The sequence below is a fragment of the Rhodamnia argentea genome, chromosome 10, assembly GCF_020921035.1.
Source record: "Rhodamnia argentea isolate NSW1041297 chromosome 10, ASM2092103v1, whole genome shotgun sequence".
NCBI lineage: Eukaryota > Viridiplantae > Streptophyta > Magnoliopsida > Myrtales > Myrtaceae > Rhodamnia > Rhodamnia argentea.
Window position 1 is genome coordinate 17,989,849 of NC_063159.1, and position 139,317 is coordinate 18,129,165.

At 40.4% G+C, this 139,317-nt stretch overlaps 12 protein-coding genes, 2 long non-coding RNA genes, 1 other non-coding gene and 3 pseudogenes across 24 annotated transcripts; 11 read left to right on the forward strand and 7 right to left on the reverse strand.

Annotated features, from left to right (window-relative positions):
- Positions 1-419: 419 nt before the first annotated feature.
- LOC115752372 (protein SYM1-like) lies at positions 420-3,920 on the reverse strand. 3 transcript variants are annotated; one of them, XM_030690528.2, is made up of 7 exons: positions 3,368-3,920; positions 2,825-2,965; positions 2,623-2,736; positions 2,329-2,502; positions 1,762-1,877; positions 1,227-1,308; positions 420-901 (listed from the first exon to the last, which is right to left on the reverse strand). In XM_030690528.2, exons 1-6 carry the CDS (start codon positions 3,767-3,769, stop codon positions 1,242-1,244), a joined length of 1,014 nt encoding a protein of 337 aa, XP_030546388.1. In that variant the 5' UTR covers positions 3,770-3,920; the 3' UTR covers positions 420-901; positions 1,227-1,241. The 3 variants fall into 3 exon arrangements, with proteins under 3 accessions (XP_030546388.1, XP_030546385.1, XP_030546387.1); XM_030690525.2 differs by having other exon boundaries at positions 420-964; XM_030690527.2 differs by having other exon boundaries at positions 420-1,013.
- Positions 3,921-4,715: 795 nt separating this feature from the next.
- TRNAQ-CUG lies at positions 4,716-4,787 on the reverse strand. The gene has a single exon. It is a non-coding gene; the product is annotated as a tRNA-Gln (tRNA).
- Positions 4,788-7,301: 2,514 nt separating this feature from the next.
- LOC115752279 lies at positions 7,302-9,193 on the forward strand. Its single transcript, XM_030690396.2, has 3 exons — positions 7,302-8,235; positions 8,332-8,475; positions 8,737-9,193. The coding sequence occupies exons 1-3, from the start codon at positions 8,029-8,031 to the stop codon at positions 8,992-8,994; spliced, it is 609 nt and encodes a 202-aa protein (XP_030546256.1). The 5' UTR covers positions 7,302-8,028; the 3' UTR covers positions 8,995-9,193.
- A 4,620-nt stretch (positions 9,194-13,813) lies between these two features.
- LOC125312725 lies at positions 13,814-14,695 on the reverse strand (annotated as a pseudogene).
- A 15,984-nt stretch (positions 14,696-30,679) lies between these two features.
- On the forward strand, positions 30,680-35,376 carry LOC125312560. Of its 2 annotated transcripts, none has more exons than XR_007196725.1 (5): positions 30,680-30,853; positions 33,242-33,370; positions 34,955-35,086; positions 35,178-35,240; positions 35,349-35,376. It is a non-coding gene; the product is annotated as an uncharacterized LOC125312560 (long non-coding RNA). The 2 variants fall into 2 exon arrangements; XR_007196726.1 differs by lacking the exon at positions 30,680-30,853 and adding an exon at positions 32,778-32,965.
- Positions 35,377-35,604: 228 nt separating this feature from the next.
- On the forward strand, positions 35,605-37,148 carry LOC115752330 (annotated as a pseudogene).
- A 10,223-nt stretch (positions 37,149-47,371) lies between these two features.
- Positions 47,372-52,832, forward strand: LOC115752381 (indole-3-acetic acid-amido synthetase GH3.10). Its single transcript, XM_030690538.2, has 4 exons — positions 47,372-47,837; positions 48,079-48,180; positions 48,269-49,104; positions 52,137-52,832. The coding sequence occupies exons 1-4, from the start codon at positions 47,503-47,505 to the stop codon at positions 52,670-52,672; spliced, it is 1,809 nt and encodes a 602-aa protein (XP_030546398.1). The 5' UTR covers positions 47,372-47,502; the 3' UTR covers positions 52,673-52,832.
- Positions 52,833-57,059: 4,227 nt separating this feature from the next.
- Positions 57,060-57,953, reverse strand: LOC115752331. Its single transcript, XM_030690475.1, has one exon. The coding sequence runs from the start codon at positions 57,951-57,953 to the stop codon at positions 57,060-57,062; it is 894 nt and encodes a 297-aa protein (XP_030546335.1).
- On the forward strand, positions 57,362-74,173 carry LOC115752362 (protein STRUBBELIG-RECEPTOR FAMILY 3-like). 5 transcript variants are annotated; one of them, XR_007196715.1, is made up of 20 exons: positions 57,362-57,366; positions 57,937-57,940; positions 67,413-67,478; positions 67,720-67,919; positions 68,372-68,501; positions 68,592-68,663; positions 69,077-69,142; positions 69,238-69,309; positions 69,408-69,479; positions 69,568-69,639; positions 69,722-69,787; positions 69,915-69,980; positions 70,558-70,955; positions 71,058-71,506; positions 72,154-72,425; positions 72,513-72,651; positions 72,940-73,076; positions 73,186-73,342; positions 73,493-73,683; positions 73,773-74,173. XR_007196715.1 is itself a non-coding variant. In XM_030690507.2 (19 exons), the coding sequence occupies exons 4-19, from the start codon at positions 67,772-67,774 to the stop codon at positions 73,571-73,573; spliced, it is 2,397 nt and encodes a 798-aa protein (XP_030546367.1). In that variant the 5' UTR covers positions 57,362-57,366; positions 57,937-57,940; positions 67,413-67,478; positions 67,720-67,771; the 3' UTR covers positions 73,574-74,173. The 5 variants fall into 5 exon arrangements, 4 of the variants coding, with proteins under 4 accessions (XP_030546367.1, XP_030546371.1, XP_030546370.1 ...); XM_030690507.2 differs by having other exon boundaries at positions 73,493-74,173; XM_030690511.2 differs by having other exon boundaries at positions 70,558-70,949; positions 73,493-74,173.
- Positions 74,174-74,644: 471 nt separating this feature from the next.
- LOC125312655 lies at positions 74,645-75,131 on the forward strand. The gene is made up of 2 exons (XR_007196727.1): positions 74,645-74,790; positions 74,914-75,131. It is a non-coding gene; the product is annotated as an uncharacterized LOC125312655 (long non-coding RNA).
- Positions 75,132-84,704: 9,573 nt separating this feature from the next.
- LOC115752298 (beta-glucuronosyltransferase GlcAT14A-like) lies at positions 84,705-88,439 on the forward strand. The gene is made up of 4 exons (XM_030690426.2): positions 84,705-86,004; positions 87,008-87,083; positions 87,186-87,301; positions 87,762-88,439. Exons 1-4 carry the CDS (start codon positions 85,416-85,418, stop codon positions 88,268-88,270), a joined length of 1,290 nt encoding a protein of 429 aa, XP_030546286.1. The 5' UTR covers positions 84,705-85,415; the 3' UTR covers positions 88,271-88,439.
- Positions 88,440-88,501: 62 nt separating this feature from the next.
- On the reverse strand, positions 88,502-91,538 carry LOC115752300 (formimidoyltransferase-cyclodeaminase-like). The gene is made up of 3 exons (XM_030690428.2): positions 90,900-91,538; positions 89,534-89,945; positions 88,502-89,126 (listed from the first exon to the last, which is right to left on the reverse strand). The coding sequence occupies exons 1-3, from the start codon at positions 90,948-90,950 to the stop codon at positions 88,609-88,611; spliced, it is 981 nt and encodes a 326-aa protein (XP_030546288.1). The 5' UTR covers positions 90,951-91,538; the 3' UTR covers positions 88,502-88,608.
- Positions 91,539-92,562: 1,024 nt separating this feature from the next.
- Positions 92,563-96,395, reverse strand: LOC115752294 (QWRF motif-containing protein 3). The gene is made up of 6 exons (XM_030690417.2): positions 94,349-96,395; positions 93,885-94,004; positions 93,684-93,800; positions 93,507-93,596; positions 93,316-93,423; positions 92,563-92,856 (listed from the first exon to the last, which is right to left on the reverse strand). Exons 1-6 carry the CDS (start codon positions 95,561-95,563, stop codon positions 92,767-92,769), a joined length of 1,740 nt encoding a protein of 579 aa, XP_030546277.1. The 5' UTR covers positions 95,564-96,395; the 3' UTR covers positions 92,563-92,766.
- A 131-nt stretch (positions 96,396-96,526) lies between these two features.
- On the reverse strand, positions 96,527-100,485 carry LOC115752295 (probable galacturonosyltransferase 10). Of its 2 annotated transcripts, XM_030690418.2 has the most exons (3): positions 100,234-100,485; positions 100,026-100,200; positions 96,527-98,378 (listed from the first exon to the last, which is right to left on the reverse strand). In XM_030690418.2, exons 2-3 carry the CDS (start codon positions 100,173-100,175, stop codon positions 96,930-96,932), a joined length of 1,599 nt encoding a protein of 532 aa, XP_030546278.1. In that variant the 5' UTR covers positions 100,176-100,200; positions 100,234-100,485; the 3' UTR covers positions 96,527-96,929. The 2 variants fall into 2 exon arrangements, with proteins under 2 accessions (XP_030546278.1, XP_048127389.1); XM_048271432.1 differs by having other exon boundaries at positions 100,026-100,485.
- Positions 100,486-103,939: 3,454 nt separating this feature from the next.
- On the forward strand, positions 103,940-107,570 carry LOC115752333 (annotated as a pseudogene).
- A 1,240-nt stretch (positions 107,571-108,810) lies between these two features.
- LOC115752302 (isopentenyl-diphosphate Delta-isomerase I-like) lies at positions 108,811-110,102 on the forward strand. Its single transcript, XM_030690430.2, has 4 exons — positions 108,811-108,909; positions 109,042-109,161; positions 109,293-109,431; positions 109,748-110,102. The coding sequence occupies exons 1-4, from the start codon at positions 108,826-108,828 to the stop codon at positions 109,999-110,001; spliced, it is 597 nt and encodes a 198-aa protein (XP_030546290.1). The 5' UTR covers positions 108,811-108,825; the 3' UTR covers positions 110,002-110,102.
- A 2,424-nt stretch (positions 110,103-112,526) lies between these two features.
- LOC115752334 (HMG1/2-like protein) lies at positions 112,527-113,426 on the forward strand. The gene is made up of 4 exons (XM_048271844.1): positions 112,527-112,658; positions 112,714-112,812; positions 112,895-112,974; positions 113,375-113,426. The coding sequence occupies exons 1-4, from the start codon at positions 112,527-112,529 to the stop codon at positions 113,424-113,426; spliced, it is 363 nt and encodes a 120-aa protein (XP_048127801.1).
- A 23,137-nt stretch (positions 113,427-136,563) lies between these two features.
- LOC115752301 (isopentenyl-diphosphate Delta-isomerase I) lies at positions 136,564-139,167 on the forward strand. Of its 2 annotated transcripts, none has more exons than XM_048271454.1 (7): positions 136,564-136,711; positions 137,113-137,168; positions 137,507-137,598; positions 137,730-137,832; positions 137,981-138,118; positions 138,549-138,845; positions 139,033-139,167. In XM_048271454.1, the coding sequence occupies exons 1-6, from the start codon at positions 136,650-136,652 to the stop codon at positions 138,800-138,802; spliced, it is 705 nt and encodes a 234-aa protein (XP_048127411.1). In that variant the 5' UTR covers positions 136,564-136,649; the 3' UTR covers positions 138,803-138,845; positions 139,033-139,167. The 2 variants fall into 2 exon arrangements, with proteins under 2 accessions (XP_048127411.1, XP_048127410.1); XM_048271453.1 differs by having other exon boundaries at positions 136,587-136,711; positions 138,549-138,842; positions 139,030-139,167.
- The last annotated feature ends 150 nt before the right edge of the window (positions 139,168-139,317 follow it).

The following is a 139,317-nucleotide window of genomic DNA, read 5'->3' on the forward strand; positions in this document are numbered from 1 at the left end:
GGGCATCTTTTCATGCAACCTTTGAATAACATCAAAGCAAGACCAGAATAAATATGTTCGTATGATGGGATGCGGTCATGGTTGGTAAATTGTGTTCTTGTGAGCTTGGAGAAAATGAGAATTGGTGTTCCTTGATATTGATTTCAGAAGGAAAAAAAGAATAAGGAAAATAAATTTACTGAGTGTACCTTGGCCCTGTTGGCACAAGAAATAAAGTGTGTTGCATTATCTCATCCTGACGACTTATTCGAAAATTTAAGCACAATCAAGACATTCACTTGACAAATCTCTCTCAAATGTTTGGAAAACAGGTAAATTCCACTTCAAATATCACTTGCTAACTTACAGTACCACATACACGAGAAAACTATTACGAACGACTTTGACAAGACTTTCCAATCATAAGAGAGAGCGTGGGATTTGGAAAATGGAGTCCATGAACAAAAAGCCTCTGTTTATATCGCCAGAGCTCCATATATACAGCGGTATGATGCAGGGGTCAATCAACTCCTCATCAGATTTCAGGACACAACATTCTAGAATCCATGTTTCACCGAGAATAAACCTCAGTAGCCGAACTAAATCAATGTGATGAATGTGGCAGATAATACATGATGGAACCACTGCCGATGAACTTATATAAAAGATATAAAGGCCAAAAGTAGAGTAATCGCTCATTATTGGAATCACATTGATTACGGGCTGCTCTGTCACGTATTTCCATAGATTTCTACACCCAGCCAACAAGTTGAAAACTCTCTACGCCTTTAGTGTACATCTTGAAGCATATATGCACATGGTATAGTTGATGTACATTGCTTACGAAGTATGTAGGTAAGCCAAGATACAATACCATCATATGCAGAAGCTCTTGGATTTAACTTCGTCCTCGATTCATTTTCTGAAGAATGTTCAAATGGGTTATGAGGTTCTTGAGTTTCACCTGTCTACTTCCAATTTATTCCCGAGAAAGGTCGCCCAAGTCCCAAGCACATAAGTCAACCATGTATAAACTGCAGTATGGCAAAGACTTTGCTCTTTAGACCATGGGATGAAGAACATGGTGAATACTACAACCAGTCACTGGGTGGATCAGGTTCATTAAGCTCTCCCACTGTCTAATTCTACAGAAGTCAAAATTCTCATCAGCCTAGGTAGATATCACCGTGTTTCACAGGAATCAAGTTTCTTACTAGATTGTGGAGTAACATAGCTGTGTTTCACACCTTAAATTAACCGCTTCATGAAGAACCAGAATTTGACTCTGATGTCTCAGATATTCTTGCTTCTGATTTCTCATTTGAGTAACTACATAAAAGAGAGAAACGTTAGAGCAGGCAATAGATAAAATGCAAACACAAAATCCTATAATTGAGAAAAGAATACTCATCAAAATCAATAAGACATTGAGTTAATGCTCCCTGGTATACATTAGATACTCAAATTGGGCACACATGCTTCGAAAGCAATACTGCCCATGGTAACAAGGGACTTCCAACCACAGAAAACGTGCACGAGTCTTTCCTTGTGATTTTAAAATTCATTAAGAACAAAAACACATGAGAACTTCAAATCATTCAGACAATAGTGCTACAGTGAGAAGATACCGTTTTAAAGCCTCAAAGGAACATGACATCAAGATCCTCGCTTGCAGTCAGAAAGGTTCTTTTAGACGAATTCTAAGGAGCAGTATACCCATGTTTTTCAACCAAAACTAAGAGAAGGAAAATTAAGGAAGAAAAGCCTATCTTCAACACTTACTTGGAGAGAATGGTGACCCAAATAAGCTCTACACAATCCACCCAAAGAAGTCTTTGCTCAATGGGAATCACGCCATAGGTAATTAAGTGAGCAAATGGCCAGAGCTTCCATCCTGCCTGTCAATCAAACTACAAGAATAAGTGGAGCGCACACACATCCATGAAGAGATTACAGGGAAAGACAAATGTAGAATACCATGTCTATTGCGCTCTCTCTCTCTCTCTCTCTCTCTCTCTCTCTCTCTCTCTCTCCCTCTATGTGAGAACCAAACCAATGATGAAAACCATTTGAATTGAGTAAAGCTGCATTACTAAAGCACTCTATCTTATCCGAATTCTTCTCTGTTAACATTTGGTGACCCAAATAAGCTCTACATAATCAACCCAAAGAAGTCTTTGTCTAATAGTGATCACTTCCATAGGTAATTAAGTGAGCAAATGAACCAAACAAATGATGAAAACCATTCAGTAAAGCACTCTATTATACCCGAATTCTTCCCTGTTATTATAATAACTAAGTCCACCTTCCCCAATAACCTGAAACCAACTTATATGAATATCTTCTTACTGTTAGCATTGGCCAAAATGTTGCCTTCAGCTCATTGAGAATATTAGCAGGGGATTCCAGTCGCAGAAGGCCCAACATCACAAAATAGACGCTATTCCAAACTGCTGCCCAGACTGTTTGATCAAACGCGACTTTTGCAGGGACCACCCACCAATCTTCGAAAGGAAAAAGAGCCTGAAGGCCATGCACACTTTCAGCCATTGGCATAATAAAGATACAATGAATGTAAAGGAAAATAAGAAAGAAACAAGTAGCGAGGCTGAAAATAGACTGCCGATGAGCCAAAACTATCACCTCGCAAAACTGGTAATAATAATGAGAAAGTGAACCATGGAGTGTGAATCCAACAAGACCTGATCTGAACATGCGCAATGGGTCAAACTCGAACAGAGGCTTTCCTTCATAGCACTACATAGCAATCGACAGTGAGAGGTGGTATAAAGGAACTGACAACCATGAAAATTCAGCAGTGCAGCCAGTCAAAGCAAGCGTTTACCTGGGCAATCCAATCTCCTAGAGAGTAGACCACTCCACTTATTGCCATTTTCGCTAAGACTGGATTTGCTTTGAGAGCTTGCTCGTAAGCAATCCAATTGTGTTCCGGCACATATCTCAGAACTTCATAAAGGGTCCATCCCTGCGATAAATACGAACTTTAGAATATTGACGTCTACCACCACTTCATAGTTCCTAATAAGATTAACTTGAAACGCATGGCATGAACCCTTCGCTTCATATGACACAAGCTGAAATCATTAAAATAGACAACATGCGCAAATAATCAAAACAAGCCCGACTTCTACATGAGCCCACATAATGAGATTCAGGATTCAAGGACTGTGTCACCACATCGTCTAAAGCAATAGTGAGCCATAAGTATCAGCATAATCAGCTCAATCACGAGAGACCCCTTTTGCAGGACAGAGACAAAAACCAGCTATAATTTCCCTCGCTTTGAATGGACGAAACAACATAAACATGAACTCACACAGACTCAGTACTTTGCCTAAGCAAAAAGCAACACGATTTCGTCACTCACGTGCCAGTAATCATGATCCACGGTGAGAAGCTTGGTGACAGCAAGAGTCCCGAAACCCAGAACGAGGGCAGCGTTGGTCCCTCTGCTGACCAACCTCTCAAGATAACCGCTTTCGCCTCTCGCCTCAACATCGAACGCCCTCGGCTCCGCAGATTCCAAAGAATCGTCGTCCACCGTCAAATCCTTGCTCACCACGGGAACATCAGCCGCTTTCCGGTCCTCGGTGACCGACCCGACGACCCAGTTCCCCGCTGGTTTGGTAGGGAAGAATGAATGCGTCGAGGGCCGGGTTTTTGAGCGCGCGGGGATGGGATTGAGAAGGGAAGGCTGGGGAAGGCGGCGATGATGGGATTTAGTGAGGAGAGAGAGGTTGTGAGGAGGGAAGCTGCTAAGCGTCGCCATTGGAGCTGAGGCTAGAAGCTGGAAAAGCTTTTGGAGCTGGCTTCGCACTTCTCTTCTTCCGCTGCTCCGACAATCGCCGCGCTCGATCGTCCACGGTGTTCCGTTAAGCCTCCATTTGCAAATTAGCCACAAGCTCCTTTTTCTGACTTTCCGCAAACGCAAACCGACATTATTTTACCAGTTTCAAAATTATGACAGACATCCGACCAAAAAAAAAAAAAATTATGAGAGACGCGTTAACTTATTATATTCCCTAATTTTTATTACATAACCTACTTATACAATTAAATCATGATCAACTCAAAAGTCAAAACAACGCAAGGTATCAAGAATAGAACCATGTTGATTTGATGAGAAAATAAGGCAATTAAAAGGAGATAAAATATATTATGAAAGCGTGGATATGACTTTCTTTTGAATAATGAAAACGACAATTAACTTGATCAGTTCGTTAGTCATTTGGCAATCATTTTAAATGCTTCATACATTAGCATATTTATTGGCAGAATTATTGAGTGAAGTAATGTTTAAACTTAAAATTAAGATTTATTTGGATAAGACAATTTTAAATTAGCGACTCGTTTGCTTGAATAATCTTTTCTTTTATGCATCGTGACGCTTCATTGGTGTTTGGACGCATGCGACCCTCATACATAAAACTCGATAGTTTTGATCGATAATTTTAGTATTAATTACAATCATTACATTGATGTAATAATAGAGAGGCCTCGTTATTATATGCTTTTTAATATGTTACACATTTAGTATTGTCTCAAAAGGATAAGTATCACAGGTAGATTTTAACAAACACCGGCGTTTACAAAATGAAAATATGGAAGGTTTTCTTCCACGTTGTTTATCTAAAGAGAAGGGTTTAGTAAGGGAAAGATAAGTCAACTTATTAAGTCGGAGGAACAAAAGGCAAGGGGAAAAAGGGGAAAAAAAAAGGTCCCACCGAGATTTGAACTCGGGTTATTGGATTCAGAGTCCAATGTCCTGACCACTAGACCATGGGACCACAACTGGAAGAAATAGCACATTAATTATTTAACTAGCTAAGGGAAGTTCTCCCCACTCCGCCGTCCTTGCTGCGACTACGACCTCTCTTGTTTGTCTCTGGTCGTCATTTGCAGAGAACAATAGCCCAAAAAATTGGTTCTCTCTTGCGTGCCATGAGAAGCCTCCTCAGAGCTTCAATCTCTCTAAGCGCAATCAGTCGGCAAAACACGCCTCCTTCTTAAATGGCAGTACGAACGTCACGTGAGTCTCTTCCTCTTTCTAAATGAATTGAGCCCGACCCCTTCAACGATGTCTCCGACATAGCCTCCACCCTGCATAACCTAGCCCTCTCTCCATGGATGAGTCACATTCCCAACTTCTCACACGGGTTAGAGGACATGGAATTAAAGTTGGATGACTTTTGTCGTAAGTTCTTGATCAAGTTGTCCTCGAATTTCGTGTCTTTTGTGCCATGGTCTGGTCAAGTTAAGGAAATGCTATAATTGAAAGATTTAATATTGAATGAACTGTCGTACAATAGATTTATGATTTTTTTAAATAATTATTCTCAACATTTATGTAAAAAGAGTTTTTATTATAGATTACCCGATCATAAGCACTTACGAAACTATGCAAATATCACATCATAATTGGATTGATTAAAAACAAAAATAAGAAAGAAGGGGCATTGCCAACCGTACCTAAAGAATGTGTGCTTAATTGTATTGGTTTCGATACACAAAAAAAAAAAAAAATTGTATTGCTTTCATAGATTTGGCCTTAGAGGCATGTTTTATTTATTTGGCCATATATATCACATGCTCCATGAAGAAAAATTACCAAAAAAGTCATAACTTTATTGTAATTATATCAATTAAGTCTTAAACTTTTTTTTCTTTGCCAATTTACTAAACTTTTTATATTTATGACAATTCATTCTATCCGATCAATGTTGGCTGGCCGATGTTGTCAGGGCTGACGTGGCAATTTTCAATAATATTTGATTTGTTTTTTCTTTTTTTTATTTTCTTTCTAGTGACTAGTTGGAGGAAGAAGGAAAAAAATAAAAATTGATAAAGTAAAATATTATTAAAAAAAATGCAACATTAGTGCCGACAGCACCACGTCAGCATTGGCCGTCTAATGTTGGCTGGACGGATTGAATTGACACAATTGCAATAGGTTTAGAACTTTTTTGGTACTTTTCCCCCTCCAAGGTGTGATGGCAAAAAAGGCCTAATTCCCAAAAAAATCCTCAACTTTAGATCCAGTCCCAAATCTACCCTGAATTTTGTTTGTCTAAAGAAAATTAACAACTTTCAATTTATTCTCAAATCTACCCATGTGATCTAGTCCCAGCTAGATGTGGAATCTTCACGTCCATAGCAAATCCACATAAGCAAAGTAATGGAGCGATATGTACAAATCGACATGGCATTGTCACGTCAATAACAAATCCAGCCATATAAAAATTTTGAATCTCTCCAAAATTAAATCGTTCTAAGATATGAAAATTAGGGATGACAACGAAGATTTTTAGAAAGAGGGCTAATGGAGGCAGATTTGAGATTAGGATAAAAATTGGTGATTATTCTCTTAGAAAACAAAAAGTTTGGAGTATAATTGAGAGTGGACCTAAAGTTTGTGGCTTTTTTTGAGATAAAAAAGTTTAGGCCAAATTAGAAAAAAAAGTTTGCGGTAGAATTGGGATTGAACCTAAATTTTGCGTTTTTTTTTAAGATAAAAAAGGTTCGAGGCAGATTTGGGACCAAACCTAAAATTTGTGATTTTTTCTTAGATAAAAAAGGTTATGCTATGGATTGTCAGCTCATAAGCACTTAAGAAACTATGCAAAAGGTCAAATCGTACTTGGATTGACTAAAAACTTCTAATACTGATTATATATATAATATTATGAATTAGTACGGATTGAATTATGATAATTACAGTTCATTTACTTAATTATCAAATGTAAAAGTAGATGGCATTCATGGGATTAGTCGATCATCAGTATGTCTTCATGTGGCTAGACTCTTTTTACTTAGGTTTTTTTTTTCAATTTGTAAGATTCAGATCAATTAATTAAGTTAAATTTTATCCTTTGTAAATCTAAGTGAGATGATTTCACTAATCTACGCGCCAGACCTCATGGAGAGAAAGGTAACCAGTTTTATAGAAAGGATTTTATTTCGCTGGGCCCAAACAACCCAGTCCATTACTGGACTTGCTTATCTGAAAACAGTGAAGGTAATGTTTCGTGAAGTTTCGTTTTTTTAGTCTGGTCGCTCACGGAAGAAGTCACTTTTCTGTCTCTCTGCTCAATGCTCACTAAGGGGGGAACGTAAGTCTTGGATTGTTGAGAATTTTTGGTTGATATCCGCTATCTTGTAGTTGTTTCTAGCAGGGATTTGGTCTTGCTGTGCGGAAGTGGATATTTTTTTTTTGTTGGTATGTTTGTCGTTGAATTTTTCCTGCTTCCTGTCTTTCTTGATTTTTGTAACATGTTTTTTTTTTCTCTTTTGGCCGAACACCGTCCAGGATCAGATCAGCTGTTTGCCAGAACAAGTTGTAGGCAATATATTAGCTCGATTGATATCTAGAGAAGCACAAGCGACTTGTGTTCTTTCCAGGAGATGGAGGCACTTGTATACTTCTTTGCTCACTGACCTTGATTTCGACTAGCTAAAACTATTGGAGAAGATGGAAGATAACCCCAACTTGGCGGAAAAGGAGAGAGCGAGATATGTGGATTGGGTGGACAACGTCGTGAATCGTCAAAGTGGAGGAGAACACACTTTACGAAGATTCGCTTTACGCTTTGACTTGAATATTCCATATAATTCTCACATCAATCGGTGGATTAAGTTTGCTTTTGAAAAACAAGTTAAAGTGCTCAAACTAGATTTTGTGCCTACCTGCGCCGAGGATGTTGAGCCTGATTGTGACCCTAGTCGGTTGCCATATCTTTTTGGGCATGAGGTACTTATAGATGTTGATGTAGGACGTTCATGGTAGGCTTCATGTCTCGGTAACTTTGGCTTGAGCCCTTCCGTTTCTTGGTATGCTGGCTGTAGGTATCTTGAACACCTCTACTTGAATCGAGTGAGTGTGGAGGGGGAACTTATTAAGCAATTGCTCGCTACTTGTCCGGTATTAGAGAAATTGGTTTTGAGATTTGCTCATAGTTTGAATAGGTTTAGAGTTTCTGGCCAATCACTAAAGCTGAAATACTTGCACATAAGAAGTTTTGATGATCTTCAATGGGGTCGAGATTCATGACACTAATCTTGTGTCCTTCACTTACTGCGGAACAGGAGAACATATTCCATTTTGTTTGGACAAGGTCCTCCAGCTGTCTGAGGTCTATTGAACGATGTAGCTTGATACGAGTGGATGCGATCATGTCTCAGCTTTCAAGTGTTTCTTGTCTGCAGATTCTGAAACTTGAATTAGTCCATTCATACTTTGTAAGAGCACTAACTGATCTTTCCTGATGTTTCATAAGTTATTTACTTACCACAATCTGTGTAGCCTTTCATTTCCTATCTCTCTCTAATATGCAGCAAAGACTGTGGACTAGTCAACTGCCTAAATTAAGAAGCGTCAAGCAATTGGAACTGAGATATGAAGGATTTCAAGATTCAAGTTTTCTTCCATTGACTCCCGTGATCGAGGCATGTCCTTGCTTGCGGAGTTTTGTGTTGGAGGTGGGTTTTCAGGCCTCATTCAAGTGTTCATCTATTTAGGCATTAGACAGATGCAGTAGGATAGAATATAACGGACCAAGCTACTGTTGAATCCTAGTCAAGATTCTCTCATGGGTGAGTTGTTGTAACATCATGTGATTAATATCTAACTAGATGTGACCGTCCACACAAATATAATTCACTTTGTAAGTTCTTTCTTCTACAGACATTCTTGAATGTAACTATATCATGTGCTAATACAACATTTTTCTTTTGCCACGGCTGATGGAACAGACGAACATGCTATGCTTGCGGATAGGACTGAGAAGAGTTGTTAGACCTCCCCATCAATACCTAAAGGTGGTTGAATTTTATAATTATTATGGTCGATCTTGTGATCTCGAACTAGTGAATTACCTTATCAAGAATGCCATTGCTCTTGAGAAGCTAGCGGTGAAACCCTGTGGTGAGAAATATTTCTCGGACAGGATGAAAAAAGTAAAGGAACCTAGACAACGTGCTCTGCAACAGCATAAGTGAAAGTTACCCTCTAGAATCGAGCTGGTGATTCATTAACGGTACCAGAGCATCATTCACGCAGCATCCATAGAGTTGTTGTGGATGGCTCTGATTCTATAACTTAATCCTCTTCCCCCCTTTAGAGTTGTTTTGTTGACTACGAATAAACGTTTGTTCATTAATTATTTGTCGCTTGTGATTTTTTTTTTTTTTTGGGGTTAGATTTATAAGTCATGTAATGACTCTTTTGCTTTTTTACCTAATATGGGAAGCGGCAAGGCCACAAAAAATGGGCACTTTTGATTTTTGGTTTAACTTCCTCTTCTGTTTCCGCTTTTTTGTTGGTGATTGAAGTGATGGTAGGAGAGAATGAATTTTTCTAGTTACGGTCTAGTTAATGGATCACTTTGTACAAACATTGGCGTGGTCATGCTACGGTGATGTTCCCTTTGCTCACTACGATATTTGCAACTCCTTAAAGCAAGGATGGTAGACGCAGGGACTGCCATGTTAATCACCGCAACAAAAATTATAATGCATCAGTGCACGATAGAACTCCCAAAAGGAAGTAAATCTACTCCAGTCAGAAGATCGAAGATGTGCCAAAGCTCAAGCTAGTTAATTCAAGCAGAAGATGAGTTCGCAGGCACCCCGTGTCCAATGCACAGGTAATACAACGCAATTAGCCATGAGGTGGGTGAACAAAAGAATCAAATGAAGTTCGAAACTTGATATTAAGTGATGCTTACACATAGCGGACATGAAAATTCACAGTTTGAAAAATCTGCAGACGAAAAAGGCAAGTTGAAATCGGGGGGACAATTTCCATACCCAGCTGAATACCTATCCTAGGGAAAGTAAAGGAAATGAGACTCGTATCATAAACATCAAGGCACATAAGGTGCGACAACTTCGCACGTGCAAGCGTTTTGGCTTAAGTGATTGGCCAGAAAATGTCAAACTCTCCCAAGATTTTCGAATGAAGTCACTCCAAAACTTGACAATTGGCAACCAATGTTAACACAGAGAGATTTCAAAGAAGAATGTATTCCTCAATTTTCTGTATATCTTTTTCATATATTTTACAATGACCTAGACACACGCACGCGCGCGCGAACAAAAAAGAAAGAATCCTAAAAAAGGCATAACCTTTAGCCTAGCTAATTACAACTCATACATATATTTTACAGCTCGTTCCCACACTCCCCCTCAAGTTGGTGCATAGATGTCGTGAATGCCCAACTTGTCAAGTGAGCTATGGAAGACCCTCTTGATACAGTTTTTGTCAAAATATCTGCCAACTGGTCTTCAAATCGCACAAACGAAAATCGAATCACTTTGGATTCCAAGTTTTGTTTGATAAAATGACGGTCCACTTCAACATGTTTGGTACGGTCATGCTGAACTGGATTGTGAGAGATTTCAATTGCTGCTTTGTTATCACAATCGACTCTAGGAGCGAACCCAATCTCCGATATTAGCTTCTTAAGCCATGGGAGCTCATATAACCCTTTGGCCATCCCTCTAGATTCGACCTCTGCACTTGATAATGTCACCACCTTCTACTTCTTGCTCCTCCAAGTAACTAAGTTTTCTCCTACAAAGGTGAAGTATCATGATGTTGATCTCCTGTCATAAACACGCTCGGCCCATTCTGCATCCGTAAACCCTTCGATCTCATGATAACCTTTATTTAAGAATCTCAAACCTCGCCTTGGAGAGGTCTTCAAGTAGGAAGTATACGCAATACTACATTCATATGATCTTCACTCGGGGCATGCATGAATTGGCTAACAATACTCACCGCGTATGCAATGTTAGGACGGGTATGTGATAGATAAATTAGTTTGCCAACTAACCTTTGGTACCTTTCTTTGTTAGTTGGCACTTGATCCGGATACTCCCCAAGCCTATGGTTCTGAATAATTGGTGTGTCTGCGGGTTTGCAGTCCAACATTCCCACCTCTACCAATACGTCTAGCACATACTTTCTTTGTGAGAGAAATATTCCCCTTGTCGGTCTCGCTACCTCAATACCTAGGAAGTATTTCAACCCCTCAAGATTTTTCATCTCAAACTCCTTAGAAAGTTTCTTTTGGAGCTTAGATATTTCTGTCAAATCATCTCCAGTAATAATCATATCATCAACATAAATAATCAATATAGTTACCTTCTCTTGATGTCATTTCAGAAACAATGTGTGATCCGAGTCACCTTGGGAATACCCATATCTCCTCATCGCCAAAGTGAACCGGCTAAACCATGCTCGTGGAGACTGTTTCTGACCATACAATGATCTCTCTAACTTACACTTTGCCTCGGGTTGTAAGGGTAAATTGTAACCCGGTGGAATATTCATATAAATCTCTTCTTCGAGATTACCGTGAAGAAATGTATTCTTGACATCATACTGGTGTAGTGGCCGGTCTAGATTAGCTACAAGAGACAACAAGACTCGAACAGTATTAAGTTTAGCAATAGGAGAAAACGTCTCCCGATAGTCAACCCCATAAGTTTACGTATACCCCTTCGCCACTAGTCTCGCCTTGTACCTCTCAATAGATCCATCCGCTTTGTACTTCACAGAAAAAAACCCACTTATATCCCATAGTCTTCTTTCCCTTGGGTAAATCCACTAGCTTCCAAGTCTTGTTTTTTTCCAGTGCAGCCATCTCCTCCTCCATTGCTTGAAGTTACTTGGGATCTTTTAGAGCATCATATACCCCATCCGAAATACGAACCGCAAACAAGTTCGACATAAATGCCTTCAATGGATCTGACAGCCTTTTGGTTGACACATAATTCGCAATAGGATAGGTCGATCTCTTGTCTTCGACATCCGGCAAATATCTATTCGGGGGCTTGCCTTGATTGTGTCTAGCAGGTAGTTTATATCCCATAGAAGTATTAAACTCATCAAAGACACAAGAAGAAGTAGGAGGCGTTACCTCATAAATATTCTCAAGAGTTGAGTCGGGTACTAGAGAAGAGGGAAGTTGTTCTTTGTGATTTTGTTCCTGTAGGAGTTGACCAGCCCCTGTTGGGGCCTGTTCAATGTCCTGTATCATCTGCCTAGTAACAACCTCCTCCTGTATGGTCTCCTTCGGCACCACAATTACCATTTCCGGCGACTTCTGCACTTGTCGAAGTTGCCCAGCATCGAATAATGCCTCCTCCACTCCCCCAAGCTCTCCTCCTACTCCGGACAATATACTACTAGAAAACTCCCACCAATTTGCCCTTGCTATCTATGTCTCCCCCTGAAAGGAAGAATTGTAATTTGGATAAAAGGATTCAACTTCAACAAACAAGACATCCATAGTCACATAGGTTCGCCGGGTGGAAGGGTTGTAGCATCAATACCCCTTCTAGTGTGTACTATACCCCAAAAACAAACATCACAGTGCACATGGATCAAGTTTTGTTTGCTGGGTCTTCGGGATGTGTACAAATGCAACACACCCAAACACCCGAGGAGGAATGGTTAGGACAGACGGTAAAGGAACATGTGTGGACAAGGTCCGTAATGGTGTCTGGAAATTTAATACGTTAGATGGCATCCGGTTAAGGAGATGGACAGCTGTAATTACAGCGTTGTCCCAAAATCTTTGAGGTACATGACTCTCAATCAAGAGAGCTCGAGCTATCTCGAGGATATGTCTATTCTTTCTCTCCACAACACCATTCCGTTGAGGTGTTTGGGAGCAAAACAACTCATGGATCATACCATGTTGTTGAAAATATTCCTTAAGATAGTCATTCATGTACTTCCCACCATTATCACTTCTTAAAACTTGGATCCGCCCACCAAATTGGTTCCGTAACATAGTACAAAAGTTTCTAAATATCTTAGCTACCTTGTTTTTGCTTTTCATCAAGTAAAGCCATGTCATCCTAGTACAGTCATCAATAAATATCACAAACCACCTACAACCCGAAACAAAGACAACAGGAGATGGACCCCAAACGTCCGAATGTATCAAAGAAAAAGGCACTCCACTTTTATTCAAACTTATAGGAAAAGGAACTATGTAGCTCTTAGCCAATATGCAAGTTTGATATTGTAAATCTAAATCCTTCAAATTCAAAAAAAGATTAGAAAATAATCATTTCAAATAACTAAATGAAGAATGTCCCAACCGTCGATGCCAAAGCCATATATGTTTCTCCCTACCGATGGATGCACCTCGAACATGATTTGCACTCCCGGAACTGAAGTCATCCATGTAATACAGCTCCCCTCTCTTAGTACCACGCCAAATTATCTCCTTCGTGAGAATATCCTAAAATAACAAAAGTGGGGATACATTATAACACCATAATTCAAATCTTCAGTAACTTGTCCAACCAAAATTGATTTGGTGGATAATGAAGGGACAAGCAAAGTGTTAGGGAGAGAAAGTGCCGGGGAAATCGCACCAACTCCAGCCCCGATCACCGGATAGGTGAATTCATTAGCATTTGAGATACTATTACGTCTTGGTTTCGAAGTACAAACAAAATCATCGGGAGTAAATGTCATGTGATCCGTGGCTCCCGGATCAATGATCCAGTGATTGCAGTCAACCTGATTGGAACTAACCAAAGCACTTCCATGATTACTTTCTGACATTGCATTATGTGGATCCATGTGAGGTATCAATGACAACCGAGGCTCTGTAGTCACTAGAGAAGCTCTCTCTTTTCCTTCCGCTTGCTTTCGGGCCGTCAACTCCTTCCACCAGTTTGGATACCCATGAAGTTTAAAGCACATCTCCCTGGTATGTTTAGCATTACCACAATTAGAGCAACCTCCCCTAGGAGAATTTTTCTAGCGTGGCACTAAACTAGGCCTTCCTCCTTCCTGCGTAACCTCAGGCTTAGCCATTTGCAACAAAAGTTCTTGGTTCGCTTTGACATTCGTCTTATTCCCTCGGGGAATCATGGCTACCGAATCATGGACAATATCACCATTAGTCAACATTACGGTTTGTCTCATGTCTTCCGTCGGACACGCGCGTAGGCTTGTTTGACCATAGGAAATAGCTGTATCCGCAAGACATCTGCTCGGACCTTGTCAAGACGGTCATCTAACCCATCAAGAAAGATGTATACCCAATCTTCCTGTATAGCCATATTGTATCTTTCAATATTTTTGGGACACCGCATTGGGTTCGGGTGGCGAAAGTCGATCTCTCTCCTCGGACCTTGAAGATTGTTATAATACGCCTTAATCTGTTGTCCTGCTTGTCTCATTTGAGCCACACACCTCTTCAAGTCATAAACCCGATAGGCATCTATTCCATCAAAGAAGATCGTTGCAATCGAATCCCAGGCAGACTTATTTGTTGGGAAGCGAATGAAATTGGCAATTAAGGTCGGGTTCATTGAATTGATCAGCCACCCTTTAACGGTTGAGTTTTTAGTTTTTCACTTTCGAAATTCAGTTTACGTAGGCAAAGGCTGAGGGAGGTCTCCATTGTCCTAGCTTGCTTTTGCCTTTGATGTACATCTCAATGACCCGAGACCATAAGCCTTAGTTGGTTCCATCCAATTTAATTGCAATATGAGATGAAGCCGAATCATTCTGCGGTGTTGGTATTGGTGGAGGAGGAGGAGTTAGGTTCTGAGTCAGAATCCGAGTCAATCTAGTAGTCAGATTCCCAAAAAATGCTTCCGTGGTCGAATTTCCCTCTTGATTTTGGTGGGAAATCACTACTCCCGTAGGGTTCTGATCCGCCATGGATCCAAGGTCAATCGCAAGAAAGATGAAGAAGATCGGACGAGACGAAGTTGACCAACGCAAGACGATGACGCCTTAAAGAAGACGAGCAAAAAACAAATCGCAATCGAGGATTAATGCATAGTACTCACAAGGAGCAAACCCTAGGCTCTGATACCATGTTATCACAGAGAGATTGTGAGGGAGAACATATTCCTCAATTTTTTGTATATCTTCTTCATATATTTTACAATGACCTATATATATACAAAGAAAGGAAATAATCCTAAAAAAGGCATAACTGTTAACGTAGCTAATTACAACTTATACATATATTTTACAGCTCATTCCCACAACCAATTGCTCTGTATATGCTCCCTTAACACTTGAGCCTTTCATGTAGAGGTCTTAGAAGTACTTAAAGCTGGCGGGGCTTAAAGTAAGATTATTGACACCCGGATCCCATAGTGAACCATCTGAATTAGCATCTTCAAGCACCTCACGCTCCGCTAGATAGGGTGATCGACTAGGGTATGAAGAGAGATCCAGAGGACACTTGGGAATCAATTTAGTTCGAGCACCTTAACTTGCTTCCATAGTGAAAACTTAATCTATTGATCGTTCAAGACCGAAATTCGACATGGTGAAAGGACAACCAATATCTATCCGAAGGGGTGGTGTCTTCCATATCTATTGTATTGTTGCAAAACGTTGTCTACTCCTTCCCCATATGTCACCCTCCTTCAATCGGGTTTGGCTCTAATATTGTGAAAGTAGGGATGAGGGGTTCCAAGTAAAACCTTAAACCTACCCATCGAAATCGGTCTCTATTTTTTTAGAATTTGGAACTTACACTGCGTATCTTGGAACCTACTTTATTTACACCAATTTATTGTTTAATTCCTAGTCCTATCCAAAAATCATGCTCATCCCTACGTGAAATAAATCAGAGTCATGGAATGAATGAAATTAGATCATCCATCAAGTCATGCACCACCTATACGGTAAAAGAAATAATGTTGATGATTATGTTAAGAACTTAATAAAGAAAAAAGAGAGAGAAAAACTCAATATACAAAGCGAAATCTGAGAAAAAAATATAATAAGAAGAAGGAAAGGGGTAAAACCGCTAGCGGTAGAAGAGCGTGTCCTTAAATTTTATTGGCTTCATTAGATTTGGTCTTAGAGACATGTTTTATTTTATTAGTGAGTGATTGAAACAAAAAGAAGAAGAAGAAAACATTTAGGAATGTAGGATGATATCCTATATCTCTATTCGAAACTTAATAATTAGTTTTTTTGTATTCCATTTGTAAACGGAACATCCGGGAAACCCCGTATCCTTTGCAGATTCATGTCAACCATAGGTGCAATATGATTTTTGCACACCATCCTCAGACCCTCTCTTCTATTGACAAGAACCGGGATAAAAGCATTTTGGTTAAAACATCTCGAATATATATATATATATATATATATATATATGAAGCATCGATTTTATCAAAAGCCATTGTGCCGGAAGCTGCAAAAAAAGCTATTGTTTCGGAAACTGCAAAAAAAGCCATCCTACCAAGTAAACATTTAAGCAAATTAGATTATCCATCAAGTCATGCACGGCCTATAAGATAAACTATGAGGATCCAACACAATTAACAAAGAGGATTTGAGAACCCCTTCCCATCATCCATATGAATTTGTGATTAACAAGCATATCATGAAGGCATATCTCTAGATGGCTTATTAATGCTACACGGAAACCATGCTTTAGGAGTTCCATGTCAAAGATATAACTTAAGTAGAGCAACCTAAGTTTGACACCTGTAATTCTTCAATCTCAACTAAGTTACTGTGTTAATGACAACATCTATGTATGAAACTCACATTCTTGAAAGGGAAAATACGGTTCAAACTAGACATGGCCGGTTCCGTGGAACCACCGGTTCTGGTTAAGGAACCGGTGGTTCCGGTTCCACGAAAAGTTGGAACCGGAATCGGCCCTTGAAAATACCGATTCCGGTTCCGGGCCGATTCCCGAGTCGATTCCTTCCGATTCCGTTTTTTAATTTTAATTTTTAAAATAATAAATAATAAAAAAAACATAATAAATAATAAAATATAAAATATAATCAAATTGTACATTGTAATAAAATGTGGGGAAAAAAAGAAATGAGGAATGGGCTTGAACTTAATGAATTATCATTAAGCGCCTACATATCTTCTTGGGCATAGAAGAATCAAAGCTTATATAGTTCTTTTACCTTTGATAACCCTAACTTACCTCATCGTCAATCGTCGCTTCCCGTTGCGGTACCCGTGGCGGTGGTTTCTCCACAATCATCACTAAAAAATTTGTGTTTTCGATTCAGCTCTTGGTGTCGAAATTTCGCCTTCATCCAATCGTTGATACAAGTTTGAGCTTCCACGGACTCCGAGCTTAATCTTGAACGGCGAGAGTCCAAAACTAATCCTCCAGCGCTAAATGCTTGTTCAACCGCAACTGTTGAAGAAGGGGTTGCTAATATCCGAGGAGCGATGAGGGCGAGAACCGGGTAATCGATTTGGTGACTCTTCCACCACTTTAGAATTTTGAAATCTATACTATGTTCTGCATCACAAAATTCAAATTGAGCGGTCAAATATTTTTCTAATTCGGAAATACTACTTATTGCCCATTTTTGTTTTTTTTTCCTACTCTTATGCATATTATACCTTCTACTAAGTGAACTACCACCTTCGCTACGTGAGGCAGTAGATTATAAAGATCCGGAATCACTTAAACCATATCTACTACAAAATTCTCCATATAATACTACTATAGATTCTTTAACATATCCCCGTATATTTGAAATATTTATTGAATCTTCCAAATGTAAACAATCATGATAATACATATTCAAATAATCTAGTAAACCGTCTAATTTAATACGTGGATCAAAAACAATACCAACTAAATAGACAAGAGGAATTTGGAAATAATAATGCAACCATTTTTCTCGCATTACTAAAATAGTTCGAGCTAATTCAGTATCATTTTCATATTCACTAAAAAAACTACCAATATTAACACACTCTATTAAAAATAAATGCGTAGTAGGATAATAAATACCAGATAAAGTCTTAATAGCATCATTAAAAATTTTCAAAAAATCTAAATTTTTTTTGCAAAAGTCCCAATGTTGCGGAAGTACAGTAATTTCGGGAATATTTTGTGAAATAAACATACATAATAAATCTTTGTAATCAAAAGTTTACCGAAGCAACTCGTAGGTAAAATTCCAACGAATCGGAATATCTTTTAGAAATCTTTTTGCCCTTCTCCCATGTTCATTACAAAATTTTCCCCATGCTTTCATAAAATGGGCACGACTCCATAAAAATTTAATTGCACCTTTTATTGGGGCGAGAGAAGTGTCAATAGTTTGTAAACCATCTTGTACACATAAATTTAAAACATGGCAAGCACATCTATTGTGAAAAAATTGTCTCGCAAAAGAGGGTTTGCAAATATTTTCTAATTCGGGAATAGAAGCGATATTTGCAGCGGCATTATCAAAACCAATTGAAAATACTTTATTTATCAAATTATATTCTTCTAAAACTTGCCTAATTATTCTATAAATATTATGAGCCGAATGTCTTTCATCAAAAACTCGAAATGCAATAAATCTTTTTTGAATGGTCCAATCGTCACCTATCCAATGACACGTGACACACATATAAGAATGAATTTGCCAAGGATCACTCCAAATATCGCTACCTATATGCACACGTCCATTGAATTCCGCAAAAAATTTTGCTAAATTTTTTTTTCTTTTTTTATAAAGATGAAAAACTTCGCGTTTAAGAGTACTTTTTGGAATAGTTGGTGCTTGCGGAACCAACGCAGTATTTATCAAATATTTCAAATTAAAATTTTCACCAGTAGTAAACGAAGCATGATCAAGGGCAACATATTCAGCTAATGTTTGTTTATAAAGTGCATCGGTGTAACGGAATAAAGAATGAGGATTAGAATTGGCGTACCTGAAAATTTGTTATTGCGTATTGTCCATCCCCGCTTGCGTTGGATGTTTTTTCGTCAGATCTTGACGGAATGTTCCGTAGCCGTCTCCTTTCGTAAATTTATATGTTTGTGAACAATATTTACAATTTATATTATACTTACCTTCGCCTTCATCACGTACCTTGTCGAAGTGTAGCCACAAGTCGGATGTACTATCTCGGTCCTTCCGTTCCGGCTCATTTGCCGTTGACGTTTCTTTGACACTAGTAGGAAGATGAAAACTTTCTTGTGTTAGGATGTGCTCGACGTTCGGAATCGGGACAATGTTGATATTATCGTCGTTGTTTTCCCAACATGCATACTCACGAGGATCATATTCGGGAATGGGATACTCGGAATCTCTCATAGTCATCTTGCCATTTTCAGCATTTCTGCTTCCACTTGCCATTTTTGAGAGAATTGATCGGAAATCCGATTGAGAGAATTGAAGTGGGATCGAGAGACTTTGAGTGAATTCGGAGAATTTGAGAGAATTTGAGAGAATTGTTGAGAGAATTTGTGAGAAAAATGAAAGGGGGGAATAGGTATTTATAGGCAAGAATTAAAAACAAATCAATTTTTTTTTAAACCAATGACCAATTGGCCGTTGCCAAACGGCCCAAAGAGCCGTTGCTCTTGTGTGGGCCCCGGAGGGGGGAGGGGGCAAAGAGCCCAACGGCTCTTTGCCCCATCGGGCCATATATATATTTTAATATAACGGGTCGGAACCGGCGGTTCCGGGCCGGTTCCCACAATTATGGAACAGTGGGCCCGGTCAACGGGCCGATTCCAGGCCCCGATTCCAATTTGGCCATGTCTAGTTCAAACCATGCTTCGGTAAAAATTTGTTCTGATCACATCTCATATTGGAAAGAAAAAAGCAAATCAAAGTTTTATGTAAACTCATCAAACTAAGCAATACCAGAAGTTTCAGTAATAGTTAATCCACCAACTAGCTTTACATAACCAAAACCAAAGTTTTCCTCGACCCACGCAAGTTTCTGCACAACAGTAACTTTGACCATATATCACATCGGAAAACTAACTGTAGGGTTGACATCACGCCGCTTAATGCTCCGGAGTAAGCTCATATGCCTCCATGTATAACCAATTCAACTCTTTAAGAACAAATAAAACTCCAAAAAGACATATCTAAATGTAAAATTTAACGAAAAACCTACTTCAATCCAAGGTTTCGGAGAGCGTGCCACATCTCCAAAGCAAGGAATATGTCGTCACACTTAAACTCCATACTACGGAGGTGTCCGCGTCCGCGTTCGTTTTTGTCAAGCCACCGTAGAAGAACGAGGAGAGCGTCAACTTGCTTCACGCTGTACAAGTAGAGGGATTCCTTGGATACGATCTCGTCGACCACCCTACATATTCTCTATTGAGCCTCATGGAGACTTTCATTCGCGGCAGCGAGTTTCGCCTGAAAGAGACAAAGTACACATGAAATGAAATGGTAATAATTATTTACTGACTTCATCACATACTAAGACTTACTTCTTGTTCCGAGCATCCATGTCAAGCTTACCGACTCGGTTGTACCTCCCTTCGGTCTCTCTTAACTCCTTGCCGACCCTCTCGAGTTGGAAGGTGAGTACGGGACGGTAGTTGGGTCCATGTAACATAATGAGAGAGCTTGTTTGCAAAAAGGAAGAGAGGAGGGTGTTATGGAGAAGATAAGATAAATCCAAAAAGAAATAATCATCAATCAAGGAATAGTTCAAATTATATTTGCACAACAAGAAGCCGAAGTACTAACTAAGCACACAGAGAATGAATCCAAAAAGAAATAATCATCCTATGCAGCCAAGGAAAAGTTGAGATTACATTTTCACAACAGGAAGCGTATTGCTAGCATTCATAAAACCAGTTCAATCTGTTTGGGGAATGCTCCGATTACGACACGGAATAATCGACCTCATAAACCTCTGCAATTCCCCAATTCACATATGAACAACAAGTCGAAGTACTAATTAGGCACAGAAATAATCATCCTATGAAGCCAAGGAACAGTTGAACTTACATTTTCATAGCGGGAAGCGTATTTGCTAGCATTCTTAAAATCAGTTCAACCCGTTTGGGGAATGCTCCGATTACAACACAGAATAATCAACCACAGACCTCTACACCTTCCCAATTCACATATAAACAACAAGCTGAAGTACTAACTCGGTACACAGAGAATGAATCCAAAAAGAAACAATCATCCTATGCAGCTAAGGAATAGTTGAAACTACATTTTCGCAACAAGAAGGCATAGCACAAACCACGCTGAATTTGGGGAATGCACCAATTATGACACAGCATAGATCAATTGCTTAACCCTCCACACATTTCTCATTCGCATCTAAACAACAAGCCAAAGAAAATGCAAAGAACCGCGCAATCAGACAGAATGAGAGATTCACCAAACCAAAGAAGAACTACAATCTACAATCATCCGTCACACCCCAATTCCTAAAGGACGGGGCAATAACACAACCAACCTTTCTTACAAAGAATGCAATCTCAAAATGTAACGAGATAACAATATATATAAGTTCATATATATTTATATATATATATATATATATATATATATAAAGGTCATGCGGTTACAATAACAGAACTTTCTATAAACCATTAAAAAAAAATACACATAATCACCAAAAATTTGCTTTAGAAGCTCATCGCCTATACATACAACTTATACAAAAAAAATCTCCTATCAAAAGTCCCCCCGCTGATGTAGCACTCTCCTACTTGTGCGTCACTAAAGAACTTGAAAATCAAGTAAGATGAAAGGAGTGAGCTAACACGGCTTAGTGAGTAATATATTTCTTCTAAATGGACCGAACAATCACTATGCACCTTTGTAAAAATAATATATTTTCAACAAATCTTTTACATATAGGATTAACAACAATAATAACTTACAATCATAAATCAACAATCAATGGTGAATCCATTGAGCAATCCCAAATCAAGTATCAATGATCTATCCACTCATTAATCTCAATCAAGACAAAAGTTAATGGTCCACTCCATTGACTACTAGAATGCTCCATATCAAGCTATGGTCACGTTTAATGCCGTGATAAAGGCGGCCAAGTTTACCCCTCTTGGATAGGTTTTATCGCCTATATCAGCCGGTGGTGTGGCCTAGAAAGACGTCATGATAGTATGCATACCTCCCCCACTCAATGGGTTCTTAACATAGCGATATGAGCAGAGCACATAAAGCACAATCTCCAATAATCCAACCAAAATCAGAACCATCTCATAACAACTCAAACAAACTCCACAATAACATTTATCGACAAAATGCATTTCCTAAACCGTACATATAGTTTTTAGATATTTCCTTCGCAAAGCATTTATTCAAGGCATTTCAAATGGTTTTCCTTTCAAAACTATTATAAACAATATCTTTCAAAGCTTTATCAATCAACGACAAAAGATAGTAAAGGTTCGATCCAATTTATACAAGAAATATGCTCGTCTTATTTCATAACGTATCTAGTATTCTTTTCATTTTTGAAACACGAGTTTACAAACTCAAAGAAGAAAAGTACTATTCACTTGATAAAGTCAAAATTCAACTACGAAGGTTACTTGAACCGACGCATCCGAATGCCTAGTCAATATAGAAAAATGGATCAAATCAAGTAACAAGTCATCCTAACGTAGGACTCAGCTAAACTACACTTATTTAGCAACAAAACGACGACTACGTGCCAACGGAAGATTGTCCCTAACAGAAATTCAATGTTGTCTACTATGGACAGCTCGCGTGCCGAAACCATTAAGGCCATAACTTCCTCCATCGATCTCCGTTTCAAGCCATCTTGCTGTCCACGCGAAGCTTGTCCAACGTATTACGAAAGTCTCAACATGGAAAACCTCAGCCGGTAAATAGAAACTAATGAAATCAGGCCTTGAAGTTCACCGTTGGGTTGTACCGTAGCGCACCAAAATTGAAAATCCTGTTCCGAGCAAACCGTAGTGTCAAATTAAGATCCGGCGAATACTACGGGTCCATAACATCCTAAAGTTTAATTTCCATACAAAAACGTAATCAAACGACCTTCAAATCGGATAGCGCAACTCAGATTCTATCAAAAAATGAAATTGAGCCCTAAATCCGAAAGTTCCTCTAATTTAAACAAGTAAGGGCTTCAATTCTTACTTGGCGTTGCGAAAATGGCATCGATTCTATTTTGGGGTGAAGGCGCACAAAGATTTCTCTCTCCCTCTCTTTCTTTCTCTCTCTTGGTTCTCTTTCTTCTTTTCCTCGTTGCCTTTGTTGCTACTTCTCTTCTCTTGTTCACAAGAAAATCCGATAAGAGGAATTAAAGATGGGCTAAGTGGGTTTGCATATGGGCTGGTTAGTGGACCTTTCTATTACAATCTACCTTCCTTAAAAAAATTTCATTCTTGAATTTAGACGTACCTTAATCATCAAACAGGTAAGGATACTTACGTCTTGCCTCCTCCTCCAGTTCCTAAGTAGCCTATCTTTCTGTGTGGTTTTACCATTGAACCTTTACATAAGATATAGTCCGCCATCGTAACACTTGATCTTTCCTATCAACGATCCAGATAGGCTGCTCCTCATATGTCAAGTTTTCATTTAACTTCAACGAAGTGAAATCCAATACATGTTCAAGATTCGGTACATATTTTTGCAATAAGGATACATGGAGCACGTTATGCACCTCGAATAATGCTTATGGCAAGGCCAGTTTATAAGCAACTTCGTCAATCTTCTCTAATATTAAGAATAGTCTCACATATCTTGGACTCAACTTCCCACGAGTGCCAAATTGCATAATTCCCTTCATATGTGACACCTTCATGAGTACATGATCTCCCGCATTAAACTCTATACTGCGTCTTTTGAGATCTGCATAACTTTTCCGATGGCTTTGAACAGCTTTCAAATGCTCTCGGATCGATCCGACTTTCTCCTCCGATCGTTGTATGAACTTAGAGTCGGTTAGTCTTTTATCGCCAACATCGTCCCAACAAATAGGACTTCTGCATTTTCGACCATATAAGGCTTCAAAAGGAGCCGTCTTTATACTGGAATGATAATCGTTATCATAAGAAAACTCTGCCGGATGTAGATGTTCATCCCACAAACCACCAAAGTCAATAATGCAAGATCTCAACATATCCTCTAGTATCTAGATCGTTTTATTTGATTATCCATCTGTCTGAGTATGAAAAACCGTATTAAAGTTAAGTTTGGTACTCAGCACCCTTTGTAAACTCTTTCAAAAGTTGGATACAAACCTAGGATCTCTATTGGAAACGATGCTCACCGAAACCCCATATAGCTTGACTATTTCATTCACGTACCGCTTCACCATGTCTTCCATTGAAAGGCCAAGTCAATATGACAAGAAGTGTACCGACTTAGTTAATCGTTCGACAATTACCCATTTAGTGTTCTTACCAGTAGGCGCCCTCGGTAAATCGACAATGAAGTCCATGGTGATATGCTCCCATTTCCATTTAGGTATCTCGAGTGAATGTAGCCGACCACCTAGTTTCTGATGCTCAATCTTTGCTTGCTAACGGACCATGCATTGATCGATAAATTTCACAATATCTTTCTTCATGTTGATCCACCAGAAATTTCTTCTCAAATTCCTATACATCTTAGTGCTTTCCGGATGAATCGAGTATTTAGTAGTGTGAGCCTCCTGCATTATCTCTTTTTTTAATCCTGTATCATCGGCAACTCATAGCCGACCATGGAATCTCAATGATCCATCCATATGGATACTAAAATCTGGTTGTCCCCTAGCTTCTACGCTTTCTCTGATTTTTCCCAACCGATGATCATCATTCTGTTTAGTCTTGATTAAATCAATCAACGTTAACTACACTTGAAGATTAGCCAACCGAGCACTAAGCCGATGCATCAACACCTCCAGTTATAATTTCCTCATATCCTCGAGAATAGGCTGTTGAGAAGTAAGCAATACTGCCATGTTCCCCGATGGTTTATGACTCAGAGCATCGGCTATTAAATTAGCCTTACCTAGATGGTAATTGATGGACAATTCATAATCTTTTAGAAGTTCTAACCACCTCATCTGCCTCATATTCAACTCTTTCTGAGTAAAGATATACTTCAAGCTCTTGTGATCTATAAAAACTTCACATTTTTCACCATATAAATAGTGTCGCCATATTTTCAAGGCAAACACAATAGCCACTAACTCCAAATCATGAGTGAGATAGTTCTTTTCATGTGCTTTTAACTGTTTAGAGGCATAAGCAATAACTTTACCATCTTGTACACGAACGCAACCAAAACCTTCTTTAGATGCATCACAATAGATAGTGAAGCCACCGGTTCCTGAAGGCAAGGTCAATATAGGAGCCGTCACTAATCACCTCTTCAACTCTTAAAAACTACATTCACACCGATCTGACCATACGAACTTGACTCCTTGCTGAGTTGAGCGAGTAAGCGGACTAGCAATTTTGGAAAACCCCTCCACAAATTGTTTATAATAATCAATTAACCCAAGAAAACTTCTCACTTTAGTAACATTTGTAGGACGACTCCACTGAACAACCGCTTCAACTTTCTTTGGGTCAACGGAGATACCTTCTTTCGAGATCACATGGCCCAAGAAGCGTATATGAACAAGCCAAAAGTCACATTTACTAAATTTAGCATATACTTTTTCTTGCTCAAAGTCTGCAGAACAATCCTCAAGTGCTGCTCATATTCCTCCAAACTCCACGAATACACCAAAATATCATCAATAAATACTACAATAAATCTGTCAAGATACTACCTAAACACCATGTTTATCAAATCCATGAAAGCAACTGGTGCATTTGTCAATTCAAAAGGCATAATAAGAAATTCACAGTGGCCATACCTTATTCTGAAAGCAAATTTAGGCATATAATCTACTTTTCTTTTCAGTTGATGATACCCAAAACAAAGATCAATCTTAGAAAACACCTGAGCTCTCTGAAGCCGATCAAATAAATCATCAATTTAAGGTAAAGGATATTTATTCTTGACCATCACATTATTAAGTTCTCAGTAGTCTAAGCAAAGCCGCATGCTACCATTCTTTTCCTTCGGAAATAGAACAGGAGCTCCCTAAGGTGAGATACCGGGTCTAATGAAACCCTTATTCAAAAGCTCATGTAGCCGCAACTTCAACTCTTTTAATTTAGCGGGTGCCATCCGATAAGGAGTCTTAGAGATAGGTGTGGTACCGGGCGGTAATTCAATGCAAAATTCAATCTCTCTATCAAGAGGTAAACCGGTTAAATCATCGGGAAACACATCTGGAAATTCTCTAACAATCGGAAAATCTTCTAGCTTCACAACTTCCTTACTAATGTCTTTTACATATTCCAGATAGCCACAATAACCCTTTCTCAAGAATTTTCTCACTTGCAAGGCTAAAATCAACCTTGAAAAAGAACTTTTACATCTTCCTAAAAAAGAGAATTCTGGCTAATTTGGAAGTCGAAAGATAACTCTTTTGGAGTAACAATCAACAGTAGCATGATAAGCCCATAACCAATCCATCCCAAGAATAACATCGAAATCTCTTATATTTAACACCACCGGATCCACGGGTATTTCAACATTATCAATATGAAGCATACATCTCTTGAACACACGATCCGCAATCAAGAAATCTCCGGTAGGAGAATCAACACATAATTCACAAACAAGAGGCTCGGGCAACGTATCCATTTTGTTTGCAAATTCAGCCGAAATAAAAGAATGAGAAACACCATGATCAAATAATGCATAAGCATATCGAAAGGCAATAGAAATATTACCAGCAACTACTATGTTAGATGCTACAACATCAACTTCAGTCATAACAAAAACTTTCCTAGTTGTCATATGCCTTCGTTGATTATCCTGGGACCTACCAATAAAGGACGCATCCTTTCTTATAGGACAAGCACAAACCAAATATCCAGGTTGTCCACATATAAAACAAGATCGGCAATCCATTGAAGTATCCATCTGCATAGGAAAATTTTGCCGCAAATATCTCATCTTGCCACATAAGAAGCAAACTCCCGTCTTCCACTAGCATTGACCATTGTGATGTTTTCCGCTACCAAGGGCCTTGAATAGTGATGTTTTTACCCTTTCCTGGTCGATGAATGCATCTTCGCTTTATGCTGCCACTTGTATGACCTTTTTAAGAATCGGTGAATTTGGGCCTCTTAGGTTGAGAATCACCTTGTATCCCTCATTCCAAAGCCCCTTGTTCAACCCTCATCGCACGTTCCAGCACGTCTTTGTAAGTTGTGAGTGCAAGAGGCATAAGTATGAAACGAATCTCGGGTCAGAGCCTTCTCTAAAAATGTTCAACCTTATCCTCTTCACTAGCAACAAATTGCTCCGCAAATCTGCTAAATTGATTGAAGCGGCCCGTATACTCCAATACCGTAGAATCACCTTGAGATATATGAGCGAAATCACTCCTCATCTTCACCTCAACCGGCTTCGGAAAGAATTGAGTATCAAATGCCTCAACAAAGTCCTTCCAGGAAATAATTGCATTCCCGCCTCCAAGGGCTAACCCGGTGCCTTCTCACCAATATTCAGCTTCACCTTCTAGATATTTAGTGGCAAAATCAACCTTCTTCTCCTCGGGAACCTCTTTAACTCTAAAGATTCCCTCTATCTTCCCGATTCAACGTTCAGCCACAAAAGGATCTGTTTTCCCATCATAAGTTAGTGGTTTCGCCTTTCTGAATTAGGCAAAAGTGTTACCTCGATCACTCCAAGTGCAATAACTCCGGATACATCATTTTGAGTCCTTAGCTGTTGGCTCTGCTCCCTTGCTTCTTGTGAGGATGCTCTTGTATCATCTTGTCGTCTTGTCAAAGGCTTGCCTCTAAAACCTCGAGGTACATCTCTGGAATTGAAGTCCATAGCTCTCTTGCCCCTATCTCTAAGAGAAACAAGCGATGGATCTAAGTCGAAGCTCATAATTACCTAATCCAAGAGCAAGAGTACATCTTAGTATCTCATAGCCTAACGGATTAAAATCTATCACACTATCTCACAACATCTCATATATACCCATAGAGATCAAAACCTACGCTATGATACCAACAAATGTCACACCCCAATTCCCGAAGGATGGGCAATGACACGGTCAACCTTTCTTATAAAAGATGCAACCTCAAAATGCAACCCGATAACAATTTATATACGTTCACATATATATAAAAAAGTCTTGCGATTACAATAACAAAGCTTTCTATAAACCATAAAAAAAGATACACATAATCACCAAAGATTTACTTTAGAAGCTCATCAACTATACATACAATTTATACAAAAAAAATCTCCTATCAAAAGTCCCCCCGCTAACGGAGTGCTCTCCTACTTGTACGTCACTGAAGAACCCGAAAATCAAGTAAGATGAAAGGAGTGAGCTAACATGGCTCAGTGAGTAATACATTTCTTCTAAGCGAATCGAACAATCTATATGTATCTTTATAAAAATAATATATTTCCAGCAAATCTTTTACATATAGAATTAGCAACAATAATAACTTACAATCATAGATTAACAATCAATGATTAATCTATTGAGTAATCCCAAACCAAGTATCAATGGTCTATCCATTGATTAATCTCAATCAAAGCAAAAGTCAATGGTCCACTCCATCGACTACTAGAATGCTCCATATCAAACTATGGTCACGTTTAATGCTAAGACAAAGGCGGCTAAGTTTACCCTTCTTGGCTAGATCTACCACCTATATCAGCCGGTGATGCGGCCTAGAAGGATGTCTTGATAGTATGCATACCTCCCCCACTCAATGGGTTCTCAATATAGTGTTATGAGTATAGCACATAAAGTACAATCTCCAATAATTCAACCAAAATTAGAACCATCTCATAACAATTCAAATAAACTCCACAATAACATTTATCGACAAAATACATTTCATAAACCGTACATATAGCTTTTAGATATTCCCTTCGCAAAGCATTTATTCAAGGCATTTCAAACGATTTTCCTTTCAAAACTACTATAAACAATACCTTTTAAAGCTTTGTCGGTCAACAACAAAATTTAGTAAAGGTTCGATCCAGTTTATCAAGAAATGTGCTCTTTTCTTATTTCATAACATATCTAGTATTCTTTTCATTTTCGAAACATGAGTTGACAAACTCAAAAAAAAAAAGTACTACTCACCCGATAAAGCCAAAATCCAACTACGAGGGTTACTCGAATCGACGTATCCAAATCCCTATCTAATATAGAAAAATGGATCAAATCGAGTAACAAGTCATCCTAATGTATGACTTAGCTAAACTACACTTATTTAGCGACAAAATGACGACTACGCGCCAACGAAAGCTTGTCCCTAACAAAAATTCAATATTGTCTGCTATGGACAGCTCGCACACCGAAACCATTAAGGCAATAACTTCCTCCATTGAACTCCATTTCAAGCCATCTTACTGTTCACACGAAGCTTGTTCAACGTACTACGAAATTCTCAACATGGCAAACCTCAGTCGGTAAATAGAAACTAACGAAATCAGGCCTCGAAGTTCACTGTTTGCCTTGCATTGTAGCGCACTGCAATTGAAAATCTTGTTCCGAGCAAACCGTAGTGTCAAATTAAAATCCGTCAAATCCTACGGGTCCATAACATCCTAAAGTTTAATTTCCATACAAAAACGTAATCAAACGACTTTCAAATCGGACAGCGCAACTCAGATTCTATCAAAAAATGAAATTGAGTCTTAAATCCGAAAGTTCCTCTAATTTAAACAAGTAAGGGCTTCAATGCTTACCCGGCATTGCGAAAATGGCGTCGATTCTGTTTTGGGGTGAAGGCGCACAAATATCTCTCTCCCTCTCTCTTTCTTTCTCTCTCTCGGTTCTCCTTCTTCTTTTCCTCATTGCTTCTGCTGCTGCTTCTCTTCTCTTGCTCACAAGAAAATGTGATAAAGAGGAATTAAAGATGGGCTAAGTGGGTTTGCTTATAGGGTGGTTAGTGGGCCTTTCTATTACATCATCGGCATCAACTAACCGACGAATAACTACAATCTACAATCATTAGTGCCTCGACTTGTGGCAAAAATCATTGAAATGCACGGAAATGGAAACCTAACGCTAATTCATGACAGACAATAACATAGCATCAACTAACTGAAGAAGAACTACAATCTACAATGACGAGCATCAACATGCATCAAAAAATCACTGAAATGCAAGAAAATGAAAACCTAACGTGAATTCATGACTGAAATTAGAAGGAGGAACGTCACTCACGAGGAATCTACCACGAGCTACTAAATCGGCACTGCAAATCAGAAGAAAACATGATCAGCATCAACTAACTGAAGAAGAACTACAATCTCCAATGATGAGCATCGATGTGCAGCAAAAAATCACTGAAATGCACGGAAATGAAAATCTAATGCGAATTCATGACTGAAATTAGGAGGAACGTCACTCACCAGAATCTACCGCAAGCAACTAAATCGGCACTGCTCACTACAAATAAGAAGAAGAATGATCAAAGATGGAGTAAAAAAAAAACAAAAGGTTTCGCCCATTTGAGTAAGCGAAGAAAGCGAGTGATCGTCGTCGTGAATGTGTCTGTGAGAGAGAGAGAGAGAGAGTGGGCAGGGGGGAAATGAGTCGAGGCGCGCACCTCAAAAGAGAAGAGTGCTGATTAGTTTGAATGGGACGCGGCTGATACTCAAATACTTTGGCGAATCCGACGTCGTTTTTGCCGGTTTCTTAATTTTTCAATCAGTCACGACAATAATGTTTAAACGAAATCGAAAATAAAGAAAAAGATAACAATGAGAATAAAAAAATATATAGAGAGAGAGCTGTTAAAGCAGAAGTATTAGGTGGAAAATGAAAGAAGGAAAAAAAAAAAAAAAGGGTCGTTAATATAATAAGTACACTTAATAAATCGGCAAATTAAGAAATTTAAAGTCGTTTCCTGCACTCGCCGTCGGCCTTATCGGGCATGAGAGGTCTCTCGGTGTTCATCAGCGACATTCGCAATTGCCAGAACAAGGAGCAAGAGAGGCTTCGCGTGGACAAGGAGCTCTCGGCAACATTCGCACTGGCTTGAAGAACGAAATGGTTGGGGTTTCTTCCACTGATACTAGTGCTTGACGTGCAGTTTGAATTTTGTTCGAATTTTGCGTCGTTGGTTGGTTTTTCCAGCGCTTCTGGGGTCAGACAGGGGAAAAAGGAATTCAGTGTTGCGCGGTTGTAGTTGCCCTGCGCTCTCGCGGGGGATTTTGTCAATGCTCGTGTTCATTTGAGATATTGTGAGCTATGAATGCTGCTACGCCGTGATTACTCCTTAGTACTTGGTCCCAGATGACCACGAGCTGTATAGATTATTTGGCTTGGCTGATTACAAAGATTATTTTTGCATTGCAAGTTTATCGAATTCCTGGCAGAAAGCTATGTGCCGGAAGCTCTGTTTTGGTTGCTTGTTCTGGAGGACTTACGGGGAGCGAGACGAACAGGTAGTGACTTCTTTACAACTCTTGGGTTTAGACGGTGGAAAGGTGGAGCATGGCTTTAAACTGGATGCTGGATCGAACCTGATCAATAACAATGTGGTCTCATCCAGTCCTGGCAGTTGAATGTTTTTGTTGCCTGAAGAGAATGGATACCCCAATAGCACTGGCTCCGTCATGTAATTACATTGATACTATATTACCTGGGTACTCTGCTTCAAGAATGTGAATGTGAATAATGTTGGTCTTAGAGTATTAGGTCCTTTAGCCTTCATCTCTCATGCAAAATCAAGTTTCACGTGGTGTTTACGGTACAATTGGCAACTGTGATTTTGTCAGAAGCTTTTTTGCTGCCAGGCAATGCTGCTTTGGCTTAGCAGATTCCAAAGTCAGCGCAACCAAAAGCTTGTCATATGTAGCTAAGAATAGCTTGAAACCTGATCAAGGGTGGTCTTGATGAGTATAGATTACTATGGAATGATGAAGTTCAAGGAACATCTAGGAGAAGATACCTTGGAGTTTGAATAATTTTGCAAGCATATGAATTCCGTAGACCTAAGGGAACTTAAGGAGTAAATCAGCTGTTCCTTTAGTAGTTCTGACAAAGTAGTTATGGGTGTTTATGATAGAAAAACAAAAGATCATACGTGAGGAGACTGCAGAAGAGAAATTGGAATTGATCAAAATAAGTGGAATTTTAAGCTTTCCTGAGTTTTGATAACTCTGATTTTGGGGTGTATAACAGATGGTGGACGCTGATTTTCCCATCATATTTTCTTTTTTTCGTGTGTGTGTGTGTGTACGCACCCGGGTTGGTGGGGGGTTGTTATTGGTGGGTTGCTGATGAGATTGACAAAATTGATGCATTCTTATCTTGGTTAGGAGTTGGAGATATTTTGAGCTCTTTTGCTCTTTGAGTGTTGTGCAAATCCTAGACAAGTACTTGTGGAGGGCGTTTAATTGGGAGTCGGTGAAGATTGGGGATTCCATTGCAATGTCCTGTCGTTAGTTTTCATCTGAGGATCTTTGACAACACGAAATGTAGCATTGCCCTGTAGAGTAGCTTTCTTTGGAATTGTTGCTAGAGAATCTCTTCCTTCGTCTAATTTTCTGAAAAGATGGAAGACTCTGATAAATGCTCTCTTTACGGCAAAATATATATACACTTACGGCACACGGATGAGAGGCGCATTTACTAAATCACAATACTCAGAGTGAGTTTTTCTCCTGCTGTGCCCATCAATAGTAGGGTGAGAGTTACCCACCGATCGGTGGCCAAGTTGGTTTGAGTTCGGTTCCTTTCACGAGAGGTCCTGGGTTCAAAACTCCTCGACACCGGTGTCTTAAGTGGGGGGTCGTGGTGGTGGGCTCCTACGCTAGCCCCTTCCGAGGACTAGTCGTGCTTCACCGCTGTGTTGAGTGAAGCTCGCCGGCCGCGCGGAACCTCGGTCATAAAAAAAAAAAAATAGTAGGGTGAGAGGACATATTGATGATTTTCTGCTTGGAGGGAAGGAAAAGAAAGCAATTTCCTAATCATCCCCTGTACTTCTTCCTTTGTTCTGCTTTATTTTTTCAAGAGTATGGAGTAAGATAAATTGCGGATTTACTATGTTTATCCAAATTCAGGCCTGTTGTTTTGTCTGTGTGCAATTGCACTTATGGGGGTTCTTGCTGCATACCAATGTCACTTTCATGAAGATTGGACATTCTAGTCAGATTTGAGGTTATCTTTCTTTTCATGTAGATTTCATCTGACAATGGTAACGAGCATTGGCATGAAAGTAAGATGATTGGAAAGTACGTTGGAGAGATCATTTCCTGTGCTTCTCAATTTGACATCATAATTCTTATCAACTATAGTCTATATTTATACTCAGTATATAGGATTCTTTGAACTTTAGGTTGATTAGCTCATGGGTTATTGTTGTCATTCACCAACGTTCTTCAAGATTTTGCCAGTCATTGCAAAAACTAAATGCTCAGTTTGTTGATTTGGCAGGGATTGACGCCTTAGGAAAAGACGAAGTATGTTTGGAAGATGCTGTTTGGAAGATGCTGTATATATATATGCTTGGTTATGATGTAGATTTTGGCCACATGGAATGCACCAAAATATCTTGAAAAGCAGGTGAAGTTCTAATTTTTCATCTTAATCCTTTTATAATGTTGTATTTGCTGAACTCTCTAGCAAGAATGGTAGTATGAGGATCTTTCTTGGATAAATCATGACAATGGGTTGGTTGCTCTCAAAATTCTTGGACTTCTAGGATAAATAAATCAAGATAACTGTTGAGATAGTATTTTGATTGCGCTAAGATTGAAGCTACTAATGTATCGAATAAAATAATAGAGATCTATAGTATCCCTCAAACTAAAATTTAAGCTAAGTCAGAACTTGACTTAATCTTAGTTAGTATCTATTAGAATATGAATAACTAAGAGATCCCAGCATTAGATAATTGGTAGAATCTTCTTCAGTGGTGTTCCGTTTAGGAATCAAAGACAAGAAGATCCCTGTCATGGTTTTGCAGCCATCCTCATAATTATTGGCTTCTCATATGATGATTGCTCTGATGATTGGATTGATAAGTGGGCCAGATATATCAAGTTGCAGTGCTGTACAACTCCTAGAAATTCCACTGCAATGAATGTTGTAGCATTCTTAGGAATAAAATATAGCTAGAGAATCTTGGAACAGTTTGGTTTGTAGAAACAAAGAGAAGCGGATCTATTCTATCCCCAATAAGTACCAATTTGCAGTGGGGGTCGATTCCATTTTCTATGGACAGAAAGAATTTTTCCAATCTCTGGTAAAATATGGTAAAAGATGGTAAAAGACAATATTAATAAGGTGATAAATGCATTGTTATGCTTCTACATCAAAGCAACTACCCCTATTGAGTTATTCAGTGCCACTTTGTATAAATGGGATCGGAGCAAGCAACATATACAAGCCGGGCTAGCAAAAAATCGAAGTTAATCGGAAGCTTGATCTAAAATTCTTGAAGAATTAGCTTTTTATGCTTACATATGTAATAATCTGGCAAGGGGGGCTTATTCAGAGCGGGCGCAACGGACAACAGGGGTGGGGTCACTGTTTGGTGGTCAGGACATCCTTTCTTTCCAGAAAAAACTTCCCTCGTTTTGTTGTTAAGTCCCTGAAAATATCCTTCAGAGAGTAAAGGCTTAAAAGATATGCTTTTTCTGATCCTTTAAGTGGAGTTAAGGGTTTGATAATTAGCACAAAGGGTTCCAAGTATTCCTGGAGCTGCTACATGCTCCTTTCATCTTAGAAGAGTGTTCCATTGTGACAGCGTTTCACAATGATGTGTGGTTGTGTGTGCATGTCACGTGCCTGTGAGTCTTAATCGCTCACACATCTCTCTTCCTCTATGTTGGCTGAATATTAGTAAGAGGATCAGCGAGGTTAGTGTTCTCTTATATCTATACTGTAAAGAGAGCACTCGTAATGTATAGTATAAAGAGTGACATTGTATCCTGTAGCATTCTCGTCATTTAATGAACAACTTAATAGTATAAATAGAACACGGACCCACTACAGCCTAGTTGGGACTTTTTTCATCAATCTCTTGTGTCATAATTTATATAAACAAATGGAGTTAATTACTTCATTTTTCAAGAAATTATCCTCTAATTTCACATGAATAGTAGGAACAAAAGTGACTTGTCAGTTTGCTGTCTATTTTTGCAGGTTGGATACATTGTAATAGCATGTTTACTCAATGAAAACCACAATTTCCTCTGATTAGCTATAAACACTGTCGTCAATGATATCATTGGTCAGAATGAGACCTTCCACTTCCAATGCTTGGCATTGAATATGGTATGGCTATGCGCTTGTCATTGGAATATTTCTTCTGTCTGAAGCTTTATTTTTCTGGGTTAGTGATAATCTTTATTCTTCATCGTCTGAGGTGGGGAATATTGGTGGTAGAGAGTTTGCTGAATCTCTGGCACCTGATGTGCAAAAGTTACTTGTAAGAATATCTTGATTTTAATCTTTAATGTTAACTTTTCCTTCAGATTCTTTTTTTTTAAACCACTTTCCATTAGGTTTTTGGTTTTAACTTATTGTGTACGTATAGATTTCTATAGCTGCAGACCCCTTGTGAGGAAAAAAGCAGCATTATGTCTCTTGCGGCTGTATCGAAATAATCCTGATGTTGTGGATGTGGATGACTGGTACTTTCAAATTCTTAGCATGGATGTCACTCTGTAACGACAATGAATGTTTGGTTACTTATTGGAAGTTTCTCTCATGATTTCTGAAGGGCGGATCGGATGGCTCACCTTTTAGATGAACGTGATCTAGGTGTGTTAACTTCTTCAATGAGCCTTCTCGTGGCTCTAGTCTCAAATAACAAAGCATATTGGAGATGTCTTCCAAAGTGTGTTAAGACATTGGAACAACTAGCTAGAAACGAGGATATTCCACAAGAGTATACTTACTATGGTATCCCGTCTCCCTGGCTTCAGGTTTGTATATATCTCTCCATCTTTCAGAATATAGGATGTTGCAGATTCCGCACTTCAAACATTGATGGCATGGTGTGCATTAGTTCAGTAAGTACAGTTGATTCTTAATGGCATTGCCATATTTTGTCTCTTACGCAAGGAGAATGATTGTACTGGGATCTTGGTGACTTGTAGTTCTGTTTAGAAAGGTGTTGCCTGGTGGTAACATTTATAGGAGCTTGTTAGGGCTTGGAGCTATCTTTTAGCATGAATAAAGTTCAAGTTATCATGGGTGCTAGAAAAAATGATGTGCAAGCCAATAATTGAGGAGATATCAAGCCCTGTCACCATTAATACTTCCATATAGAATTCGTATATTGTGTGACCTTACACCTGTTTCATAAGTATAACCGCTGCTAATGAGTTTCTTTTCAGAACAATATCCAGTACGAAAATCTTTTTGGAGTTTGTTGTTTTATTTTGTTCATTGTTCAAGGTTTCCATTTCATGTTTGGATTCTGATCCTGGATTAGCTTTTCATATGTTGCTTTCAGGCACCAATCTAGTCTCGTGTACCTTAAGCACGGTGATATCATTCTTATGCGTGTCCACTTGACACAGGTCAAGACAATGAGAGCTCTGCAGTAGTTCCCTACAATTGAAGACCCGAATACGAGAAGATCATTTTTTGAGGTTTATATTCATGATAGGGATTTATTGTCATACTAACTAGAACTTTTTTTAATGAGCTGCGGTTTTTCAGTTAGGTGCTGCAAAGGATACTAATGGGAACTAATGTTGTTAAGAATGTGAATAAGAACAATGCTTCATATGCTGTTCTCTTTGAAGACCTCTCTCTGGTAAGCATGCTGCCTGTTTCTTATTTTTATCAAACCATATGGATAGTAGGTTGCAGACTTGCAGCGGTGATTTTTAAACTGCCTAAGCTCAAACGTAATAATCCTCAGTCTGGTTTTTCTCTTTGGAAGAAGTCCCTCAGCTCATTGACTTGTTGTTCGTATTTTTATTTTCTATCCAGTCACTTTGAGTGACTCTGTCTGTCGGTATTGCTTAATTTTACAATTTCAGGTTATGCATCTTGATGCTGAAGAAGAAATGATGTCTCAATGTGTTGCCCTTCTTGGAAAAATTCATTGCGGTTCGTGAACCCAACATAAGATATCTTGGTTTGGTGAGTTGCAGTATCTGCAAAATGGAGCTCCCCAAGTCTGTAATTCTATGATTCTAATTGGTCAATTGCCTTCATGCAGGAGAACATGACATGGATGTTGATGGTAACAGATGTACAGGATATTATCAAGAGACACCGACCCGAGTCCTCAGTCATTCTTCGACCAAACAAAAAGTCCTCTGTCATTCAAGGCAAAATAAAAGGCATTATTGCTGTCAAAGGTAGTGCATTTGCATGATTTGAGCTCGGTTTGATTTTAGCTTAAACTTTGACTCGATCTAATTCAATAATTGAGGCGAGTTCGAGCTTATCGAATACCTATTCAAGTCAGAGTTACGACTTGAAAGATTGAATTCCGAGGAGTTTAGGCTCGGATATATCAAGCGCTAAAACCTTCTCATCGGATCGAGTTTGAATATCGAATTGTCGCAATTCAATTTGGATTACAATGCCAAGAGTGAGTGCAAAATGGATAGTGGCAAATGCGAATCCACAAAAAAGGTGGCGCCTGCTTTTTTCCCCTCTTTTGGGGACGAGAGAAAAGAGATTGCATTCTTCCTCCTTATAGGGGATTCGGCGTGGTGGGAGGGAGGGAGGGAGGGAGGGAGGGAGGGGAGTGCGTGCATAGTCTTGATAGTCCACGGCCAAAAAGCGAAGAAATAACAGGCTGAGGCTGGCAGGAAATTGCTCTGTCCTCGTTGGATTCAACTTCTACTTCCATCGAAAGCTACAAGACTAGAGGACCCATGGTCGCTAGCTCGCCCGTACCAAAATATTTCAAACGACATAGCATAGTGTAAGTCAACGACAAAATGAATGCACCGTGTTTAATACTTGGGAAAAATATTGACACACACACATATAGGATAAAGGCCCATCAGAAATTACTTATTTTTCAATATATATAACTTGTTCGATATATTAATCATTTGCGATTTGCATCGGTGTTTCGCCTTAAAAAAAGAATGTGAATTGTGTGCTTGCTCTCTTTTAAACCGGGCAATCCATGAGAGAGAGAGGAGAGAGATCTTCTTCGATATGGTGTTCTGTTATACATGAGAGTGCAGAGCATACTTCTCACATTTGGAGCATTTCTATGGTATTTTCGAAATCTAAGGCTTATGTTTGGCCGTTGAAAAAGAATAAAGGTGCTTGTATTACGATCTCATGGAGAACTTCAGTAGGGGCATAGTAATAGCAAGTAAATATCATCTGGTTATTTGAAAACTTTGTCACCACTCCTATAACGACACTTTATATTGTTCAAATTAAGATAATATACGTCGTTACGAAGCGTGACTTCATTAGGAGAATCAACCGCCGATGGGCCACAGGTTGATCTTGGATTCTTAAGTTAACTGTATTACTGAAGGAGATGAATCAAGAGGGGGCATAGAGTGCGGTTCCAACATTTTGACTAGCCCATTAAATTGATCAGTTGCACTTACTCATCAAAAGTAGAAACGCCACTTTTAAATTACGGTGCTCGCTTATCACTAATGACGATGCGAGATTCGAGGATTGGTCATTGTTGTTTTGTTTTGATGCTGAGATAGATCCGTTCTCGTGCAATGAAAATGTGCTTATCGCAGCAATTTGTGCTTTGTGGTTTTGCTTTACTGTTTACAATTTATTTTGTTTTGAACCTCTTCCTACATCATCTCAATTTCTAGATATGAATGGAATCTTTACTTTCGGCCAAAAAGAAAAATTGACTTGGGGCACAATCTTTTTCTTGTCGGTCTGGTCAAACTTGGCCTGGGCTTTAGTTCGGAATGAAGCATCAGACTCGTTCTTCCTCTTCGTCCGATTTTGGGCCGTCTTTTCCCTTTTGAGTTGGAATAAACCTTTCGAGTACCTTGGATCTCCAGCTGAAGTTGCCCTCTATACCAAGACTAGTTTGATAAGTCAACGTGCAAAGGAGACAGCTCTAACTGTGCTCAAACCGCCGCAGTTTCACATCGCTTGAAATCATACTTGGGTGCTCTTAGTTCATACTTTCCTGCATTTGTCTGTCTCTGCGTACTCTCCTTTTCACCACAAGTATAGGATCCGATGCTCACATGCGATTGGTCGAAACATGATCATGACCATTCGGTGCATTAACCGATCTCTGCCGAGGCATATGCTTCTTCCATGCCTGCAATCTACTGTAGAGAAAAGCAACTCCAAAAAGAGCTTCTGCATTGCCGTAGCATAGATTAGGAATGTCGCTGTTAGTATTGCTTGAATCCTTCCATCTGATCTCGACATTTCTTCATTATAGATTAAGATCTTCTTCAGAGCAACAGATTGAACAGCTATTATGTCATGTTACATGGGGCCTTATTCTGATGTAGTTTCATATTTTGAAGTAATTCTAGTCCAATTTCAATCAGAGTTTTATCTTCTACTAAAGTTCCATTTTTGGTATTGGAGAAACTGGTGTCTAGTCAAGTAATAGCACTGGTCTCGAGAGATGTTTTTTGAGCTAATTAGGGCATGGTTAACATGCAACCGTTTCTATTCTTTGGTTCTATTCCTTTAGCTACTTCAAGTTCCAGCTGTTACTTAAGCTAGGTCTGTATATTTCCATTACAGTTGGAGAGCTCTGGCAGAATGAAACACCGAAATAGGCATGTTTTAATACGAGACAAAAAGTTTCTCCATCTGTTATTCAGGGCTTATGCACTTGCATAAGTAGATTTTTATTATTGTTCTTGATCCTGCCAATAATGTTGTAGGTAGCTGTAAAATTTACTCTTCCGCCATCCATTTGGTATGAGATTGAAGTATCGGACGTAGCTGTCTAATGCTCACACATGCTGGAAATTTTGAGCCTTTGGAACCACTTTCGTGGAAATGTCCTGTTAAATATTGTTGTTTCCCTAAGTAATGGTATTGCATATTAATTAGGCCAAATTTCCTCATCATGCCATTTTTTTCCCCGTGTGTTTCTTTTGCATGTACCAACGGTGTCTCGTATCTCAGTGCACATCAACTGTTATGTTTTGAGTCATTGCAAGATATCCTTGGAGTTGGGAACTTTCTGCTGGAGTGAGAGAACAGTCCGCTCATGGTAAAAAGAACAAGACATCTGCTTACCATGTGGAAGATGGAAATCTCATAGAATCAGAAATGGAGACTCCGGCTGATACTTGCAAGAGATTGCCCTAGTTCAAGTGAACTGGATTACAGCGTGTCGATGTTTATAACTTGGTTGGTTGTGTTGAAACGATGGAGATGGAGAGAGACATTTGAATAGCCATTGAACGGTGAATTCATTTCTCTGACGCTAGGACAAAAGCTGCTGTACTTGTACGAAATTATGAGATGGTCCTGCCCTTGGCCAGACGAAAACGACCTTTATTGGAGATCTGTCACGGCTCTAAATCTAAAACTTGGAAAGGGACAAAATATGTGCTGCTCCATTCATGTGCTGTTGTTTTCATATCTTAGAAAGAGTAGCTATCTCTTGTTAAGCCGAGTCATGTGCTATTGCCCACCAGAGATTTGCACAGGGATACCCTGGGAGATATGGTGTTATGGCATCAAAAGGCCGACTGTCTAGTGTCTGCTTGTGCCCATTCCGGTTCATGTCTTGGGCCTATTGCTGTGTTAGGCCAAATTTCCTCATCAGCGGTGATGCTGCGGCAATGGTGTAGATGCTAAATGAATCCACTTGTCTTGCCCTGAAATGATGGGACAAGTTCGGTTGTTGCAATGTGGAATCGTCTTACAAGCGCTAAGGACAATCGGGAGTATGCGGAGAAAACTTTCTTGTAAGAATCAGTAAATCGACACAAACTAAGACAGTATGAAAAAGTGTAGATCCATGTAATATTGCCTTACCTTGAAGGATTACCAGCCCAGAAACTCGGGTATCCTCGATGGCTTGTTATATAGTATGTAATTCTTTGTTTGAACTCTTCTTTTGCTTACTTTTCTTAATTTTTCCCTCCTTTTCTTTAGTTCCCAAGTTGTTAGGTTTCAAGTTATATGATGTTCTCTAACAGAAGCTGTAGGAACTGACTTGCAGACATCGCAGCTGCGTCTCCTCATGCTTCAATCATGGATTAGTAACCAGACAAACCCGACAGATGCTATGCCTCTGCGTTGGCGCGCTGAAGACCAGAATTTCCACTTTTAGTTGGATACGATAAGGCTCGCGTGGGGGATGGGACCTACCGAAAGATATATAATTCACGACTTTGGTTAGATGTCCTCAATTTAGATCGTTATAGCCATTTCATGGATGGACCAGGTTGGCACTGGGCTGCCGGTGTCGCGTGATTCGTACTATCGGCATAAGATGCTTCATTTGTTGCTATCAATGCTGTTTCCGGACATGTGAGGATGATTTCGTCTCTTGAAATCTCTTCACGCTTACATTGAAATCCTCATAAAGTTTGTGCTTGGTCTGTTTCCACAGCGGTACCTGGAAGAAGTGGGTAGTCCTAAGTTGTCTCTCTCAAATGGGACCATTGACAGGTTCAGTAAAGATTCTGCCTCTGTCTCTCTCTCTCTTGCCTGCTGGTCAAAAGGGGTTTTTTGTTTAGAGGTAGAAGATGGAAGGAAAGATTTTACAGGGAGGCCAAAATGTGTGGTGCGCAAGAAACATCACGAAATCTTTGCTTTTTTTAATCAATTGTCACTTCTCATAAAGGATTATACTCTTCTGTGAGGTGCGGAATCAATGCCTTTCAACAGTTCAGAATGGTTGGTGTGGCTGGCTCAGTAGCATCCATCCGAGCTTCAGAAGCCCGAAGTAGGCAAAACCGTTCATCAAGACCTGATCTTTTTTAGTTTTACAAATCATTAAATGACTTCAGTTTTTTGGTGATTAAAGGGATAACGATACAGATTATCCCTGAACTTTGATTCAATGTAGAACGTGATTCTTAAATTTTTTATTTATTCAATGTGATCCTTGAACTTTAGACAAGTGTATAATATCGTCTTTGAATTTTTAGTCCGTGCAATTTGGTTTTAAACTTTTGGTACATGTGCAAATTTGAAAATTTTCAATGTTATCATTTTTATTAATTAAATAGAATGACAATATTGGGCATTTTCATGTAATCCAGGAACTAAATTGAAGTTCATGGACCACATTGAATAAATTGATAATATCACACATCGGCTAAAGTCCGTAGACCACATTGAACAAATTAAAATTTCAAGGATCACATTACACATTAAGTCAAAATTCAAAGATTATTTGTGTCATTTTTCCTATGATTAAATGATGGAGAGCTTCTTCATCACTCTCGTGAATCGTGATATGTTGGCGCCTTGAATTTAAGCAAAGCCTGTTTATCTCAGCTATTGTTGCCGATATGCATGTATTTCTAAACCAGCCTGTGCATGACCTACGAAGTTAGCAAAGAACGAATATTGTTCTCACGATAAACAGACCGTCTAGTAATGACCCATCGTAGCCACGGGCATTCCATCGCGAACTTTGTTGTAGAATCGATGAATGTGCTCGAATTTCGAAGACTACAATTGCATTACAAGAGCATAGAGTAGGGAACGAATATTGTAACTAGGAAAGGTAGCTCACAAGCAATGTGTCTTCGACCGCCTGTTCTAAACATTTAGCCAAAAAAACAGTTATCAATTGCCCACGTTCACTTCAAACATGAATAGAAGGGGTTGGATATACCCAATGCAACAAACCCACTTGAGAGGGTTTGGACCACATCCCACCTATGGTGTCACGATTTATGACGTCATCGCTTGGACAAAGCTTGTACGGGCACTCATCATTTCTGGTGCGAGTTGAATTCGAGTGACGGACCCTTACATCAAGTAAGTCACTGATTAGAAGACAGAAGTGACGTGAATTTGCCCGTATATCACTATGGACCTGCAATAAATCTGAGCAGCAATAGTGGGGGCAGCCAGGGACCAATGCTCCTCCAAAAAACTACAAAAACGAAATGATGAACGGATCAAATTGCACAGACATATCTCTGAAGACAATTCAAAACGCTTTGAACAATAATCGTACAACATCAATCAAGGAGTCCCGTTTGGTTTTGTAAAAGATGGTCCGTATTAAATCATCACTTAGGTTTTGAATTTCGAATTCTATTTAGGTTAAATTCCCTAAGTTCCCTATTTGTCTTTGAGTTATAAATGCTTGTAGGCGACCTATGAGGTTTTTACTTTCCACTTCGTGCTTCAGTATCTTCCATCAAGAAATTTGTGTGCAAAGTATGCCATTGAGCATGCACGGCATCCAAATTTTATTCGGTAAAAGTTGTCTACAATTTTCATTTGTCAAATTTTACAAAGTCCCTATGGCTTCAAGGCATATTAGAATCCATATATCGTTGATTTGAAGTCAGATTTTACAGTTGACTATCCATCGACTTTGATTGGATTTTATTGAGGAAATTCATTGATTTTTTAGAGGGAAAATTGTCCTAAAGGTCCTAGACTTATTGCACTTTTTTCAATTCATTCTTAATTTTTTTTAATTTTATCAATTGAGTCCTAAATATTTTGACAATTGAGTCCATCGATCGCTCACATGGACCACGGTCGACACTAACATACACAATTTTAAATAATGTTTAATATTTTTTGTGATTTTGTATTTGTCTTGTTTTCTCTTTTTTGTTTTTCTTTTCTTAATGGTCGGTGAGGGTAACCAAGCCCTCGCCGATCGCGCGCAAGGCCGGGCGAGGGCCGTGACCCTTGCATGTGGTTGGTGAGGCGTCGTGGCCCTCACCTAGCGGCCGGGGAGAGCCCGGCGACCCTTATTGGCTGCTCGTAAAAGAAAAGCAGAGAAAAAAATGCAAAAAAAAAAATTAAATATTATTGAATTATCTAGTTGACGGTCGCAATCCACGTGAGCGATTAGGGGTGTGCAACAGGACCGGGTTTACGCAAAAAACAGACCAAACCACCCAAAAAACAAGTCCGGGAATCGATTCATGTTCAAATTGGTCCGGAAATAGGTTCTAATTTTTGGAAAATGGTTGGAATAGGTTTGGTTCCCCGTTCCAAGTGAACACCTACCGGGGAACAGGTCCAATTTTTAGCTACCGTTAAAAAAATTGCGAATCGATTATAACATGGTAGGTTTTGGTTCTAGGTCAAGAACCTACCTACTCGGACCATGCTCACCCCTAAGTAATTACCGATCAAAATTGGTCAGATGGACTCAATTGATGAAAGGCGAAATGTTTAGGACTCAATTGATAAAATTAAAAGGTTTAGAACTAAATTGACAAAAGTACTATGTATTTAAGTTTTTTTTTTATAATTTGCCCAGTTTTTAGCTAAGCAGCACCGACACGTGACACGATATAACATGTCAACACATCATTTCTCAAAAAATATAGAATTCCAACATATTGTCTATTAAATGTATATTTTTAAATATTACATGATAAATTATCGTGTATATATAAAATTATCAGCAATGAGTTTTTTCTTATTCTTCTATTAGAGATTCACGATTGTTTTTTTTTTTACTGGTTGGGTATGTTAATTTTGGAGTGGTTGGATATATGACTTAAGTATGTATATATATAGATATATATATATATCCATAATTTATTGAAAATGCTTAAAATTGACCTCGTACGTGTCGAAATAGCTTATCGAGATGCGGGACTTGCGTGACGCTGGCGTGTCTAGAGCACTAATCACGTATCTGTCGTATGTCGAACATGATACGACATGATATTGGAGGGTTCTGAAAAGTGTCAATGCTTCCTAGATTTTCAGAGTCTATAATTTTGAGAAAAATAAACGTAACAGAGATTTTATATGCATTTTGAAATTGTACCGTGTTTGGCGGTTCTTTATGAATATTTCTTCTGTCCACGTGAATTTAAGATTCCTGGATATTAGGAATCAAACTTTTCTAAAGCTACCTAGTCTACACAGATCTGAGGATAGGGATGAAAATGACAAGTAATAAGCTCCAAGCTGTCTTTACTCTTTAGGGTTTCCCACAGAAAAAGAGTATCTTCAACATGCTGACTCTCGGCACGGGCCAGAAAAAGAACATGCTTTCCAAATCATCCAGATTTCGACCAAAAAAAAAAATCATCAGGATTAATCTCGTACTGACAACGTGATCATAAGCTCCATGTGCGTCCGAAGTTTCTGCTGTTGCAATCTACTTAATTGAGTGAATGCTCAAGTTCGTGTAAGAAAACCCTAATTAGAAATCTTAAACTCGATAAGGTATCGCCGCGCTTTTTTGAAGTAGACAAATTTGCTTGATTGATACTAGACTTCCTTATTTTTCACTCAATAAAAAACAGCAACCCAACTTTCCTAATTACCATTGGGTCCGGTTTAGCGGCTCAAACTCGAGAAATAACTTAACATAATTGCTTCAGCAGAATTTCTCCACGACAAAATACCTTTCACCGAAATTCGTTCTTCAGTTTTTAAATGTGATAAGCGTCGTGTGGCAATTCCAAATAGGAAAGATCTAGATAGTTAAAAAATTGACACGTAAATTATTTAAAGATTCCAATCTCATTACACAAACGAGGTCCCAACCGGAGTTTGACTCAATGGAGAGACTCAGTCAGTACAATTCAAAGGATGTTGATACATATAAACTTGGAAGAATTCACACAAACATAGACCAAGCCGGAGTTTGACCCGACGAGATGGCTTAACAAGCACAATTCCTACCAAAATAACAAACTAACGCACCCCACCCAAAAGCGTGCCGGAATTTGACTTGACGACAGAGTCTTGAATACACTTTGATTCTACACCGGAGGTTGACTCAACGGAGCCAAATCTAAGATAAAGATAAATGCTGGAGTTTAACTCGATAATGAGAATTTGAAAGCTAGAGCTAAGAATAGTAGCATTGCAATAAGTAAAGATAAAGTAATTTTATTGATTTGTTCGGGGGTTTATTTGAATGTTTGGTGGTGTTTATAATGATTGAATAGGTCTTCAAATAGCTATTTGTTTTGCGCAAAACTCCATGTAACTGCTGCCCACTCTGAAACCTTATTATTGGTTTAGTGCTCTTCTTTATTATTTAGATAAGTTACACCCACATTCTCCACTTCTTAGGTCTTCTGAGCTGAATGCTTTGGAAGCTGTTTTGGTGCTCAAGTAACTGTCGATAGCCTCAGGATTGCTTGTGTTGGTTTAGATCCTTTTTTATTTTGTTCACATGGGTTGCACCCACGTCTTTCATTCTTTGAGGATTTTAGAACCGCATCTTCAAGAGGCTGTCGACAACCGTTCTCCTGCCAAGTATTCAAAGACAAATATTCACCTTTCAAACATGTCATTGGAAATTATTTGGACTTTTGGCGGTTTATCATTGACATTTAACACTCATAATTGCTTTGTACCATTTTAATGTATACTGTTGATTTAGACATGTGGTGTTAATCTACACTGATATTGATAGCCCGTCCGTCGTTTTCATCAATCGATACTTGTAAGGGCCATCATGTGTTATGCACATGACCTCTTTGTATTTTGATATTGTACCTCAATGTCTCCCTCTCGCGCGAATAATCCGTGTATGGATGGACAAATTATTTTAAGCATCAACAATAACACACAGTGAATTTATTCCTTTTTCATTTTTTGGGAAAATGTGTATTCATTACATCAAGCCTTCAACGTATAACAAGAGTCGTTTCACCCGGTACGTGAGGTTAATGACGGGTATTTGATAAGATCGGATCTTATACTCCTAAGATGCAATTTTTCACTGTCATTAAAACCAAATGAACTGCTAATGCATCATGCTGGAAAACAAGTTAAAACCACACCAGCATTTTCCCCAGATGGTAGTTTAAAGCTTTCTGACATCTGACGACCATGAAAAAACTCTTTCTCATTCCACTCCACACGTGAAAAAAAGCCTCTTGCTGTGGATGAAAAAGCAAGGGAGGACGTAAAAACCAATATGAATATCGGGAGACAACACAACCTTCTCTCTCTCTCTCTCTCTCTGGCCTGAATTGAGGGTTCAGGGGAAGATGGAATCTAGAGACTTTAATGCGAATCGTCAATGGTGTTCTGTTCATTGCGTTTCGAAGTTCAAACTCCACTGAAAATGCTGTCCGTCCGGTAGACCTGCAGGGAGAGGGAGATGAACTTACTTTCCTTTCTGCACTCTTTCATTTGCCGAGCTGTCGAGCCAGGTGGGGCTTCGGTTTCGAAACTCTTGTCCGAGGCAAAAAGTCGTCTAAACGTAGCAAGTAGAAAAACACCCAGATAATAATAATAATAATAATAATAATAAGAATAATGTGGCGTTCACAACATCGTACCATTATCCTATGGATCTTCCATTCTCTCTGCAGAAAATAATATTACGAGTTTGAAGCTTTTCCCAGCAAATAAGGACACCCTCCTCTTGTCTACTCTCTATCTAGATAAGGCTTGCTGGGACCCACATCGTCTAACCATGACAAGAGGAATTTTTTTTTTGTTTTTTGGCTTTACCTTGTTTGTTCTTTCGTATATAGTAGCCTAGCTAGCCTAATGGCTTTTGCTTCGTATGCATACTTCGCCACAAGGTTCATAAAGGCCGTTCCTTTCCCACCACCATCGCCCCGTCGCTTTGCACCGCCAAAAACCCCACCTCCTTCCAAATGGAAGCGAAGGCTCTTCTTGCGGGAAGACGAGCTCGCGAAGAGTGCGACTCGGACGTCATCGAACGATTCGAGGAGGCGTGCGAGAACGCCGGGGCTGTCCAAGCCGAGATGCTGCGGCGGATCCTCGTGGCGAACCACGGCACGGAGTACCTGTGCAGGTGGCTGGGGGACGTGGAGGTGGAGGGGATGGACGCCGGCGCATTGGAGTCTCTGTACAGGTCGCACGTGCCTCTCGCGTCTCATGCAGATTTCGAGCCCTTTATCCAGAGGATTGCGGACGGGGACACGTCTCCGGTGCTCACTCGAGAGCCCATTCAACTTCTCTCGCTAAGGTAATGCATTGGAGCTGAACTTTTCTCACACGCTTCAAGCGTGTAGAAGCGCGCCAATTAAGATAAGTCAATGAATGGTGTCTCTAATAGAAGTGACTGTGGGATGTTGATAAGCTTGTCTGGTTTCCAATTGACAGAAGAGGAAGAAGGAATTGACTGTCTACTGTTTTTCCGTTACGGATCCCTTGGTTCTTTCCTCGATTTTCTCTTTGTTTCTTACTTCTTCTTTTTTGTTGGGTAGTTCTGGAACTACTGACGGAAGGCAAAAGTACGTGCCCTTCACTCGCCATAGCTCGCAGACCACTCTCCAGATTTTCAGAATTGCAGCTGCATATCGATCCAGGTTTCGATCTCTCTCTCTCTCTCTCTCTTACAGTAGAAAATCTTCTTTCCTTATGCAAGCATTTGATCTATCTTCACCTGTTATTTAGGGTATACCCGATTGGTGAAGGAGGGAGGATTCTTGAATTCATCTACAGCAGCAAGCAGTCCAAGACCAAAGGCGGCCTCACGGCCGGCACCGCCACGACCCACTATTACTCGAGCGAGGAGTTCAAGATCAAGCAAGAGAAGACCAATTCCTTCACCTGCAGCCCCGAGGAGGTCATCTCCAGCGGCGACCACAAGCAGTCCACCTACTGCCACCTCCTCCTCGGGCTCTACTTCGCCGACCGCATCGAGTTCATCACCTCCACCTTCGCCTACAGCATCGTCCAGGCTTTCCGGGCCTTCGAGGACCACTGGCGGGAGATCTGCGGTGACATCCGGGCCGGCGGGCTCAGCCCAAGGATCACCGTCGAGAAGACGCGGCAGGCCGTGCTGGGGATCGTGTCCCCGAACCCATCCCTCGCACGGCGGCTCGAGGCAGCCTGCGAGGAGCTAGAGAGGAAGGACTGGTGCGGAGTAATACCCAAGCTGTGGCCTAAGGCTAAATACGTCTACTCCATAATGACAGGCTCCATGCAGCATTACTTGACGAAGCTGAGGCACTACGCCGGGGGGTTGCCACTGGTGAGCGCCGACTATGGGTCGACCGAGAGCTGGATCGGGGTGAACGTGGATCCAAGTCTGCCTCTGGAGAGGGTGACTTTCGTGGTCGTGCCAACCTTCTCTTACTTCGAGTTCATACCGCTTCACCGGCAGAAGAATCGGAGCAGCAGAAAGAACGGCGAAGCCATAGATGATGATTTTGTGGAGGATGAGCCAGTGTCTCTCTCTCAGGTCAAAGTTGGGCAAGAGTATGAGATTGTGCTCACTACTTTGACTGGTATGTACTAAAATTCTTCACATGGTACATCTAATTTTTGGCGATCTACATCTAATCACATTGCAAAAGAAAACTGGGATTGATCACGACCCCTAAAATTGCATTTTGCATATTAGGAATATTTTATATTATAGTTATTAAGTCCACATAAATTGTATTATAGTTGGACAGATCTCTAAGCAGTGAAACTTTGAGCTTAATTAAATTATTTGGACTTCAGTAATTCATCTAAAGTGACTGAATATAAATGTGAAAGTGGTATCTCAAATTAGGAAATATTGATTTATTGAGGCAAACTTGGGGAGTAATTAAGCTCTTTATTATCGAATTTGATAATTACATGTGATATGGCATACTTTGCTCTAGCATTGATGCATAATAATAATTCTTGAAGTTATTGCTGATATTGTGCTTCCATCGAATAGTCTAAGCTTTCATTAAATTTTGCGCTTTTATGAGATATTCGTGCACGTTGCATATTTCAAGATATATCTAAATTACGTTTAAATAATCCAATCTCATGTTATTGGCCAAGTAGTTTTTGCATATTAATTTAGTTCACGATTCTTTTGCCTGTCATAGGGTTAGTTCAATACAAATAATTCATTTCACATGTCATTATTTTAAGTTAGTATTCACATAGACATAACTTAGATTAAATTGTATATCATGGATTGCAGATAATTTAATTCTTATAACAAGAAGAAAAACCCATTATTTAATTGACATTGCATTTAGAAAACATGTTTAGTTCATGCATAAATATTTTTTCAAATGAACATCTTGCATAACACTTGAAGAATATTATCAAAACAAAGTCATGCTTTGCTTAATGCATTGAGGTTTTTGCCCTATTTTTAGCAATACTTCTTTGATTTATTGAGTGTTAAATTGTTGCTTGTGTACTTGCATGGTCACTTCTTACATGTTAATGGCTTAAGCTTAAATCAACCAAGACTGCTTGCAACTTTTTTTTTTTAAAATAAAGATAAAAGATATTGAAAATGCGTTAGATTTATTTAGGGTAACCAAGCTGTAGTATTCGCAATAACTCTATTTCACAAAAGTAAAATGTTCTCCCACGTTTAACTTGAGTCTCTAATCGACCCAAAATTTATTAGCAGCAACTAGTAATTCAATTCATGTTTGATTGACTAAATCAAAACCCCACAGTTGTGATTATGGGCTTGGGAGAGTCTGTGATGAATGTATAGTAATTCATTAACTTTTCCTTGGTAATTCACTTTTGGGAATGTAACAAAAAATATTCATAGTTTAAATTATCGGTCATTATAGCATGCACAAATTGTTTTACGGCAGGAAAAGTATCCAAATAGTTCTACACTCATTGTATTGGTACCAATTTAATCGTGAACCTTTTAATTGGACCAATTTAGTCATATACCTTCTAGCATTAGTACCAATTGAGCTCATCCGAAAAATTTTGGCCGAAAATTGGCGATGTGGACACTGGTCTTCCTACGTGACAAGGTCGGTGCTGACCTAGACATTTTTTTATTAATATTTTAGTAATATTTCAAACTTTTTCTATTTTTTATTCTTTTTTTTTTATTTTCTGTGCTTCAATTTTATTTTTTTGGCTATGGGTAAGCAAGGATTGCTTACTGATCCTCATCAACCCTAGAGGAGAGAGTTGCAGCCCTCACTGGCTCTTGGCGAGGGTTGCAATGCCCTCGCTAGCTACTAGGGCAAGGGCTCGCACGGCCCATCGCTAGATCTGGGCCAGGCAAGGGCATCAAGGCTCACCCATGTCCGGTGAGGGTCAACTTGCGGCCCTCAACTAGAGAACAAAAAATAAAAGAAAAGAAAAAATTGCAAAAATTACAAAATAAAGTTCAAAAAATTATTAAAACCAATTCACGTGCTGACCATGTCACGTTGGACGGCCGACATACGTGTCAGTAATTTTCGGCAAAATTGATTGCGTGTACTCAATTGGTACCAATGCAAAGAGGTTTGAAACTAAAGTGGTTCAATTATAATGTTTAAGAATCAATTGGTATCAATTGAATGAATTTAGGACTTTTTTTTGTACTTTTCAGTTCTTGGACCGTAAAGATCCACGGGGCTTGGGTAATCCATTTTTCCCACGGTCCGTTTACGGAATCGAAAAGCTCGTCGGTCTATTAGCTGAATAGGGCATAACCCATCTTTTATTTTTCTTTTTTCTTATAGAGAATCCAGCCTCAATTCACTGCTCTCACATTTCATTCTCCATGTCCAATATCTTCTGGGCATTGATTAGATATTTTGTGGTGTTTGGCCAAACCCTAGATTCTCTTAGGAGATACGAGATCCTTGCAAAATGGAGGATAGATATGGCTTGCCCGATCGTGCATTATCTATTGCCGTGTATATACATCCGACAATATTTCAGGAATTATTGATTTTGACGTTCGTGGAAAGAAGATTGTCTGGCATCTACCAGATCTTAGATAAATCTGAAGCTCTGTCGCTCGTTGATGATGCGCTTGTTCAATTCCTAGCAAAGAAAGTTAGATAGGGTGTAGTAGGTAGAACTAATTCGTGGATAGAATTGGACCCAAAACGACCATGGATGATGACCCGTTCACTCTATTGTTCCCATTATTAAGCGTATTAGGTGCTGTGTGGTGTCTAATTTAACAAGTGGGTAGCTTTGGATCTTGTGCAATGTCTTTGTCATTCGTTTCGTTTGAGGTCAAATGTATTTGTCTATGTGCTTTGAGGCCGTGTATGTACAGAATGATACCCATTCACCTAATTACACTAAAACTGAGCAGAAATTTTGATGGAATTAGCACCTCAAGGTAACAGCTGTGCCGCTGTGATTCCAATATGCAACTTCAAGATGAAACTAGTGTTGGCATAAGATCGATCGCAGTCACGGTCCAGGGCATGCACGTGATTTTCGTGATTTGCATTCCAATTGATGTATCTGAATTGATCAAAACATGCCAAGACGGCACTTTTACATAATGAAGAATCTTTATTCTCTGCAACTTAGTCATGTTCGCTCGCCTACCGTCCAGGGCTTTACAGATACAGGCTCGGAGACGTGGTGGAGGTGGCCGGCTTCCACAAGGGCACGCCCAAGTTGAACTTCATATGCCGGAGGAAGCTGATCCTGACCGTGAACATCGACAAGAACACCGAGAAGGACCTCCAGCTGGTGGTGGAGAGAGGCTCCCAGCTGCTGCGGAAGGCGATGGGGGAGCTGGTGGACTTCACGAGCCACGCCGACGTCTCCAAGCCGCCCGGCCACTACGTGATATACTGGGAGATCAAGGGAGAGGTGGAGGAGAAGGTCCTCGGCGAGTGTTGCAGAGAGATGGACGCTTCGTTTGAAGATCACGGCTACGTGGTCTCTCGGAAGTGCAATTCAATAGGGCCACTGGAGCTCTGCATTGTGGAGACGGGGACTTTTAGGAAGATTTTGGATCATTTCATAGGGAACGGGGCTGCGTTGAGCCAGTTCAAGACCCCAAGGTGCACCAGCAACCAAGTCCTCTTGAGCATCCTCAATGGGTGTGCCATCAAAAGGTTCTACAGCACAGCGTATGGTTGAGAGTTAGGGAAGACTCGCATCACAAGAATGAAATGTAGGAACGCGATTTCGAAGTGCAATTGAGTTAGTTGTGAGATAATCGGCGAGGACTTATTGGTAAAATTTTCTCTTGAAGTATGAAAGTGCTCATAATAATGTCGAATATCTTATTAACGCTCTCGTACACGAAAAGCCCGATTTGACCACCAAGGCTTCGGTGCGAATCCCAATACATGAGGCCGGCCCACATACAAGAGGATTCAAATTCGAGACATTTGGCTCCAACATATACCGATCCGAAATTAATGTGCACCGCCGTTTACACCAACAACTTAAGCTATCAGAGCATTGTGTTTGCGTTTAATATAATTTATGTATTAACACATACATGTGTGAAGATCGACATTACACCTCATATATAGCTGTAAATATTTTTACTTTTTTCGAAAGTATGAAGTTTCTATAGTACCGCAAGAGGGAACTTTTACTTTGGCACAATGACATGCATGACTGTCCTCCTTACATGGATCTAAATCGGAACTAGTGACCTTAATGCAAAATTGTTTGTCCTAGAGTATTTTGTAACGATAAACTTGCATGCTATGCCACAAGGCGGTGCCCTCCTAGAAGAGAGAGGCCACAAGACATGCTCGATGTTACCAAAAGCATGCACATATATTCATCGTTAGTAATTTTAGTTCAACTGATGCAACCAAAATAGACATGCCTAACTTTTTTTTTATTTTTAGATGTAGCGGTCGGATAGAGTCCAAATCAGCTCTTGCGCACTTTGACTAGTCCATATCCCCCAAAGATTCGCATCGATCTAGTGCATTTTCATATTACTTCTCAAGTAAATGAGCAACGAAGGGTGGAATTTGAAACCATAAGGAGACGAGCAAACTCTCTTGTCAATTGAGCCAATACTTTGTTGGTACGTGTACGAAATATTTAATCAAGCATACTTGATCAACAAAAACAAAAACAAAAAACCTTTTAGTGGTCTAAACCTAACAACATCAAGCTGCAAGATGATTTCAGATGGTATCAAAGTATGCACCAATTGACGAGCAGATTCGCTCGCCGACCAGTACCTCTTGATGGGTAAACTATCCACTGCAACAAGGGCAAAAGAAAAACCTTGGAACCAAAGAAAATGACAGCAGAAATGAGGGAAGAACGAGGTTGTGCAACATCAAATTACACACGCTAGCTCGCCGCATGGGAGTTATGTATCCGCCGATATCTGCAAACACATTTCGGGATAGTACGAAGTCTCTGGGTTTAGTTCTTCTGATGGCATGCGAGCATTGGATCCTGTACTTGTGGTGAAAAGGAGAGGACATAGGGACCGACAAGTGCAGGAAAGTACGAACCAAGAGCACCCAGTTACGATTTCAAGCGGGGTGAATCTGGGCGGTGCTTTGGAACCAATCGTACGATTGAGAATCTATCGTAATCTCGATCGAGTTCGACGTGCGAAGAAGGTGTCAGTCTCGTGAATGGGCGTGGTGAGTAACAGCTAGAGCTGTCTCCTTTGCAGGAGAAAAAGTCAGGGGACCCTGATGTGGGCCTTGGCCTCCCTGGCCGTCCATGTCAAAAGCTGACCTCTCCATTCTTCGGGCTGTTAGACCAAAATCATGGAAACCACTATCCCAATTCGCAATTCACGAACGAAAGTCGTACGTAACTGGGAACGAATGCAAAAAATATGAATAAACAATTACATATCTCCGGCCATCGATGGCATTGGATGAATACGGACACGGAGCGTTGAACAGCCGACTAAAACGGGTGTTACTAGCCAATTACTCTTTTCTAAGCGATGATATGCTTTCTCTGTCAGACTGTTAACCTAGGTGCGTTTTTAATAAGAATGACTTATAGATAGCCGTCTCCGTTTAAAAACTGTCGTTCGTTCCTTATAGATAACGTCTCCCATCAATGCGATTATGGGGCGAGGCGGCTATTGGTATTTCATTAACAGGGGATCATATTATAATTAAATTATTACACGAACTTCTCACCTGGTTTCTATCAAAAATTCGCAAATCCAACTTGGAACGGGTGATTCTGGTCAAAGAAACAGCTTCTCGTAGAACACAGACTGGGCTTGACTTTTTGCTTTCTTCCATCTGATTCTTTTCAACGATTCTCCTGTTTTTTTGCCGGATACGATCTTGAAAAAACCCGGTGGCAATGCATGGCGTCCGTTTGAGACACGTTCGCTGCAGGCGTTTTATATGTCTTGTCCTCACCTAATGCTTTGTCCGGAATACTTAAAAAAAAAAAAAAAACATGTGGTATATATGTTGACAAGTTTAGGATCATGCGGTGTACAGACATTGGAATGATGTTAGCAATACAGAGATCGATCCGCAAAATCGATTCACAAAGCGACATGAGCATTTCGATATGGCCGGACGCTCATTTGAGTACTATAACTCAGGATTAGTCGCGCCAGTTTCTACAATTGATTTATGAAACTACTAGTCTTGGTATTATAGTGCAAGTTTAGCTGGAGATCCAAGATTGAAGGGACTGGATCGACCTTGGTTTTGCTCCGGCCTTCAAACTCGTAAGGTTTGGTCCAACTCAAAAGGGAAAAGACGGCCCAAATCTTGGAATAAATGGACCAAAGTGAGTCTCGTAAATTGGACGAAGACGGAAGAACGAGTCCGATGCTTCATTCGGAACAAAGCCCAGGCCGAGTTTGACCCAACCCACGAGAAAAAGATTGTGCCCCGAGTCAAATTAGAAAGGTGGGGTTCTACTTTTGATGAGTAAGGGCAATCGATCAATTGATTGGGCTAGTCAATTTTTTAGGAACCGCACTGTTTCCCTCCTCTTGATCCACCTCCTTTAGTTACTACTACAACACGAGGATCATCCTATGGCACATCGGCCATTGATCCTCTGATTGTAGTTGTGCATCGTAGCAACATATGCTATCTTAATTCTGATAATACAAAGTGTCATTATACGAGTGATTACAAAGATTTCAAATAACCGGTTGACATTTTTTTCCTATTGCCATGAATCTAGGGAAGTTCTTCGTGACATTGTAATACGAGCACATTTATTCTTTCTCTACATCCAAACATAGACCCGTGATTGAATCAAAAGAAGTGAACCTATGGAATTCGAAAAATTGCGAATAGCATTGCTCCAAATGTGAGAAGTATGCTCTATCCTCTCATATAAAACCGAACACCATATCGAAGAGAATTTCTCTCTCTCGCATGGATTGGCCGGTTTAAAAGAGAGCAAAGCAAGGACACTATTCACATTCTTTTCCGGGGGGTTGGGGGGCAAATCACCGATGCAGAACGCGGCTCTTTGATTAGAAGTAATCTGATTAATATATCGCATATCACTTTTTTTACCAAGTATTATGAACATGGGGCATTCACTTAGTCGTTGACTTACAATATGCTACGTTCGTCGGAAACATTTTGGTACAGGCCAGCTAGCAACCATGGGTTCTTCTCTTGTCTCGTAGCTTTCGAAATGGGAGTAGAAGTCGAATCCAACGAGGCTAAGATCAATTTGTCGCCAGCTTCAGCCTGTCGTTCCTTCGCCTTTTGGCCGTGGACGATCAAGACAAGAAAGCTATGCCCACACTCCCTCCCTCCCACCGCGCCGGAATCCCGATGAGGCGGAAGAAAGCGCCCTCTTTTCTCTCGTCCCCAAAAGAGAGGGGGAAAGAAGCAAGGTGCCGGTGCCACCCACCTTTTTATTCGCATTTGACACTATCCCATTGCCTTCATTTTTTTGGCACCGTAAATTTGTAATCCAAATTGAATTGCGACAATTCTATATTCAAACTGGATTTGACACGAAAGTTTCAATGCTTTCGATCTTTCAAGTCGTACTTGAACAGGTGTTCAGTAAGCTCGAACAATGCAATAATGTCTTTTATGTCTCTTTGAATGACCGAGGACTTGGGTTAGATGCTCCTCAATCGAAGAGAGTATGATGAATGTTTATGACATGTGAATTAGGTTTGCAAGCTATTTGATTCGAGTGTTATTCAAGCTTGGATTTGATTCGAACCACGCGAATCGAACTCAAAAAGAATCGAGAGTGATACCTTGGTCGAATTTGACTGGGTTGCGAAGCGAACTGATGCTCACAGCCTAGTTTGACATATATAAAAACTACGATTCCATGGTTGTTCCAAAGCAAAATAAGAAGCCATTAACCTACAATAAGAAAATTAAAAAGAAAAATCGCATCGAGGACCAACGTATATTCTCAGTGCCAAGCCGACCAATTGGACGAGAACATATATTTACAATGACGAAATGCTAGGCTCTGATTTTCACCATCTTTTTTCCTTTTTATTTCTTGGACAAAACATCTTCTGCTTATGGTTATGGCTGCAAGTGCAACACAAGATTTCAAATCACAGAAAGATGAAGCACTCCAACGAGACGAGAGGGTTATCAACGGACTCATTCCCCTGCCTCGAATCGCCCTCGTCTCCTCTCTCCCCACCCGCATCCGCTTCCTTCTTATCCACGTCTCCGGCCGACGTGGCCGCCGACCTGCCGCCGGCATTCCCGGTCTTATTCGACGGACTACCCCCTACCACGCTCCTCCTCCCGCCACCGCCGTTCCTGGCCGCCGGCGACCTCGACCGCCTGCCGAGGCCATCGCTCTGGTCTCGCCGCAATGCGGCAGTTGTAGTCCCCATGCGGCTCCGTTGCTGCGTCGCCGCCGCCGTCGTCCTCGGCACCACCGGCTTCTTCGCCGGAGATCTGGCCGCTCGCCTCGCCGCCTGTTCCCCGTTGTAGGGACGGTTCCTCTGCGCCTTCATCGGAGATCTCTTGATCACTCTCTGCGTGACTTCTCCTTTATCTCTGCTCGTCACTTCGGCCTCCTTCTCAGCGACGGTAGTAGCAGTGGTCGTCGTAGTGGCGCTGGCGGTGGAGAAGCTCTCGCCGACGCTGCATAGCTCCGAACACTCCGAAACAGCTTCGGCGACAACCTCTTCTTTGTTTCCGGTCGGAGTTTGGGCTTCCAGTGCACATTCTCCAAGCTTAGGCAAGAATCGAGCCTCGGATTCTGCATTGCCGCTGGTTGTTGTTTGAGGTGGAGGGTGAGGTTTCGGCAGAGGCGTTTCGGAGAGAACTTCCTTGACGGCCTCCTCTTCTTCTTCTGCTTCGAGCGTGGCAGCGGCCTGTGTCGCGTACGTGTTGCTACATGGCCCCGCCGGATGGTTCGGCTTAGAAAGGTCGGGTCTTGAGGGGTTTCGGGCATGTGGGTGGCGCGCGGCGGAGCTGAAACAGCAACCCATTCTCGGGGGAGTGCTGGCTTTAGGTTTCGCGAGAGCGTCGCTGCGAGCGTTTGGGATGGATGACGAGAGAGAGAGAGTATAAAAGAAGAATTCAAAATGCGAAAACGGTCAAGAAAGGAGCGTCGTCAGGGGGGAAGTAATTAAGACAAATTACCGGTGATTAGGACGGGGCAAGGGCGATCGAGAAAGAGAGGATGGTGCGCTGGAGAACGTTTGAATTCTACTCGGGGCTAATCTTCTCATTGCAATAGCCTCTGGCGGACGAAATTCCGTTCAGGCCCAAGCCCATTTTCCTCCTCTTTTGAAGTTTTCGAAAGCGCTAGATTCGGTGCTGCTTCCGAAGGATGGACCACAAAGAGATTACTACTAGCTACGGAAGCTGATCGTCCGTCGCCCGCCAGCAGCCAAAACCGTGCAGTTGGTGAAGGAACTGAAGCCAGTCTGGCGGGGTCTGCGTCCTAGCTGTTGTGGATGCTTATGCGCAATTCTTCAAATTCGAACTTTCTCTTTGTTGTTGTTTTTTCTTTGTTTTGCAGATTTGATCTGGGTAAGAATCCGAGTGAAAAATAATATGTGCAAGAGAAGTTACCAATGCGAACCGATGTCCGATTTTACGACGACCGTATTTATGTAACATCACGGTTAGAAGCAAGATCAAGTCAAAGAGCAGTTTGGTCCGACCATACTACTATTGTGGTTAGAGCTTATTATCAGACCACGTGACAAGTAGGTGTAGGTGGGGAGTTAAAAAGCCACCGAGGGACGAACGTAACTCGAAATTACTTTCGAGGGGTAAGAGCTCTAATTACTAGACTATGTGACGGGATTTGATTTCAGCAAAGCAAACGCTTGTTGCGGGCTTCCAATGAGCGCTCGGCTATAAAAGCGGTTCGTACCGCGGAAGGGTACTGGAAATCGAACCCATGAGCAATCCCATTTTCCAAAAAAAAAAGGCCAACAAGTTGAGTTGTTGTCCAAGCGATAAGATTTTCCATCGGGGATGGACTTCCCCAGTCAATCCGTTGGATCAAAGCACAACATGCTACACGTGTTTTCTTTCTTTTTCTTTTTTTTGTGTAATGGGTAACATGATATATGTCTTTAGCTCTTAGAAAACGAATCCATTGATAGGATTCGACACACAATCAAGTTAAAATAAAACGTAAAGCGATAAAGAGAAATCGCGACACGAGATTTTATCCTGGTTTATTTTTAAACTAGGACTACATCCAACAAATGATTTTGCTATAATTAACACATTGCACCTCTTGTTACATCACTCAATTACAAGTAACAAATAATATAGATAGCAATAACTATTCATAAGCCCAAACATAAACTACTAATGAAAAATTATAGGTTTAAATCGTAAAAGCCCCATGTGCTTTCTTATCATGGGAGAGTATGAACGACACCCTAACATCTATCGTTTCGTTAAATTGTCCAATTCGTGCTTTTTGGAAAAGGGAAATGCGTCCTATGGATAGCACAATTTCAATCGTAAATTCACGCGCTATCAATGTGTATTTTATATAAAATGCTCATTGATTAAAAAGTTATATATTCCGAAGTAATTGATAGTATTAAAAACTATCATATTAGCAGGCTTTTTTTTAAATCATAAAATATTTTTACCCCTTCCCAAAGTCGGGAAAGCCAGTTCCAATCTCCTTCCTCTTCTTGGGTAACGAGGAGAAAGTGACAAAAGGTCAAGAAATGGCAGCCTGGAAAGTTCAAATCTTTTTCCTCCGTCGCCATTGAAAAAGCTCATCAACCGCGGCATTCGTAATCATTTCTCTCCCTCTCTCTCGTCGACCCTCTGGTGTGATGCGCCAATGATGATCGATCGGGCGGATGGTAATCCCTCGGTAGAAAGTAGAAACTAATTGCGTGCGATTGATCCGTACAGCACTACTCCGATCACCGTGCAACAGTCAGTTCGTTCAGCTGTCCACAATCATCGTCTAGGACCACATCATTAATCTCAACCTTTTTATGGTGATGTCGTTCTCATCCGTCTATCCGACCAATTTAAATCGAAAGTGTACTGCAATAGTACACATCAATTCTATATGATATGGCTGAAGGTGAAGTGCACTTTTTTTTCATAATTTTTTCCTCTTTTTTCTCTCTTTTCTTTTTGCCGGTGATCGATGAGCATCAACAAGCCCCTCTCCCCTTTCTCACCAATGGTCAGGCCGGCCTCGCCCACAAGTAAGGGCGAGATCAGACTTTTCTTTGAGATTGATATGATCATGTCAAATTCATATTTAAAATAATTTTTAACTTTGAATCCTCTTTTGAGAAAATAATAACAGTTCAAGGTGTTTTTTAGAATTTTCTCTTAAAACTTGAGACACTCGGGGTGAAAAATCAGATTAATACCGTGAAAATTTTCAAACTAGTACACCCGTGATAAATTTACTTTAAACTATTTTTTTGACAACGAAAAACCCTAAATTGGTACGGTTGTGACAATTTTACCCCAAACTATTTTTTAAACCTTTAAAAATCCTAAATTGGTACACTTGTAACAAATTTATCATAAATTAAATTTTTTTACCATGAAAATGTTTAATTTTATGGTACACCTTCAGTTAAATTAAGTTAATGCCATGAATAATTTCAAACCGATACACCTATGACAAATAGAAAGAAAAACCCCAAGTTGGTATATCTATCAATTGCCACGTGTCATAGAATTTAGCACTTTAGCGGTTAAATTTAACGAAAACTAATTGAGGGTATCTTTGTCACGGATGTACCAGTTTGGGATAAATTTGGCACGTGTGTATTGATTTTGGGATTTTCGTAGTTAAGAAAATAGCTTAAGGTTTTTCGTGGTATTAATCCTAAAAAATTTGATCCACCACCAGTGTAAAAACTATTTTTACACATTCGTCATTGGGTGGACGATATGTGTACTTGGAAATAGTTTTGCAACCGCATTCATCCGCACATCGTACATTCAAGCCCCGTTTGATTCAGCATTTGGTCAAGGGACTTTGAGAAAATGCAAATACTTTTGCACTAAAAACCTTTTTCAAAATGCAAGTAGTGTTTGGTAAAGTATATTTTAAAAACACATTTGGAAAACAATTTTGACGTAAATCTTATTTGGTGAAAAATGAACTTTGTAAAGTATTTTTACTTTTTAAAAAAAAAAGTGATGGCGGCGGGCGGTGGCCGGTGGCGAGGGGCAGCGGCGGCAAACACCATTTGTATTTGGCCAAGGAACTTTAAAATCTCAATGCTCATTTCTAATGCTGAACTAAACGAGGCCTCAATGATAAATGTACAATTATTTGCTACCTCGGTAGATGCAACATTTTCCTTCTAATAAAATGCGCAAAATCATGTAAACCATACAGCTATTATAGCAGCTCGAGTTGACATGTGTTTCAAACTCGAGATGTTATTTCTATTTAAGGATCAAATTCAAAATGCTTATAGGGCTTTAAGTAGGCTCTCGAAGAGGTCAGATTCCCCGTAAGATGAAACGACAAACTGACGAGTGATGGCAATATTATCTTAGCGTAACGAACTTCAACAACTTTGCTTGGCGTCATTAAATTAGTTATTTTCCCCTCTAATCCACTTAACCATAACGTAGGCAATAGGCATGCTTAGCCAGAAGCAAAACAAAAATAAACCAAAATAAAAATGGAAATGTCATTTTCAACTTGGGTAAAGCGATGAGCATTTATCTAACTCCTCCGCCAAGTCATATGAAATCAAATCACAAGCCCGATCATTTGAGCATCGGTCGGATTTTCCGTTAGTTAAACCTCCCGTACACACAACGTTAGCCCGATGAAACGAAAAATGATTTGAGCATCGGTTCGGTAAAGATAAAAGTGATTAGGAAAATTATTTTATTTTTCGCGAAACAAACGAAGCCTAATTTAACTATTCGCATGTTATGCTCCACGTCGTGTCCAATCATCGTCAGTCCTGGATTGTTCTTTGTTGGTTTTTTCTGGGGGAAATAATTCAATTGGTCATTTTTCCCGGTGGTGTCCGAGAACACAGATCCACGTGCTTTCATTATCTGGTGGAGAGGATGTTCCAAGTGGATATGGACTAATCAAATTAAAGACTGTTCAGGGTAGATTATGTGGGACAACAAGCGTGTCGGGTTCGTCGAAGTAGTCTTCAGTTATTGACGGCACGAAGAAAGAAACATCAAATGGCTGTCGTTCCATCTTTTTCAAACGAAGCCATTTCGTAGCCGAGAAACGAGATAACCCTCCTCTAGTCTCCACTTCGAGTGCGTCTCTCATCATCCGTGCTCCTTTCGCGATCATACCAAGTCACGAGTTCCCTATATCCCCGAATCGATGCACACGACTTTTTGTTCCGTGCGGTGAAAGAGAACCGGTTTTACAAACCACGGATTCAAATGACGACATCATGCGAGCGTTTTCCGATTCGCGTTACCAGGTAAGAGATTCATACCCTAATACTGCCCGTTAATAAGACGAAGTGAACCGGAACGAGATTCAATTCAAATTTGCATTCGGACGGCCACTGTTTCTATTGAGATTCAGCCCTAGCTAGGAAAACTGTTCCAAAGGTCTTAAACCTATTGTGTTTTTGTTAATTCAATTTTAGACATTTTAATTTTATGAATTTTGAGTGATAAACTTTTTCATGTTTTGTCTCGTTGTGTCCGTCGACCAATTTTAATCGTGAAACGATGACGTGCATAATTTTTACTATTTTTCCTATTTATTTTTTTATTTAATTTTTCTATTATTTCTTTTCTTTTCTTTTTTATTAATGTGGCCGGCGAAGGTTGCCGGACCCTCATCCACCGGGCGAGGCCATCGCAACAGTGAGCAAGGCCAACCTTGCCTAGGTTAGAGACCCTCGCCGATTAGAAAAAGTTAAAAAAAAAGATATTTGAAAATTATTATTGAAAATTATCTACGTCGGCGCCAATTGTGCCACGCGAGATGGACGGCATTCACGTCGGTGATTTTTTTTTATTTATCAAAATTGATCGAATAGACTCAATTGATAAAAAGTGAAAATGTTTATGTTTTAATTGAAAAAATCAAAAGATTTAAGATTAAATTCGAAAAAAAATTCAATAGAGTTAAGATTTTTTTTGGATAATTTCGGGGTCTTAGCCGGACATGCCTAGTACATGGGGTGCGGGGGATAGATGGCATCGCGAGGCCACGCAACCGGTTTAGCCAAAACAGGGATTCGATTCGGTAGAATCAGTGGGCAGCGGGAAAAAGGACCGCGCGAAACTGCACTGCATCGACGGCCGAAGCGACGCTCCACGGTTCGGCCGTTCATTCGTTCACCCAGAAGGACCAGTGCGACTCGACTCGATAGCGTGCCAATCTGAGAAAATGCCAAAAAGCGAGACAGAAAGACAATGAGGGCGGGCCACCGCGGGGCCGAGCAGCGGGCGGGCTCCACCGACATCGCTCGAATAGAATTTCATGTGCTTCTAAGGGAAAAAAGAAAAGAAAAGAAATGATCCCACTCGGTTCCGACGCGCAGAATTTGCACCCCATCTCCGACCGTTGAAGGAGAGCGACACCTGCGACTGCAGCTCTCTCGATCGTCGAATGACAGTCCTTTCCAAATTTTATTATCCCTCTCCGCATCTTCGAAACGTCCTTCTCTTTTCCAGGGCCCTATCGTATCGTTAACCAACCACCATAATAAGATACGATGCCTTAGCTTTCAGCGTCGTTGTTGGTTGTTTGACCTTGAACCCGTCGTTGCCACGTCTTGGCGCAAATCCGATTCGTGGATGTAAGAAAAGATCAACTTCTTTCGACGGCGGCGGCCTTTCGGGTTATGTGGGATGGTTAGATGAGGTGGAGGATTGGGGATAAGGGTGGGGGGGACAGGGAAAAACAGGGCCGCTCCTCTTTCGAGCCCGGATTTTCTTCGTTGGAAAAAGAGAGATTAAAAGAGGGGGGAGAAATGCCGTGGATGCTTTATCCTTTCTTTTTTTCCCCAAAAGCGGCTTTCCGACCAAAAGGAAATTTCGACGAACGAGTTGGGTTTACCGCTTAACAACGACTAATTAATATATCCTAAACATCTCGATGCTTGTAGCGCTTGAAATAAGTACGTAAGAGTATAGCAAAAACCCAAAAGTTCGGCCCGGAGATAATTATTTCATTCCAAATATTTTGTGGTGTCGAGCACGAGCTTGATTTTTTTTCTTCTCTTTTTTCGGAACGTGGGTAGGAGGGAAGTAATTTTATTCCTATGTGTTTTAATTTTCTTTTCGTGGGTCATGAGCTCTCGTGAAAGTTACGATGATGATACACCCGCTTGAATTTTAGTGTTGCAATGCTCGCGACACTAGACCTTGTTCACAGGAAAAATTGATTTACAAATTGGAATGCGGACCATACACCTTTTAAAACACAACAACCAGTTGACGTAGGAGATTAGCCATCGAAGACTTTGCGCATTTCTTGGTCCTCCAAAACAAGACAAAAGGCAAAAAAAAAAATGCATAAATTAGTCAAAGGTGAACTGGATGGAATCTGGGAATATTTTAGTGTACGTATTAGAACCGGTGAACACGGCATTTCAAACCTAAAAAAAAAAAAAAATACATATCGTGTTAAAAAACAATATATTTCATTTATAATCAATGAATTCGAGCCTTTACTCGATGGTCCTCTGAAAAAAAAAAAATGTTCCGAGCAATTTTAGGAAGATAATCTTTTGATGTTTGTTTAGGAAATATAATATGATTCCAAAGTGCTGTCGAAACACCGTGAAATTGATAATAAACACCGTGAAATCGATAGTAAGATCGAGTGGCCCCGTTTTGGGTGAGTTGAGAATGTGCCTTTACTAATCATCTACCAACACAACACAAGGAGAGTTGTGTGGGTCGAAAATAGACAAGATGACGGTAAGAATAAATTGATATTTTGGGAGAATGCTATTTTTATAATTCTATTTTCATAATAATGGTAATTTTTTTTTTTGTTTGTGTGTGTGTGTTTTTTTTTTTTTGGTACGCTTCAAAGGTCGTAGGTAAAATTTATCATGTTGATTAAATATTGGTTTGTCGTGTTAAATTTATTTTAGTGATTTCTTTTTAACTTTATTCATATTTGATCAGGGGGGGAAAAGGGTAGTAGGGTCACGGTAAGAAACGACCGTTCATTTGATAATCTCTCACGTGATGCCATGTTAGAGATAACCCGCAGCTATTATTGGACAAAAAGGGAAAAGTCCGAAACGATCCTTCAACAATTAATTCCCCACGCGCCGTCCCGCGACGCTTGGTCTGCACTCTCCGTCTTCTTCTAAATAAATATTCCAATTAATCAATGCCAAATCCAATTACGCGAAAGTTGATGGTTGATTGACCATCCCGTTGACCCGGGAGGGAGAGTAGAGACGAGATTCTACTCTCGCGAGTGCTCTTCTCAGCCCCGTGCAGTTTGGTGAACGATGAGCGACTACCATTAAATTCTGTTTGGGACCCAACTATGCAAGTATAGCTTTAATAATTTGTTTAGCTCTTAATTTAAATTTTTGCTCGTAGACTGAGCCTCCATGATGTCATCTATAAACATGTTTGGATTAAAAAAAAAAGAACAATATTATTAAGCATCTACATGTGCAACAAACAGTATTTTACCTCGTTAATGTCTTGACTTGTTTGTTTCGATTAATGTTATATTGTTTTGTTTGTGACCGTTCCCCTTTCCCTTTAGTTTCAACATCGTATTTCCCAACACGAAATAAATGAAGTTTAGTCTATGTTGATTGCATTCTTGTTCGTAATAAAGTCAATTCATTTCGTATCGTAATTTGGAAGTGACCGATGTAACATTTTGAACAAAAACAGATGAATAGCACATTTAAATTACGCTCACTTAGTTCGTTTCAATTCATATATTTACCTCCAAACATATGAAATAAGAGGCTATTGGACGTTTCACTTTTCATGCTTTGATAAATGGACATAAACTTATTAATTAGCTACATCTGTTCTACGTAACTTTTCATTTTTCACATTGGTATGGTGCTGTTTTTCATTTTAAATAAATGATATAGCATAATTAACGTATTTATTTGCCTTACCATACAAAAATTCTATTGATACTAGCGGTGAGCACTTCTCGATCTGATCCAGTCTTCGAGTGGTCCAATGAAATCGATAAAATGTCCAATAATCGAGGAAAAAGACACCAAATGAAGCAACATGCTCCATTTTCATACAATCTCGTGTCATTTGGCTTCGCAACATGGCGATTTGTGAATGATGAAATCGCAATTCGAGTAGAGAAATCATAGGAGCAACAATTGAATAAAGAGAAAGAATAAGGTAAGGACAAAACAAAATTCAAAAATAAAAAAAAGAATTAAAATCGATCGGTCCGGTCCTGTACCCTTGGAATCGGGAATCGGATTGCTCGGCCAACGATTCCAATTTTAGGGATTGGAAACCAGATTGCCACCCTTTGGAATTAGGAACCGAACCCCCGATCTTGTCCGGGCCGATCCCGGTTCGGTCGATCCAACTTACTCACCCTTAATTGATACTAATATAGTTTTAGACAAAATGCATACCGATCATCTATTATTTTCCCCTTATTTCTAGAATCACATATTATTTTTATGTAAATCAATTTTGCAAGCAAAAAAAAAAAAAAAAAACAAAGAGTTGAAAATCTTACTTAATAAATAAAAAAACATGAACTGAGTGGAACTATCGCTAACTCGCGTTTACTTAAACCAGCGAATTCGGTGGACCTGTCGGAAAAAGGCAGCGGCGGAATAAGTGGGAAGCGGGAATGTCCAACCGCCCCCGCCACGCGACGCCTTCCCCAAGTCCCAAGTCCGTCACGCCCCCGCGGGAATTTACCAACCGTGCCCTTCCCGCAAATAGAAAATGACCGCAGCGGTAACAACCGTGACGGCACGCGCCGCGCCGCGCGTGGATCCGGCAGCTCGCAGCTCAAATTGACGTTAGACACATGACTTTCTCCGAGGAGATATGCATGTGGACACACGACTGGCTCGCTCGCTTGTTCTTTTTTCGTTTTCCTTTTGTTTTTATAGAGAGAGAAGTGGTGGTGGGGGGGTGGAGATAAAAAGAACAGGCACGGAAGCAGCAGAGCAGAGGCGAACCTCCCCGTTTCTCTCGCTAGAACTCGCCGCACCTGTCTACGTCGAGTACTCCTTTGTCCGCGGTTAGGGTTTATTTTTCTTTATTCTCTTTCGTGTGTTTTTTTTTTAAGTCATTCTGGTCGTACTTTAGTCTTAATCTGTAGCCTTGACGGGCATTCTCTTGATGCTCTTGTTCTGAAACCCATCTGTCTTTCTCGCTCGCTCTCGCTCTCGCTCTCTCCATTGTCTTAAGCTCAGCGAACCTTAACACTTAAGTTTTCGCCTTTTCTTTTGCTTTGGTTCCTGGGTTAAACAACGCCCGAACGTCTTCGCCTTTTTCTTTTGCGTACGGTGGTGCTGCGGATTTCTCTCTGCATTTCGCGTGATTCCGTGGCTCTGTGGTTCTCTGTAAGTTCATTGCGATTCTTGAGCTGTCCCGGTTGGTTATGTTGCGTGCATCCGCTGGGGGGACGATGATGTGGATGGTCTTTCGAGCCGTTTGAGATTTTAGAATGCCGTTTTCACTTGCTTCTTCTCTGTTGCCTCGTGCCCGCGAGCTTCGAAGTACTCGATGGAGTTGATTTTATGGTCAATGATAATAGATCGTTGTCTTGACGACGCTTTGTGATTTTCTCTGCTGATTGTGCAGGTTGGAGAGTGAGGTACATGTTATTGTGAGTGAAGAGGGAGGAAACAGAGGAATGAAGGTGGTGTGGAGATCAAGGGGAAGGAGAAGATCTGCATCTGCTGTGGGTGGGGTGGACTTGAAGATGTACGTGCAGTTCTTGCTGGGGTTTCTGTTGATTTTTGCGCCTCGCATTTCGCTTGGCGACACTAATCCCGGTGATGGTAAGGCTGGATTTTATACATCTCTCTCTTCTTTTCTTCTTCTCCTTCTTTTATTTTTTGTTGGTGGGGGGAACAACTCTTTTCTGGATTGCTGGAAGTGGAGGAACTGGGGGATCAATTACTGTTTCGATGTATGAATTACTCCAGTTCGATCAGTTGGGTTCGCTAGCTGATTATAGCATTGAACAGTTTGGACTCTTTAACTATGACACTCCCAACTCTAAAATCTCTCTGAAGTTAAATGAGGATGAATTCCAAGTTCATTTTTGCATTTTGGTTAATCTTGATTGCAGATTGGGGGTATCTATGGTATAGTCGATGGAAGATGCCAGTTTTTGTTAAATTGCTTTTCAATCGATTTTTTCGCTTCTCCATCGCGCTTTCTGTTTCTTTTTGAAAAGTATAGGTACTTAACAGAGCTTAATTATCTGCATTGTTGTTTGTTGGTTTAGTTACTGCGATAAATAACTTGTACATGGCTCTGGGATCCCCTGTTCTTCCTGGGTGGGTTGCTAGTGGAGGAGACCCATGCGGAGGTACATGGCAAGGAGTTTCTTGCAATAACACCGATATAAGATCAATGTTAGTTCGCATTCTTTTTTCCTCTCGAGAATTTTGGCCGATGTTCACATCACTCATTTTCCATTTTTATTTGACCGCATGGCTTCACAGTATTCTTAATGGAGCCAATTTGGGAGGCGAACTGGGGGATAGCTTGGGGACATTTGCTTCAATCAGAACTATGTAAGTCTATCTCCTCTCTCTGTCTTTGCACGAGCATCTGTTTGCATGCAAAAGTGGCATTCGTGTCTCTGTGAATGACTCCAGTAGTATTTTCCCATTTCTGTGCGATTGCTCTTGTCACTGTATAATGAAGAGGCCTTCGTTGAAGGAAACTTAGCTGAGGTAATCAACTTACATGGAGTTTGGGAAGTATTGATGCTGAAGTGGCAGTTCCAGTGTATAATGTGCTAATTTTATCTCACTGAGATGCTACGATATCATTAAGTAGGTGATTGTGCTATAAGATTGGCTGAAAATAGTCATTTTAGCTAGCTGACATACTGTGGCATTTATGCTAAATTTCAGGCCCGTTATGTTTTGCTCTAGGCATTCTCATGTAGTTTCATTGACATATTTCCGTTTTCCTATTGCAGAGATCTGAGCAACAACCGCATAGGTGGGAGCATTCCATCAAATTTGCCTGTTACCATGCAAACCTTGTATGTTATTTCGTGATTGCCGGACGAAAACAACTTTTGCTTTTTCTGCGTGTGCCTCCTTGTATAAAAGATGTAATTGTTATCACTTTTGGCAGTTTTCTTTCAGCTAATCAGTTCACTGGAAGCATCCCAAGTTCTTTGTCTTCTCTGACTGAACTGGCAGCCATGTAATTACTGCTTTCTTAACTATGGCTTTTCCTTTCAGCTAAAACTCGATTTCCTTTGCTGTTATTTCTTCTGAGCTTTATCTATCTCTGTATTTCAGGTCTCTAAATAACAATCTTTTGAGTGGTGAAATTCCGGATGCTTTCCAATCCCTTATAGGATTAATCAATCTGTAGGGTTTTGTTATCTACGTCACGAAAGCCTTATTTCCTATATGACTTTCCTTGACATATGTCGTGATAGAAAGTGTTCCTGTGCAGCGACTTATCCAGTAATAATTTGAGTGGGCATCTTCCTCCTTCTTTGGGAGATCTATCATCTTTGACCACCCTGTGAGTACTTACTGTACACTGAAGATGCATTTATGCCTGTGAATTCCTTCTCCGCCATCTGATTTTACTCCTAAATTTGCAGACGCATACAGAACAACCAGTTATCGGGAACCCTTAATGTTCTACAAGAGCTTCCCCTGAGAGATCTGTACTTTTCTTAACTTTGCTTCAGATTACTTTCATATTTTCATTTAAATTTATAGTGCTTCGTCCAGAGTTCTGCTTTTTTATGGTCCTTCACTTATTTGCTTCTTTTTATGCGTTTTGTTGTACAGGAATATAGAGAATAACCTTTTCTCTGGACCTATACCTGATAAATTACAGAGTATCCCGAATTTTAGGTGAGAGCTACATTTTAAATGCACTCTGCTACTAAAGTAATTTATTCGCCATCATGCTTAATCATTTTTGCCCACCTGCCCCTCATGAAATGTTATTCTGATATGATAGCAGAGGAAATGGTAATATCTGTGGAATTTATGCTAGTGTTACACTCTATGATCTTCACAGGAAGATTTTTTATTGCATAAGTTTGGTAATTCTGTGGTTGCTGAAATTGAATTTTACGAGGCCGTGATGGCATAATTCTTTAAACTCTTTTAAGTATGTCAATACGAAGCCAAAGAACTTATTGCTACCATCTCAAAACTGTTTTCTTAATCGATTAGATCGTAATGAATGCTAGGCTTTTTCCCCCTTATGCATGCGAGGTAGTTGATGATATATTTCACCCACTGCTTTTTATGCTCTAGTGCTTTTGAAGTGTATCTTCTATTAGAAATCACAAGCTCTATCGGCCTTTGCCTCTTCCAGCTTTTTGAAAGTAATGAAAATGTCTTATTGTTCTTCCTTGGGGACATTTATATTTGACTGTGGTGTGTCAGGGGCACTATTTGATGATCACTTTGTAATCTGCAGAAAAGATGGAAATCCTTTCAATTCCAGTGATGCTCCGTTACCTTCGCCTTCGACCCCAACGGTGCCGTCATTAGGGACTCCTTTCTTTGGGGCCGGGCCGCCATCTTCCACTAAAGCACCGCCAAAACGGGCAGACGGACCATCTGCGACAGAGCAATCAAAATCTGGTTCCTCAAAAAAGTCGTCCTCCAAAAGAATCGTCTGGATAGCAATAGCAGTAGTCTTATCCTTTGTAATTTTGGCTCTGGCACTTGCACTTTTCATACCTGCGTGTATTAGAAGAAGACATGAGGTTGATAGAATTTCCCAGAGGCACGGCATTGGTGCATATAATGGCAAAAGAGACAATCCTAGGAAAAATCCTTCCTTAGTCCCGTCACTGAGTCATGCGGATAAAGGCAAGTAAACTGGTCCAGTCTTTTGTGCTGTACAACTGATACTTTAAATGCGTTAAATTTTTGTCAAAGCTTGATCACTAAAGATGGAGTTTCTTCCTGCAGTACCTAAAGAGACAATTGAGAAACTGTCGGAGGATCATCAACCAGAGAGCAGGAAAGTGTGGGCCGTTCCGAGGATACAAAACGAACGAGAAAGAAATGCACAGAGAACTGGTCTGATGCCTGATCGGGAAGATCGGGAGATTGATGTGAGTGCACTTGATGTGTACTTGACACCTCCTCCCCCTCCCCCTCCCCCTCCTCCTCCTCTGCTTCCTCCGCCACCTCCTCCGCCACCTCCTCCACCACCTCCCGAAATTATTGTGAAGCCCGCTGTGCCTGAAGAAACAATGGCCATAAAGCCTTCCAGGAGAACTCATATTCCTCTGGTTTCTGCCAAGTCCTTCACCATTGCATCCCTTCAGCAATTCACGAACAGCTTTTCTCAAGAAAATCTGATTGGAAGTGGCATGCTTGGTAGTGTGTATAGGGCAGAGCTTCCTGATGGCAAGGTAACAGTTCGTATGGCTAATTTTTTTCAGGTTTCAGCTCTTTAGATGCTGAGCTTTTGATATGTGATTCATTCTCTTTAATGTTAAGCTGAATATTCAGTTTTTTAAATCCTAGACTTTTCACTTGTTCTGATAAGCGCCTATATATGATTGATGGCACGATATGCATGCTTGAATATGGACCTTCTGAAGAACGCTTCCATTTCAGTACATTTTCATTGAAATCGATTCAAGTTAGGAGAGGCAAAGAGAAACTTAACTTTTGTTCCAGGCGTACTATCTGGTTCCTGATTAATCTTAGGGTTTGGGCTGCTCTTACTATCGCGTGGTCTCTTTGACTATTGCTTTGTTGGTTGAGACATTCTTATTTGTCTTCTAAATTCTTCATAATGTCAGTGCATGATGGGGGATTCAGCTAAGCCCTGGCACATTGCACCATAACATCCATAAGATGAAATATACAAATACATGGAATGCAGCATTCTTCGAATTTGTTCTGTGAACTTTAGACAGATGCAAAAGGATTTTGAATTAATGTTCAATTCTGCTAACATAAATGAAATAGGTGTGATCTTGCTTGAGTGGCTTGAAAGTTGTTTCGTCTCGCAAATGTTTACTTACTCGTAGTTTTCTGGATGTTTGCACAGTTGCTTGCTGTCAAGAAATTGGACAAGAGGGCTTCCAGTCAGCAGAAGGATGTTGAGTTTCTGGAATTGGTGAACAATATCGACAAGATTAGACACGCAAACGTCGTGGAACTCATGGGTTACTGTGCTGAGCATGGCGAAAGGCTTCTAATATTTGAGTATTGCAGTAATGGGACGTTACAGGATGCGCTTCATTTGGACGATGATTTCAAGAAGAATTTCAGTTGGAATTCCCGCATTAGGATGGCGCTTGAAGCTGCCAGAGCCTTAGAGTAAGTCTATCCATATTCAGGCACAATTAGATTGGGGTTTCTTTTAATCCTGTGTGATTATCATGTAGAAGCATTTGCTGTGCACAGGTACTTGCACGAGGTCTGTCAGCCACCTATTGTGCATAGGAACTTCAAGTCCTCAAATATTCTCCTTGATGATGATCTTTCTGTGCATGTTTCTGAATGCGGTTTAGCTGCATTGATCTCTTCAGGCTCAGTTAGCCAAGTAAGCTATTTTCATGAGTTTTTGAAAATCAACTTGACGGGATGTCAAACTGCCGCAATCCATCCCATTACATGCTAAATCACTCATAAAAAGTTCTCCTTGATACATCCTCTTATTAATTTTTCCATTCGGAACAATTGTAATGGAAATCTAAGCCATGTACCAATTTAATCATCCATGTCATGCGCATTAGTGATCCGAAATTTTCAGTGTGAAGTGATGAGCAAGTGGGTTGGTGTTGTGGTACTGCTGTTGCTTGAAATTTAAGTAGGTTTCTTTCTTCTTCAGTTGTCAGGGCAGCTTCAAACTACTTATGGATATGGAGCCCCTGAGTTCGAGTCCGGAATTTATACAATCCAAAGTGACGTCTACAGCTTTGGGGTAGTCATGTTAGAACTTCTGACAGGCCGAAAATCCTATGACACGTAAGACCTAAAAGTACATATTGATTTGATACTTTGGATTCAAACTTTGTTTCCAGCTGTGGCTTTATCCAACATCTTTTTGTTCTTTTCCTTGACGAATCATTTTCAGGTCACGGAATCGAGGAGAGCAATTTCTTGTGAGGTGGGCAATCCCTCAACTCCATGACATTGATGCACTGTCCAGAATGGTCGATCCTTCTATTAAGGGACAGTACCCTGCCAAATCCTTGTCACGGTTTGCTGATATCATATCTCGCTGCGTTCAGGTGAGAGCTTTCGCGCTCTGAAGTGTTTGTATTATGCTTTCATACTGTCCTATATTATACTTTCAGAGGTTTAGGTATATTCTTTCAGTTGGACATTTTTTGGGTATATAACTAATCCTCTCTCTCGCTCATGTTTTCTTGTTTTCACAGTCGGAGCCAGAATTCAGGCCACTGATGTCGGAAGTAGTCCAAGACCTCTTAGGTATGATTAGGAGGGAACCTTCTCCATGAGATCATAGGTCCAGACCCTAATCAACAAACCGTGAAGGAATGGTGACCTCTACAATTTAATGCTGATAAATTGTGAAAATGATGTGCCATGCACCCTGAAGAATTCTTTTGTAAGTAAGCTGAGAAGAAATGGCCCTACTGACATAGGTACGGAGCTAAACGATTCGTATTCTTAATGTTTCGGGTGGGCAATCGACAGCATGATGCCCCAGAGGTACGGAGCTCGGAGCTCAAGATCTGGTTCGTTTTGTTTGTGGTCGTTGCTGTTGCGTGTTAAGCATCAACATGATGTAGGAACGAAGAATGTTCTAACCCCAATCGTTTCAAAATCATTGGTTTTCCGCTAATCTCGATGAGCGAGGTTCTTTGAACTCAGCGTCAAATGTGTAGGCTGTATCTCGTGCTGCTCGGTCTTTTCCTCACAATCCAGTCATTTTGCCTTGTCAAGTATGTACCTTGTGTTCGACCTAAAAAAAAAAAAATGTACCATGTATAAAAATTTCTGTCTCTCTTCTCTCTGTAATTGCCAACTGCAGAAACCGAAGAGTAGCTAAGTGGGGATTTTCGCTAATCAAGAAAAGTTGGCCTTTCTTTCTCTAATTATTTGTTTCTTAAGTACTGTCTGATTTTGAGTTTGGTTCTGTCGAGCGAGACTATCATTTGCAGGGGGAAATCAGCCAATCACCGACCGTCCTTTTGAATCGGCCAAGGCAGCGGTTCATCTCTCTTTCTTAGCATGTTCTTTTGCTTGCTTCGGTATTTGCGACTCCGTGAAGCGAGTATGGGGGATTGCCTTTTGCCTACTTAATCACCTCAACAGAAATTACACTGTCAAATGCCAGTGCACGACAGAACTCTCTTAATGGGAAGTAAATCTACTTCGATTATCAGAAGATCGAAGATGTACCAAAGCACAAATTCCAAGGCTAACTCTCTCGAATTGCCAAGCAGAGACAGGCAAATACCATTAAGATTTAGCAATGGCCCGGTTTAGATTCTATCCCACCACAATCAGTCCTCACGAATCTACAACTCAATAGAGTCAGAAGGAAGGCCCACCACCTGCATTGCCTTGACCGAGAGAGTGAGTGCAAGTAGACCAGTATCTTCATATTCTAAAGGGCTGACCTCAAACTGGTTAACTCAGGCAGAAGATGAGTTCTCAGGCATCCCAACTGTATCAAATGCACAGGCAATGCAGTGTCATTAGCCATGAGGTGGATCACAGAACACATGAGGTGGGTCACAGAAAACAGAAGAATCAAATAAAGTTTGAAACTCGATATCAGTTGATGCTTACACGTGGTGGACAAGAAAATTCACAGCTTGAGAATATGCAGACAAGAAAGACAAGTTGAAACCCGAGACATGATCACATGCATGCTTTCCAAACTCTCTGACCAATGCAAAGCTCAACTAGCAAGGGTTACATTGTCCATACCCAGCAGAATTCCTATCCCAAAGAAAGTAAAGGAGATGAGACTTGTATCATAAACATCAAGGCACCTAAGGTGCGACAACTTCGCACGTGCAAGTGTTTCGGCTTAAGTGATTGGCCGGAAAATGTCAAAACTCTCCCAAGATTTTCCAGTGCAGTCACTCCAAAATTGGACAATTGGCAACCAATTGCTCTGTGAGTGCTCCCTTAACACTTGAGCCTTTCATGTAGAGGTCTTAGAGATACCTAAAGCCAACAGGGCTGAAAGTAAGATTATTGAAACCCAAATCACACGGTGAACCCTGTGCATCAGCATCTTCAGCACCTCGCATCCACTAGATAGGGTGATCGACTAGGGTATGAAGAGAGATGCAGAGGACACACGGGGATCAAATGTAGTTGGAGCACCTTAATTTACTTCCACAGTGACAACTAAATCCTCTGATCGAATTCAAGACTGAAAATCGACAGGGTGAAAGGATAACCAAAATCTATGTGAAGGGTGGTGTCCTCTGTATCTATTTACCATTGCAAAACATTGTCCTCTCACTCCCAATATCTATTTACCAAGCTAGGGAGCATCGAGACGTATCAGTAAAAAACTCAATCCGTCAACAGCTCTAGATAAGCAAAAGCAAAGTTTTCTCTAAGGAGTTAAGTTTCTACACAATAGGTTTTTCGTTCGTAGATAGACATCATAAAGCAAACTATAGTGTCACTATTAGGGGTGAGCAAATCGGATCACTCGGACCACCCGGACCGAAACCGCCCGGACTGGTGGTTCGGTTCCCGGTTCTAGAGGGAGCGGTCAAGTTCCCAATTTTAAGGTCCTCTAGGACCGGACCGTCCGGACAGGACCGATAGAATTTTTTTTAATTTTTTAATTTAAGTTCGGTGCACATCATCAAGGGAAAACCTGAAGTTGACCTTCGGACCCCAGACAAAGAAGGTTTGGGAAATAAACAAACCAATAAAACGCAAAGAAAACATAATGGAGATGGTCTGAAGCTGATTTCACAAGCTTGTGCCATGTTTGATGCACTAAGACAACTGAAAGAATAATCCCTATGGAGTAGCAAGGGATTCTCGTATCACACATGAACAAAATCTAATTCAAACAAATCTCTGTGTACGCCAACAATGAAGTAACTCATCTCTCCACAATCAGTCATGGTAAAGCATGATGGATGTTTCCATTTGTCAATCAAAAGCTTCAGATGACCCACTTAATGAAGATGCTGTAAAGGATAGAGAACAGCAACTTATCTTGCAAATAAGACTTACAAAGAGTCCAGCAAGAACTAAACCATTCATACAAAGTGTACTCATCCAAATAGTCGGCCAAGCTCGTGTGCTCCATGTCAAGAATGATGCATATATATTGCATGTGTCCGGTGCAATGGAACCGCCCGGGAACCGGACCGGACCGGTGGTCCGGTTCTGGGTTCCAAAAAATTGAGAACCGGGACCACTGGTCCAGTTCTCGATTTTTGAGGAGAACTGGACTGGATTGGAAACCGATCACCCCTAGTCACTATCACGCTAATCTACGCGTCGAGCAAGCTCATACAATGCCCTATATAACCAATATGACTAGTTAAGAACAAATAAAACTCTAAAAAGATATATTTAAACACGAAATTCAATGTAGAACCTACCTAAATCCATGTTCTAGGAGAGCGCTCCCTATGTCAGAAGCAACGGACATGTCGTTGCAATTAATCTCCACACGATGGAGGCGCCTATGTTCGTCGAGCCGCTCCACAAGTACAAGGATGGCCTCCACCTACTTCATGTTGTACATGAACATGCGTTCCTTGGACAGAACATTGTTGACCACCCTGTTCACTTTCAGTTGAGCCTTACAATGACTTGCCTTCGTGGCACGAAGCATGTATCAAGACAAAGCACACATGAAATGGCAATCATTATAAAAGAGTTCATCGAAAATTAAGACTTACACATTATTCCGAGCATGCTTGGCTTGCGTGTTGACTGCCTCATGTGTTGCTTTGGCCTTTTGTAACTCCTTGGGGGCCCTTTGTAGGTAGAGGCGAGTGGACATGACATGACGAGAGAGTTGGTTTGCAAAAAGAAAATGGGAAGATCGATATGGATAAGAGAAATGGCATGAATTACGATAAGTGTTAACAAATTGGGAAATGCTTTCTGATAATACTATCGGGAACGGTACAATCTCAATCACAAATCCACACATAATCATCGCGTATTTCGCATAAAACACTTATTGATTGAGAGATCGTGTAATCTGAATTAACTAACAATTTTGTCGGATTGTCAAGCTAGCAACTTCCTAGAAAATCCTATGTTCTAAAGGGCAGTAATGTAGTATAGTAACTCAAAAGGGAAATGTTTTCATAACGGTCGGATAATTTTGTCGGTTATTTCTGACCATAGATCATCACACCATCACGGTATGGTTTGCATAAAGTACTTGTTAATTGAAAAATCGTGAGGTTAGAAATAATGACGATCTTGTCGGACTATCGAGTAGCAACTCCCTAACTCAAATAAGACTTCAAAAATGTGTATTCTTCTAATTAGGTTCTTTTGCAATATTTGTTTCTTTTACGAGATACCGAATAACGAAAATTTTACTATATTCTATTGAAGAAATGCACCTCTTCTCTTCCCTCAAGAATTTTAGATATTTCTAAGTTACCTAAATATCTATATATTTTGTTGAAAGATATGTAATGAAGAGTATAGAAATAAATGAGATGATATTTTCTGTAGAATTTTCTAGGCATACATTATCTAGAAATATCTAGAACATTTCTAGAATACTTCTCTGAAGATATTTTATTCGAAATATCGAGATATTTTAAAAGACATAACAACCTATATACACCTATAAATACCCAAGCATTCTCATTTGAGGAAGTGAGCTTGTCATCCATCCAAGAGCGTGTGAGTGAGCTTTGTTCCCAGAAGTGAGAGTGTGCTTGGTACACAAGTATGTGTAAGAGTTCTCCCAATACTACTGTAAGAGAGTACCTCCATTAATGAGGGCGAGCCTTCTTGAAGTGAGCCCTGTGTGTCTTACTATCAATTGCATATTAGACCAAAGTTCGGGGACCATTTGTGTTATTTTTCTCTTCGTACTATACCCTCAAAACTTCAACTGCCAAAACTAGTTCAACTCCCCACTAATCCTTAACAAATTACGATAAGCCTTTTAGGGAATAAACGAAAGTTCAAGAAAGGAGAGGTATCAAATCAATTGCTCTGTGAAATATATTACCCCATCATTGATGCTGCAACAAAGCAAATAAATCAATCTCGACTCTCATGTACTCCGGAAAAGTAAGTATTACCAAAAACCTCCATACCCCAAGAAAAATCAATTAATTTCTCATGGGCATCAAAATCAAGTTTTGCATACAAGCAAAGGCAAAAGCAAAGTTTTCTCGAAGCATATCAAGCTAGGAAACAGCGAGACATATCAGTAAAAAACACAATCCGTCAACAGTTCTAGATAAGCAAAAGCAAAGTTTTCTCTATGGAGTTAAGTTTCTGCACATCAGGTTCTTGGCACATTTATGAACGTCATAAAGCAAATTGCAATGTCACTATCATGTCGATTTATGCGCCGGAAGAAGCTCATACAATGCACTGTATAACTAATATAACTAGTTAAGAACAAATGAAACTCTAAAAAGATATATTTAAACATGAAATTCAACATAAAACCTACATGAATCCATGTTCTAGGAGAGCGCTCCCCATGTTAGAAGCAAGGGACATATCGTTATAGTTAATCTCCACATGACGGAGGTGCCTGCATTCGTCAAGCTGCTCCACAAACAAGGATGGTCTCGACTTGCTTCCTGTTGCATATGAACAAGTGTTCCTTGGACAGAACATTGTCAACCACCCTGTCCACTTTCAGTTGAGCCTTACGACGACTTGCCTTCGAGGCACGAAGCAAATATCGAGACAAAGCACAAATCATTATATAAGAGTTCATTGAAAATTAAGACTCACGCATTGTTCCAAGCATGCTTGGCATGCGTACCGACTTCCTCATATGTCGCTTTGGCCTTTTGTAACTCCTTAGGGGCCCTCTGTATCTGGAAGGCAAGTGAACATGACATGACAAGAGAGCGGGTTTGCAAAAAGAAAAAGTGAAGATTGATATGGATAAGAGAAAATGATATGAATTACGATAAGTGTCAGCAAATTCTATGCTCTAAAGGGCAGTAATGTGGTATAGTAACTCAAATAAGACTTTGAAAATGTGTATTCTTTTAATTAGATTCTCTTGTAGTATTTGTTTCTTTTACGAGATATCAAATAACGATAATTTTACTATATTCTATTGACGGAACGCACCTCTTCTCTTCCCTCAAGAATTATATATATATAAATAAAATTCTATATATATATATTGTTGAAAGACATTTAATGAAGAGTATAGAAATAACTAGGATGATTTTTTTTTTGTAGAATTATCTAGAAAAAGAGAGAAATAATTATCGAGATATTTTCTCTCAAAATATCTAGGGAGACATTATCTAGAAACATCTAGAATATTTCTAGAATATTTCTCGGAAGATATTTTATTTGAAATATCTAGATATTTTAGGAGGCATAACCACCTCCTGACACCTGTAAATACCCAAGCAAAATGAGCTTGCCATCCATCCAAGAGCGGGTGAGCGAGCTTAGTTCCCACAAGTGAGTGTGCGCTTGGCATACAAGAGTGTGTAAGAGTTTTCCCAATACTATTGTAAGAGAGTACCTCCATTAATAAGAGTGAGCCTTCTTGAAGTGAGCCTTGTGTGTCTTCCCCAATAATTAATAGTAGAATCACACTTCCGTAACTCAACAAGTGGTATCGGAGCTGCGCCTCTAAAGTTCAACATATTCATCCTATGCATCTAAGGAATAGTTGAAACTACATTTTCAAAATAAGATGTGTTAGCATCCTTTAAACCACTTCAATCCGTAGCACAAGCCATGCTGAATTTGGGGGGGAATGCTCTGATTACGACATAGCATAGATAAATCGCCATAATCCTCTATACCCCCCATTCGCATATGAACATCAAGGCAAAAGAATTTTGAATGCAGAGGAATTGCTTAGACAGACAGTAATAGAGTATCAACCAATTGAATAAGGAAAAAAAAGGGGGAAATGACACTTTTGGTGCCAAAAGTTGCGTACGGAGATTACTTTGGTGCCAAAAGTTTTTTTCGGATCACTTCAGTGTCAATTTTTCAAAAAAGGATCACTTAATTGCCAACTCCAATGTTCTTCCCCAAAAATTCGACATGGCACTTTTTTATTAATATATGATGTTGACGTGGCTTGCCGGAGCTCCACTGCGGCATTTGTTTAATTTTAATTTTTTTTATTTGAAATAATTTGAATAATTATCTGAAAATCCAAAAAAAAAAAAAAAAAAGGTTAATCGATAACCAGGCAATGAGCCGTCACCCCACCATCGCCAAGGCTTGGCAACCCTGGCTAACCATGCCCCACCCTTGCTGACCATTGCTGGCAATGGTGGGGCGGTGGCGGCGAGGGTTATAACAACCCCTCGCCGCTTAATCTCTGCCTCTTTTTCTTTTTTGCTAATTTTTTAGATTATTTCAATTTATATTAAATAAAATTTTCTGTTAATTTTTATTTTTAAAAATCTAATTTTATATTTTAATTTTTTTAAAAAATTTTAAGTCCACGTGGAACCCTGCATGGACTTCAATTTTTTTTTTTAAAATACCAATTAAAATTCAAAAATTAATTAAAAATGTCATGTATTGAGAATGGCCGGAATTTTTCGTCGGAGGCCCCAAAGTGATCATTTTATCTCCGACTTGGTACTCAAGTGATTCGATTGAAACTTTTCGTACCAAAGTGATTTCCGTACACAACTTTTGACACCAAAAGTTTCCTTTTCCCATAAAAACAAATTCGATTGAAACTTTTTGTATCAAAGTGATTTCTGTATACAACTTTTGACACAAAAAGTTTCCTTTTCCCATAAAAACAGAGAGAGTGAGAAATAGACCAATTGGTGCGATTGCCTCTACAACCTACAATCGTCAGCATCAACATGCAGCAAAAGTCACCTGGAAGGCCACAGAAATGGAAACCTAACGTCGAATTCACGACCAAAATTCCAACGAGGAACGATCGCTCACTAGGAATCCGCCGCGAGCTACTAAATTGGCTTTGTAAATCACAAGAAAGAACGGTCAAAGATCTCAAAGAGAGAGAGAGAGTTTCGCATAGTCGAGCAAGCGAAAGAAGTGAGCGATCGTCATGAATGTGTGTATTGAGAGAAAGAGAGAGAGGGGAAATGAGTTATGAGGCGCGCACCAAGAGGAAATTCCTTTTTCCAAAGAAAAAGGAAAACTGTTCTGCTTAGTTTGCATCGGACGCGATTGATTTGCTTATATAGGTCAGGAGTCGGATTCCCACATTTGATTTCGGGGCACCCAAATTCAATCAGTCATGCGCTACTAGAATTCCAATTTTTGTCAGAAAAATCAGAATTTTGATGTGAACTTGGTACATTTGAAACCATGCCGGCGTTGATTTTTGGATATTGCCAGGCTTGACTTGATGCTTTAAGAATTGATGTTCTTAGCTTGTAAAAACGGATGGACCTTTAGATTTTATTAAGAATCACAACTCACGCTTTCATATTCCCTTATTCATTTTGTCTCGGTCAAAATTACAATTGACCGAAGGTCAACTCAATTTTGATCAAGTGCTAGATTTTCGTAATAATTAAAGATACGTCCACTTCACCGTGTTAGGAAAATTTCTATCTATGTAGAACTAAGGGTGAGCACTTCCCAATCCGGTCAGATTGTCCCGATTCCCAAATTTTGAAATTATGAACCGGATCGACGATCCCGAGAATCGAACCGACCGGTCTGGTCGGGTTCTCGAGTAGTCCAATGGAACCGGTAACTTGACATAGGAGAGATTCAAAGAAAAAGAAAACGGGAGGAGACTGTCGAACAAGAAATTGTACAAATCTGATGTTTCTAGTTCATCCTCTCCTGAATGGTCTTACTATGAGCATGTAGTTATTGATGAATGCTGTTTGTTACCGTTAAAATTCCTCGGCGAATTGCGGTTGATGGTACGGCTCTTTGACGCAACTGTTTTTTTATTTTTTTTTTTGGGTCGGAAAATAGACTTTCATTACTTTGAAACACCAAATAAACCAGAGTTTTCGACATCAAGACATAATATGAGCAGTGGTGGAGTTCGTATTAGGCCTGAAGGAGAGCCCATGGACCGCACGGACGATCGTGGAGGATTGTTGCAGTTTACTAGCCCAGCCGAGGAACGTCGGAATTTCCTTAGGGCTGCAGCTTGGGCAGCAAAAGCACATTTATTCTATGCCTGAACCCCCTTTTGCTTATATTATGTTTTGATGCCACTGTTTGGTTGGTTGAATTACCGGCAAATATGTTACGGGGAAGAAATGGTTCGATCGATCGGCATAGACGGAACAATGGCTTATTCATCTTTAAATTCTCTGATGCTAGGACTTCTGATTGGGCTTTGGGTGGTGATCCATGGCACATTAATCACCAACCCTTATTTCTTCATCGATGGAAGTTCAATCTTCGAGCTGAGAAGATGATTTCTGTTCCAGTTCAGATTAAACTTTGAATTTACAGACGACGAATGAAGCTCTAGGCTATATTGGTAGCGCAATAAGGTTTTCTTTCGTATGTGGATAGATGCAAGCAATTGGTTCAGACATTGGATTTTGTTAGAGTATGTGCGGAGGTTCCCCTTGTCTTGATTCCCACCGGGTGGTTGCTTCAAGCTCATGTTTTTCTTGATGATGGCACTTCGTTCGAGTCAAACGCGAGTACACATGGAATCCTATGACTTGTAAGAGATGTGATGAACTAAAAAAATCGATCGGTCCGATCTTGCATCCTTGGAATGAGGAACCGGACCTCTCGGCTATCGGTTCCAATTTTAAAGATGGAGAACCGGAGCGCCGCCCTCTAGAATAGGGAATCAAACCATCAGTCTGATCCAATCCGAGCGATTTTCGGTCCGATTGGCTCACCTCTACGTAGAAAAAAATTGCTCTCGCCTATGTAATTATATATAAAAACGAAATTCTCTTTCTACCTCTGTCTAGGTTGAGTTCTGGTTCTGTCAAACGAGAGTATCATTTTCAAAGGAAAGTCAGCCAATCACCGACCGTCCTTTTGAATCGGCCAAGGTATGGGGGAATCCAGCGGTTCACACATGCGGGCCCTACAGGAATTAATTTTGGGAAGAAAAGACGTGACGGATTGTTTTAAATACATTCGTTTATCAAATTAGAGTTATACAGACAAATAAAAAAGTAAAAAAAAAAAAAAAAAACAGAGATTGTCGACGGCCAGCTGCTTGACAAAGCAGCGCAAGATGTCATATATTTAGAAGAAAAAATATATTTGAGTCTGTTCCTTTTTGTGGACTCTAGCCATAAAAAGAAAAGAAAAGACATGTTCATTGAAAATCTTAAAATCGAGTCCTAAAATTTATAAAAAGTGCAATCGAATATTAAAACTTATTAAATTTATGCAATTAAGTTATTTTGTTAATTTCATTTAATTTGGCTAACCAAAAATATTGATATGACTTTTTTTTTTTTAATTTTTTCTCTCTTATGTGGTAAAAGAACGACGTCATTTTGATCCATATGATTTTTAATATAATGTTTACTCAAATTAATTTTAAAAATAAGCTAAAAATAGGAAAAAAAAAAAGCGCATAAGCAGAACCAACGGCGAGGGCTTTAGCCCTTGCCAGTTTTTGCATATGGCCACTGGTGGAGATGGAAATATTAAAAAAAAGACATCTCATTATTTTTCTTTGATTAAATTGAAAAGGGTTAACGGAAAAATTCAATTGCATCAATTTAATAAATTTTATATTTCAATTATACTTTTTGTAAATTTTAAGATTTAATTATATTTTCATGATAGATTTTCGGACTCTCAGTCAATATATTTAAAAAACTACCTCGCACCATGATTTCCACACTTTTCACTCCAACCACTCGCACCCACTGGAACGTGCGAACCACACGCCTCCATGTCCTCCATTCATCTCTTTTCTTTTTAATCTAGTACAACCCCTTCTCTTTTGTTATAATTTCTTGAATAAACAGCACGTTCAATACGAAATTTTTGTATACTACAAGTTATAAAAGAATCATCTCTCTCAACACTCGCCAATGCATAAAAAAAACCCTCCAAATTGCTACAAATTTGTAAGGCATTACCGACCGTGCCGGGTCAGCCCGGCAAGAGAAGAGGGGCTGAGTCGAGCCGGCTTTCGGATGGTGCCGCCGCCAGTGCGGTGCCTTCCAACTTTTTGTCTGTTATTATTTTTTTTTTTTTTGGGGTCGGAATTCTGCTGCTGTTTTAAAATGGGAAGCAGATCTGCACTTTTTTTTTCCTCTTTTCTGCGAACGCGCGTGTTCGTCTTCTTCCATTCTTTGCGTGACTTTTGATTTCGACCATATGATTAATCTAATTAGTAAAGCACATTAAGTCTATGGTTCATAGTGTTTTTTGCCCGCAATTCACGTAAAAAATGATTAAACCCATCAGTACGGTCCATCCTCTCCACTTCCTCCTCCACCTTCTTCTTCTTCTTCTTCTTCTTCTTCTTGATCAAGCTCTCATCTTTCCCAAATCTCTCTCTCTCTCTCTCTCTCTCTCTCTCTCTCTCTGAGCAAGGCAGGGAATCCCCGTTTCAAGAAAGCCCTGAATCTCTCGGTAACGAAAAAGTGTCATGTTTATTCTCGTGATCTCTCCCCGTTTTCACCATCCTTTGGATTTTTCTTGATCTCAATCTGAGTGCAGTAAGTACCCTTTTGTTTTCCTTCCCTTCAACTTCCCAAAAGTCTCTTCCTTTCCGATTCTCTCTTTTCTAATTCTCCGATTCTGTATCGGGAGCTCATATCTCTCAGCCATTGTCTTGGGTTCAAAGCATTTCAAACGTGCACTCCAAGTGTTCGTTTTCCCTCGCTTTCTCCTTCAACAAGCTTTTGTTGAAGCGCTTAGCTATTAGCCCCATAACAGTTTCATTCAGTTGAACCCGCGTCCTATTAAATGCCTAGCTTGTCGTATTCTAACTTATTTTTTCTCTTACTCGACGAGTTCATTGACCGTTATGAGATCATTACTGGAAACACCCATCTTTCCTGATTACAAATGGCCGTTTTATATTGAAAACTGTCGAGCATTCAGCTTAAATGCTGTTCATAATCCCCAAGAAGCGACTTTGGTTACACTTTCGAACCTCCTTGCTTCCCTTTGAGTCGATATTCGATTACCCTGAGCTTTTCTTTTGGCCAGGAGTCTTGGGGTACTTTCACGGCCACCCTTTTGAAGAGCATGAGGAAAAATGCTAATCCTCACCTGGTAAGGATTTTCAGTGATCGAAAATGGATCGGTCCGTTTCTCGCAAGTTTACTCGTGTCGGTCACGCTGTTGTTTTCTGCTGTTTTCGGGTTGTTTGGATCTCCCTACGGTGAGGATCAATCCGCGTTTGAGGAGAAGTTGGATGATCGAAATGGGCTCTTCGTAGAATCAGAAATAGATAAATCGGCCAATGCCAATGGCCATTTAGGTGGGGATGCACCCAGATTTGCATATCTTATTTCGGGTACAAAAGGCGACAGTCTGAGGATGATGAGAACCCTGCAAGCTGTTTATCATCCTAGAAACCGGTATATTCTGCATCTGGACCTTGAGGCGCCGCCTCGCGAACGGATGGATCTGTCCCTGTCTGTAAAGAATGATCCAACATTCCGTGAAGTAGAGAATGTTAGAGTAATGGCTCAGTCGAATTTGGTTACTTATAAGGGACCTACAATGATTGCATGTACACTTCAGGCCATTGCAATTATGTTGAGGGAGAATTTGCCATGGGACTGGTTTATAAATCTCAGTGCTTCGGATTATCCTCTTATGACACAGGATGGTCAGTATGAGACTCTTCTGTTTGAGTTTTACTCGCTCCTGTTAACTTGGTTTTCTCGATCAAGTAATGTTGCCTTGTTCAGTAGAGCTTTTGTCATAAGCTAGTTTTGATATTTACTCCAACAACCCAGGTAGGTTTTGTTCCGTTCTAATTTGCAATGCCGCTGGAGGATGTCTCCACTTTGTTGAACTAGTGAACTGCCTGGGTATTTAATGTGTCTGAACATGCAAGTTGCATTTCAAAATGATTTAGAAGTGATGGCTTTTCTTTTCCTTATCGAGGCACATAGTTTAGGAGGATTTGGATTTGTTGTGCGCCTTCCGTAATTCTTCAGATTCCCTGAAGTATATTGCTGATTTAGTCATCTGACGTTTTGAAAATTCACTTCGGCAATGAATTGAAAACGTGTACTTGTCTGTCTCTAGAGCTTACCGGGTTGTTTGGATTTGAATAATGCTCTGGTTTATGCAGCTGATGCACCCATCAACTTCCAACATTTTAAAGGTTTGATTTTTTCCTGATTGTCGTGTATGTTTGGGAAGCACAAGCTGAACTTCGTTCTTCCCACCAATTCGGTTTACTTTGCTTGGTTATAACTTTTCAGATGTCCATGTTCTTTCCAAAATGGTATCAATATCATTTAGGAAACTTTTAGCATCTTGCTCCATGTGATGGACCTGCTCATGGCTCCACCATGGCTTCTGATCTATGAAGAGGAAAGTTTTGTTTGTGAGTCCTGATCATTTGGAGAAGACATTTCCTTTTCTAGACCAAGAAATAATTCTCTCTCCGCTTTCTTTTCCTTCCGGTCGACATTTTCCTTTTCTCGTGTTTCATGCTGTCAGAAGCCAATTTTCCTTTGAATCTGCTCTCTCTCTCTCTCTCTTCAACTAACTAGTTGCAATATAGTATTTCTTTTTTGTTAGAGCTTTTCCTTTTAAGTCAAGTTCTCTCATTGGTTAGTCTTTGCAAATAAAGTTTTGTTTTCCCTCTATTTGTGCAGATCTGCTATTTGTATTTGCCAATTTGTCCAGAAGCCTGAATTTTATTGAACATGCTCAGATTGCTGGGTGGAAATTGTACGTAATACAAAGTTTTGTGACTATTCTGGTGAAAACTTTTCGATTCATGTTTTCGTCTTTTATGTCTAATATGGTTCAACAATCTGTCTGTACTTTCAGGGACCAAAGGGCAAAACCAATCATCATCGATCCAGGGCTGTACTTGTCAAAAAAGTCCGAAATATCTTTGACCACTCAACGTCGATCACACCCAACATCCTTTAAGTTATTTACTGGTGAGTACGTGGGTTACCGTACTTCAGAGTCCATCTAATCATATCCATCATGCTTGAACCTTATTTTGAGTGATTGTTATTCGCCTAAGATGTAGAGGTCGTGCAAAAGGATGTTGAAAATAGTTTGTCTTGGGATGAGCTTCATTAACTTGTTGACAAGCATGGGAATGGTGTGTTTTCTGCTGTAGAGGTGAAACATATGAGGACGGGAGTATAAGGAGATGATTTGTAAGGACAATCGTCCTATCATGTCTAATTTTGCTCAGCCTTGCACTTTTCAATGGACTGACGTGATGAATGATGGTTGACTTTGAGAAATGTGCTAATGATCACGATAACAAGGATTTGCCAATATTCATCATTAAGCAGAAATCGCATCTCCAGATGCATTAACATTAGTTCAAGTTCCAACTCCGCTGGACCCTCTTTTGACCTATTCTGTCCGCTCTTCACTAAACAGGATCGGCATGGGTGATGCTAACCCGTGATTTTCTCGAGTACTGCATTTGGGGATGGGATAACCTTCCTAGAACCATTCTCATGTACTACACGAACTTTATATCCTCTCCAGAAGGTTATTTTCACACTGTCATTTGTAATGCCAAAGAGTACCGCAAGACTGCGGTGAGCCATGACCTTCACTACATTGCTTGGGCCAACCCACCAGGGCAGCATCCTCTTGATCTCTCCCTCAGGCATTTCAATGAAATGGTTAAAAGCAAGGCCCCGTTTGCGAGAAAGTTTAGGGAAAATGATCCGGTCTTGGGGTTGATCGACAGTGAGCTATTAGGTAGGACAAACCGGTTCACACCTGGAGGGTGGTGCATTGGGAACTCAGATGGTGACGCTGACCCTTGCTCCTTGCGGGGTGATGATTCGGTATTTAAGCCGGGACCTGGAGCTGAGAGATTGCTGGAGTTGCTTCGGGAGCTTTTGTCAGAAGGATTCCGGAGCAAGCAGTGCTCTTAAATGGTGAGTAGGATCTTAAGCAACCTCAAGTCTAAATTTTTGCATCGGTAGATCTTACGGTTGATGTAGTCATTATAGTTCACCAGAATGAAACGGAAGGTATCTTTTTGATTGTGGTATGCTTTTATGATTTTCAATTGCTCTTAGCTAACTGCCTTCTCTTTTTATCAACACGTCGGTTCTGAAGATATCCTCTTCTGGTATTGGCTTTAGTTGCTTCAAAAGATGCCCGTGGTCAAAAGTGATTACTATCAACAGTCATAATATACACAGTTCCACCATTGTGAGCAACAATATGCAGATAATGTTGATGTCACTGGAAGCCCGTCTTAGCTTTTTTAGTCTTCCCTGGAAGACACTAATTTCACATACTTTTCTATTATCATTTCTGGTGAGAAGTCGGTAAAATATCCTCTTTCCACATCCAATCCTTCCTGGGCTGCTAGCATTTCGACGTGGTTCTGGACCCGGTCTACTCCAATCTGGTTGGGCTCCAGCAGCATGCAAGCGATCTCGGTTGCATCTTCGCCATGAACCAAGCCCAGCGTTTGCACCGTCGGTAACCCTCCTCCCCGAGCGCTCACCATACGGGCTATTTTCCGGGTGGCCGACACATCTGTCGACAGGATGGGGACATTGTACAGGGCAACCCATGGCCGGGCCCCAATCATGGTGATACCTCTCGCTCGAGAAACGTGTGTCGGGCCCTCATCGGGCCTTTCAGGGAGGACTTCAGGCATCGTCCATCCAGCCCACTGGTTGCCCATGAAATTGGGCCGGAAGTAGCCGAGCTCGCGCCTGATGGTGTCTAGGGCCTTTCCGGTTGGATGCGCAGCAGCATACAGGAACACTGGCACTGGAAGTGTGAAAGAGAGTGAGTAATTAAGGGACAGTACCTAGAGATTGGAGGTTTCATAGTCTTTCCATGCTCAGAAGAAATGAGTCATATGATTTATGATATAATTCTACTGAAATAGGTGGAAAAATTATATGCAGATTCTTTTTAGGGATGAGATGGAAGAGACAAGTCTAAGTTTGTGCCCTAAAAGTAATTTTACTGTGATATATAGGTGAATCCAAAGTGAAATAGCTGTGTTAGGGATGAGAATTTATTAGGTATGTTGATAGTACTAGCCTTTCCAATTTTGAACATTCCCAGAATATGCAGACAACTAGACAAATGTAACAGGCATGCTATAGTCTACTGTTGATAGACTAAAATAGAAGTCCAAGTATGTATAGATGCAAGAGGAACAACCTAACCTTGGAGTTTGAGGCCAATGTCGGCAGCCACAGATTTGGCAAGCCAAGCTGCTTCATCGAGAGAAGCTCGGGCGAGCGGATGGAAGACGATGTCATCCACCACCCCGAGCCGAGGGTGGGCTCCTGAGTGCAGTTCCAAGTTTATCGCCTCGAACGCGGCTTCTGCCATGGCCATGACAGTTTGTTGCAAAGGGCTGTACACGGCCTGGCCTGTGCAGTCATGGACGACGTAGGACACGAGAGTGTACCGGACACGGTTGTAAGCCCGGTCCTCAAACTTATTCACGATGATGGTCTCCGGGTCGAGGCGGGCTGCCCGTTCGATGGAGTCGAGCACGGTGCGGTTTCTCGATTCAGATATGTAGAGCTTGCAGCACAGAAGCATGCCGGTGCTGCTGACCCTCTTGCTCTCCTTGAACAACAAAATGGCAAACAGATAACAGAATAAAAGCTGTTTGTTTCGTTCTTTAAGTCTTCTGAGTTATTTTTCATATGACTTCGACTCCTCGACAGAAAAAACATTGGGCAGGTATAGAACATCTTTGAAATCCCAGATAGAAGTTATTATCCCATCCAGCAAAATAATTGGGATTTTCTTGATTTTCCCAAAACATGAAGCTCTCGAACAGCGCATAAGATTTCAACCCTAAAATCATGAAATCTCCACGAGCGACACGTTAAAGAGGCGGGCCATCAAACAAGTGTGGGGCTGTGCTGTGCTGTGTCCCCAGATAGAAGTTATTATCCCATCCAGTAAAATAATTGGGATTTTCTTGATTTTCCCAAAACATGAAGCTCGAACAGTGCATAAGATTTCAACCCTAAAATCATGAAATCTCCAGGAGCGACACGTTAAAGAGGCGGGCCATCAAACAAGTGTGGGGCTGTGCTGTGCTGTGCTGTGTCCCCTGACCTGCTTTTATTGTCTTTTTTGACCGGTGAACTCTTTCGTGTGTCTCCATCTTCACTCTGCTCTCTGGACGTTCGCAACCTCGTGAAATTAGTTTCCGCAGCATGATTCCTTTTTCAGCGTTTCAACATTTGCTTTACCTGATCCTTTTCTTCGTTAGTTTCTACATGGTACCTAGGAGAGCTTCATGCTCTGCCATCAGCCCGCTTGAAGCGACCGAGTTTCACGAAGGAGGAGGAGGAGGAGGAGAGGAGAGAATTGACCCTTTTAATGTACTTCTATAGCAGAAAGTAGAAACAGCAGCAGCAGCAGAAAAATTTCTCAGGGGAACCAGAACCCTCTCATTTGAATTGTCAAACTTGCCTCTAAACGCACACAAACAGAGAGAGAGAGAGAGAGAGAGAGAGAGAGAGAGAGAGAGAGAGAGAGAGAGAGAGAGAGAGAGAGAGAGAGTACCTTGCAGCCATCGCTGAAAGCGGCGAGCTCACCTTCTGCCCTTCTTCGCATTGGTGACTTCGAAATGGTTGGCGGTGGATAATCCAAGTATCCACACGAGAGAGAGAGAGAGAGAGAGGAAAATGAGCATTTAAACAAGTCGTCTCTTTTCTATTTTGGGCATTTATATGGTCCCTGCAGGTGTCGCTGTTTTTAGTTCGAATGTCATCAGACATAAAACCAAAGAAAAATCGCAAAGACAATCGAGCGTAAAACTGTAGTAAAGGGCAAAACGCGAGAGGACGCAGACCCATCGCGTCACTGTAAATTCGTGAGGCTCGCGGGCGGACAATGGGTCTTTTCTGCCATTCAAACCTCACGCTTTCCACCTCCATGTCTACCCTTCTTAGAACTGTTCTGCTCTTGTTTCCTAAGACTGCTAATCACTCCCGACGTCGACAAAAACAAAGGATAGCTTATACTAATAACATCCGTTTCGATTATATGAGTCGATTGAACGAGACTGCCTCAAACACATCCAGAGCAAAACGTTAATTTGCCGACGCGAGCTCGAGCAGCTGGATGAGCTGTCATGCTTAGCTCGAAACGAGGAGAAGACGACGAACAGAGGTGAGGTGAACAAAGGGAAACGAATTAAGCACCAGAAAACAGGGACGAAAGAGACGGAGCCTATCGGACACTTCACGCGAAAGCGACCTAACAGAGAAAGCTCACCTAAAACAAAGATAAAAGCAAAAGTAATCTCTTCCCACGAGTCTAAACCGACTTTGGCATCCCCCAACTGATGCATTCTGTCCAAAGCCTTGGTATCTGCTGAAAGGTCCGACTTTTAAATTTGTTAAGAGGTGGAGGGAGAGGTTCCTTCGTATCAAAAGCCTTCGAAAATCGGAGAGGAAACATGAGGAGTGCTTTAACATCCGTGCCAGCCGGATTAACAACGACAGATCGAAATTCGATGGACGGAATGCCAAACACGTGCAATAAGCTGGGACGAAAACCGACTCTGGTATCACATTCGATAATTATGTGTGGAAGGGATCACATGTCATTAAGAGCATGTAGAGCCCGTTAAAAACGAAACTGACCCGAGATAGTTAACAATCGATTCTTTTGTTTCCGATGGGACAGAAGCAAGATGGTAGGCTTATCAATTGCGTTGACATTTTTATTTGTATGGAAATCTATTTTATAATTAAGATCTATTTTGGATAAGTATTGAGTCTTTAAATCAATGTCGATGGATGTACACGCAGGAGAAGGCTTTCAATAATTGCCCTGTTATGTTATGCATGCGCACATCTCAATTTGCTTTATTATGCTGCAGATGTTGGAACTCCTTCATTATTCCTTGTGATTTGCGGGAAACGAAGGCACTACCAAATCACTAATGCTGTATTTTCCATTCACCTTCGACTGTTCCAATCCAACATCAAGATCAAGTGTTTGCATCGGGTTTTTCCCGCATGAGTTCAAACATTGCCGGGCGTCTAAATCGCGCCAGTCAGTTGTCTGGCGACATGGTGCTGGAATTATCCTTCGCGATCATAGTCGAATCTTTTTGGCGTTAATGAAATGAAAATGCAGTAGTCATGCTGGTTATTGAACTGATACAGCAGAATCATCTCCAGTCTCAGATTCGATCGTCCGCAATGTCACAAGACACAAGCAGCGCCGCAGTTGTTGGCATTTGAGCCTCAGCTGACACATTTCTTAGTTCCGCCTACAAAATGAATCAGTGAACCCGGTTTTCCTAAATCGTACTGCTTCGATCAAGCAGCGAATCAAATTGTCTAGGCATCTAACATGTCAGTCCGATTGGATTTTCGTCCCGACTCTCGAGTGAAGCCACCTATCGACATTGTTGTTGTCATCGTAGTAGTACTTGTTCCTGCTGCTGGTGCTGCTGTTGCCATAGATTCATTTGAATCATGCCACATGTTAAACTCCTCTCTTGGATCTGCGAAACCACAGATCAAAAGTTAGAACCATGTGCAATACATACTCATAACAAGTTTAATCTAACTAAACCTTTACTCATGAGCAGCTAACAAAAAGTTTTCTGCAGTTACAGCAGCTGCTAGCTTCAATAGAACTTGAATTCAATTTCTCCGTATTAACTTGGGCTTGTGCACAGTACAGAATCAAATTGCTCTGCTTTTGAAAAAATGTTCAACCTGACTGGCTGAATCAAGCATCACTATCCAAGGTAACCAATACTCTGGTTAAGTATATGTGATTCCGATGATAATGCAGCGAAAGACTGTGCATGATATAGCTCATTATGCACAAACACATGCCGACGCAAATTAGGTTTAGTAATCATGCTTTCTCTAAGATGCCACAGCAAACATGCGACATATCATCCGAGGGCACTAAACACTTTCATTGAGTGAGAGACTTAAGTTGGTTTTTTCACCTCTAGCGTGGATATGGTCCTAAGATACTCCAGGCACTCCTCCAAGAGCAGCTTTTCTTGCCCGACCACCTTCGCCAACTCGGAGAGCAATGGAATGGTGCCATCTCCCTGTAAGGACCTAAAATCTCAGATTGCCAGAGACCAAACATTTGCAACAGATGAGGAGTTTGAATTTAGTATTTGGTTCTCACTGAAGGGGAAATATCGGTTATTGCCGACTTGATAGACGTTGTGAGATCCAACGCGTGTCGAAGAGCGAACGAAGTAGATTGTGGCTCTACCTGTACGAAGGTTAGTCTCCATTTAGGCCTATCTCTACAGATATGCATGCGTTTTACAAATTATCTGATTGAAGACTATCATCATACCTCTGCACCTTCGATAAGCGGTAATCTACAGACAATGGATTGCAAGGACTCGGTTGTCTTGGAAATTGCTAGAAAGTGTTGCCTTTCCATGTCACCCCAAGTTTCCAGGGGTCTAATCTATAAAAAGTGATGTATTTCAGTTGAACTGGCTTAAATTCAGATAGATAAATAGTAAAACGATCTACAAGATTCCATACTGACTTGGGATTGGAGTATCAGGTTCAGCTTCATTTGAAACTTTTCTTTCATCATCTGTAATTTCTTCTGGAGCACAGAATGCTGCAATTTGGTAAGACTGCTCCAAGCACATACTAAATTTCTCTGAGACAGGTAATTAGCAATGAATCAGTAAAAGAAAACTTCCATCACATCTCTATTGGTCCAGCCATAAGATATGTGACATTTATACTCCTAACTTCACATTTATAATCAACTCAAAATACAATCCATGACTCGATCCTTACGTAGATGCAAATGCCACAGACATACGAACATTTGAGCTCTCTAAATACTAATCATAGAATGTGTTATGCTTAAAACCCATATGCCTGAGGAAAATTCCCCAGTTAATCTCCTTATCATCAGCATGATTAACATAATCTCGAAAGTCTTATTGTCGGAATGAATTAACAATTTGTAGCTTTAACTTGAAACTTTCCACGCACCTCAGTCTGGCTAGTGATCTTCAAGTTCGCAGTGTCGGCTTTAGCATTCGCATACTGCCATTGAATCAACCGATTGTGAAACAGACGAAGTTGATGAACATTTTCCGCACCAGCAGGACCCAGAGAAGATGCATGAGATGAGGTTTTCTTGCTCTTGAACAAGTCAAGTCCCATATTAAGCAACTTCTCCACACCAGTGTGCCTCGAGGGACTTGAAGGTGGCTTCAAGCTTGAAAAAAACAACGGCCTCTCTTTATTTTGTACAGACATTGGAGATGAACATGACCTGCCGGGTGACAGAGCCCATTGCGACATTGCACTCCCATACCCAGTAAGCGAACTAGCCCTTTTGATTGTGCCTTTTACTGTACACTTGTTTGACCGAGCCGTCTCATCGAATGATAGAGGATGCTGAACATTCGAATCTGAAGTCCCCCTGCTGGACCTTCCTGTTACATCATTCATGTACTTGGATGAAACCTCTATACCAGCTTTCCCCATTGTTGTCATCGATGATAAATTGGATGCTGAAGAGGAAACATCGCTGCATTCGGATTCAGATTCAAGAGAAAGGTCCGTGGAAGAATCAGATTTCCTTCTGGAGGATTTCTTGAAAAGAGCATTTTCATCAACTGAGAATCTTCGAGGGATCATCGGGGCAGGACTATCCGGCCCCTTGTTTGAAGACGACGAAGATTTTCTACCGGCAAACAATAAATTACCGGTGTACCTCATGGAACCGCCGAGAATAGGCCCGCGGTTCTCTTTACTGCTCCCTTTCAGATTCTCGATTCTATTGATCTCGGTGCTGCTCCTCTGCCTGCTCAAATGTGCGGAATTCTCAGCACTCGCGACCTTATTTCCTCTTTTGTGGTCCAAAAGATCATTCAATCTGTCGTTCCCGAGATGATCAGCGAGAGTGTCCAGTTTCTTGTTCGACGACTGCGAAGGGGATGAGATCGCAGTCGCCGAAGGCCACAACAATCCTCTGGCAAAGCCCAAATCCTCGAGGCTCCGGTGCTTCCGAGAATCTTGGGAGCTTGTGCCGGACTTACGCCGCATTGGCGATGAGCCTTGTGTTGACGACTGGATCCCACTGTCATGAGTGGGAGTTGACGTCGGGGAGAGGTACCGGGAGCTCACTTCGCGGGACTTGGCGCGTCGAGGCTTGATGGGTTGATCTGAATCTATGATCTCCTTGTGATTCTTCATCATTTTACTTGTTCGTGCGCACGCATGAGAGAGAGATAGAGAGAGAGAGAGAGATGGAAAGGGGAAAGAATGATGGAGATATGAGGGCTCCTTTGGCGAGCAGTGACAAACGGTTAGTGACTAAAAAACAAACTTTTGAAAGTGGCGGCAAAGTAGATAAAATAGATATGGCCGGCGAGATTTTATTGGGCAGGTTTTTTATAAGATAAATGGCTTACGAAATGACTGAATTGTCATGCTTGGATCCACCCCATGTTCATTCACCACATGAGAGAGATGGGGGTAGTTTTGGCATTAGCACTTGGATGAGAGGTGAAAGTTGTGGGACGGTCCAGGGAATACTAGGAACTGTAGGAGGAAAACGAAGTGGTTTGTTATTAACAGAGTCGCGCCGGCATGTCGTTTTCTAAGTAGTGCCCCGTGCTGCCACGTGGCCGACATGGCTTGACTGTTCAGGTTTCCAACTTTGGAGAGACTGAGGTTGTTGGAGAGAGTCCAGGATGGCACCAGTAGTAGTTAGCTGAAAGTGATACATGGTTACTTGGTTTGTTACTAGAACACTTTCTTTCTTTTTTTTGTCAACATTTTCCAAATTATGATTCTTCCAACTGCCGCAGATTTCATTCTTTTCTCAAGCCAAAAGAAAAGTTTTCTCAGAGGCTCAGACCCACAATCTGCCAGGATCTCCATGGTGCATAGAAGACAACAGTGACTTGCCAAGTTAAGCGTAATCAAATCCAGCAATCTTATGTACGATTCATTCTCGAGTGAAACCTTGTAAAGCTGTCAGATGAAGATAAATGAGCATAAAGGGCAACTCGATCCGTTGTTCAACAATCCTAGCCAGGGATTCAGGCATAAAAAAACTACTTCTTGCGATGCTCGTAGCCCTAATTCGATGCCTAGTTTGTTCGCTCTAAACACCTTCATTCAGATACACTTGGGAGGAAAAAAAAGAACGACACGGTAGAAAGTTATCAACCTTTGTATTATACAGGCTCACTGCAATTTGGTAGGGTGAAGACATTTCGATCAGCAAATCGGCGGAAAGTTTGAGATCTCTAAATACAATGTGCTGAACTTAAACAGAACAAGCATGATACAAGGGAAGTAGACAGCAATTGAAAGAATGAAGCTAACAGGTCTGTACTTGCGGTTTACATCTCAATCTGCCTCGTAAACATACAAAAACTAGGCCTTCGCGTGGTCATACAGAAGTAGACTGATCTACACTGAGAGCAAAAACTATAAATCTGAGCCATGATACACAACTACCATCAGCCAAGCTAAAATGATAATGCTGATAGAGTATTCGACCTTACTCTGTCCCTGAAAAGCACCGTCACATGATGGAAGAAATCATCGACAATCAGCGGAAATTGCACTGTTCTAATAGAGGGTGAGTGTAATCGACGTACTTTTCCCAAAGAGGCTTGTACTTTTCCATCCCAATCTTCAACCACGGCTTTGAGTTGCCGTTATAGTGCAAGACAGCCCCCTTCTCTATCAACTGAGGATTCACATTTGTATAGCCAAGCCCCAACACATGCCACGAGGGATCCAAGGGCTCGGTAAGCCCATAGAAAGTTAACAACCCGGGTGGGAGAGTCCCGAGTTTCCACAATGTCCGATCCACATTGTTTTCCTGCCAATAATGGTAGATACCTGTAACATTCCTCTGCCTCCATTCCACCAAATCAAACACATTCATCCCAAATGCCCATCCACACGCGTCAGGATCAAAGTTTTCTCGTATGAGAGGGTGGGAGTAATTTAGATACTTATGGTACCTATGAAATGTTTCCATGCATGTTTCTACAGCTCCATTGACATTGCCATTCAAATCAATGGAGAAAAGTCCAGACAGATCTTTCTGCACCACAACATCGTCGTCCAGAAAAACGACTTTCTTCAGTGCTGGAAATACCTCTGGGATATAGAACCTTAAATGGTTAAGCATGGATAGGTACTTAGGGTTCCGAAACTTGATGGGTGTCTTGCTCCCATCATTACCGCCAGAGAAGTAATAGCTTTGAGTTTCAGAGTCCTGGAGCTGCTTTAGAACAGGAACATAAGAAGCATTTAACCAGCTGAAGTCTTCAAATTTCTGGACATCAACAGTGACTCCTCGAAAATCATTCATACTGAACCATGCCTTCATAGGTGCATAATTTATCTCATCGGTTACAAGATGGAAGACAATCTTATCGGGATTTTTCGAATTTATAGAGGTTGAGTTCACCACAACTGAAGTCGCAAGGATATTGTCGGAAAACACGCAGAAATGGAAGAGATTGCTATCTGTGAGTTTTGCATCCATCTTACGTCCTTCATCGAGCTTTTGTAAGTTTGGTCTTTTGAACCATTCAGTTGTTAACCTAACTCCCAGGCAGTATAAGCTTTTCGGTATTTCTTCTGCAGCAATCTGGCCATACTTTGAGCTCTTTTCACTTACCGAACCCATCTGTTCTTCAAGAGCTTGGATTCTAGCTTTAAGTCTCATGATCATGGTTGCACTGTCATAGTGAAGTTGTTGGGCTTGAAAAAGCAACAAGGCCATGTTGCGGATTGAGGTTTCTGATTCTTTAACCGTCAGGGGAGCTCGTCTAGTTGCAGCATTAGAGAGGAGGACCTGTGAATTACGAATCTGAGCACTCAATTCCCAAGCAAACTGCAGATTGTTACTTTCTTTTGCTATCACAACGAAAGATTTTGCCAGAGATATCTGATCACTGATTTGTCTTGTGACGGAATTAGGGCTCAACATTTCATCGGTAATGTTAAGACCTTCCATGATTTTATCACGCTGGTAATATCTCTGCAACAGAGGAGAAGAAACATGAAGACTTCTAAATTAAATATCAGAGAAGCTGAAAATAGAAGGAACAGATGAGTAAAGAAAACCTCAATCATAGCCATGGCACAAACAAGCAGGTTAACAGTTTAGCTATCCAAGTAAAATAACAATTCAGTGTCTCACTCACAATATACTGCACACCGAATTTTAATTGCATTGAAAAAAAAAAAAAAAAAAACACAATCACAAATTAGTGTCATTCCAAAGTAAGAAGATTATTTGTTTTTCATGGTAGGAACTAGATCTCCTTACTGAAGGTCACAAACTACAATGTTTCAAAATGGTAAAGCCCGTCTACATAATCTGATCTGCATAGGGAACTTATTACATGGACTACACCCGCACCAAATCCTACATCCTCTAAACTACTACTTGGAATAGTATTTGCCCCATCTAGTCATAGCAGAGTCATGGCATCAGTACTTAAATCTCGAACCAGCTGACAGAAAAAAAGAGAATATTATGTAACCATTTTCAGTGGATCTGCATGCGCATTGCAGGCAATAGAGTCATCCACTACAAATGAGATATAATTCAGCTCTAGAACAAAATGAATGCTCATTTGGGATTTTTTTGGAGGAATAACGAATCTGATTCTGATTAGTTGAACTTGATGGAAATGAATTTCCCGTTGAACAACCATCATATTTGTTCTGGTAAAACATAGACAACAACTCAAAGAAATAAGAGCAAAAAGAGTACAGAAGACAGGTTAGTCCTCATAAGATATCAAACCATTATATCCATAATTGTGAAGTTTCAAACAATTACAGCATCCGGTTCTCGATGTGTGCCATCTTCTTAGGGAGCGACTGAGCAGTCTATTACCCCCCCGAAAAAGATAAGTCACAAGATATCTAACTAAACTCCTGCAAGATTTAACCCATATGTCAATGTTCTGTCAGGTCTCTCCACTAGATAATCACCTTCCCTCCTATGAATAGATCACTAAACTATGTGGTCATATCGGTTCTACATCATTTGCTTCTCAAATTCCAGTTTTTTATCGAATTCCCTGGCGAGAACCTCTTAGTCAGCATTGAAAAATATAAGTATCCTCTAGTGCTGCTACCATTTTCCCCAATTCGATATCAATGCTTTACAAGCTGACTAAAGAGACTTTCTCCCAACAGCAACTACATAGCACTTCTTTATTATACATGGGATGTTCTTGATCGGAGATTTTGAGTAGTCCCTTGAACACTTACCTATTCCAAGGTTGAGAAGACCTCAAATTTCAAACTAACATGCGAACTATGTAAAGTAATTTCCGAACATACCAATAACAAAATCACAAGGTCGGAACTCGATGGCATGAACGACAGACGTTTTCTTTGTTTCTTTTCCCATAGCAAGTGCCATGCAGATTCAGACTGAATGTGGGCATCAGCATAAAAGCACAACTCAGAGACCAATCTTCACAATATTGTCAGTGAAATAAAGAGAGCGAAAGAATTGCGTTGTCGGCAGTTTTCATTTCCATCCCAAGCAATTATATGTAGAATCCAACATCTAATTCCAGCCCTCTCGAAACGCCAAACAGACGGAATCAACCGACCCAGTTCAATTTCGGAACAAAAAAGGGAAGGGAGGCCGCCAAAATTCTACCTTGGACACGGAAGGTCTGGTTTCGATTTGACTGTCCTTGCTCAGAATCACGATGAAGAGCAGGACAAGAATGCCGCACAATGTCCACCACACCACGTTGGGCCACCGCCTCCTCACGGGTCTCCGGAAATCCGCGGCTCTTCGCCTCATTGCTCTTCCGAATTCCCAACAGAGTTTATGGGAGAAAACGAAGAGCTATCGCTTTTGAGTGGGGCGAGAATGTGATACAGATCGGGGGACCGGTGATGAGAGAAGGGGAGAGATCTGCAGAAAGATTGCAATCTTGGGTTGAAATTATGGAGTCAAGAGCTGAGTGGAAGTAGCAATCACGGCATTGGGGGCCTTACTCGAGCGACGCAGAGAGGTTTTTCTTGGTTTCCCTCGACAGATGACAACGTTTCAGCTACGTCGTTCTTCGGTACCGGGACACTCCTTTTCGTAGTTCTGTTTCGGGGATCTATCGTCAACAGGACTACTAATCTCTATTACTTTTCTTTAAATTCATTATTTCGCTCCGATTTATTTGATCATATCTCACGTAATTGACTATTCAGTGACTATTTCAAAATTTTACACAGTACAATACTTAAGATCGAAAATCCGATGACGATGAATTAATCTTTGATCGTGAAAGGCTTCCTCTCCACTTATCAAAATTTAGTCTTTCTTGTCCAATTTTGCGCCGTCCAAGTACACTTCACATATTGGACCAAAAAAAAAGTACACTTCACATGCTTCCGAAGGGACAGAAGGCTTTCGTCTTTATATCCTAGCAAGAAATAAGCTGAGTTCGAGTATTTTGTTTTTACAAATTCAGTGCCTAAATGGAGTTCCAATCTACCATGAGAGGTCGGAGGCCCTCGGACTGTTTCAAGTTATCCGAACAGGAAGAATTTCTACAATCACGTCGACGGTATGGTTACGTCATTGTCTCTATCGTTGGATGAGCGATGCAATAAAGGAGGGTGATGCAATAAGCTTGATGGAACGGCTGATATGTAAGCAACTTAATGGTTACAGAATGATAAAAACATTCCCCAACTGTTGATCGTGTCATCTACGGAGGAATTCTTCTTATTCTAGAGGAAGCAAGACGTTATAAAAAAAGTCAGGATCAGAAATTTGTTGCTTTGCGGAGAGCTTTCATTAAGATTGACCTCAAACATGAACCGATGTCCCTCGAGCCCCGAGGAGCAGGAGATCATGGTTAGGACTGGGGGATCGGCTGGTGAGGTTAATCATCGAATTTGCGGCGAATGGGAACGCTGAGATCCTTGATTTGGTTGCTTTGGCATGCGGCTTTCCCGCCGGGTGATATAAGTATGAGCTGCTTGGTTTTCTCCTCCATAGCAGCTTCTTTACTGAACTGAACTTGGTGGGCTGCGAGCTGAATTTGTCTAAGAAAGTTGATAAGAGGGCACTCAAAAGGGTTGCATCTTAAGAAAATCAAGTTGAATGATGATTTGACCGAGAACATTATAGACAGTTGCCCGGTGCTCCAGAGTTTGGTTGCATTGGATTGTTACGGCCTGCAATGAACTAAAATTGTGTTTCCCAAAAATTTAGGTGTGTGACGATCGCTCCGAGTATTCTCAAGTGTTAAGATGCACGTGTGAATTGTATTAGATACATCCCATATCGGATAAGTGGTTTGGTCGTGGGAAATAGAGCCCTTTCATAACTTGGCTCCATAGCATCTCAGGATGCTGCCCTAATCGCCATGCTTGTTTGCCTAACAAAGCTTTGTTAAAAGCCTGTAGGTCCAGGGAGTCAATGCCCCCTTCACCCTTTCGCAGTTTTAGGACTTCCCATTTCCTCCGGTGAAATCCAGCTGATTTGTTGTTATTCCTCCACCAGAATGTTGCTATTTTCCTCTCTATAGCCTTGCATATCGACACCGGAAGTACGGTCTAAGTTTGAACTACCATATTTGTTACTTTTCTTGGCCAAATCATTAATGAATTTGCATCTTTCATTAACGAAAAGAATCATGGTGTATCTAACTTATGAAATTAATGCGGTATTCAATGCGAAACCAATGTGCTTCGCGATTCATAATAAAAACAATATAGCTGCGGATAACTATTTATAAAGATCTTGGACTTTCCGATATTCTTTGAAGGGGATTTAAGGACAGTAATCACTTCTTTGTATCATTCGATTATCCGCCGAGTAATCATCATTCTTAAAACCCTCGAATGAAACATATAGCCAAGAAAAATCATGCAATATTTTTTATTTTGTTTGTAAATTATTACTAAAGAAAAGTTCATCAAACACGGAATTACAAGGATCATAAAAGAGGGAAAAGAACCCTTAAATTTGTCTCTGGACTAAGTAAAATTAAATAAGTCAGCATCTCCGACACGAAAATGTCGTCTCATAAATTTGGAAAAAGAAAGAAAGAAAAACTCAAAAAGCGGAAGAAAGAATGTAAAGAGGAAGAATAGTGTATTTTGATGTTAATAGAAAAGAATATAGTGAGGTTATTTATAGATTTTATTATATGAATATCTAAGGTAAGAAGATAAACATAATGACAAATATAATCAATCAAGGATATGCATACCAAAGGAGATATATGCTTAATCCATTGTAAGATTAATAGCCTGTTTTGGGTTACACAAAAAAAAAAACAAATAAATTAGGAATTATTGTGGGGTCTATTTTTTCAAAAAAATTATAGTTTTTTTTTTTGGGTCGGACAAAAATTTATAGTTCAAAACATGTGATTATTCTCAAACAATTTAAAAATTATTATGCTAGCCAAATCCTATTGAAAATTTCCTTCTTTTCATTCTTCTTTTCATTCTTCTAAAGAAGTGCGTCTTTCAAGATTTTAGATCGAACAGGTTAAGAAGTGATGTATGGAGTCTCGACAATGCTTGTGTAACGAGAAGGTTGTGTAAATCTTTTCACAGGATTTACTGTCGTCCGCCCACGTAGGCAACCACACTCTCTTCCCACTATTAATAACTGCAGGGGAGTTAACGCTCGAGCTCGAGCTCCACGCCACCCTCTCCCGGTATCGTCTTGCCTCTCGCCTTCCTCTCTGTTTGGTGTTTGTTGTTCTATGTGGTTTAGGGCTTGTATGCAGTGTATCCTCCATTCATCGCGTCGCCCGATATCTAAGTAGCAGATGTGTTTTGCCAGTTGAGAGGTCGCAAAGCGCAAATGGTGAACAGTTTTCAATGACTATCATCAACAGAGCTCCAATTCTATTATTTTTTTTCCTGGATGATATGCTTTTAGATTGCAGCCTTCATAATCTAATTTCTGTGATATTCCTTCGTTTATTGGATGCATCCTAGGCTCTTTTTTCTTGTTTTTGCTTCGGCCATAAAAATATCTACGCCATGTTGCTTACAGTTTGAATGGAAGATAATTTCTGCTAGAGCAGGACTACAATGGAAATTACTGTAAACACATCCACTTTAGCTGTCTGCTCATTCTTTGTTCTGCAATCATTGTTTTGTCCCTCCGGTTTTCTGAAATGCTTTAGTACGAATGCTTTCAGGAAATCTTCCTCAGACAACAATTCATTTCAGTACTTTGAATGTGGGCATGTTAAAAAACAGTTTTGGGGAAATTGTTAGTTAGCGAAACAACACTTCATGCTGTTTTTTTTTTATTGTTTATTGCTGTGTACTGTGCGTGCTCTCTCGTCATGTTGCTTCTTTTCTTGTTGCCATCTTCGTCGTCTTCTTCTTGGGTTTGCATAGGATGTGCCACTCAATGTGCCACTCAAAGTTAGGGGATACCCTGCGAATTGTTGCTCTCTCTCTCTTTTCACCCTTTCTTCTCTCTCAACAGTCGATGCAAGTGGGGCGCCATGGGACGTGAGAAGAAGAAGTCCATCCAGATCCGGAACCCTCGCCCACTTTAGCAGCCACGCGAAGCGCTCTCCGACAAGAATGGAGCAGCTCTACTCTTGCTGTGCCAAAGTTACCTCTCTTGGCGTTTTTGCTTTTTGTGTGAGTGCTCTTGTCTTATTTTTCTTTTTTCTTTTTTATTATTAGTTGCTGATTGTTTTTACATATAGGGAAGATTTCATGAAAACATACCACCGAAAGTTCCAGGAAGCAGCCGCTGCAAAATGAGATTCTGTCTCAAGATATGAGATACCCTGTTCTCCTTTTTCAAAATAGCATTATACGCAGCACAAACCTTTTGATTCAACCTACTTTTATGCAAGAAAAGTGTCCATAGATAGAGAAAGCCTTAAAGAGGAGTGCTTGGAGAGACTTGCTGCTGCTGGCCCCGCCTCACGCAGCGATTCAGCGGTTCAGCAACAACCTCTGATAATGAGGAGGTTAGTACTTTCCTATCTCGGGGTATTCCCTATTCCCGCAGCAAGCACAAACCTAATTATTTCGTTCCAGGTTCAGGTACCTGTTGATGATGCGGGGCTTTGGATCTCAAAGTCCCCTGCCAATTTTGATGGGCCTTGCGGCCGCTTCTTGTGCGTACTTCTGAACTGTTATTGCTAGCGTATAAGTGTGGCTTTTCAGTTTCATGTATATCCTGTCTTTTGGTGTTCTTCACAGATACTTTAGGCTTATAGGACTTATTTCTCTCATCCGAAGCATGATCCTACTGCAAGCTTTCCAGTTATTTTCATAGCTAGGTGACTCCTGTAGAAATTCAAGGAGTCCATTCCGTAGCTTATACTCATCAAGAGCATCTTCAATGTCGAACACAAGATTTCTCAGTTTCTTGACTGATTCCTTGATGAAGCTACCCTCTTCGAGTGAATCGGCATCACGTAGGATGACCTTGATGGGGTCAAAATCTTCTTTCACGGCATTCACTTCTTCCCAACCATCTCTAACCTTCAGCACCTCATTCTTGAAAATGTTCCCGACCTTTATTAACTCAGAGTATAACTAATGTGGACAAATTATCATGCTTGTATAGCACCCCTTTCTTTTAGTTGGCTCTGCAAGCTCCTATTTGCGTCACTTCTTCTCGAATCAAGTACAACAGTGGGTTTTTCATGGTCACGTGACAGGATTTTGCGCTATGATGCAAGGTAACTGCATCCGTGATGGCAAACTGGTCTGAACATGTGACAGTTACTCTTACATTGATTATACCCCGCGTGTTCTTTCTACGAGAGTGTGGATTACCAAACATTTTCTCATGTCCACGCATATTTTGGTCAATGGCCTATCCCACTTGACTTTCTTGACTGGAGTAGAACTACCTTTTCGTGGAAGGCAGGGCTGGCCTAATTTTCTGTTGCTTTGGTTTTGGTTTATCGGGACTTTGCAGCTTAAATTATTCAGCGGCACAAAGCATCATGATTATAACAGCGATGGCCTGTTGGGCTTCATTTGCGCCATATTTAGCCAATGTGGTGTGTTGTCCTCAGTTTGATGCCACGCTGTTCATTCTCATGGGGCAGTCCAGTAAAAACTCTGGGATGCTTGCTTTAAATGCAACTCATTCCAACCATTGCCTCTCAGATCCTAGAGGCTCAAGGTGCCAATGGAATTCTTCAAAGCATATCCTCTGTTTCTCCGGCGAACTCTCACCACAGCCTCCTGCCCTGTCATTGACGTCAATGAGTTTGAGACCTGTGTGGAGACCTCAAGACTTCTGACTGCTTGTGAAAAAAATGGACCCTGTCAAGGAGTGTTGTGACCAAACTTGCCAAAACGCAATTTTAGATGTGGCCCAGAAACTATCCTTGAATGGCATGTCGAGTTTGGATGGGCCTATCTCACCTGACCACTCAAATAGGGTTGATGATTGTAAAAATATTGTCCTGCGATGGTTGGCGAGCAAACTGGATCCCTTCTCTGCCAACAGTGTCCTTAGAGGCCTCTCTAATTGCAATACAAGCAAAGGTAAGAATGTATCAGAAAACGTATGTACACATGCGTGCAAATGTGCATGGTTGATCACATTTTTCTAGTCACATTCTGTTTAGAACTGCTCGTCGTTGAGTGCTTTCGGGCAATTCCTGGAATAATCTTAATCCCTATTTTTGATATTCTTGTATTTTCTTTACCTGACACAGCTTGTCCACTGAAATTCCTAAACATGACAACAGTCTCAAAAGGACTGATAAATGGCCAAACAGATTGCTGTAAAGCAATGGAGAGCTATGTTTCCCACTTACAGGAGCAGAGCTTGCTAACCAACTTGCAAGCATTAAATTGTGCTACGTATCTTGCAATGAAATTGCAGCAAGCCAATAGCTCAAAGTACCTCTATATCTCTGTCATATAAACCTCAAGGATTTCTCTCTTCAAGGTCAGCAAATCCTTTTTCTGTCCATTTTCTTCCCTTCTTGTGGCTAAAGCAAACAATCTACCATCTGGTTCAGTCTTGTAAATAACTGATACTGACCAATGACTTTCTTGTGCTTCATCATCCATGATGGAGGTTTCTGAATGGGATGCTTCGGCTTTATTGCAAGGTAACATCCTAATCTTATGATCGCCTTCTATTCTAAATACTAATATTATGCGGTGGCTTATTCTGTCTTTTTAGTGACAAATTTCAATATCGAGTCTAACATCTGATTCCCGCTTGGTTCTTTGGCGAAGCATCAATGGATAGAAAGGGGTGCAAGGTTTCTGAATTCACGCAAATCTTTTTTTTCGAAAGCATGAAGTTAAAAGGTTGAGTTCGCATTTCTTCTGCAAATCATTCTGATTTTTTAGGCTCATATTTACCTGTCTATTACCCTGTATAACATGGCCTTCGAGAGTGAAACAATCCAAATGGGCACAAATTGTGCTATCTCTGATCCCGATTCAAGATATTCAGTGCTATACAACCTCAACGACAACCTTGCCTCAGTAGGCTAAATTCGCAAGTTTCGAAGCATTCACATAAGTACTATATGAACTTATTGGACTCTGTTCTTGTTGTACATTACTGCCTGAGAAATTGAAAAGTCCATTGAATTTTTCCAGAATCTGGCTGTCTTCTACCAAGCCTACCTTCAGATGCGAAATTTGACCAAATGTCAGGAGTAAGCTTCATATGTGATCGCAACGACAACATTGCAGCTCCATGGCAGTCCTCCACTTCTCTCCCACCTTTGCCTTCTTGCAACAAAAGTACATCCCACTTATCTGTCTTTCTCTCGTGGGTCGGTATTTCGCCTTTGCCACTTTGTTTTTCAGCACTTCTGTTCCCAACCCATTTGCTCTTTCTTGGCATTGCAGCTCGCAAAATTCCGGCTCTTCCCAAAGCATTGTCTGCACGCTGCGGTACCCATTTCAAACCAGATACTGCACTGTCATTTCTTGTTGATCGTGTCTTCTACCCATTTTACATAGTTTAACACATATTGAGGTCTCTTCGAGTGCATGTGATAGCTTAGCGGTGAATTTTTGCGTATTAAGGTCACTGTAGGTATTCAAATTTTTTTTCTTCTTGATTGGCATCTGGACGGGCGTGAGCACCTGATTGGTAAAATATTCACGATATAACTAGGAAGAAGTTTCAAATACCACATATGGGTTACTGGACATGCTAATTTGATGTATCTCATTTGATATCTTCGAATATGAGAATCAACAAATTCGACTCCGTATTGCTCACAAAATTTCGGGTCCTCTTTTTCATTTCCGATTACTTGATAATTTCTACAAGCACAAATTTCACATTTTATAGGATCAAAAATTATTTCACAGAACAATCCATCCTTTTTCCGGTTTATTGGTTTTGTCATGAAAAGAACAGGGTTTTTTAATGCAGGATACATTTGAGAAGGTCAATGCTTGCTGAATCAAGCCCTTTTGTTATGTTTATTTAATTTAAATAAAGAAATTTAATTACAAGCCTAAGAGGCTTTTTCGGAAATTATTAAGTCAGTTGGCCCTAGAGTTTGACATGGATGTAAGGTGCATAGATTGATGTGAGGCTGTTTCGACTTAAATTAGTAGAAGTTCACAGTGCTGTTCTCTTTGTTAACAAAATTCCATCACTAGTAAGATCTTCATCGGTGGCGTCTTTGCATTGCAATTGGTGCCGTTCATGTGAGGGCAACTTCTTCGTATACCGTTCGGTCTCAAGTACTAAGGTTCCTTTGATGCATTTGACATGCACGGGCTCGCAAAATTTAATGGTGACACTTCTATTTGCAACCTTGCTGTTTCTCAAGATGCCCCCTTTGAATTCCTAGCTGCCATTCGAGCTCTTCCGTAGACAGAAGATTATTCTCATTTTATCTGTCCCTCCAAAGTTGGAGGACCACGAAATCATACTTAGAATCAACTATGAAAGATGGGAAATGTATCGCCATTCTTTACCAGGCAACCTCCGTAACTGTAATAGCTTTTAGGAAAAAGTGCATGAGTTTCTTCTAGCTCCACATAATAAATCCTGTAACAGGAAACTCATATACAAGTGAAAAAAGATGTTGTTGTATTCTCCCCTTTAAATCGATTTACTTTCTGTTTTATTGAGTGTTTTACTACTGAGATGTGTACTACCCAATCACTGCAACCACTGTCAATGGCTTGAACTATTTTATTTTGAAATTACCCCTTTTTGTGCCATTTAATTTGTTCTTTTTAAGGTTCATTTTCTCAGTATCTACATGTATTTGCTGGTTGGCCTTACATAATCAACTCTTCCCATTTTCTCACAAATGTTGTATGTCGAATAACAGGAATATAATTTTTGAATTTTTGGGCCTTCTTAGAATATTTTATGGTCTGCCATCCATGGATTGTGCTTCTGCCGGTTTTTCGTTCATCATATATCACTAGTCGCTTTCTCCTTGGTGATATTGCAATTGAGTGGTCGGTTCTTCGAAAATTCGCAAGGTCATTTGATGGAGAAAATTGAGTCTGAGAATCTGTTGCTTAGAGCCTTTAGTTTGTTTTTGTTCAACTCAAAGCATGAGCTACTGCTTCAGGTATGCAATAAGCATTCACTGGCTATACTTCTTGTCATGTTACTGCTCTAGACTTTTCTCACTTTTCTGGCTGATAAGCCGGCTGTGGTGGGCATATTTAACGTTTTGAGGCTTATCTATTTTCTGGAACAGCAACGCTCTGCCACGAAGGTAACGTTCCCCCTTGTGTGGACAAACACCTGCTGCAGCCATCCAGTGTACCGGGAATCCAAGTTTATTGCTGAGAACGCCCTTGGTAATAGAGCATATATTGCACACTCCGCGGTTCTTGTTGTCTGCATGACTGCATCTTTCTCATAGTTGTGGGAGACTCCAATTCACTCTTGTCCATGAGGCTAATTTAGTCTGTACTTTGGCGTCACTTGTGATCATCTGATGTACAGGGGGCAAGGAATGCTGCACAGAGGAAGCTCTTGGACGAGGTGGGCATTCCTGCTGAAGATGTGCCGGTTGATGAATTTATTCCTCTTGGTCGAATGCTGTATGAGGCACCTTCTGATGGGAAGTGGGGGGAGCACGAACGTAATACCTTCTTACCTTATTATACCTCAGGCTTCCCTTTCTTGGGAAATTTTGGTAGATTCCAAGTGCTGGTTTAGCGTATCTTTGACTTTGCTAAACCAACACGAACCACTTTGATACTTGGTTTTTGTTCTCTTTGGAGATATCCGATAAAATTGACATTTGGTTCTTGTTATTCTCCTCTAGATCTTCTTGTGTTACTGGATGTCGAATATACCGCGTTAGAGAACGTAGGACGTGGGATGAGTTGGTTCATGTTTCTTACTCGTGCTCGTGGATGGCATGCAAGAGTCCTGATGTTTATGTAATTTCGCAGTTGACTACTTTCTGTTCACTGTTCTAGCCGTGAAGGTCAATCCCAACCCCGATGAGGTCGCGGACATCAAGTACGTGAACCGGGAGCAGTTGAAGGAGCTGTTGAGGAAAGCCGATGCAGGTGAGGGGGGTCTGAAGCTGTCGCCCTGGTTCAGATTAGTTGTGGACAACTTCTGGTTCAGGTGGTGGGATCATCTGGAGAAGGGGACGCTGGAGGAGGCCGCTGATATGAAAACCATTCACAAGCTAACCTGAGATTCGTGTGGGAGTAGCAGCAGCAGCCTAATAAGGACGTAGATTTGGACTTCAGTTTGATGTTATTAAGCTGCTCAATCTAAATAACGGTGGACTTAGACTTTCCAAATTCAATAGTCAGACTTGTTTTCAGGCAGGGTCATTTTGCAGTTACTGTGGCGGAGTCAATTTATGATCCCCGAGATCATTACTTTATTCGCCTGGAAATATACCTGCCCGATGATGAATTTCATTAGAACTCAGTCATTATGCATATCGAGATAACTGCTACCGTATGGAAACATTTAGTTTCCGCGCACTAGTAGACGGACGCGTTGTAGTTCTGCTTGCTTATTGGTTCAATCATGAAAATCAAGACCTTTTTTTTTTTTTTTTTGAACCAAATGAAAATCGAGAACTTGGTATGTAAGTTTCTGAATGCTTTTATCTTCTTTGAAGTACCTACCGTAGAACAACGGAAGCAGATATCAGAAGGGGTAAAAAAAAACGGGTATTTCACCAAATCTAGTAGCGGGTTCACTTGAAATGAACTGATGAAAAGAAGGGGTAGTCTAACACCATCTTGGAAATCTGGAAAGACGAGATTTTCTTCTTCTGGATTTTGGGAATTGAAGTGAGATGTGATGTGTAACGATCCCGTTCGACTGGGGTGGGAAGTGCGGCTCCTAGCAAGCTTCTGAGATGGGGAAGGGGGCAAGAACGGATTGAACTATGAACTCAGCAGGGGAAGAGCGATTCCGAAATATATATGTGAAAATTAGAGCTAACTCATGGAGGCGCCCTTCAATGTAATGACAGTGGTAAGCTTTGAATTAATTCATGACGTCCCGTGATGCTTTCGTGCCGTTCATGTGAGGACGACTTCTTCGTTATAGCGTTCGGTCTCAAGTACTAAGGTTCCTGCGATGCATTTGACATGCAGGGGCTCACATCGAAAATTTAGTGGTGACGCTTCCATTTGCAATCTTGCTATTTCTCAAGATGCCTCCTTGAATTACTAATAGCCGTTAGAGGTCTTCCGTAGATAGGAGATTATTCTCATTTTACTTTGGAGGACGACGAAATCATACTCAGAATCAACTGTGCAAGACGGGAAATGTATCGGCAAGCACGATGCTCGACATTGTCATTCTTTACCAGGCAACCTCCGTAACTGTAATAGCGCTTAGGAAAAAGTGCATGAGTTTCTTCTAGCTCCACATAATAAATCCTGTAACAAGAAACTCATATACAAGTGACAAAAATGTTGTATTCTCCCCTCTAAATCGATTCACTTTCTGTTTTCTTGAGTGTTTTACTACTAAGATGTGCACTACCCGGCCACTGCAGCTACTGTCAATGTGCAAGATTATTCAAGTCTTCAAGTTTTTGGTACCCTATCTCCATTACCCATTTCAAGTTTTCAATGTCGGCTCCATTGTTTTTTGGTAAATATTTTTTGGACTTTCATTGAAATAAACGGAAAATAAACTAGTGAAGGAGAACATTTTCCATCATAAGACAAACACCTTCAAAAGCAGAATCATCCAGACCCCCCAAAACAAAAGTGAGATAAATTATGTCCGTTTTTTTTAAAAAAGGAAAACATTTTTCTTCATCTTTTCCTTCACATTTTCTATTCATTTTTTTAACGTTTAAATTATTTATTTTATAATTCTTTCTTCCTCGGTCGGATAGTTACCGATTGGCCATAGGCGAGGCCTTGTCTAGCTAATCTTGAGCGGGCAAGGTGAGGCTCGAGATCATCGACTTGGGGCGATATTGAGGGTTGCTTGTGGCCGATAGTCGTAGCAAGCTTATCGGCAGCAAAGGCAGATAGAAAAGGAAAAAAATTCAAAATTCAAAATTATTAAGAATTCAATACAAAATATTATTAAAAATTATGGATAGGGTATCAACCTCAAGATTTTCGAAAAACGTCACATTTTCCGCAAAGTGCGAACCAAATGGAGCTTAAGCATAAAAATTGTGGCTAGTATCAATCTCAAGATTTCAATGTCCGTGAAATTTTGTGGGAACATTGCTGTTAGATGCCGGAGGGTTCTAATATTTAATAATACTTTGCCTCCTTAAGCAGAGGCTCGATTTTAACATGTGGGACCATTATTGTTAGATGCCGTTGCATTCTAATATTTAAACATTCTAACACTATTGGTTTATGCGAAGGCTGGATTTTGGCGAAAGAATAAGAGTGAAAAATATAGAATTGGGAAGCAAACTAGGGGTCCGGAAAGATTTGAATTCAGGAGTTATGTTATGATGCCATGTAAAATTTTGTAAAATTAATATCAACCGTTCTAAAAGTTTAAACGATTAGATTGAGGCGCGATCTACATTTACATATTTTTACAAAAAGGAAGGTTAACCATATTAAATGTCTTTGAACGGAGTAATGGGTCATGGCCGGAGACTTGTTTGGCCCATGTTGTAGTGGAAATCAAGACATCTTTTCACCCTCTCCCGGTCTCGCCTTTCACCTCTCCCTTTTCACCCTTTCTTCTATCTCAACAATCTATCCAAATGGTATGGGACGCAAGAAGAAGAACGAGTCCATCCAGATCCAGGATCCTCGACTACTGAAGCAGCCATGCAAGGCTGTCTCCGAGAAGAAAGAGGGAGGTAGGAGCAGCTCTACTCCTGTTATGCCTTTGGCATATGTGCTTTTTATGTGACGACTCTTATCTTGTTTTTGTGTTTGTTTTTTACTGTCAGTCGATGATTAGTTTTATATGCGGGGAGAATTTCATGAAGGAATACGATCAAAAGTTACTGGAAGCAGCCGCAGCAAAATGGGATTCCATGTCCCAAGAGGTGAGATAGCCCTTCTTCCCTTTTGAAAATAGCATTATGAATAAGCATTACAAACCTTTTGATTCAACCTCATTTTATGCAGGAAAAGTGTCCACACGTCCAAAAAGCCTTAGAGACGACGGCTTCATACGAGAGACTTGCTAAATCGCTGCGTAAGGCAAGGTCAGCGGTGTCGGTTTCGACCTCTGATGACCGGGAGGTCAAGATTTTCCAAGACTCGAGTTTTCCCGATTCCCGTGGCAGTCACAAACCTAATTATTTTCGGCTCGTTTCGGGTTCTGGTTCGGGTTCCCGTTGATGATGCGGGGGTTTGGGATCTCAAAGTCCTCTACCGATATTAATAGGCATTGTGTTCCCTTTTTGTTTGTTCATTCGGAACTTTTAAAATTTTGACTTGTTGTGCAAGTTTTCCCACGAGATTCTCGTTTTTTATTGTTGTGATTCCCGAGATCACACTTGAACGTGGTAGTGTTTTTTTAAGTTATCACTCGTGGAAGCTGAATGACCTATTTTACATATGCCCATCAAGATGCTTGTTTTTGTTTTTATTTTTTTATTATAGGTCAATGACTGTTTTTACATACAAGAAGGATTTCGTGAAGGAATACAATTGAAAGTTCCCAAAAACAGCCACAGCAAAATGGGATTCTACGATCGAAAGTTCGTTGATTATTATTATTATTTTTTACATATGCGTGGCGGCTCTGCTCCTGCCATGCCAAAGCCACGTCCCTTGGCATATGTGCTTTTTGTGTGAGGGCTCTTATCTTGTTTTGTTTTTTTTTTTTACTATCGGTCGCCGATTGTTTTTACATACGGGGAGGATTTCATGAAGGAATACGATCGAAAGTTCTCGAAGTAGCCGCAACAAAATGTGATTCTATATCCATAGAGGTGAGATTGCCCTTCTTCCCCCTTTTGAAAATAGCATTATGAATAAGTGTTACAAACCTTTTGATGCAACCTCCTTTTATGCGGGAAAAGTGTCCATAAGTCGAAAAAGCCTTAGAGACAAGGGCTTCGTTCGAGAGACTTGCTGATTCGCGGCGTAAGGCAAGGCCGGTGGTATCAATTTCGACCTCCGATGACAAGGAGGTCAGTACTTTCCAATACTCGGAGTATTCCTGATTCCCGTGGCAATCACAAACCGAATTATTTTGGGCTCATTTCATGTTTCGGTTGACGATGCGGGGGTTTGGGATCTCAAAGTCCTCTGCCGATATTGATGGGCTTTGTGTTCCCTTTTTGTCTTTTCATTCGGAACTTTTATAATTTTGACTTGTTGTGCAAGTTTTCCCACGAGATTCTCATTTTTGTTGTTGCGATTCCCGAGATCATACTTAAACGTGGTATTGTTTTTTTAAGTAGTCAATCAGAAGCGCTAAATGACATGTTTTACATATGCGCATCAAGATGCTTGTTTTTGTTTTTATTTTTTTACTATCGGTCGATGATTGTTTTTACATACGGGGAGGATTTCATGAAGGAATACGATCAAAAGTTCTCGGAAGTAGCCGCAGCAAAATGAGATTCTACAATCGAAAGATTGCTAATAGTTTTTGTTTTTGTTTTTTTTACATATGCGTAGCAGCTCTGCTCCTGCCATGCCAAAGCCGCCTTCCTTGGCATATGTGATTTTTGTGTGAGAGCTCTTATCTTGTTTTTGTTTTTTCTTTCTACTATCGATCGCTGATTATTTTTACAAAAATGGAAGATTTCATGAAGGAATACGATCGAAAGTTCCAAGAAGCGATCGCAACAAAATGGGATTCTATATCCCGAGAGGTGAGATTGCCCTTCTTCCCCCTTTTGAAAATAGCCTTATGAATAAGTGTTACAAACCTTTTGATTCAACCTCCTTTTATGCGGGAAAAATGTCCACATGTCGAAAAAGCTTTAGAGATGAGGGCTTCGTTCGAGAGACTTGCTGAGACGCTGCGTAAGGCGGGGCCAGCAGCATCGGTTTTGACCTCTGATGACGAGGACGTCGGCACTTTCCGGTACTCCAAGTTTTCCCGATTCCCGTGGCAGTCACAAACCTAATTATTTTGGCCTCATTCCAAGTTCAGATTCAGGTTCCAATTGATGATGCGGGGTTTGGGATTTCAAAATCTTTTGCCGATATTGATGGGCCTTGTGTTCCCTTTTTGTCTATTCATTCGGAACTTTTAGAAATTCAACTTGTTGTGCAAGTTTTCCCGTGAGATTCTCATTTTTTTGTTGTTGTGATTCGCGGGATCATACTTAAACGTGGTATTGTGTATTTAAGTTGTCACTCAGAATCGCTGAATGACCCGTTTTACATATGCACATCAAGGTGCTTGCTTTTGTTTTTAATTTTTTTTTACTATCCGTCGCTGATTGTTTTTACATACGGGGAGGATTTCATGAAGGAATACGAGCGAAAGTTCTTAGAAGCAGCTGCAGTAAAATGGGATTCTACGATCGAAATTTCGCTAATTGTTTTTGTTTTTGTTTTTTTTTTTTTTACATATAGGCAACAGCTCTGCTCCCGCCATGCCAAAGCCGCCTCCCTTGACATATGTGCTTTTTGTGTGAGGGCTCTCATATATATATATATATTACTATCGATCGTTGATTGTTTTTACATATAAGGAGGATTTCATGAAGGAATACGATCGAAAGTTTCCGGAAGAAGTCGCAGCAAAATGGGATTCTATATCCTTGGAGGTGAGAAAGCCCTTCTTCCCCCTTTTAAAAATAGCATTATGAATAAGTGTTACAAACCTTTTGATTCAACCTCCTTTTATGCATGAAAAGTATCCATACATCGAAAAAGCCTTAGAGCCAAGGGCTTCGTTCGAGAGACTTGATGACTCGCTGCGTAAAGTAGTGCTAGCAGCATCAATTTCGACCTCTGATGACTAGGAGGTCAAGACTTTCTAGTACTCGGAGTATACCCGATTCCCGTGGTAGTCGCAAACCTAATTATTTTGAGTTCATTCCAGGTTCAAGTTCGGGTTTCGGTAGATGATGTGGGGGTTTGGGATCTCAAAGTCCTCCACCAATATTGATGGGCCTTGTGTCCCTTTTTGTCTATTCATTCGGAATTTTTAGAATTTTGACTTGCTGTGCAAATTTTCCCACGAGATTCTCATTTTTTGTTGTTGTGATTCCCGAGATCACACCTAAACGTAGTAGTGTTTTTTTAAGTTGTCACTCAGAAGCGCTGAATGACCGATTTTACATATGCACATCAAGATGCTTGTTTTTGTTTTTTTACTATCGATCATTGATTGTTTTTATATACAGGGAAGATTTCACGAAGGAATACGATCGAAAGTTTTCGGAAGCAACCACAGCAAAATGGGATTCTACGATCAAAAGTTCAATGATTGTTTTTGTTTCTTTTTGTCCCTATGTGCAGTAGCTCCGCTCTTACCATGGCAAAGCCAGCTCCCTTGGTATATGTGCTTTTTGAGCGAGTGCTCTTCTCTTGTTTTTGATTTTGTTTTTTACTATCGATCGCTGATTGCTTTTACATACATGGAGGATTCCATGAAGGAATACGATCGAAAGTTCCCAAAAACAGCCACGGCAAAATGGGATTCTACGATCGAAAGTTCACTCGATTATTTTTTTTTTTTTTACTTATGCGTGGCGGCTCCGGTCTTGCCATGCCAAAGCGCCCCTTGGCAAATATGCTTTTTGTGTGAGGGCTCTTATCTTGTTTTGTTTTTTTTTTTTTTACTATCGGTCGCTGATTATTTTTACATGCGGGGAGGATTTCATGAAGGAATACGATCGAAAGTTCCCGAAGTAGCCGCAACAAAATGTGATTCTATATCCATAGAGGTGAGATTGCCCTTCTTCCCCCTTTTGAAAATAGCATTATGAATAAGTGTTACAAACCTTTTGTTGCAACCTCCTTTTATGCAGGAAAAATGTCCATACGTCGAAAAAGCCTTAGAGACAAGGGCTTCGTTCGAGAGACTTGCTGATTCGCAGCGTAAGGCGGGGCCAACGGCATCAATTTCGACCTCCGATGACGAGGAGGTCAGGATTTTCCAGTACTCGGAGTATTCCCGATTCCCGTGGCAATCACAAACCGAATTATTTTGGGCTCATTTCAGGTTCACGTTCGGGTTCCGGTTGATGATGCGAGGGTTTGGGATCTCAAAGTCCTCTGCCGATATTGATGGGCTATGTGTTCCCTTTTTGTCTTTTCATTCGGAACTTTTATAATTTTGACTTGTTGTGCGGTTTTCCCATGAGATTCTCGTTTTTGTTGTTGCGATTCCCGAGATCATACTTAAACGTGGTTGTGTTTTTTTTAAGTAGTCAATCGAAGCGCTAAATGACATGTTATACATATGCGCATCAAGATGCTTGTTTTTGTATTTATTTTTTTACTATCGGTCGATGATTGTTTTTACATACGGGGAGGATTTCATGAAGGAATACGATCGAAAGTTCCCGGAAGTAGCCGCAACAAAATGAGATTCTACAATCGAAAGATTGCTGATTGTTTTTGTTTTGTTTTTTTTTACATATGCATAGCAGCTCTGCTCCCGCCATGCCAAAGCCGCCTTCCTTGGCATGTGTTCTTTTTGTGTGAGAGCTCTTATCTTGTTTTTGTTTTTTCTTTCTACTATCGATCGCTGGTTATTTTTACAAAAATGGAGTATTTCATGAAGGAATACGATCAAAAGTTACTGGAAGCAGTTGTAGCAAAATGGGATTCTATATCCCGAGAGGTGAGATTGCCCTTCTTCCCCCTTTTGAAAATAGCATTATGAATAAGTGTTACAAACCTTTTGATTCAACCTCCTTTTATACGGGAAAAGTGTCCACATGTCTAAAAAGCTTTAGAGATGAGGGCTTCGTTCGAGAGACTTGCTGAGACGCTGCGTAAGGCGGGGCCAGCAGCATTGGTTTCGACCTCTAATGACGAGGAGGTCAGTACTTTCCAATACTTCGAGTTTTCCCGATTCCCATGGCAGTCACAAACCTAATTATTTTGGCCTCATTCCAAGTTCGGGTTCGAGTTCTAGTTGACGATGCGGGGTTTGGGATTTCAAAGTCTTGTGCCGATATTGATGGGCCTTGTGTTCCCTTTTTGTCTTTTCATTCGGAACTTTTAGAATTTCGACTTGTTGTGCAAGTTTTCCCACGAGATTCTCGTTTTTTTGTTGCTGGGATTCGCGGGATCATACTTAAACGTGGTAGCGTTTTTTTAAGTAGTCAATCAGAAGCGCTGAATGACATGTTTTACATATGAGCATCGAGATGTTTGTTTTTGTTTTTATTTTTTTACTATCGGTCGATGATTGTTTTTACATACATGGAGGATTTCATGAAGGAATACGATCGAAAGTTCCCGGAAGTAGCTGCAGCAAAATGAGATTCTACAATCGAAAGATTGCTGATTGTTTTTCTTTTTGTTTTTTTTACATATGCGTAGCGGCTACGCTTCTGCCATGCCAAAGCCGCATTCCTTGGCATATGTTCTTTTTGTGTGAGAGCTCTTATCTTGTTTTTGTTTTTTCTTTCTACTATCGATCGCTGATTATTTTTACAAAAATGGAGGATTTCATGAAGGAATACGATCGAAAGTTGCCGGAAGCGATCGCAGCAAAATGGGATTCTATGTCCCGAGAGGTGAGATTGCCCTTCTTCCCCCTTTTGAAAATAGCATTATGAATAAGTGTTACAAACCTTTTGATTCAACCTCCTTTTATGCGGGAAAAGTGTCCACATGTCGAAAAAGCTTTAGAGATGAGGGCTTCATTCAAGAGACTTGCTAAGACGCTGCGTAAGGTAGGGCTATCGGCATCGGTTTCGACCTACGATGACGAGGAGGTCAGAACTTTCCAAGACTCCGAATTTTCCTGATTCTCGTGGCAGTCACAAACCTAATTATTTTGGCCTCATTCCAAGTTCGGGTTCAAGTTCGGGTTCCAGTTGATGATTCGGGGGTTTGGGATTTCAAAGTCTTTTGCCGATATTGATGGGCCTTGTGTTCCCTTTTTGTCTGTTCATACGAAACTTTTAGAATTTCGGCTTGTTGTGCAAGTTTTCTCGCGAGATTTTTGTTTTTTTGTTGTTGTGATTCGTGGGATCATACTTAAACGTGGTATTGTGTTTTTAAGTTGTCACTTAGAAGCGCTGAATGACCCGTTTTACATATGCACATCAAGGTGCTTGCTTTTGTTTTTTTTTTTTTTTTTTACTATCCGTCGCTGATTGTTTTTACATACGGGGAGGATTTCATGAAGGAATACGAGCGAAAGTTCTTAGAAGCAACCACAGTAAAATCGGATTCTACGATCGAAATTTCGCTAATTGTTTTTGTTTTTTTTTTTTTACAAAGACGCAACTGCTCTGCTCCTGCCTTGCCAAAGCAACCTCCCTTGGCATATGTGCTTTTTGTGTGAGGGCTCTCATTTTTTTTTTTTACTATCAATTGTTGATTGTTTTTACATATAAGGAGGATTTCATGAAGGATTACGATCAAAAGTTTCCAGAAATAGTCGCAGCAAAATGGGATTCTATATCCCTGGAGGTGAGAAAACCCTTCTTCCCCCTTTTAAAAATAGCATTATGAATAAGTGTTACCTACCTTTTGATTCAACCTCCTTTTATGGAGGAAAAGTATCCATACATCGAAAAAGCCTTAGAGCCGAGGGCTTCGTTAGAGAGACTTGCTGACTCACTGTGTAAAGAGTGCCAGCAGCATCAATTTCGACCTCTGATGACGAGGAGGTCAAGATTTTCCAAGACTCGAAGTATACCCGATTCCCGTGGTAGTCGCAAACCTAATTATTTTGAGCTCATTCTAGGTTCAGGTTCAGGTTTCGGTAGATGATGTGGAGGTTTGGGATCTCAAAGTCCTCCAACAACATTGATGGGCCTTGTGTCCCTTTTTGTCCGGTCATTCCGAATTTTTAGAATTTTGACTTGTTGTGCAAGTTTTCCCACGAAATTCTCATTTTTTGTTGTTGTGATTCCCGAGATCACACCTAAACGTGGTAGTGTTTTTTTAATTTGTCACTCAGAAGCGCTGAATGACCGATTTTACATATGCACATCAAGATGCTTGTTTTTGTTTTTTTACTATCGATCGTTGATTGTTTTTATATACGGGGAAGATTTCACGAAGGAATATGATCGAAAGTTTCCGGAAGCAGCCGTAGCAAAATGGAATTCTACGATCAAAAGTTCATTGATTGTTTTTGTTTTTTTTTTTTTTTTTCCGTATGTGCAGCAGCTCTGCTCTTACCATGGCAAAGCCGGTTCCCTTGGTATATGTGCGTTTTGCGCGAGTGCTCTTCTCTTGTTTTTGATTTTGTTTTTTACTATCGATCGCCGATTGCTTTTACATACAGGGAGGATTTCATGAAGGAATAGGATCGAAAGTTCCCCAAAGTAGCCACAGCAAAATGGGATTCTATGTCCCAAGAGCCGAGACAGTCCTTCTTCCCCCTTTTAAAAATAGCATTATGCATAAATGTTACAAACCTTCCGATTCAACCTCCTTTTAAGCAGAAAAAGTGTCCATATGTCGAAAAAGCCTTAGAGACAAGGGCTTCGTTCGAGACTTGTCGACTCGCGGCGTAAGGAAGGGCCAAGAAGATCAATTTTGACCCTCGATGACGAGGAGGTCAGCACTTTACAGTACTCGAAGTATTCCCGATTCCCGTGGCAATCACAAACCGAATTATTTTGGGCTCATTTCGGGTTCACGTTCGGGTTCCGGTTGATGATGCGAGGGTTTGGGATCTTAAAGTCCTTTGTCGATATTGATGGGCCATGTGTTCCCTTTTTGTCTGTTCATTCCGAACTTTTAGAATTTTGACTTGCTGTGCAAGTTTTCCCACGAGATTCTCATTTTTTATTGTTGCGATTCCCGAGATCGTACTTAAACGTGGTAGTGTTTTTTTAAGTAGTCAATCGAAGCTACTGGATGACATGTTTTACATATGCGCATCAAGATGCTTGTTTTTGTTTTTGTTTTTGTTTTTTTAACTATCAGTCGATGATTGTTTTTACATACAAGAAGGATTTCATGAAGGAATACGATCGAAAGGTCCCGGAAGCAGCCGCAGCAAAACGAGATTCTACGATCAAAAGTTCGCTAATTGTATTTGTTTTTGTTATTTTTACATATGGGCAGCAGCTCTGCTCCCGCTATGCCAAAGCCGCCTCCCTTAGCATATGTGTTTTTGTGTGAGGGTACTTATCTTATTTTTGTTTTTAGTTTTTACTATCGGTCGCTGATTGTTTTTACATACATGGAGGATTTCATGAGGAATACAATCGAAAGTTCCCGGAAGCGATCGCGATAAAATGGGATTCTTTGTCCCAAGAGGTGAGACAGCCCTTCTTCCCCCTTTTGAAAATAGCATTATGAATAAGCGTTACAAACCTTTTGATTCAACCTCCTTTTACGGAGAAAAAATGTCCGTATGTCAAAAAAAACTTTAGAGACGAGGGCTTCGTTCGGGAGACTTGCTGACTCGTTGCGTAAGGCAAGGCCAGCAGCATCTGTTTCGAACTCTGATGACGAGGAGGTCAAGATTTTCCAAGACTCGGAGTATTTCTGATTTCCATGGGAGTCACAAACCAAATTATTTTGGGCTCATTCCGGGTTCGGGTTCGGGTTCGGGTTCCGGTAAACGATGCGGGGGTTTGAAATTTCAAAGTCGTTTGCTGATATTGATGGGCCTTGTGTTCCCTTTTTGTTTGCTTATTCGGAACTTTTAGAATTTCGACTTGGTATGCAAGTTTTCCCACGAGATTCTCATTTTTTGTTGTTGTGATTCCCAGGATCATACTTAAACGTGGTAGTGTTTTTTTAAGTTGTCACTTAGAAGCGCCGAATGACCTATTTTACATATGCAAATCAAGATGCTTGTTTTTGTTTTTATTTTTTTACTATCGGTCGCTGATTTTTTTTACATACGGGGAGGACTTCATGAAGGAATACGAGCGAAAGTTCCCGAAAGCAGCCGCATAGAAATGGGATTCTACAATCGAAAGTTTGCTCATTGTTTTTGTTTTTTTTTTTTTTTTTTACATTTGCGCAGCAACTCTGCTCCCGCCATGCCAAAGCTGCCTCCCTTGGCATATGTGCTTTTTGTTTGTGAGCACTTATCTTGTTTTTGTTTTTGTTTTTTACTAATGATCGTTGATTGTTTTTACATACATGGGGGATTTCATGAAGGAATACAATTGAAAGTTCCCGAAAGCAGTCATGACAAAATGAGATTCTATGTCCCGAGAGGTGAGATTGCCCTTCTTCCCCCTTTTGAAAATAACATTATGAATAAGTGTTACAAACCTTTTGATTCAACCTCCTTTTATGCAGGAAAAGTATTCATACGTCGAAAAAGCCTTAGAAACGAGGGCTTCGTTTGTGAGACTTGTCGACTCGTTGTGTGAGGCGGGGCTAGCAAGATAACTTTCGGCCTCTAATGACGAGGAGGTCGGTGCTTTCTGGTACTTGGAGTATTCCTCATTCCTTGGCACTCACAAACCTAATTATTTTAGGTTCATTCTAGGTTCGGGTTCGGGTTCCGGTTGATGATGCGGGGGTTTGGGATCTCAAAGTCCTCTGCCGATATTGATAGGCCTTGTATTCCCTTTTTGTCTGTTCATTCGGAACTTTTAGAGTTTTCACTTGCTGTACAAGTTTTCCAACGAGATTCTCGTTTTTTGTTGTTGTGATTCCCGAGATCATACTTAAATGTGGTAGTGTTTTTTTAAGTTGTCACTCGGGCTAATGTAATGACCTGTTTTACATACGCGCATCAAGATGCTTATTTTTGTTTTTATTTTTTTACTATCGGTCGTTGATTATTTTTACATATAGGGAGAATTTCGAGAAGGAATACCATCGAAAATTTGCTGATTTTTTTTTGTGTTTTTTTTTTACATATGCGCGGCAGCTCTGCTCTTGCCATGCCAAAGCCACCTCCCTTGGCATGTGTACTTTTTGAGTGAGGGCTCTTGTCTTGTTGTTCTTTTTGTTTTCTACTATCGGTCGTTGATTTTTTTACATACGGGGAGGATTTCATGAAGGAATACAATCGAAAGTTCCCGGAAGCAATTGCAGCAAAATGGGATTCTATGTCCTAGGAGGTGAGATAGCTCTTCTTCCCCCTTTTGAAAATAACATTATGAATACGTGTTACAAACCTTTTGATTCAACCTCCTTTTATGCGGGAAAAGTGTCCATACGTCAAAAAATCTTTAGAGACGAAGGCTTCGTTCGAGAGACTTGTCGACTCGATGTGTAAGGCGGGGCCAGCAGGATCATTTTCGACCTATGATGACGAGGAGGTCAGTACTTTTCAGTACTTGGAGTATTCCCGATTCCCTTGGCAGTCACAAGCCTAATTATTTTGGGCTCATTCCTAGTTTCGGTCCAGGTTCCGGTTGATGATGCGGGGGTTTGGGATCTCAAAGTCTTTTGCTGAGATTGATAGGCCTTGTGTTCCCTTTTTGTTTGTTCATTCGGAACTTTTAGAATTTTGACTTGCTATGCAAGTTTTCCAACGAGATTCTCATTTTTTGTTGTTGTGATTCCCAAGATCATCCTTAAACGTGGTAGTGTTTTTTTAAGTTGTTACCTAGAAGCGCCGAATGACCTATTTTACATATGCACATCAAGATGCTTGTTTTTGTTTTTGTTTTTGTTTTTTTAGTATCGGTCGCGGATTGTTTTTACATACCGGGAGGATTTCATGAAGGAATACGATCGAAAGTTCCCGGAAGCAACCGCAGCAAAACGGGATTCTATGACAGAAAGTTTGATGATTGTATTTGTTTTTATTTTTTTACACATGGGCAGCAGCTCTGCTCCTGCCATGCCAAAGTCGCCTCCCTTGGCATATGTGCTTTTTGGTGAGGGTTCTTATCTCGTTTTTGTTTTTTACTATCGGTCGCTGATTGTTTTTATACACGGGGAAGATTTCATGAAGGAATGCGACCGACGGTTCTCGAAAGCATCCGAAGCAAAATGGGATTCTATGTCCCGAGATGTGAGATAGCCCTTCTTCCCCCTTTTGAAAGTAGCATTATGAATAACTATTACAAACCTTTTGATTTAACCTTCTTTTTTGCGGGGAAAGTGTCCATACATCGAAAAAGCCTTAGAGACGTGGGTTTCTTTCGAGAGACTTGATGACTTGCTGCATAAGGCGGGGCCAAGAAGATCAATTTCCACCTCTGATGACGAGGAGGTCAAGATTTTTCTGTACTTAGAGTATTCCCGATTCCCGTGGCAGTCACAAACCTAATTATTTTAAGCTCATTCCAGGTTCAAATTCAGGTTTCGATTGATGATGTTGGGGTTTGGGATCTCAAAGTCCTCTACCGAAATTGATGGGCCATGTGTTTCCTTTTTGTCTGTTCATTCGGAACTTTTAGAATTTTGACTTGTTGTGCAAGTTTTCCCACGAGATTCCTGTTTTTTGTTGTTGTGATTCCCGGGATCATACTTAAACATGGTAATGTTTTTTTAAGTTGTCACTCCGAAGTGTTGAATGACCTATTTTACATATGCGCATCAAGATGCTTGTTTTTGTTTTTGTTTTTGTTTTTTTAGTATCGGTCGCTGATTGTTTTTACATACCGGGAGGATTTCATGAAGGAATACGATCGAAAGTTCCTGAAAGCAGGGGCAGCAAAATGGGTTTCTACAGTTGAAAGTTCGCTAATTGTTTTTGTTTTTGTTTTTATATATACGCAGCAGCGCTGCTCCCGCAATGCCAAAGCCGCCTTCCTTGGCATATGTGCTTTTTGTGTGAGGGTTCTTATCTCGTTTTTGTTTTTTACTATCGGTCGCTGATTGTTTTTATACACAGGGAGGATTTCATGAAGGAATACGACCGAAAGTTTCCAGAAGCATCCACAGCAAAATGGGATTCTATATCCCGAGAGGTGAGATAGCCCTTCTTCCCCCTTTTGAAAATAGCATTATGAATAAGTGTTACAAACCTTTTGATTTAACCTTCTTTTATGCGGGAAAAGTGTCCATACATCGAAAAAGCCTTAGAGACGAGAGCTTATTTCGAGAGACTTGTCGACTTGCTGCGTGAGGCGGGGTTAGCAAGATCGGTTTCGACCTCTATGACGAGGAGGTCGGTACTTTCCAAGACTCCGAGTTTTCTTGATTCCCGTGGCAGTCACAAACCTAATTATTTTGGCCTCATTCCAAGTTCGGGTTCGGGTTCCAGTTGATGATGCGGGGGTTTGGGATTTCAAAGTCTTTTGTCGATATTGATGGGCCTTGTGTTCCCTTTTTGTCTATTCATTCGGAACTTTTAGAATTTCGACTTGTTGTGCAAGTTTTCCCATGAGATTCTCGTTTTTTTGTTGTTGTGATTCGTGGGATCATACTTAAATGTGGTATTGTGTTTTTAAGTTGTCATTCGAAGCTTCCGAATGACCCGTTTTACATATGCACATCAAGGTGCTTGCTTTTTTTTTTTTTATTTTTTTTTAACTATCGGTCGCTGATTGTTTTTACATACGGGGAGGATTTCATGAAGGAATACGAGCGAAAGTCGTTAGAAGCAATCGCGGTAAAATGGGATTCTACGATCGAAATTTCGCTAATTGTTTTTTTTTTGTTTTTTTGTTTTTACATATAGGCAACGGCTCTGCTCCTGTCATGCCAAAGCCGCCTCCCTTGGCATATGTGCTTTTTGTGTGAGGGCTCTCATCTTTCTTTCTTTTTTTGTTTTTTACTATCGATCGTTGATTGTTTTTACATATAAGGAGGATTTCATGAAGGAATACGATCGAAAGTTCCCGGAAGCAGCCATAGCAAAATGGGATTCTATGTCCTAAGAGGTGAGATAGCACTTCTTCCCTATTTGAAAATAGCATTATGAATAAGTGTTACAAACCTTTTGATTCAACCTCCTTTTATGCGGGAAAAGTGTCCATACGTCAAAAAAGTCTTAGAGACGAGGGCTTCGTTAGAGAGACTTGCGACTCATTTGTGTAAGGCGGGGCCAACAGCATCATTTTTGACCTATGATGACGAGGAGGTCAGTACTTTCTAGTACTCGAAGAATTCCCGATTCCCTTGGCAGTCACAAGCCTAATTATTTTGGGTTCATGCCTGGTTCGGATTCAGGTTTTGGTTGATGATGCAAGGGTTTGGGATCTCAAAGTCCTCTACCGATATTGATAGGCCTTGTGTTCCATTTTTGCCTATTCATTCGGAACTTTTAGAATTTTGACTTGTTGTGCAAGTTTTCCCACAAGATTCTCGTTTTTTGTTGTTGTGATTCCCAAGATAATACTTAAACGTGGTAGTGTTTTTCTAAGTTGTCACTCGGAAGTCTTGAATGACTTGCTTTACATATGCGCATGAAGATGCTTGTTTTTGTTTTGTCTTTTTAGTATCGGTTCTAATTGTTTTTACATAGTGGGAGGATTTCATAAAGGAATACGATCGAAAATTCCCGAAAGCGATCGCGATAAAATGGGATTCTACGATCGAAAGTTCACCGATTGTTTTTGTTTTTGTTTTTACATATGCGTAGTAGCTCTGTTTCCGCCATGCCAAGGCTGCCTCCCTTGGTATATGTGCTTTTTGTGTGAGGGTTCTTATCTCGTTTTTATTTTTTACTATCGGTCGCTGATTGTTTTTACATATAGGGAGTATTTCTTGAAGGAATTCGATCAAAAGTTCCCGAAAGCAAGTCAAACAAAACATGATTTTATGTCTCGAGAGGTGAGAGAGCCCTTCTTCCCCCTTTTGAAAATAGCATTATGAATAAGTATTACAAACCTTTTGATTTAACCTTCTTTTATGCGGGGAAAGTGTCCATACATCGAAAAAGCCTTAGAGACGAGGGTTTCGTTCGAGAGACTTGCTAACTTGCTGCATAAGGTAGGGCCAGCAACATCGGTTTCAACCGCCGATGACGAGGAGGTCAGTACTTTCCAGTATTCGGGGTATTCCCGATTCCCGTAGCAATCACAAACCTAATTATTTTCGGCTCATTCCGGGTTCGGGTTCGGGTTCGGGTTTCGGTTGATAATGTGGGGGTTTGGGATCTCAAAGTCCTCTGCCGATATTGATGGGCCTTGTGTTCCCTTTTTGTCTGTTCATTGAGAACTTTTAGAATTTTGACTTGTTGTGCAAGTTTTCCCACGAGATTCTTATTTTTTATTTTTGTGATTCCCGGGATCATACTTAAACGTGGTAGTGTTTTTTAAAGTTGTCACTCAGAAGCGCTCAATGACCTGTTTCACATATGTGCATCAAGATGCTTGTTTTTGTTTTTTTTTTTTTCACTATCGGTCGCCGATTGTTTTTACATACGGGGAGGATTTCATGAAGGAATACGATCGAAAGTTCCTGGAAGCATCCACAGCAAAATGGGATTCTACAATCAAAAGTTCGCTGATTGTTTTTGTTTTTATTTTTTATTTTTTTACATATGGGCAGCAACTCTGCTCCCGCCATACCAAAGCCACCTCCCTTGGCATATGTGCTTTTTGTGTGAGGCCTCTTATCTTTTTTTTTTTTTTTTTTACTATCGGTCGCTGATTGTTTTTACATACAGAGAGGATTTCATGAAGGAATACGATCGAAAGTTCCCGGAAGCAGCCGCAACAAAATGGGATTCTATGTTCCAAGAGGTGTGATAGTCCTTCTTCCCCTTTTGAAAATAGCATTATGAATAAGTGTTACAAACCTTTTGATTCAACCTCCTTTTATGCAGGAAAAGTGTCCATACGTTGAAAAAGCCTTAGAGTCGAGGGCTTCATTCGTGAGACTTGCTAACTCGCTGCGTAAGGCGGGGCCGGTAGCATCGGTTTCGACCTCTAACAACGAGGAGGTCGGTACTTTCCAGTACTCGGAGTGTTTCTGATTCCCGTGGCAGTCACAAACCTAATTAGTTTGGGCTCATTTTAGGTTCAGGTTCGGGTTTCAGTTGATGATGCGCGGGTTTGGGATCTCAAAGTCCTCTGCCGATATTGATGGACCTTGTGTTCCCTTTTTGTCTATTCATTCGAAACTTTTAGATTTTTGACTTGCTATACAAATTTTCCCACGAGATTCTCGTTTTTTGTTGTTGTGATTCCCAAAATCATATTTAAACGTGGTAGCGTTTTTTTAAGTTGTCACTCAGAAGCGCTGAATGACTTGTTTTACATATGCGCATCAAGATGCTTTGCAAGTTCTCCCCCTTTCTTTGGAAGAAGTGTTGATTGAATTCTTATGCAGCCTAATTGCGTGGTAGAGTGTTGGCGCGACCATAGCTTAGTGTTTTGGATAAAGCAAAGGTGAAATAATATTCTGTAGGTGGAGACAGTGGACGAGCAAGGTTTTGGTTTAATTGCGATTGTGCACACTGGCTAGTGGGGTGGAGTTGATGCACTGCTGTGCAAGTTTTAACCACCTGTTTCTCTTTTCTTTTACTTCTTTTTTGATTCAGGAATTGTTGATAGATTGAATTACTAACCTTTGCTAATCGGGGAATAAAGCTTTAATATTTTCCTGCTGAGACCATGCTATTTATGTTCTAGATTACGTGTACAATGAACGTTTTCAATTTCGTGGGCATCCACATTTAACGTCCATCGCATGGAAAGACAATGAGCTAAATATGGTTGAAGTCCGAGACCAAAAGAACAATCCGCAGTTTAAAGCTTTATCTTTGAGGGGCGAAGAAGAAGAAGAAGAAGAAGAAGAAGAAGAAGAGGATGCTCTATCTTTGAGGGGCACATTCCATGCAAACCCAAGAGGGCGAAGACGATGACGACGCAACGTGACAAAAGAGAGAGCACGCCCAGTACACACTAAAGAATAATGAACCCAGCTCGCATAGTACACAACTGAAAAACTACCGTTTATGGAATTAGCACGACGAAACAGCCAGTTGGATTCAGAACCGGATGACGAGGACAACGAAAGCACGCACAGTATACAGCAAAAAACACTACAAAGAGAGGGAGGCGAGACGAGATAGTGAGATGGCGGCATCGAGCTCGAGCGAGAGGGGTCGAGATGAGAGCCGCAGCTCAGTGAGGCGAAAGCGAGCGTGAGGAAGACCGGAAGACGAATGACCGAAAGAGGGATTCGGTTTAGGTTCAGGTTTTACAGGATCTTTAAGAAATAAAAATACAAAAAAATAAAATCCGTCCGATCCTGGCGGATATGAGTGTGTGCTGCTCGGGAGAAATTCGATGTTTTAATGTGACGTTGTCGGGTGTTAAACTACAATTTGGGTAGGCGTGGTCAATGTTCAATTGGCGTTTCTTTGTTGTGCTGAACTGCATAAGCGTGGGAAAGATGGGCTTGTTGCGATGGTCTAACTTTGGACGCATTTGCTGCCGTCTTTTTCTTACATGTAGCAAGTTCTAATTCACTCTGGTTGTGCTAGTGAAATTGTGTCACCTCCCTGAGATGAAAGCCAATATTTTGGAGCATATGGTTTGAACTTTCAAATTGTCTCAACCATTTAGACCCGAAGTAATGACAAGAAATGTTTTGCAATGTGTTGCAGCCGCTAGAGGGCATCTTGTACGCTTGACTGTGGTGAGGCGCCGGTTGCGTGTGCGTTCGCAGATAGTTTTGTAAAATCTAATTCTCCAACGAGTTCACGAGGCCATGTTGAGCATGTAAATCTTTTCTTGGATGGGCAGTGGGCTTAAAAAATTCTTAGCTTTTCCATGTAAGTGATGTACAATAAGGAAAGGTATAATTAATAAATTCTCAACTTTGGTAGTCACTTTTCACATCACATGAGAATGTACGTCTAGCTAGTAATTTCTTTACAATTAAACATTTTCCATATAAAAAATTGTTAACTTTTCTAATTTGTATCATGTATACGTGATTAAAACTTTTATATCCCGCTTGAATAAATTTCAATACCTTCGTATCTCATTAAATATTCACATGAAAAGTTAGTTCACTATTAACTTTTATATACTCGAGCGTTTTGTTTTCCCAAACATACAAAATATTCATCACAATATCCACATATTTGTGCTCAAATATGAGTTGGGAAAATTATCAAACGCTTGATAAGCATATGAATAAAAGAGTAAGAACAGAGAAATGGTTGGCTGATTTATAGTGGTTCTTCTCCAAAACCGTACTCACTCCACTCCTGCATATTTTTCTGGAGTGGTACCCAAATTAACTAAACTTAAACCTTGTCCAAAGGTTGGTATATAATGGAGCAAAGTCTCCTTTACGAATACCGTATGCTCTTTTACATTTAACATAATATATCTCTCACAAGTAAATCTTTTAAAAGTTTCGATTGGCAAACATATACAAGAGTTTTTAGCAAGTGCATGCAATGTTATCTACCTTCATAAGAAAATGACACCAAATTAATAGAAAATAAGCTCAGCTAGCCATTAGACAGATTTCAAGAAATTTGAGTGTTGCCGAACACTCATTGAACTAGACGAGCAAATCAAATTTAGACGACAAGAGTTAGGTGACCGGCCATCACATGGTTAAGTATCTAGATAGCTATATGTTCGGTTATCACTTAGCCGAGTGCTCAGCCCTATTCTTCGGATTTGCAATAATCTTTTCACCTTTTTGAACTACTGCCATAGAAAACACTCAAGCCGAACAAGTATAATTCTAAATAATTAGGAACATATTTTACGCCTTTCAACTAGTTCCACTTTCCGACCCAAACAAAAAAAAAAAACTCGTTCCACTCACTCTGACTCACAGGCCGGCCGAGTTGACTCGAAGAGGCGCCCGACACAGCGGGCAAACCGGCCGAGTCACGAGCCACTAGTCAACGCACGCGCAGTGGTAACAGTGTCCACACTACGGCAACACCTTCACCTTGTCGTCGTCTTCGAACATCCCGAGGCATATGCTGCATTCGCCAGCTTCCTCCTCCCCCGACGCCTTGCCGCTGTGCAGCACGATGGGCAGCTTGTCGACCGTGGCGGCCCAGGCACGGGCGTGTTTGCCGCTCTGTGGGAAGCCGCCGGACGCAGTGCGCAGCGGAAGAAAAGGGCGACAAGGAGGACGGCAGCAAAGAGCACCTCGACGTAGAAGAGGGTGTGGCCTCAGAATTGGAAGTTGCGGTCGTCGAACTCCGTGTATTGCCAGTGGAACGCCTGCGAGTTTCGAGAGGTCATGGGGGCAGCAGAGACAGGTGCTAGCACGAGGGGCGCAGCGGAGGCGGCGGCATGCCAAGAGGGTGGCGGGAGTGAACGAAGACAAAACAAGAGCCGTGGCGGAGAACCAGTACAAGTAGTTCTAGTTGCAAGATTTTGTGTTGGACAAACGTTCAAGGGCTTGTCAACATTTTTTGGGGGCCACGCACTAAAGATTCTAAGACCACATGTCGCCCGCAATCAAAATATAAAACATCTAAAGGGCGCGAATGAAAAAAAAAAAAAAAAAGGAGCACGGATGGGAACGCTTATACTCTAAAAATTAACTTCTGGTTTGAAGTTGATTTTTCCACTTCATCTTCTAAGCATGAGTTGATTTTTCTATTTCTAAAGAGAAATATATATATATATATATATTTTTTTTTACTTCTTCAAATGACTCCAAAATTATTTATGGAGCAAAAAAATGCTCTAGAAGTAGAAAAATTAAATTGCATAACCAAACGGATTTCTACTTTATAAGTTGCTCCAGAAGCATTTCTGAAGCTGAAATTATACCCTAGAAGTGTTATTATCGCGCTATATTACACATCCGAGGCATCTCTTCCCTTGAATTTGTCGAGTCTTGTCCAATCGAGTTCACCTCTACTCGAGGCTTTAAATGAACTCGATGCAATTTTGCATACCGTATGTGCCAAGATCGGGAAAATTATCGAACAAGTAATAAATCTATTGCACTTTTGTCAATTTAATCCTAAACATTTTAATTTTGCCAATTCAATCCAAAGTATTTTCATATTTTACCAATTGAGTGCTGTTGGGGTGTGGTTTATACTCTCCATCAACAGGAAGGGCAAGAGTCACATTAGATAACCTTAATGCTCAAGGCTATGTAGGATTAGGGATGCTGCTTCGAATTGTGATGCATCAGGTTGGCTTATATGAAATACGATGACAACAAAATTCGAGATTACTCGGTCAAATGGTGAGTTAACACATATTACGTTAGTGACCATATCATCAATTGACTGGCAAAAGAGTCAGGACCCTTTATCTCAAAATAACCAACAACTGTCGGCGGATATACGGCATGATTACTGCAGAATTCTTAGAGTGCATCCCTGACTACCTCATTTTATGTCCGATTAGCACAAATGTTCAGAAAACGCAGACAGCTCCATCGATCTAATAAATGGGTTGCAATTCCCACATTCATCTTTACTTAGTTCCAAATTCTCTTCTCTTTCTAACTATTCTACGTTGGTTTTATATCCTTTTATCAACTCTTGGTATCCCATATTCTGTTTACTGAAGTTTCCATGGATGATACACACTTCATTTCGATCAGCTTACTTTCCAATTCATGCGCGCAAAGGCCAATCCACAGATGAAAGAAGTATTTTGCAGTTTATGTTTTATAGAGAGGAAGCAGCCCATCAAATTTCCCGCCAAGCATTTGTTAACGAGATGGCAAATGAAGTTGGTGAGCTGCAAGCTGAATGGAGATGAAAACCACATGCCAGAATACTCTAAATCAAGGATCTCGGCGTTCCTATTCGCCGCAAATTCGATCCGATGAGTAACCTCATCTGCCAATCCCCCAGTGCTAACCATGATCTCCTGCTCCTCGGGCTCGAGGGACATCAGTTCACGTTTGAGGTCAATCTTGATGAAAGCTATGCACAAAGCAGCACATGTTTGATCTCGACTTTTTTTTTATTTATATATATTTATCTTACTTCCTTAAGAATAGGAAGAATCTGCCATAGATGACACGATCAACAGTCCGGGAATGTTTTCATCATTCTGTGATCATTTAGGGGCTTACATACCAGGTGTTCGATCAAGCCTATTGCATCACACTCTTTCATACCTCTCATCCAAACCAAGAAAAACCTCTCTGCATTACTCGAGTAAGCCTCGCAATGCAGGGTCGCTCTGAGTATTCCTGAGGAGTCGAAAGTTAAAGTGGCATGTCCGGGAAAAAAAAATGGAGACAGATTTGGACTAGATTTAAAGTTAGGGGTTTTCGTTAGATAAAAAAAAATGTTTAAAACTGAATTGGAACTGAATCTAAAAAAAAAAAGTTTAAATCTAGAATTTGGCCGAGGGAAAACTAGAAAAGATTCCTAACTTTCTCTACCTAATTTCCTCCCATCAATTTCCCAAACAAAACACTAATGTTCACCTGTAATTCCGCCTTTGGTTTTCCTCAACGTGAATTTCGGTTGCTTTGATGAATATTTAATGTAGATTTCATTTTTCCGAGGTTGTAGCTGTAGTAGTCAAAAGAACAGATCAACCGTTCTAGTAAAGTAGTAACAGCATGGTAAGTGTCCCTAACCCTATACTTACTAAATGACAAAGATGATAAGTCGTTCCGAGAGGCTTTCGAAAATTGAAGAATTACAAATTTCCATGCAGCAAAATATATTTAATCCAAGATTCCATCCGACGGGATAGAAAAAGGCCGTACTAGATTGACCGTTGACTGTGCTGACTTGGAGATGGGAGTACGTGGAAAGAACATGATAGTGAGTGACCAAGAATGTGAGGGACGAAATTGAGAGATTGAACGACCAAACAAAATTTAAACTTTGGTAACACGTGAGATTTGCATATTAATATGGAGAACAAATCGAATATAAAGTACGGTCTAAGGTCGGACTGCAGTATTTGCATATTAATCCCAAGGAATCAACCGCATAGTAATGCTTTTTGCGTTTTTAGTTAATGAAAATAATCCCGAATGCCCTTTAACATAAAAGGGTAAGAAATTACGGTGTATCTAATGTACGAAACTAATAGGGTATTCAATAAGCTTAAAACCGTATCTTGAGTAGAAAATAATACGCTTCATAATTCATAATAAAAATCAATATAGCTGTGCATAACTGTTTTAAAATATCTCAATCTTTCCGGCATTTATCAAAGGGAATTTAAGGAGTGTAATCACTTCGTTGTACCAAGATTTTTTAAGATTTACTTGTACTAATATGAAGTAGGCAATTCAATTAAAATGGGGATTGGGTAAGACATGTATTTAATGGTCGAGATGGAATTTCCTTAAAAAAAAAATCAATATCTCACTCATGAAAGTGAAGGACCAAACTAATCAAGCTGAAGTTTGCAAAACCGCCAAATATGACCAAAAGAATTCAAAGTTAGGTGGTGGGCTTGTCCAACTTATTCGGCGAAGACATGTCATTATTATTATGTTTGCTTATCGCGATTTCGGCACTGCCAAAAGTGAATTAACAAATTTGATTATACGGTAAAATTCTTTTCAAGCAAACATCATTTATTATCAATTTGTCTCTTGCACTCGGACGTATTCCGAATCCGATTGGAAGAATTATTTAGTTCAAGGCCCCCTCGTTGCTTTTTTCTGAAAAAAGAAAAACGAAACGAAAGCGGGGAGTGAGCTAAGTTCAGAATATCGTGTGACAGTTCGGTCCCCTTTTTTTTTTCTATTTAGGATGCCTTCATTTTCGCCTAGCGAATGGCGACCACTCTTAAAACTTTCCAATAAACCAAATAAGTCAACCTCCCCGACAGAAACATGTCATCACATAAATAAGAGAAAAAAAAAAGTCCAAAAAGCCGACCTCATGCTAAGCTGAAAACAACATAAAGATAGTTTTACCCCATCATAATTGCTTGCTAATTTGTCGCTACAATAAATAATTAGGATAAGTACATTGAAAGTCCTAAAACTAGTCAAGAAAGTGCAATTAAGTCCTAAAACTTTTCAAATTTGTGAAATCAAGTCCTTTCATTAATTGAATTTTTTAAAAAAATTTATGACTTAATTGTACTTTCATAACAAGTTTTAGGATTTAATTGCAACATTTTGAAAGTTTTAGGACTTGATTGCATTTTTATGATAAGTCGTAGGACTTGATTGCATGTTTTAAAAGTTTTAATACTCAATCATAAGTGTAATAAATTTTAGGATTTTCTGTGCACTTATCCTTAAATAATTTGGGAGCCTCGGCTCGATGGAAAGAGATTGAGCTGACGAAAATAGATTAGTGGAGTCGAAACTCCCCACTATCTTACTGTAAAAATCATGCTGCAGTCAAAGGAAGAACAAAATTGACCGTTGACCCAACAAAAAGTTCCTTAAACCTCATGCACAAAAATGAAAGAAAAGGAAGAAATCTTCTCAAACCAATTCCCAAATAATATAATTAGCACGTGGCAATCTGTTTGGGCTGACTTTTGACTTTTTCTAAGATTTGTAGAAAGCATGCTTTGATTTTTGTTAATTCGAAATAATTGAAATTTTCAAATAATCAAATTGTGATGTGTGGGCTCCTTGGTAACCTTTCATTATCTCTATTGGATTGTCCAGTCCTTTTTTTGCTTGCATGCACAATGTCTGAGGATGGAAATGATGCATACTCATGTCCTCTTATTCATATTTTTTAGGCAAATATAATAAAAACACCTCATAGAATATATTCATAAAAAGCCTTATGTTCAGAATATATTCCTTCTCTTCAAATACGATATTAGGGATCTTAGAATAGTAAGGTAGAACTTCATCCTAGTAGTAAGGCTAGAAAGTCTAATGTTCAAAATAAGAATTTAGTTGGATGCTAAAAGTCCGTCCGTATAAATAAGAATTCATTTGGATACTAAAAGTCGGTCTCCACAGGTATGACCTACGAAAGGCACCACAATATGACTGAATAACTCGCACTTGCTAAATTCGAGAGTTCCACTAGGGGTCGCAAAAATATACAGGTGAATTGTGGTCATGAACATAAAGATAGTTGTACCCCTCAGAATCGCTTGCCAATTTGTCGTCATAATAAATAATTAGGATAAATACATTAGAAGTCCTAAAACTAGTCAAGAAAGTGCAATTAAGCCCCGAATATACATTTGCTAAGTTCTATTCTGAATATATATACTTTAGGATGCTCACTGCGACACAAATATACTTAATTTTTTTCGTATTACCAAAAAATCTTAAAGTTGCCCATTGTGATACAAATGCTCTCAACTTTGTTTTTTGTGTGTCATGAAAAAATCAAAACTTGTATATGTGTAACATATATATTAACATATATATATATATCCTCTATTACAATTTCATTCGCTATATGTTTTTCACACTGGCCAAATTTACGATGTTCAATAAAACAAAAAGTAATGGGTACTTATATCACAACGGTCAAATTTAGAATTTTTAGTGACACAGGACAAAAACTCCAGACATTTGTGTCACATGGGTATAGTTTGGATTTTTGTCGGTATTTACCCCTTTTTCTTTTTCTTTTTTGGTGAAGTGATAGGAAGATCAATGTTGTCACGACCACAATTCACCGTTGGATATTCCACGTGTCAGAAACATTCACTTGAATACCTACTTTGGAAATACATGTGCGGTTCCGACCACAAAAAAAAACAAAAAAAGACACATGTGCGGCACGTGAAAAACTGTTTCTCTTAATATTTAGATTGGAGTCTGGTAAGAACTTTATTATCACCACAGTATGGGAAAAAGGCCGCCAGAAGAGGAAAACAGCCTACCGGAAGATAAACATTAAAATAACAAAGAAGAGAGAGAGAGAGAGAGAGAGAGAGAGAGAGAGAAGGGGATTCAACAATGGCGGACGCACCGAGGATCCAAAGTTCCACTATTTGTACGTGATAGCGAGCGAGCGCTTCCAGCATCACTCACCCAATCTCTCTCCCTCTCCCTCTCCCTCTCCCTCGATCGAACGATCGCCATGGGCGATGCTGCTGACGCTGGCATGGACGCTGTCCAGAGACGCCTCATGTTCGACGACGAGTACGTACCCGCCTTACGCTCCTACTATCTCGCATATCGTGTTCTTCGTCGTCTTCTTCTTCTTTTTCGGGTATATTCCTGCTGCGATTGTTAAATCTTCTTCGGAGGATTCATTTGCTCGATTCTGTATATAACCGGGTTCTCGGCCTAATCGAATGGGGATTCCAGCTGAGTGTCGGCTTGAAATGGAAGTTTTGTGTTAAAATCTGGTCTCTAAGCCCCGTTGATCGATGGATTGACAATTGTCGTCGCTCAGGGATTACGTTATGAACTCGATCCGCAAGTTGGTTATGTTTCATTTGGTTTCGATTTAGTTGTATCATTTCTCCAGATCTTCTTCTTCTTCTTCTTATGTGTGTGTTGTTTTGCTTACCTTTCGTCCCGTTGTCATTGTGTTGCAGATGCATCTTGGTGGATGAGAACGACAACGTCGTTGGTCACGAGTCCAAATACAACTGTAAGAATGCTTGTTCTGGCTATGCAATTGCTCTTATCTGGCTGATTTTGGCTTGAACTATTTTATTTTGTGATTGCCCCCCTTTTTAGTGCCCTTCAATTTGTTCTGTAAGATTCATTTTCTTAGTATCCGCATGTATTTGCTGGTTGGCCTTACATTATCGACTCTTCCCAATTTGTCGAAAATGTTGTATGTCGGATAACAAGAATATAATTATTGAACTTTGGTCTGCCATCCATGGACTGTGTTTCTGCCGGTTTTTCGTTCATCATATAGTACTAGTTGCTTTCTCCCGGGTGATATTGCAATTGAGTGGTCGGTGCTTCGAAAATTTGCAGGTCATTTGATGGAGAAAATCGAGTCTGAGAATCTGTTGCATAGAGCCTTTAGTGTGTTTTTGTTCAACTCAAAGTATGAGCTACTGCTTCAGGTATGCAATAAGCATTCACTGGCTATGCTTCTTGTCGTGTTACTGCTCTAGACTTTTTTACTTTTCTTGCTGATAAGGCGGTTGTCGTGGGCATATTTAACGTTTTGAGGCTCATCCATTTTCTGGAACAGCAACGCTCTGCCACAAAGGTAACTTTCCCCCTTGTGTGGACAAACACCTGCTGCAGCCATCCCTTGTACCGGGAGTCCGAGCTTATTGCTGAGAACGCCCTTGGTAATAGAGCATATATTACACAATCCACGGTTCTTGTTATCTGCATGACTGCATCTTTCTCATAGTAGTAGGAGACTCCAATTCACGCTTGTCCATGAGGCTAATTTAGTCTGTACGTTGTCATCACTTGTGATCATCTGATGTTCAGGGGCGAGGAATGCTGCACAGAGGAAGCTCTTGGACGAACTGGGCATTCCTGCTGAAGATGTGCCGGTTGATGAATTTATTCCTCTGGGTCGAATACTGTATAAGGCACCTTCTGATGGGAAGTGGGGAGAGCATGAACGTAATACCTTCTTACCTTATACCTCAGGCTTTCCTTTCTGGGGAAATTTTGGTAGATTCCTAGTGCTGGTTCAACTTATCTTTGACTTTGCTAAATAACTTACATCATTTGTAATTCTTACGGCGTTTTTACACTGTACGTCTTGGAAAATCCAGCATTTTAGCAATGTATGACGCACCTCAATTTACTTGGAAGGAATGTGGGTGGGAAACCCAGCATGAACCACTTTGATACTTGGTTTTTGTTCTCTTTGGAGACATCCGATAAAATTGACATTTGGTTCTTGTTATTCTCTTCTAGATCTGCTTGAGTTACTGGATGTCGAATATACTGTGTTGGAACCTAGGACGTGGGATGAGTTGCTTCATGTTTCTTAACTCATGCTCGTGGATGGCATGCAAGAGTCCTGATGTTTTATGTAATTTCGCAGTTGACTACTTGCTGTTCATTGTTCGAGACGTGAAGGTCAATCCCAACCCTGATGAGGTCGCGGATATCAAGTACGTGAACCGGGAGCAGCTGAAGGAGCTGTTGAGGAAAGCCGATGCAGGTGAGGGTGGTCTGAAGCTGTCGCCCTGGTTCAGATTAGTGGTGGACAATTTCTTGTTCAAGTGGTGGGATCATGTGGAGAAGGGGACGCTGAAGGAAGCAGCTGATATGAAAACCATTCACAAGCTAACCTGAGATTCGTGTGTAGTAGCAGCAGCTTAATAAGGACTTAGATTGGACTTCAGTTTGATGTTATTAAGCTGCTCAATATCAATAATGGCGGACTTGACTTTCAAAAGTCAGTGGTCAAACTTGTTTTCAGCCAGGCTCATTTTGCAGTTATTGTGGCGGAGTCAAATCTATGATCCCTGAGACCATTACTTTGTTCGCCTGGAAAGATACCTGCTCGATAATGAATTTCATTAGAACTAAGTCCTTATGCATATCGAGATGATTGCTACCATATCGAAACATTTAGTAGTCTCTGCGCGCTTGTAGACGGACGCGTTGCAGTTGTGCCTTGCTTGATGGTTCAATCATGAAAATCAGGAGTTCCTGAATGCTTTTATATTTGTAGAAGTAGCTACCGTAGAACAACGGAAGCCGCCATCAGGGGGTTAAAAAAAAACAACACAACAACATTTTCACCAAATCTAGTGGCGGGTTCACTTGAAATGAACTGATGAAAAGAAGGGGTAGTCTAACTTCAT

What these genes read in the sequence shown, in the direction of transcription:
- LOC115752331 (XM_030690475.1), bottom strand. Translation starts at nt 57,953, where the DNA reads ATGGGTTGCTGTTTCAGCTCCGCCGCGCGCCACCCACATGCCCGAAAC.
- LOC115752295 (XM_030690418.2), bottom strand. Translation starts at nt 100,175, where the DNA reads ATGAGGCGAAGAGCCGCGGATTTCCGGAGACCCGTGAGGAGGCGGTGG. An exon ending in CCAGACCTTCCGTGTCCAAG is followed by an intron (nt 98,379 to 100,025) that starts GTAGAATTTTGG and finishes CCTCTGTTGCAG; the next exon opens with AGATATTACCAGCGTGATAA.
- LOC115752381 (XM_030690538.2), top strand. Translation starts at nt 47,503, where the DNA reads ATGGAAGCGAAGGCTCTTCTTGCGGGAAGACGAGCTCGCGAAGAGTGC. An exon ending in ATTCAACTTCTCTCGCTAAG is followed by an intron (nt 47,838 to 48,078) that starts GTAATGCATTGG and finishes TTTGTTGGGTAG; the next exon opens with TTCTGGAACTACTGACGGAA. An exon ending in TGTGCTCACTACTTTGACTG is followed by an intron (nt 49,105 to 52,136) that starts GTATGTACTAAA and finishes CCTACCGTCCAG; the next exon opens with GGCTTTACAGATACAGGCTC.
- LOC115752301 (XM_048271454.1), top strand. Translation starts at nt 136,650, where the DNA reads ATGGGCGATGCTGCTGACGCTGGCATGGACGCTGTCCAGAGACGCCTC. An exon ending in CGCCTCATGTTCGACGACGA is followed by an intron (nt 136,712 to 137,112) that starts GTACGTACCCGC and finishes ATTGTGTTGCAG; the next exon opens with ATGCATCTTGGTGGATGAGA. An exon ending in TATTGCTGAGAACGCCCTTG is followed by an intron (nt 137,833 to 137,980) that starts GTAATAGAGCAT and finishes TCTGATGTTCAG; the next exon opens with GGGCGAGGAATGCTGCACAG.
- LOC115752362 (XM_030690507.2), top strand. Translation starts at nt 67,772, where the DNA reads ATGAAGGTGGTGTGGAGATCAAGGGGAAGGAGAAGATCTGCATCTGCT. An exon ending in CGACACTAATCCCGGTGATG is followed by an intron (nt 67,920 to 68,371) that starts GTAAGGCTGGAT and finishes TTGTTGGTTTAG; the next exon opens with TTACTGCGATAAATAACTTG. An exon ending in ACTGAGTCATGCGGATAAAG is followed by an intron (nt 70,956 to 71,057) that starts GCAAGTAAACTG and finishes TTCTTCCTGCAG; the next exon opens with TACCTAAAGAGACAATTGAG.
- LOC115752302 (XM_030690430.2), top strand. Translation starts at nt 108,826, where the DNA reads ATGGAGAAAATTGAGTCTGAGAATCTGTTGCTTAGAGCCTTTAGTTTG. An exon ending in TTGGTAATAGAGCATATATT is followed by an intron (nt 109,162 to 109,292) that starts GCACACTCCGCG and finishes TCTGATGTACAG; the next exon opens with GGGGCAAGGAATGCTGCACA. An exon ending in GAAGTGGGGGGAGCACGAAC is followed by an intron (nt 109,432 to 109,747) that starts GTAATACCTTCT and finishes GTAATTTCGCAG; the next exon opens with TTGACTACTTTCTGTTCACT.
- LOC115752334 (XM_048271844.1), top strand. Translation starts at nt 112,527, where the DNA reads ATGGGACGCAAGAAGAAGAACGAGTCCATCCAGATCCAGGATCCTCGA. An exon ending in CTGTTATGCCTTTGGCATAT is followed by an intron (nt 112,659 to 112,713) that starts GTGCTTTTTATG and finishes TTTTACTGTCAG; the next exon opens with TCGATGATTAGTTTTATATG. An exon ending in AAATCGCTGCGTAAGGCAAG is followed by an intron (nt 112,975 to 113,374) that starts GTCAGCGGTGTC and finishes TTTTTATTATAG; the next exon opens with GTCAATGACTGTTTTTACAT.
- LOC115752372 (XM_030690528.2), bottom strand. Translation starts at nt 3,769, where the DNA reads ATGGCGACGCTTAGCAGCTTCCCTCCTCACAACCTCTCTCTCCTCACT. An exon ending in TGGATCATGATTACTGGCAC is followed by an intron (nt 2,966 to 3,367) that starts GTGAGTGACGAA and finishes TATTTATCGCAG; the next exon opens with GGATGGACCCTTTATGAAGT. An exon ending in TGGGTCACCATTCTCTCCAA is followed by an intron (nt 1,309 to 1,761) that starts GTAAGTGTTGAA and finishes TCTTTTATGTAG; the next exon opens with TTACTCAAATGAGAAATCAG.
- LOC115752279 (XM_030690396.2), top strand. Translation starts at nt 8,029, where the DNA reads ATGGGGTCGAGATTCATGACACTAATCTTGTGTCCTTCACTTACTGCG. An exon ending in AATTAGTCCATTCATACTTT is followed by an intron (nt 8,236 to 8,331) that starts GTAAGAGCACTA and finishes TCTAATATGCAG; the next exon opens with CAAAGACTGTGGACTAGTCA. An exon ending in TGCGGAGTTTTGTGTTGGAG is followed by an intron (nt 8,476 to 8,736) that starts GTGGGTTTTCAG and finishes CTTTTGCCACGG; the next exon opens with CTGATGGAACAGACGAACAT.
- LOC115752298 (XM_030690426.2), top strand. Translation starts at nt 85,416, where the DNA reads ATGAGGAAAAATGCTAATCCTCACCTGGTAAGGATTTTCAGTGATCGA. An exon ending in CAGATTGCTGGGTGGAAATT is followed by an intron (nt 87,084 to 87,185) that starts GTACGTAATACA and finishes CTGTACTTTCAG; the next exon opens with GGACCAAAGGGCAAAACCAA. An exon ending in ATCCTTTAAGTTATTTACTG is followed by an intron (nt 87,302 to 87,761) that starts GTGAGTACGTGG and finishes TTCACTAAACAG; the next exon opens with GATCGGCATGGGTGATGCTA.
- LOC115752300 (XM_030690428.2), bottom strand. Translation starts at nt 90,950, where the DNA reads ATGCGAAGAAGGGCAGAAGGTGAGCTCGCCGCTTTCAGCGATGGCTGC. An exon ending in CTTTCAGCGATGGCTGCAAG is followed by an intron (nt 89,946 to 90,899) that starts GTACTCTCTCTC and finishes TTGTTGTTCAAG; the next exon opens with GAGAGCAAGAGGGTCAGCAG. An exon ending in CATTGGCCTCAAACTCCAAG is followed by an intron (nt 89,127 to 89,533) that starts GTTAGGTTGTTC and finishes TCACACTTCCAG; the next exon opens with TGCCAGTGTTCCTGTATGCT.
- LOC115752294 (XM_030690417.2), bottom strand. Translation starts at nt 95,563, where the DNA reads ATGATGAAGAATCACAAGGAGATCATAGATTCAGATCAACCCATCAAG. An exon ending in AGATCACTAGCCAGACTGAG is followed by an intron (nt 94,005 to 94,348) that starts GTGCGTGGAAAG and finishes TACCTGTCTCAG; the next exon opens with AGAAATTTAGTATGTGCTTG. An exon ending in CGCTTATCGAAGGTGCAGAG is followed by an intron (nt 93,597 to 93,683) that starts GTATGATGATAG and finishes ACCTTCGTACAG; the next exon opens with GTAGAGCCACAATCTACTTC.